Raw genomic sequence first — 144,179 nt, forward strand, 5'->3', positions numbered from 1 at the left:
GTCAATTCGAGTCAAGATCAAGCCAGAATTCATCGAGCTTGAGTTAAGTATCGAATTTACTAAATAGATTGTGATGTATGAACTGGTTTTGTTTTGATCAAGTCTATAGTGCATAATAAATGAATTTCCTTCACTTGAGAAAAGGAAAGATATGAATCTCCAGAGATAGTCATGAGAAATCAAGGCATGACCCTTTGTGTGTATTTTTGTTAATGTTACTATTATAATAATTATTTTGATACTATATCATATCTAAACGTGGGCGGTGGCTCTCATTTAAACTTTAGTTAGTTCCTTATCTTCGTCAAGTAGTTACACTTTTATATACGCCATTCACACACAATGTGTGTGTATGTGTGTGAATTTATATATTTGTAAGTAGATAAAAATTACAATTTTGTTTCTAATTAAAGAGGCCAAACATGTCAAACAAATGTCTTATTTTTGAGACCCCATGCTAGCTAATAATGTTGAAACAACTTCAATCGATTGGATGAAGCGGTACATTCCAAAATAGGAATCAATTGTATTTTCTACACCAACATCACAGCAATGCAATCATACGACTAACTGGCAGCCTAAGGGCAGATTAATCGTATATTAAATGTAACTTTCACCAATCTCGGGTCAATTTCGACTACCGATTCTTCCGCATCCATTTTGTATTGATTTTCAATCCCACCCCCTCATGCCTTGGCTAGTTAACCACCCTAAACAAACTCATTATCAAGTATTCTCACTGCACATCACCATTCTAGCAAGCAATGGCTCCTCAAATTCTCTTCACATGGCTTGCTCTTGTTGGAGAAAACTTCCTTATTTGTTTTGAAGCTAACAAAATGTTTCCATCAATCTAATCTGAAGACTTGCAGACTCTTTCGACAAAGTTTGAAGACCGCCAGACTGCCAGACTCAAGATTTAAAGTCTGCCCTCACCGACAGATTTTAGACCGACGAAGAAGACTTATCTAGAATCGAGTATTTTTTTGAGGATTTGATTCGAGCGGTTGAAAAAGATCTCATGGCTGGAGATAGCATCTCAAGATCTATTATTTGTTTTGAATTTAATTCGAGTAATTTGGATCCGTTGATTGGCGAAGTATACTTGGAAGGTTCTACTTATGAAAACCTAGATCCTAATTGTATGGGCGAGCAGGATTTGCGAGCTATCATCACATTCCTTAAGTAACTCAAGATCTCCCTAATTGATTCTGTCCAACGGGTAGATTGGAAGAACTCCTTTGGAAGGTGCCAACGGTTATGAAGGCATTGAGGAGTATATAAGGAAGATGCTCTGGTTATTTGAGGGAGTGCGCGATAGAGAAATTCCAAAGTTTGAAGCTCCTTGTTCTTTGTTGATTCAATTATTGAGCATAAACTTGTACTCAAAAGAGAGCTTATACATTTGTGAGGCATTGAGAAAGTGTAGCAAAGTCTCTACACTATGGAATTAAAAAAGTGGTACTGTAACAACTCTTTTGATTCTTAGTGGAATCCAGCCGGTGGGTTATTAGTGCGGGAGAGTGGACGTAGGCTTGGATTAAGTTGAACCACTATAAATCTTGTGTTCTTATTATCTTCCCTAAACTCTTTTACTTTGATTGTAACTCTATTTAATTATTAGAGTCTAATTTCCTTCTCAAAGTCTACTGCTAAACAGACTTGGGTTAAAAGTAAAATTTTATACTTTACTCTACAAAATTTGTTTTCGCACCTATTCACCCCCCTCTAGGTACTCGTACTAGCACTTATGTTTGGTATCAGAGCCTGTGTACTCATTTAAATTGAAGTGTTTTTACTTCAAAGTTAACGATCCATGGCTAGTATGTTGGCTCCAAGTTTGGTTGAGGGGCAAAGCAACACCAGATCGCCTTATTTTGATGGAAAGGAATACGGCATATGGAAAAACAAGGTAAGGCATTCCTAAGATCAAAAGATCTTCTGGAATGGAATGTGGTAGACAAATGAATCATTCCTAAAGCTATAACAGTCTTAGAAAGAGGAAAAGAAGCCGTTAAGTCTAGCGAGATGACTCAATAAGAGATAACCAAGAGACAAGCTCTTGATGCAAAAGCAATTTATTCGTTATATTGTGCACTATCTCCTACTGAATATAATAGAATATCTTCTTGTGAAATAGCTAAAGAAGTCTGGGATAGGTTGTACATCACCTATGAAGGAACCGATCGAGTGAAAGAAACCAGAATCAATATTCTACTCGGTCAATATGAAGCCTTCAAGATAAAACTAGGAGAATCTATCATTGACACGTTTAGTCGTTTTACATAAATCGTGAATGGTCTTGAGTATCAAGGTCAACCAATCTCTCGACCTATGAAGGTTAACAAATTGCTGCGTGGACTTTTCAAAGATTAGAATCACGTAAAAACTTCAATAAGTGAGACACAAAGGATCATGCTACTCTCCGTTGACAAATTGGTTGGCACTCTTCAGTTTAATGAAGTAGAGCAAATCAATGAAGATGAAGATCTCAAAGGTAAAAAATCTATTGCTTTAAAATCTAACGATGACTCTGATATTACAGATTTTGAAGACAATATGAACGATGAAGAGCTTGCTCTCATGATAAGAAAGTTAAGAAAACTGAACAAAAGGGGAAGAAGATTCAATTGGAAGAAACAAAAGTTCTCAAAAGTCTCAAAATAAATCAGCAGAGGATGATGAATCCAATAAAGATGTGATTTGTTTTGAATGCAAGAAAAATGGACATATTAGACCCAACTGTCTCTTACTAAAGAAAAAGAAAGGAAAAGCTGAGAAATACAGAAAGGCTCTCAAAGCAAAAACTTGGAGTGATACCGAATGCGAAGAGAGTGATGATGATTATGTCAATATTTGTCTAATGGCACAATCAGAATCAGATTTAGACTCTAAGACAGATTCAGACTTAGACTCAGATAGTGAAATCAAGGTAAGTAATTTAAAAATTCCTACTAAAGTCTCTATATATTAATGAACTGTGTCTTAGTCTCAAAACCTCTCTCAAGAGGATTTCTGAATTAAAAATGGAAAATTCTGCACTGAAGTAACATGAGATTGTTTGGAAATAAAAGGTCGAAAATTTAGATAAAAGTTTTATTACCTTGAAAGAAAATGCAGACTCTCTTTCTAAAAAAAAAAAATTGAACTTTTGAAAAATAATATTTCAAACATCTCAAAAAGGTTTTCTATAGGATCTGAGAAATTAGAAAAGATTCTTTCAGCACAAAGACCTTACTTTAACAAATCAGGCTTGGGAATGATTGCTAAAACCATTCCTCTAATTGATTTTCCAAAAGTAAAAGAAAGAATCAAACAAAGACTTACAAAAGATTTTTATAGAAATCATTTTCAAAAAGTCTTAGTAAAACCCGTAGGCCGTAGTGCTCTTAAATGTTTTAAGTGTAATAGCTCCAAACATTTTGAGAAAGAATGTCTTATGGTTTGGAAACCTGTTAAGAAGGCTTGGGCAAAGACCGTATATTGCACTAACTCTATTCGACCCAAGAAAGTATGGGTACCAAAGAAAGCTTGAGTTTCTTTTTTAAATGCATGTCACTATCAAGAAAAATGTCAAATGGTACTTGGATAGTGGATGCTCAAGACATATGACAGGAGACTCAAGTTGTTTCATAAAGCTTATGTAAGTTAATGGTGGAAAAGTTTCTTTTGGTGGAAATAGTCAAGGTTGAATTGTCGGATGCGGAACAGTAAAGATTGGAAGTCTCACAATCAGCAACGTTTCCTTAATGGAAGACTCAACTACAACTTGCTGAGTATCAGCCAACTATGCGATACAGGTTTCAAAATCAACTTTCAAGAAGGAATATGTTCAAGAACCAATAAAGACTCCTCTCAGACATTCACGGGACGAGGACATGGGAACATCTATCTTTTGGACATCAAACCAGATCGCAATGTCTAATTTCAATTCAAGAGGAAGCTAATCTCTGGCATAGAAAACTTAGCCACATCAACATGAAGCAAATAGCCAAGATCTCTGCAAAGAAGCTTGTTCGTGGACTACCCAACCTGACATACCAAAAATCCGATCTATGCACACCATGCATGTTGGGAAAACATGTTAGAAGTTCTTTCAAACCAATAAATCAAGTTTCCACTAATCGTGTACTGCAGCTCCTACATATGGATCTTTTTGGACCAACTAGGACTCAGAGTATTGGTGAAAAGAAATATTGTCTAATAATAGTGGATGATTATTCACGATTTACTTGGATATATTTCTTGGCAAGTAAGTCTAAAACTTTTTCTTATTTCATAAAGTTTGCTAAGAAAGTACATAATGAGAAAGGGTATGTTATTTCAAGTATACGAACAGATCATGAAGGTGAGTTTAAAAATCAAGATTTTGCTAAATTCTGTGATGAATCTGGTTTTCAGCATGTGTTCTCATCTCCATACACTTCAAAACAAAATGGAGTTGTGGAAATGAAGAATAGATCGTTGCAAAAAATGGCTAGAACTCTTTTAATTGAAAGCAACATTTTTTCTCATTTTTGGATTGAAGCAGTTTCTACAGCATGTTATATTATTAATAGAGTCTTCTTAAGGCCTATTCTAGAGAAAACTCATTATGAGTTATTCAAAGGAAAGAAACCAATTGTTTCCTATTTTCATGTGTTTGGATGCAAATGTTTTATATTGAAAAATACAAGTGATCGAATTGGTAAGTTTGAAGAAAAATCAGACGAATGTATCTTCCTTGAATATTCAACCACCAGCAAAGCTTACAGAGTTTACAACAAAAAGACTCAATCGGTGGAGGAATCAATGAATGTTAAATTTCAAGACTTCATACAAATTCAATCGATCTAGACTCAACCTGAAGAATCTGAACCTGCTTCAGACTCTACAAAGTCTAAATCCCCAGAAGCAGCTCAAACTTCAGAAGACCAACAACAAACGATCATTGAAGAATCAAATGAAGAAAAAGATCAGTTTGTCAGACCAACCAGCAACTGGAAGCACAAGTGTAGTCATCCCAAAGAACTCATTATTGGCAACATTGATGAAAGGATTCGTACAAGATCCAAAAGGCATGAAGAGTCTAGTGTTGTGACTCTTATTTCTGAAATAGAACCCAATAGTATAGAAGAAGATTTAACTGATGAAAGCTGGATTGAAGCTATGCAAGAAGAACTTAGGCAATTCAGTATTAACGATGTCTGGGAATTGACTCCTAAACCAAAAGGTAAATATGTTATTGGAGCCAAATGGGTTTTCAGAAACAAGATGGACGAGAAAGGGAAAGTTATAAGGAACAAAGCAAGACTCATAGCCAAAGGATATATGCAGGAAGAATGGATAGACTATGATGAGACTTACACACCAGTAACAAGGTTAGAAGTAATTAGATTATTACTTGCTTTTGCTTGTTATAAGAATTTCAGGTTATTCCAATGGACGTCAAAAGCGCATTCTTGAATGGATTTATCCAAGATGAAGTCTATGTGGAACAACCTCCCAGATTTGAAGACCCAAGGAAACTAGACTCTGTATTCAAACTGAAAAGGGCGCTATATGATTTGAAGCAAGCACCTCGAGCTTTGTACAATATGTTAAGTTTTTAATTCAAAATGATTTTGTTAAAGGTAAAGTAGTCACTACCTTGTTTATTAAAAGAGAAGGTAACAACTTTATACTTGTACAAATCTATGTTGATGATATTATTTTTGGATCACCTAATGAAAATCTGTGCAAGATATTCTCTAAATCTATGCAAGATGAATTTGAGATGAGCATGATGGGTGAACTATCCTTCTTTCTCGGACTTCAAGTAAAACAATTGAAGGAATGGACTTTCATTCACCAAGAAAAATATGCTAAAGAACTTGTAAAAAGTTCAGTTTGGAGAATTACAAAAAGACTGATATACGAATGTCAAGTTCTTCGAAGCTGGACAAAGATGAAGGAGGAAAAAAAGTTGAGCAGAAGCTATACAGGAGTATCATTTGTTCACTTCTTTATCTTACTGCCTCTAAACCTGACATTTTATTTAGTGTTTGCATTTATGCCAAATTTCAATCAGATCCCAAATAATCTCATCTAAGTGTTGCAAAACGCATCATCAAATACGTTGCAACAACCTCTAATTTGGGTGTCTAGTATCCTAAAGAAGGAGACTTTACTTTCCTTGGATATTCAAATGCAAACCTAGCAAGATGCAAAGTTGATAGAAAGAGCACATCGGGTACTTGTCAATTGCTTGATAACAGGACAATATCTTGGTTTTTGAGGAAGCAAAGTACTGTAGCTCTTTCAACAGCTAAAGCAGAGTATGTGGCTCTTGGAAGTTGTTGTTCTCAAATCTTGTGGATAAAACAACAGCTAAGAGACTTTGGAATTAAAGATTCATGCACCGAGATCAAATGTGACAACACCAGCGCGATTCATCTCACCAAGAATCCAATTCTTCATTCAAGAGCAAAGCATATAGAGATTCGACATCATTTTATTAGAGACTATGTTCAAAATGGAGATGTCTTGATTCAATTCATTGACTTAAAGAATCAGCTGGCGGACATTTTCACTAAGCCACTGGAGAAAAGTCAATTTGAGTCTATTCGATCCAGACTTAATATCTTAAAGTCTGAAGAAGTTTAGACTTAGGAATAAAAGTCTAAAGATGCTCAGACTCAGAAGATCAAGATTCACAACTGTAAGTTATTTTTGTTTTAGAAATTTATCTCTTGGATAAAATCTCGAAAAGGTACGTTCATCTATTAATCTGTACTTGATTGATGTTATTTTCTCAAGTTTTCGTAATTATTGCAATCATTCCTTTTCGAAAAAGAAGTTATCTTTTTTACAGTTATCTATTTTTCAAAAAAGGCAGTTATATTTTAAAAGACATTTTCTATTTTTCCTTTTACGGCGATTCGTATACCCCATTTCGATCGCCTTATATACTGATTATCTTCTTCACAAACCCTAGAAGCACATATCATCACTTTCTCACTTTTACTCTTAGTTTAATCCTCAAAGTTTTCATCTTTCTCACGAATTGAGTTTGGAATCTCTCAAAGACTATGATAATGTCTTTCCAAAGAAAGTATTAAGGATTGCAAGCAGGGGACCACAGCATATGCGTGAGAGTCCTATGCATTTTGACCTCATCGAGGAAGAAGAATTTCCAAGACAGTAACAGAGTCCACAACATTCTCAACCGCGTCAGTCTCCTCGTGCTAGACCACAAGATGTTCAATAGCAAGCGGAGGAAGAAATTATTGAGGATGCAGAACTCGTAAGAACTCAAAAGCCTGCTTTTACCTTCAAACTCTACTCTGCCTTGAAGGTTAGAGGTACTATTTTGAACTTTATTGATAAATTTTTGAAAGAAAAATGGTACAGAAATGAAACCCACTTTTGCGAACGATGGAACGTTTGGGAGTTGCTCTTGCGGGCTCAGTAGAAAGAGCCTTTGCGAATATCCCAAGTGATTCACGTGTTGGAGGACTTAGTCAACCTGATGGAAATGATGATGAAAAGATGTTCATTCATTTTAAGCCTAGAATGGGTGTTACCGCGAATATTTGAAGCAAAAGGACAGATCTGTTTTGTTCTAAGGAACACAAGCGACTTTATTCTAAGTTGCCGAAGTGAGGGGTGATGAATCCAAGGAGTGTGGACTTTGATTTCCTTGACTCTTTGAATGTGAAGTTGTGAGAGAAATTCACTTTACTTCAACTTGAACAATTTTGCTCTGAAACGACAGTGGCTCATCCAGAACTTACTGCGTATTTCTATTCAAATCTGAGCCCTTTGGATACGAATAGATTCTCTTTTAGTATTAGAGATCAGGACTATATAGTTGATATGGACACTCTGGCCAATGTGATTGGAGTAGAAAGAGGGGAGTTCCAATCAATTGGTGTGTCTATTGGTCGTGAAACTGTGGAGCTTGTTTGGGATGGAATGGCAGAAGGTCGAATTTCGTACTTGAGGATGAATGCCTCAAATGTTTTGCTTCACAAGATTGTGATCAATTGTCTTAGACCAAAATCGACTTCAAAGACTAACGTCTCAAATTCAGAAGCAAAGCTAATGTATGCTATCAACGCTTGCAAAAATTTCTCTCCGCTTCACACTATCATGTTTCACATGTATAGATCGATGGTGAAGAACAAGGGCCAACTTCCTTATTCAACACTTGTTACTAAGTTATTCAGACATTTGAATATTCAGCCTCCCAAGATTTTGTGTGTTCGAACTTGTGATCAAATGGTGGTGGGACTGAAGATGGTTTCCAAAATGCGTCTAAAGGAGCTGAACAAGGCCTTGCAGCGATTTAAAAAGAAAACCCCTGTCAATACTCACCAAGTCTCTATGGCTGCAAAACGGAAAGGGAAGGAGCCAATGACAGCTTCATCCAAGAAAAGAAGAGCACTCATCTTGCAGGATGAAGAAGATGAGGAAGATGTTACCATTTCAGCTCTTGCTTTAAGGAACCTTCAGTGTTTTGTTCTAGAGACAGATGAGAAAGAGGATCAAGATAGAGAAGAGACAAAGCAGAGGAATGAAGAGAGGGAATCGATGATGAAAGAAGCAGAAGAATAAAGAACTCCAGAAGAAGAGGAACAAAGAGAACAAGAGCATCATGTCACTGAAGATGAGATAGAGCATAAATAGTACTTCTCTCCACCTAAAGGCACTAAAACAGGGGGAGCTGCTGAGAAAAGAGGTACATCTTCAATTGCTTTTACTAGTGAAGATGTTAGTCGTTCTCCTGCTAATCCAGAAGAAGTATATGCCTCCCAATTTCCTAAGGAAGGTCATGAGGTTTTATCTCCAAATCTGGGTGTTCATGCTGAAATGCTATCATCTGCTAATACTCCTCAGACTAATCATGCTGAAGTAAGCACTCAAACTGACAACTCATCAAACTTTCGAAGAGTGCTCGATGTTCTTATGGAGATGCAATGCCATATTTATGCTCTGGGATGCAAAATTCAGAATATGCATAATGCCAGTCGAGCCTCTTTAGATTCTTTGCACAATCAAGTTCAAGCAACTACCAAGGGTCAAGAAGTAGAGCAACTGAAGGAGGATTTGAAAAAACTGGAAGAGACTGTCAAGTCGATGGGAGATTTCCAGCTTGTTCGAGTTCCAAAACAACATAATTTTATCCATTTCTCTTTTCATCTCTACCTTTTTAATGTTGACAAAAAGGGGGAGAAGCTCGGTTCAGATTTGACTTTTGTTTGATTTTTGTTTGACTTTACTTTTGTTTGGTTGTTTAGTTGTGACTAGTTTGGATTTGGATTGTTTGATCGTTTAATGCTTGCTTGCAGTATTTTAAGCATTGATTGTATTCCTGGCAAAGATAGTTGTTTTTACAGGACTAACACATTTCCTGTTGATGCAGATTCGATACTATCTTTATCCTAATCCATTTATCTTTTATGAGACATCCTTGTTTGCTTGAGTATTGTCTTGTAGGTCAAAAATATCCAAATCTGCAGGAAAGTTTTGTCACCATCAAAATGGAGGAGATTGTTGGAGAAAACTTCCTTATTTATTTTAAAACTGACAAAACGTTTCCATCAGTCTAGTTTAAAGACTTACAGACTCTTTCATCTTTCAACAAAGTTTGAAGACCGCCAGATCACCAAACTCAAGATTTAAAGTCTGCCATCATTGACAGATTCTAGACCGACGTAGAAGAGTTATCTAGAATCGAGTATTTTTTTAAGGATTTGATTCAAGCGATTGAAGAAGATCTCATGACTGGAGATAGCATCTCAAGATCTATTATTTATTTTGAATTTAATTCGAGTAATTTGGATCCGTTGATTGGCGAAGTATACTTGGAAGGTTCTACTTATAGAAACCTAAATCTTGATTGTATAGACGAGCATGATTGGTGGGCTATCATCACATTCCTTAAGTAACTCAAGATCTCCCTAATTGATTATGTCCAATGGGTAGATTGGAAGAACTCCTTTGGAAGGTGCCAACGGTTATGAAGGCATGGAGGAGTATATAAAGAAGATGCTTTGGTTATTTGAGAGAGTGCGCGATAGATAAATTCCAAAGTCTGAAGCTCCTTGTTCTTTGTTGATTCAATTATTGAGCGTAAACTTGTACTCAAAAGAAAGCTTATACATTTGTGAGGCCTTGAGAAAGTGTAGCAGAGTCTTGACATTATGGAATCAAGAAAGTGATACCGTAACAACTCTTTTGATTCTTAGGGAATTCAGCCGGTGGGCTGTCAGTGCGGGAGAGTGGACATAGACTTAGATTAAGCCGAACCACTATAAGCCAGGTGTTCTTATTCTCTTCCCTAAACTATTTTACTTTGATCGTAACTCTATTTGATTATTATAGTATAATTTCCTTCTCAAAGTCTACTGCTAAACAGACTTGGGTTAAAAGTAAAATTTTATACTTTACTCTGCAAAATTTGTTTTCGCACCTATCCACCCCCTTCTATGTGCTTATACTAGCATTTACAGCTCTTTCCCTTCCTCTCCTCCTCCTCTTCCTCCTCTCAGTGAAAAACTTCAACAACAAAATCAGAGGCGCGACGACGACGACGAAGCAAAAGAAAAACCCCCCCCTCCAAGGCCTCCACCATTGCCCATCATAAGCAATCTCCACCAGCTCGGGCACTTGCCTCATCAATCTCTGTGGAAACTCTCCAAACGATATGGCTCGGTCATGCTCATCCACCTTGGCGGCATGCCCACCATCATCGTCTCTTCCCCTAGCGCCGCCAAAGAGGTCCTCAAGACCCATGACCCCAACTATTTCAGCCACCCATGGCTGGTCGGCACGGGACGCCTCTCCTATGACTACCTCGACATTGCCTTCGTTGAGTATGGTGATTACTGGAGGGAACTGAGGAAGCTATGCATGCTTGAGCTGTATAGTCCTTTAGATATATTAGGGAAGAGGAGGTGGGTTCTTTGATCAAGTCGATTACGAAATCAACAGAAAACGGAACTACAATAAATATAAGCAAGAAGTTCATGGCTTTAATGGCTAACATGACTTGCAGTAGTTGATGAGTCAAGTCGACTAAGTTACTATTTGAGCTCGACTCCAATCTTCGAGGATTGACTTGACTCTCATATTAAGTCCGATTCTATATACTCAAGCTGAACTTGACCGTGTTGTCTAAATGGGTCGTTAATGGGTCAAGTGGGTCAATGACCCATTAATGGACCCATTTATAGTTAAATGGGTCAATTAATGGGTCAAACCTCATTTCCCAAAACACTCATAATGGGTGTTGAAAATAAAAGGGCTAAGATATATGGGTCTTAAATGGGTATGCTTTTAGACCCATTTAAGACTCATTTATCAACCCATTAAAAATGAACCTATTTACAGAGAAATATTCTCTCTTCTCTATTTAACTTTACAAAAATATTTTATAAAAACTAAAATTATAATTTTCTTTTCTTTTTTTCTTTCATTTTTTTTTTTTTGCTTTCTTCTTCCTCGATTGCCGGCACGGCGATGGCCGGTGGCCAGGAGCGAGCCTTGAGCTCGCCGGCGTTGGGCGAGGCTTGAGCCTCGCCGGATTCGGCGAGGGGAGAGCTCGAGCTCGCCTGATGACGGCGAAGGGTGAGCTCGAGGCTCTCCTGTGGCTAGCCACCAACAGTCGTCGTGGGGCGACCGGCCAAAAAGAAGAAGATGAAAAAATAAAAAATAAAATTACATATTATATTCTTACAAATAAAAATAAAAACAATTTAAAAAATAATTTAAAAATAAAAAATAATTAAAATTTGATTTTTTAAAATAATTATTTTAAAAATTATAAAAATTGTCCATCAAATTTGTGTTGTATAAAACCATTTTAGCAATATCATTTAAAAATATATATAAGTTTTTTTAGGTTTCGTTAAATGGGTCGGGTATGGGTCGAATACGGGTCGGGTCAGGTATGGGTCAAAAAATTTGCATTACAATAAATGGGTCATAAACGGGTTAAATAGGTCGATTTTGGTCGGATCATTTATGACCCGACCCAAACCCGACCTGACCCACCCATTTAGCGGGTCTTGGTCTAGCTTAGGGAAGGTATAATCAAGGCCATCTTGATGGTACACCATACAATATAATACATATTCCCTAAATGAGTACTCCGTCCAATTTCTCAGATAAAAAAAGGCGTAATGGCAAAAACTGATGTACTTGTCTTTTTGTGAATCATGACTTTTTGTTTCCTCTTAGGATATATTTCTAGCTGGAGTGCACACCGTTGCACTTGTCATGGATTGGACAATGGCTGAGCTCGCCAGGAACCCGAGGGCAATGCGAAAAGCTCGCGAGGAGATCCAGAGTTGTGTCGGAAACAAGAAATGGCTTGTCGAAAATGACCTCGGCGGGCTTAAATATCTCAAGTTAGTACTCAAGGAGGCAATGAGGTAGGTTACACCCTCCAGGTGTACTCCTCATTCGGAGAGAAAGCATGGGCCACTTCAAGCTGTTTGGCTACGATATCGACCCGAAGACCCGTGTCCAAGTCAACGTGTGGGCCATCGGCCGGGACCCGAGCCTATGGAAGGACCGCGAGAAGTTTGTGCCCGAAAGATTCGAGGATAGTCAGATTGATTTTAAGGGGAACCATTTCGAGCTGTTGATATTCGGGGCAGGGCGAAGAGGATGCCCTGGAATTTCGATGGGGATGGCGGTGATTGAACTTGCGCTCGCCAATGTGTTGCACTCCTTCGACTGGAAATTGCCGGAGGGAATGACAGAGGCAGATGTGAGCATGGAGGAAGGTGCCGCTTTGGCCGTATTTAAGAAAGTGCCTCTCACTTTGCTACCGATTAAACCATTGCATAAAATCGATGCATGACAAAGTCGTCCTTAATCGTCCTTATACTAAATTATGATCAAGTATCTTAGTGTTGCATTTTACTACATTGTAGCAAACGTATCCATGTATAAGGTAACCGAGAATCATCGAGAGTACGTTGCTTCTAGGGAAATTAATAAACAGATCCATTTGATGAATTTGTGCGTTGTGACTACAGAAGACAGATTGTCAGTAGAGCAAGTCACTTCTGCATTAACAAATTGTATTGCCATCTCCGTATGCAAATTACTTTGAGAGTTAGAAGTCTCTGTTAATTCAGCATCAAACATTTTTTCGGTTGTAATATTTTCAATAAATTGGGTAATTTATCTCGAAATCTCTCACTGAGACGAGCTATGGAATGTCATTAAAAAGCTTGTCATTCAAGAATAGAAATCTAGCTTTTATTCATTTGAAGCATACTTGTAATTAATTGAAATAATCTTCCAAAACATAGACGCTTTCAAATTTTGTGCGTTTGTTCGATGCAAAACATAACGTTTTTAGAAAATGTTTGTCAGAAATTCATTTTTCCAGGAAAATGGTTACTTTTCCTTTATTTAGTGACATATGATCGAAAAAGTTTTGTGGTATTTGGAATTCATTTGAAAAATGATTTCAATTTGATAACTCTATCTTAGGCAAAAAAACCAAATTTTTAAAAAAATTAATTTTTAATTTTCTTTTTCTTTTCTTTCTTTTCTCTTCTTACTTTTCTTTTTTTCATTTTCTTTCTTTTCCTTTTTCCTTCTTCCTCCCACCGCTGGTCACTAAGCCATGACGAGGCTTAAGCTTGCCAGGGACCCAATAAGGGAGACACAAAGGATCAGGCCACTCTCCATTGATGAATTGGTTGGCAATCTTCAGTCTTATGAAGATGAGCAAATCAATGAAGATGAAGATCCCAAAGGTAAAAAAATCTATTGCTTTAAAATCTAACGATGACTCTGATATTACAGATTTTGAAAACAATATGGACGATGAAGAGCTTGCTCTCGTGATTAGAAAGTTCAGAAAACTAAACAAAAGGGGAAGAAGATTCAATTGGAAGAAACAAAGTTCTCAAAAGTCTCAAAACAAATCAGCAGAGGACGATGAATCTAACAAAGATGTGATTTGTTTTGAATGCAAGAAAAAGAGACACATTAGACCTAATTGTCCCTTACTAAAGAAAAAGAAAGGAAAAGCTGAGAAATACAGAAAGGTTCTCAAAGCAGAAACTTGGAGTGATATCGAATACGAAGAGAGTGATGATGATTATGCCAATATTTGTCTAATGGCACAATCAGAATCAGATTCAGACTCTGAGACAGACTCAGACTCAGACTTAGATAGTGAAATCAAGGTAAGTAATTTAAAAATTCCTACTAAAGTCTCTAACTATATTGATGAACTGTGTCTTAGTCTCAAAACCTCTCTCAAGAGGATTTCCAAATTAAAAAGGGAAAATTCTGCACTTAGGTAACAGGAGATTGTTTGGAAAGAAAATGTTGAAAATTTAGATAAAAGTGTTATTACCTTAAAAGAAAGTGCAGACTCTCTTTCTAAAAAAAAATGCACTTTTGAAAAATAATATTTCAAGCATCTCAAAAAGGTTTTCTATAGGATTTGAGAAATTAGAAAAGATTATTTTAGCACAAAGACCTTACTTTAACAAATTGGGCTTGGGAATGACTGCTGAAACCATTCCTCTAATTGATTTTCCAAAAGTAAATGAAAGAATCAAATAAAAACCTACAAAAGATTTTTATAGAAATCATTTTCAAAAAGTCTTTGTAAAACCTGTAGGTCGTAGTGCTCTTAAATGTTCTAAGTGTAATAGCGCAGAACATTTTGAGAAAGAATGTCCCATGGTTTGGAAACCTGTTAAGAAGGCTTGGGCAAAGATTGTATATTGCACTAACTCCATTGGACCCAAGAAAGTATGGGTACCAAAGAAAGCTTAAGTTTCATTTTTAAATGCAGGTCACTATCAATAAAAAGGTCAAATGGTACTTGGATAGTAGATGCTCGAGACACATGATAGGAGACTCAAGTTGTTTCATAAAACTTATGCAAATTAATTGTGGAAAAGTTTCATTTGAAGGAAATAGTAAAGGCAGAATTGTCGGATGCGGAACGGTAAAGATTGGAAGTCTTACAATCAACAACATTTCCTTAGTTAAATGACTCAACTACAACTTGCTGAGTATCAGCCAACTGTGCAACACGGGTTTCAAAATCAATTTTCAAGAAGGAATATGTTCAGGAACCAGTAAAAACTCCTCTCAGACTTTCACGGGACAAAGACATGGGAACATCTATCTTCTGGACATCAAACCAGAAAAATCCCAATGTCTAATTTCAATTCAAGAGGAAGCTAATCTCTGGCATAGAAAACTTGGCCACATCAACATGAAGCAAATAGCCAAGATCTTTGTAAAGAAGCTTGTTCATGGACTACCCAACCTGACATACCAAAATCTGATCTATGCACACCATGTGTGTTGGGAAAACATGTTAGAAGTTCTTTTAAACCAATAAATCAAGTTTCCACTAATCATGTGTTGCAGCTCTTCCATATGGATCACTTTGGACCAACCAGAACCCAGAGCATTGGTGGTAAGAAATATAGCTTAGTAATAGTGGATGATTATTCACGATTTACTTGGGTATATTTCTTGGCAAGTAAGTCTGAAACTTTTTATTATTTCACAAAGTTTGCTAAGAAAGTACAAAATGAGAAAGGGTATGTTATTTCATGTATACGGACAGATCATGGAGGTGAGTTTGAAAATCAAGATTTTGCTAAATTCGGTGATGAATTTAATTTTCAGCATGTGTTCTCCTCTCCATACACTCCAGAACATAATGAAGTTGTGGAAATGAATAATAGATCATTGCAAGAAATTGCTAGAACTCTTTTAATTGAAAGCAACATTTTTTCTCATTTTTAGGCTGAAACAGTTTCTACAGCATGTTATATTATTAATAGAGTCTTCTTAAGGCCTATTCTAGAGGAAACTCCTTATGAGTTGTTCAAATGAAAGAAGCCAATTGTTTCCTATTTTCATGTGTTTGTATGCAAATGTTTTATATTGAAAAATGTAAATGATCGAATTGGTAAGTTTGAAGAAAAATCAGACGAAGGTATCTTCCTTAGATATTCAACCACAGCAAAGCTTACAGAGTTTACAACAAAAAGACTCAATCAGTGGAGGAATCAATGAATGTCAAATTTCAAGACTTCATACAAATTCAATTGATTCAGACTCAACCTGAAGAATCTGAACCTGCTCTAGACTCTACAAAGTTTGAATCCCTAGAAGCAACTCGGACTTCAGAATACCAACAACGAACGATTGTTGAAGAAAGAAAAATATCAGTTTGTCAGACCAAATAGCAACTGGAAGCACAAGTCTAGTCATCCCAAAGAACTCATTATTGGCAACATTGATGAAGGGATTCATACAAGATTTAAAAGACATGAAGAGTCTAGCACTGTCGCTTTTATTTTTGAAATAGAACCCAAGAGCATAGAAGAAGTTTTAACTGATGAAAGCTGGATTGAAGCTATGTAAGAAGAACTCAGGCAATTCAGTATTAACGATGTCTGGGAATTGACTTCTAAACTAAAAGGTAAATCTGTTATTGGAGCCAAATGGGTTTTCAGAAACAAGATGGATGAGAAAGGGAAAGTTATAAGGAACAAAGCAAGACTCGTAGCCAAATGATATACGCAAGAAGAAGGGATAGACTATGATGAGACTTATGCACCAATAACAAGGTTATAAGCAATTAGATTATTACTTGCTTTTACTTGTTATAAAAATTTCAAGTTATTCCAAATGAACGTCAAAAGTGCATTCCTAAATGGATTTATCCAAAAGGAAGTCTGTGTGGAACAATCTCCCAGTTTTGAAGACCTAAGAAAACCAGACTTTGTATTTAGACTGAAAAAGGCGCTATATAGTTTAAAGCAAATACCTCAAGCTTGGTACGACAGGTTATGACACCCTGAACCCTTCAAGGGTCGCCACAAGCACCAACGTTACACCTTACTACCTCTCTCTAGAAGAAGCGTCGTAATTCATAGACATTTTTTTTTTTTTAAAACGGTCCCAGCGCGACTCATTAGCCGAAGCAAAATAAAACATCACCATCTCTCCCCCTACCAACCATGATATAAATACACACCACTAATCACCATGATTAATAGACAAGTCACGACACTTTATTTACATATATTTTCAAGATGGGATTTCTTTGGGTCGATACATCAAAAGGAAAAGCCAGGACTAGCCATGTCCGGCCTAAAACCCCAAAAAGAACCCTCGACCCGCTACAACTCTCGTGCAACAATCCCCATCATCAGTGTCGGCTAACTATCCCCAAAAAGATCCGGCTCCTACTCGTCACGCATGGGCCCTCACACCCAACCCGGTGCATTAGGCGGTGGCGGCGGCAACATCCCTCGCATCACCCCATCGCGACGAATGTGGACGGAGATGAACTCCTGGACAACCGGGCCCCCAGCCAAGCCTACGTCGTACATGACTAAACAACGCACTCGAATATACGTCAATCCGGGAACAGAAGGATAACCAAACTCCTCGCACTCGACCTCGACATCGGATGGTAGACCGTAAAACACACCCCGCGTGATGGCAGGGAGCGGCGTGCTGCTAATTTGAAATGTCAGTCCTCAAAAGGGGTGAGTACAACCACTCAACAAGTAAAGGAATCCAATAACCACTCATTGCATCATACAAGTCATACATGCATTGCAGGCATTACTTACCTTGAAGTCATGCGTATACTATCATGCATTATCACCACAATCATAACACATACATGTGTATCATCATGTCATACTCATATCATCGTCATCATGCCATTCTTATATCGCACACGTGTCATCATCATCATATACATGACATCATTATACCATACACATGTCATCATTATCATGGCATCATCACATCACACATGTCATTATCATCATGACATCATGACATCACACATGTCATCCTCATCATATTATACACATGTCGTCATCATCATGCCATAGGTGATCATCATCACATCACATCATCCATCATCATCACATCATCATGCATATCATCATGCCATGGGTGATCATCATCATGTCATATCATATCATATCATATCATCATCATCATCATGCCATGGGTGATCATCATCATGTCATATCATATCATGCACGGTTCAATTTCCATTTTTAACTTTCAATTTGATCACCACATCACCCTTCCTTGGATCACCACTTTCATCTCATAATTTACACTCGCATCCCATGCGAGAAAAACCTCCGGCATTCAGCCATTTAAGGCCACCGGGCATCCGGCCCCCCACATTCCGGGCATCTCGCACCCCAACTGGCATCACAAGGCATCCTCTCGGGAAAAGACCTCCAACGAGGCTTCCGGCATTTACACTCCCTGGCCGGGCATCCCGCACCCCCACTGGCATCGCGAGGCATCCTCTCGGGCAAAGACCTCCGACGAGGCTTCCGGCACCCCCAACTTTCCGAGCATCCTAAAACTCCCAAGGCCATCCGGCAATGTATCTCTATACATTCCGAGCATTATCATCCGCCACAACAATCTCCTCATTTAACATTATTCATGTTCACCAATTTCGGTCTCAATTTAGCATGGCATATGATGCAATGGCAACCAAAAATCATGTTCAACATTGAATTCACACATGCCTCTCAATTCATTGTCATGCATACATCAAGACCACATTATACATGCAACATGGTACAATTATTCATAAAATAAAATTTATGGAATTTATGCCAATTAAAATAATCCATTTATCATGCCCTTTTTACATTTATTTAAATTCCAGCTTGTGCCACTTTCAAAAATATTAAATTTAAATATCTATATAATCCTCAAAAATCATAAAAATCATAAAAATCATAAACAAGACAATAGGATAATGATTTCATGCAAAATACATGGCCAAATAGAATTCCACACAAATCCATAATTCTCACAAAACAGCATGTAATTTTCGGATAAAATCAGAATGCACAGTTTCCGAAATAATTTTATTAAAATATTCATCTGACCTCCAAAAATTACGAAATTTTACCGAGTTATAGCCAAGACACTAAAGTACATTTTTCATGAAGACTTCCAAGCCAAATTAGTTTTATATTATTTTCTACAGTCACACGAAGCTTCTGGATCCAACACCGAAACGTCCAGTGCATGCTTCTCCGAAATACTGAGTTTTCACCTACCTACCATTCTTCGTTTCCTCTGAAATTTGGATATATTTTACATCAAGATTTTTTCTACAAGTTTCATGAAGAGATCTAAGTCAAATAGCCAGAGTATAGTCGTTTTTGAGGTCCATGAAGTCTCGGGTGTCTTGTAATACATCTCCAGAATTACCGTCTTCAAGATCTAGTCGATTTACTAAGTTATACTTGTTCATTTTAATTCAAATTTGAGTATGTTGTATTTTAAGATGTCCCCTACAACTTTCATGAAGAAATCAAAGAGAGATTCTTAGCACAACTCAACATGTAACCACAAATCCATCAAGAGGTCAGTGAAATCTTTCCAGATCTGAGGTCTCCGTAGGATGAGAGTTTAACCCCTCAAATATCCATAATTTTTCACCAAATTTTATTATGCTGTAGTTTAAGATGTTAGCTACAACTTTCATGAATAGATTGAAGCCAAAATCGGACTCTAAACATGCATGCAAGCTCTCACAACATTCTGACTCGAGCGGATTCAAACGAAAACAGCAACCTTGCTCAAGAACAAGTCATCCAAGCTTCGGTTTTCCTCTCCTAATCACCCAAAATTCGACATACATGTAACACACACACATGCAAGAGCAGCAAGAGGACCCCAACTTGCCTCTAGACCGAACGGACGACGGCACACGGAGGCGAGCACGGCGGATGGACGGACGGCGACGACTCCTCCTCGGCTTCTCCTCCCTCTCGGCCACTCTCCCTCTCTCTCGCGAAATCTCTCTCTCTCTCTCTCCCTCTCTTGGCCGAATAAAGCAACCGGCCACCTCTCTCTCTCTCTCTCTTCCCTTTTATTTCCCCTAAACCTCATCATTAGTAATCATTGTTTGCCTTTCAATTGACCAATGCATGCCATCCTTCTCTAAGCCAATGCATGAAGACCTCTAGCCACTTGTCTTCATAATGGGCTTGGGCTTTTTGGGCTTGGGCCGGCCACTCTTGGGCCTCCTCTTGGGCTGGTCGACAGCCCCCTTTTGTGGGCCTAATTGGGTCGACTAGCTTGGCCCATCAAGGCTTTGGCCAATGGGCCTAAGGCCCAACCTAATAAAAATTTAAATTTTCCTTTTTATAATTTCCTTCTATGAATTTTAAATTTTAAATTCCACATGGCCAAAGTCTTATGACATTTTATTTATAGGAATTTAATTTATAAGATGCATGGCCAAGCATAGATTATTATCATTAATCTATCAAATTTAAAATCTCATAATCACAAGCACAAATCACTTAATCTTAAAAGAAAACTAATGGCTAAAGCATTAAACCATAGGTAATTTCATTACCTAATTAAAGGCTTTAACACACCTTATAACTTGACTTTGAATTTTGGGATGCCACACAAGTTAAGTAAGTTTTTAATCCAAAATGGCTTTGTTAAAGGTAAAGTAGACACTACCTTATTTATTAAAAGAGAAAGTAAAAAGATTTTACTTGTTCAAATCTATGTTAATGATATTATTTTTGGATCACCTAATGAAAGTCTGTACAATACATTCTCTAAGTTTATGTAGGATGAATTCAAGATGAGCATGATGGGTGAACTATTATTCTTTCTTGAACTACAAGTAAAACAATTGAAGGAAGAAACTTTCATTCACCAAGAAAAATATGCTAAAGAACTTGTTAAAAAGTTCGGTTTGGAGAATTGCAAAAAGACTGATATACCAATGTCAAGTTCTTCGAAGCTGGACAAAGATGAAGGAGGAAAGAAAGTTGACCAGAAGCTATACAGGAGTATCATTGGTTCACTTCTTTACTCTTTGGTTCACTTCTTTACTCTTTTATTTAGTGTTTACATTTGTGCCAGATTTCAATCAGATCCCAAAGAATCTCATCTAAGTGCTGCAAAATGCATAATCAAATAAATTGCAACAACCTCTAATTTGGGTCTCTAGTATCCTAAAGAATGAGACTTTACCCTCCTTGGATACTCAGACGTAGACCTAGCAGGATGTAGAGTTGATTGAAAAAGCACCTCGGACACTTGTCAATTGCTTGGTAATAGGACAATATCTTGGTTTTTGAGGAAGCAAAGCATTGTAGCTCTTTCAATAGCAGAAGTAGAGTATGTGGCTCTTGGAAGTTGTTCTCAAATCTTGTGGATAAAACAACAGCTAAGAGATTTTGGAATCGAAGATTCATGCACTGAGATCAAATGTGACAACATCGGCTCGATTAATCTCACCAAGAATCCAATTCTTCATTCAAGAGCAAAGCATATAGAGATTCTACATCATTTTATTAGAGATCATGTTCAAAATGGAGAAGTATTGATTCAATTCATAGACTCAAAGAATCAGCTGGTGGATATTTTTACAAAGTCACTGGAGAAAAATCAATTTAAGTCTATTCGATCCAGACTTAATATCTTAAAGTCTGAAGAAGTTCAGACTCAGGGATAAAAGTCTAAAGATGCTCAGACTCAGGAGATCAAGATTCACTACTGTAAGTTATTTCTGTTTTAGAAATTTATCTTTCGGATAAAATCTCGAAAAGGCACATCATCTATTAATCTGTAATTGATTGATGTTATTTTCCCATGTTTTCATAATTATAGCAATCATTCATTTTCAAAAAAGAAGTTATCTTTTTGGTAGTTATCTATTTTTAAAAAATGCGGTTATTTTTTGAAAAGGTATTTTCTATTTTTCCTTTTACGGCGATTCGTATACCCCGTTTTGATCGCCTTATATAATGATCGTCTTCTTCACAAACCCTAGAAGCACAGAACATCACTTTCTTACTTTTACTCTCTAGTTTAATCCTCAAAGTTTTCATCTTTCTCGCGAATCGAGTTTGGAATCTCTCAAAGACTGTGATAATGGCTTCCTAAAGAAAGTCTTCAAGGATCGCAAGCAGGGGACCACAGCATATGTGTGAGGGTCCTACACATTTTGATCTCACCAAGGAAGAAGAATCTCCAAGGCAATAGCGGAGCCCACAACATTCTCAACCGCATCATTCTTCCCAGGCTAGACCACAGAATGTTTAATAATAACAAGCGAAGGAAGAACTTGTTGAGGATGTCAAACTTGTAAGGACTCTATAGCTTGCCATTGTCTTCAAACTCTACTCTGCCTTAAAGGAAGGAGGTTCTACATTGAACTTTATAGATGAATTTTTGAAAGAAAAATGGTACATAAATGAAACCCACTTTTTGCGAATGATGGAACGTTTGGGAATCGCTCCTGTAGGCTTGACAGAAAGAGCTTTTGCGAATATCCCAAGTGATCCACATGTTGGAGGAATTAGTCAACCTAAAATGATGATGAAAAGTTGTTCACTCATTTTAAGCCTAAAATGAGTGTTGCCGCGAATATTCGAAGCAAAAGGACAGATCTATTTCGTTCTGAGGAACACAAGCGACTTTATTCTAGGTTGCTGAAGTGAGGGATGATGAACCCAAGGAGTGTGGACTTTGATTTTCTCGACTCTCTGAATGTAAATTTTTGCGAGAAAAATTTGCTTTACTTCAACTTGATTGATTTTGCTCTGAGACAACAGTGGCTCATCCAGAACTTATTGCGTATATCTATTCAAATCTAAGCTTTTTGGATTCGAATAGATTCTCTTTCAGTGTTAAAGATCAGGTTTATGTAGTTGATATGGACACTCTAACTTATATGATTGGAGTAGAAAGAGGGGAGTTCCAATCAATTGGTGTGTTTATTGGTCGTGCAACGGTAGAGCTTGTTCGGGATGGAATGGCAGAAGGTCGAATTTCATACTTGAGGATGAATGCCTCAAATGTATTGCTTCACAAGATTGTGATCAATTGTCTTAGACCCAAATTGACTTAGAAGACTGACGTCTCCAATTTAGAAGCAAAGCTGTTGTATGCTATCAACGCTGGCAAAAAGTTCTCTCTGCCACACACTATCATGTTTCACATGTATAGATCAATGGTGAAGGACAATGGCCAACTTCATTATTCAACACTTGTTACTAAGCTATTCAAACATCTTAATATTCAGCCTCCCGAAATTCTGTGTGTTCGAACCTGTGATCAAATGGTGGTGGGATTGAAGATGGTTGCCAAAATGCATCTGAAAAAGCTGAACAAGGCTTTGGAGCGATTTAAGGAGAAACCCCCTGTCAAGACTCACCATGTCTCTATGGCTGCAAAACGAAAAGGGAAGGAGCCCATGACAATTTCATCTAAGAAAAGAAGAGCACTCATCTTACAGGATGAAGAAGATGAGGAAGATGTTACCATTTCAGCTCTTGCCTTAAGGGACCTTCAGCATTTTGTTCCAGAGATAGAGGAAAGAGAGGATCAAGACAGAGAAGAAACAGAGCAGGGGAGTGAAGAGAGGAAAAGGATGAGGAAAGAAGCATAGGAAGAAAGAACCCCAGAAGAAGAGGGCAGAGGAGAACAAGAAGAGACAGAGCATGAAGAGTACTTCTCTCCACCCGAAGGCACTGAAACATGGGGAGCTGTTGAGAAAAGAGGTACTTCTTTAATTGCTTTTACTAGTGAAGATGTTAGCCGTTCACCTACAAATCTAGAAGATGTATATGCCTCTCAATTTCCTGAGGAAGGTCATGAGGTTTCATCTCTGAATCTGGGTGATCATGCTGAAATGCCATCATCTGCAAATACCCTCAAACTGATCACGCTAAAGCAAGCACTCAGACTGACAACTCGGCAGACTTTCGAAGAGTGCTTGATGTTTTTATGGAGATGCGAGGACAGATTTATGCCCTAGGATGCGAATTTCAGAATATGCAGAATGCCAGTCAAGCCTCTTCAATTTCTTTGCATGATCAAATTCAGGCCCTTAATCTTCAAGTTCAAGCAACTGCCAAGGGTGAAGAAGTGGCGCAAGTGAAGGAGGATTTGAAAAAGCTGGAAGAAATTGTCCAGTTGATGGGAGATTTCCAGCTTGTTCGCATTCCAAAACAATCATAATCTTATTCTCTTTTCATCTCTACATTTTTAATGTTGACAAAAAGAGGGAGAAGTTGGGTGCAGATTTGACTTCTGTTTGATTTTTGTTTGACTTTACTTTTGTTTTGGTTGTTTGGTTGTGACTGGTTTAGACTTGGATTGTTTAATGCTTGCTTGCAGTATTTTAAGCATTGATGGTATTCATGGCAAAGATAGTTGTTTTTATAGGACTAACTCATTTCTTGTGGATGCAGATTCAATACTATCTTTATCCTAATCCATTTGTCTTTTATGAGATATGCATGTCTGCTTAAGTATTGTCTTGCGGGTCATAAGTATCCAAATCTGCAGGAAAGTTTTGTCACCATAAAAAAGGGGGAGATTGTTAGAGAGAACTTCCTTATTTGTTTTGAAGCTAACAAAACGTTTCCATCAGTCTAGTCTGAAGACTTGCAGACTCTGCCGTCAAAATCTGAAGACCGCCAGACCACCAGACTTAAGACTTAAAGTCTGCCCTCATTGATAGTTCTAGACCGTCAAAGAAGACTTATCCAAAATCGAGTATTTCTGTAAGGATTTGATTCGAGCGGTTAAAGAAGATCTCATGGCTGGAGATAGCATCTTAAGATCTATTATTCATTTCGAATTTAATTCAGGTAATTTGGATCCGTTGATTGGCAAAGTATACTTGTAAGGTTCTACTTATGGAAACTTAGATCTTGATTGTATGGGCGAGTAGGATTAGTGGGCTATCATCATATTCTTTAAGTAACTCAAGATCTCCCTAATTGATTCTGTCCAACAGGTAGATTGGAAGAACTCCTTTGGAAGGTGCCAACGGTTATGAAGGCATGGAGGAGTATATAAGGAAGATGCTCTGGTTATTTGAGTGTGTGCACGATAGATAAATTCCAAAGACTGAAACTCATTGTTCTTTGTTGATTCAATTATTGAGCGTAAACTTGTACTCAAAAGAGAGTTTATACATTTGTGAAATCAAGGAAGTGATACTGTAACAACTCTTTTGATTCATAATGGAATCCAGCCAGTAGGCTGTCAGTGCGGGAGAGTGGACGTAGGCTTGGATTAAGCCGAATCACTATAAACCTTGTGTTCTTATTCTCTTCTCTAAACTCATTTACTTTGCTCGTAACTTTATTTAACTAATAGAATCCCATTTCCTTTTCAAAGTTTATTGTCAAACAGATTCAGGTTAAAAGTAAAGTTTTACACTATTCTCTACAAAAATTTATTTTCGCACCTATTCACCCCCTCTAGGTGCTCATACTAGCATTTACAAAAGGAATTATTCCTAAAGCTACATCAGCTTCACAAAGGGGAAAAGAAATTGCAAACGCTGGCGAGATGACTCGAGAAGAAACAACCAAGAGACAAACTCTTGATGCTAAAGCAATTTACTCATTATATTGTGCATTATCTCCTACTGAATATAACATAATATCTTCTTGTGAAATAGCCAAAGAAGTCTGGGATAGCATATTACCTATGAAGAAACTGACTGAGTGAAGAAAACAATGATCAATATTTTACTCGAGCAGTATGAAGCCTTCAAGATGAAGCCAGGAGAATCTATCACTGACATGTTTAGTTATTTTACATAAATTGTAAATGGTCTAGAGTATCAAAAACAACTAATCTCAGGATCCATGAAGGTTAACAAATTGCTGCTTGGACTTTCCAAAGACTGGAATCACGAAAATTCCTCAATAAGGGAAACACAAAGGATCATGCCACTTTCTATAGACGAATTGGTTAGCACACTTTAGTCCTATGAAGTGGAGCAAATCAACGAGGAATAAGATCCCAAAGGTAAGAAATCAATTACTTTGAGATCTAACGATGATTCTGATGTTACAGATTCTGAAGATAATATGGATGATGAAGAGTTAGCTCTCATGATAAAGGGATTCAGGAAACTGAACAAAAAAGGAAGAAAATTCAATTGGAAGAAACAAAGCACTCAAAAGTTTCAAAACAAATCAACTAAGGTTGATAAAGCCAATAAAGATGTGATCTGTTTTGAATGCAAGAAAAATGGACACATCAGACCCAACTATCTCATGTTGAAGAAAAAGAAAAGAAAAGCTGAGAAATACAGGAAGGCTCTCACGGCAGAGACATGAAATGATACTAAATGCGAAAAGAGTGATGAAGATTATGCCAATATTTGTCTAATGGCAAAATCAGAATCAAGCTCAAACTTCAAAATAGATACAAACTCAGCCTCAAATAGTGAAATCGAGGTAAATAATTTAAAAACCCCTTCTAAAGTTTCGAAATACATTGATGACCTGTGTCTTAGTCTCAAAACCTCTCCCAAAAGGATTTCTGAGCTAAAAAGGGAGAATTATACACTAAAGCAACATGAAATTTTATGGAAAGAAAATTTTGAAAATTTAGATAAAAGTTTTTTTACTTTCAAAGAAAATGCAGACTTTCTTTCAAAAGAAAATGCATTTTTGAAAAATGACATTTCAAATATTTCAAAAAGGTTTTCAATAGGAACTGAGAAATTAGAAAAGATTCTTTCAATACAAAGACCCTACTTTTGTAAAAGCTAGTACGAGCACCTAGAGGGGGTGAATAGGTACAAAAACAAATTTCCGAGATAAGTGTGCAACATTAATCAACAATAGATGATGAAAAGGAAGTTAGACTCTTGCAGACTAAATGAATTACAATCAAAGTAAAAGAGCGTAGAGAAGAGAATAAGAACACAAAGTTTATAGTGGTCCGGCTTAATCCAAGCATACGTCCACTCTTCCGCACTAACAGCCCACTAGTTGGATTTCACTATGAATCAAAAGAGTTGTTACAGTAAAGCTCTTCCTTGATTCCATAGTGTAGAGACTCTGCTACATTTCCTCAAGGTCTCACAAAGATATAGACTCTCTTTTGAGTACAAGATTTCACTCAACAATTTAATTGACTAAGAACGATGAGCTTCAGATTTTGGAATTCTTCTATCGCGCTCACACTCGAACAACTGGAACGTCTTCCTTATATATTCATTCATGCCATCACACCCGTTGGCACTTACCAAAGGAATTCTTCCAATCTACCCGTTGGACATAATCAATTAGGAAGATTTCGTGCTATTTAAGGAATATAACGATAGCCCACCAATCATGCTCGCCCATACAATCAGGATCTAGGTTTCCATAAGTAGAACCTTCCAAGTATACTTCGCCAATCAACGAATCCAAAATCCCTGACTCAATCTCAATTTGAATAATGGATTTCGACATGCTGTATCCAGCCAAGAGATCTTCTCCGGTCGATAGAATCAAATCCTTAACGAAACATTCAGTTCTAGATAAGTCTTCTTCGACGGTCTAGAAACTGTTAGTGATGATAGATTTTGGGTCTTGAGTCTGACAGTCTGGAGGTCTTCAGACTTTGATGAAAGAGTCTGCAAGTCTTAAGACTAGACTGATGAAAACGTTTTGTCAACTTCAAAACACTCAATGAAGTTTTCTTCAACAATCTCCCACATTTTGATAGTGACAAAACTTTCCTGTAGATTTGGATAACTTTGACTTGCAAAACAATACTCAAGCAAACATGGATATCTCACAAAAGATAATTGGCATAGTAACGATAACATTAAAATCTGCATCCATAGAAAGTGGGTTGGTACTATAAATGAGCAACTATCTTTGCCATGAAATACCATTGGCGCTTAAGATAAACAAATGTTTAAACAGTCAAATCCAAATCCAATCCAAATCCAAACAGCCAAACAAAAGTAGTCACAAAAGTAAAAGTTAAGAATTCAAGAGTTTAAATCTTAAATTTGCACACATCTCTCCCCCTTTTTGGCAGCATTAAAAAGGTAGAAATGAAAAGAGAATGGAATTATGATTGCTTGGGAACACGAACAAGCTGGAAATCTCCCATTGACTGGACAATCTCTTCCAGCTTTTTCAGATCCTCTTTCAACTGAGCCACATCTTCACCTTTGGCATTGGCTTGGACTTGAATAGCAAGGGCATGAAGTTGATCATGCAAAGAAACGGAAGTGGCTTGTCCTGCATTTTGCAAATTTTGTACTTCGCATCCCAAAGCATAAATTTAGCCTTGCATCTCCAAGAGAACATCAAGCACTCTGCAAAAGTCTGTTGAATTGTCAATTTAAGTACTTACTTCTGCTCAATCAGATGGTGTATTGGCAGATGATGGCAAATCAGCATGATCACGCAAATTGGGCGATGAAATATCATGTCATTCCTCAGGAAATTGAGAGGCATAAATGTCCTCTGGATCCGCTGGAGAACGACTTACTCCTTCACTGGTGGCAACAATTGAGGACATACCTCTTTTCTCAGGATCTCCCCATGTTTCAATGCCTTCATGCAGTGAGAAATACTCCTCATGCTCAGCTTCTTCTTGTTCTTCTCTGACCTCTTCTTCCTCTTCCTCAATTCTTTCCTCCTCTGCTTCTTTCTCCAATTCTTCTCTCTCTTCAGTCCTCTGTTCGATCTCATCCTTGTCTTGTTCCTGCCTTTCCTTTGTCTCTGCAACAAAACGACTCAAGTTCTTCAATGCAAGCGCAGAAATGGTGATATCATCCTCATCCTCTTCATTTTCGTGGCATCCCAAAATTCAAAGTCAAGTTATAAGGTGTGTTAAAGCCTCTAATTAGGTAATGAAATTTCCTATGGTTTATGCTTTAGCCATTAGTCTCTTTTTAAGATTAGGTGATTTGTGCTTATGTTCATGAGATTTTAAAAATTGTAGATTAATAATGATAATCTATGCTTGGCCATGCACCTTATGAATTAAATTCCTATAAATAAAATGTCACAAGACTTTGGCCATGTGGAATTTAAAATTTAAAATTTATAGAAGAAATTATGAAAATGGGAAAATTTAATTTTTATTTAGGTTGGGCCTTAGGCCCATTGGCCTAAGCTTTAGTGGGCCAAGCTAGTCGGCCCAATTAGGCCCACGAAAGGGGGCTGTCGACTGGCCCAAGCCCAAAAGCCCATTATGAAGACAAGTGGCAAGAGGTCTTCATGCATTGGCTTAGAGAGGGATGGCATGCATTGGCCATTGGTGAGGCAACCTAATCATTGCAAATGATTAGGAAATGGGGGAATAAAAGGGAAGAGGAGAGAGAGAGGTGGCCAGTTAACCATTCGCCCAAAGAGAGAGAGAGAGAGAGAGAGAGATTGTGCGAGAGAGGGAGAGTGGCCGAGAGGAAGAGGAAGGAGTCGCCGTCCATCCGCCGTGTGCCGCCATGTTCGCCGCCGTGTGCCGCCGTTCATGTGGTCTAGAGGCAAGTTGGGAATCCACTTCCTACTCTTGCACCGATGTTTTGTATGTATGGTCGGAATCTAGGATTATTTGGAGGCATGGGAGTGAAGCTATGTGTTTTGTTCTTGGTTGCATGCTGTTTTCGTATAAAACCGTCCGAGTCAGAACTTTGTGAGAGCTTGCATGCATGTTTAGAGTCCGATTTTGACTTCGATCTCTTCATGAAAGTTGTATCTAACATCTTAAACTACAACATACTCAAATTTTGTGTAAAATTATAGAGATTTGAGGGGTCAAACTCTCATCCTACGGAAATGCTAGATCTGGAATGTTTTCGCATAAACTGCTTGAGTCAGAAACTTGTGAGAGCTTGCATGCATGTTTAGAGTTCGATTTTGACTTGGATATCTTCATGAAAGTTGTATCTAACGTCTTAAACTACAATATACTAAAATTTGGTGGAAAATTATGGAGGTTTAAGGGGTTAAACTCTCATCCTACGGAGACCACAGATCCGGAACGATTTCACTGACCTTTCGATGGATTTGTGGTTTCATGTTGAGTTGTGCTAAGAATATCTCTTCTATTTCTTCATGAAAGTTTTATGGGACATCTTAAACTACAACATACTCAAATTTGAAGCAAAATGAATAAGTATAACTTAGTAAATCGACTGAATCTTGGAGACGGTAATTCTGGAGATGCAGTACAGGACACCCGAGACTTCATGTACCTAAACGACGACTATACTCTGGATTTTTGACTTAGATATCTTCATGAAACTTTATACAACATCTTGATGTAAAAAATATCCAAATTTCAGAGGAAATGAAGAAGTATAGGTAGGTGAAAACTCAGTATTTCGGAGAAGCATGCACTGGACGATTCGGTGTTAGATTCAGAAGCTTCGTGTGACTTTATAAAATAATATAAAACGAATCTGACATGAAAGTATTCATGAAAAATGTATGTTAGTGTCTTGGATATAACTAGGTAAAATTTTGTAATTTTTGGAGGTCGTATGAATATTTTAATCAAATTATTTTGAAAACTGTGTATTCTGATTTCATCCGAAAATTACATGCTGTTTTGTGTGAATTGTGGATTTGTGTGGAATTCTATTTGGCCATGTATTTTGCATGAAATCATTATCCTATTGTCTTGATCATCACTTGCCTTAATTTTTATAATTTTTGAGAATTATATAGATATTAAATTTAGTATTTTTGAAAATGGCACAAGCTGGAAATTTAAATAAATGTAAAAAGGGCGTGATAAATGGATTATTTTAATTGGCATAAATTCCATAAATTTTATTCATGTAGTATGAATGATGAGGTCTTGATGTATGCATGACAATGAATTGAGACGCATGTATGAATTCCATGATGAATATGATTTTGATTGCCATTACATCATACGCCATGCTAAATTGAGACCGAAATTGGTGAACATGAAAAATGTTAAATGAGAAGATTGTTGTGGCGGATGATAATGCCCGGAATGTATAGAGATACATTGCCGGATGGCCCTGGGAGTTTCAGGATGCCCGAAAAGTTGGGGGTGCCGGAAGCCCTGGAGGTCTGTGCCCAGGGGGATGCGTCGCGATGCCAGTAGGGGTGCGGGATGCCCGGCCAGGGAGTGTAAATGCTAGAAGCCTTAGAGGTCTTTGCCCGAGGGAATGCCTCGTGATGCCAGTTGGGATGCAAGATGCCCAGAATGTGGAGGGCCGGATGCCCGGTGGCCTGGAATGGCTGAATGCCAGAGGTTTTTCTCGCGATGCCAGGATGAGGCGCGAGTGTAAAATATTAGATGAAAGTGGTGATCCGAGGAAGGGTGATGTGGTGATCAAATTGAAAGTTAAAAGTAGAAATTGAGACATACATGATATGATATGACGATCACCTATGGCATGATGACATGTGTATGATGATGATATGCATATATGATATGGCATGATGATGATATGCATATATGATATGGCATGATGATGATGATGATGATGATGATGATGATGTATGATGTGATATGATGATGATCACCTATGGCATGATGACATGTGTATGATGATGATATGCATATATGATATGGCATGATAATGATGATGATATATGATATGATACGATGATGTCATGATGACGATGATATGAGTATGCCATGATGATATGCATGTATGTGTTATGACTGTGATGATGATGCCTGATAGTATACTCATGGCTTCAAGGTAAGTAATGCCTGGAATGCATGTATGACTTGTATGATGTATTGAGTGGTTATTGGATTCCTTTATCTGTTGAGTGGTTGTACTCACCCCTTTTAGGGACCAACATTTCAGATTAGCAGCATGTCGCTCCCTGCCGTCAGGCGGGGTGTGTTTTACGGTCTATCATCCGATGTCGAGGTCGAGTGTGAGGAGTTTGGATGTCCTTCTGTTCCTGGATTGACGTATATTCGAGTGCGCTGTTTAGTCATGTACGATGTAGGCCTGGCTGGGGGCCCGGTTGTCCAGGAGTTCATCTCTGTCCACATTCGTCGCGATGGGGTGATGCGAGGGATGTTGCCGCCGCCACCACCTGATGCACCGGGTTGGGTGTGAGGGCCCGTGCGTGACGAGTAGGAGCTGGATCTTTTTGGGGATAGTTTAGCCGACACTGATGATGGGGAGTGTTGCACGTGTGTTGTAGCGAGTCGAGGGTTCTTTTTGGGGTTTTAGGCCGGACATGGCTGAGTCCTGGCTTTTCCTTTTGATGTATCGACCCAAAGAAATCCCATCTTGAAAATATATGTAAATAAAGTGTCGTGGCTTGTCTATTAATCATGGTGATTAGTGGTGTGTATTTGTATCATGGTTGGTAGGGGGAGAAATGGTGATGTTTTATTTTGCTTCCGCTAATGAGTCGCGCTGGGACCGTTTTAAATATTTTAATATATATATATATATATATATATATATATATATATATGTCTATGGATTACGACGCTTCTTCTAGAGAAAGGTAGTAAGGTGTAACGTTGGTGCCTGTGGCGACTTCCGAAGGGTTCGGGGTGTCACAATTTTCCAAGATGACTACTCTTCTTTTCTTCGATGGAGCAACCATGGGCTCCTTACCTTTCCGTTTTGCAGCCGAAGAGACTGGGTGAGTCTTGACAGGGGTTTTAACTTTGAATTGCTCCAAAGCCTTGTTAAGTTCCTTCAGACGCATTTTAGAGACCATCTTCAGTCCCACCACCATTTGATCGCATGTTCGAACACAAAGAATCTGGGGAGGCTGAATGTTCAAATGTCTGAATAACTTGGTCACAAGTGCTGAGTAAGGAAGTTGACCCTTGTCCTTCATCATCGTTCTGTACATGTGGAACATAATAGTATGTGGAAGAGAGAACTTTTTGCCAACATTAATGGCATACATCAGCTTTGCCTCCGAGTTTGAAACGTCAATCTTTGAAGTTGATTTTGGTCTGAGGCAGTTGATCACTATCTTGTGAAGCAAGATGTTGGATGCATTAATCCTCGAATAGGAAATCTTTCCTTCCGTTGTTCTATCATGAACAAGCTCTATCGTTGCTCGACCAATAGACACACTAATTAGTTGATATCTCCCTCTTTCAACCCCAATCACATCAGCCAATGTATTCATGTCAACCACATAGTCTTGATCTCGAACATTGAAAGAGAATCTATTCGCATCCAAGAAACTTAGATTCGAATAGAAGTAAGTAGTGAGTTCAGCATGAGCCTCTGTCGATTCAGAACAAAACTGTTCCAGTTGAAGAAGATTGAATTTCTCTCTCAGCTTGACATTCAGAGAATCGAGAAAATCAAAATCCACACTTCTAGGGTTAGTCACACCACGCTTTAGCAACTTAGAGTACAATTGCTTGTGTTCCTCCGAACGAAACAGATCCATCCTCTTGCTTCAAATTTTCGCCGCAACACCCATTCTAGGTTTAAATTGAGAATACATCCTATGATCATCGTTCCCATCAGGTTGACTCAGCCCTCCAACACGTGGATCGCTTGGGATATTTGCAAATGCTTCTTCTGCTGACCCCGCAAGGGCAATTCCCAATCGTTCCATTGTGCGTAAAAAGTAGGTTTCATTTCGATACCCTTTGTCTTTCAAAAATTCATCACTGTAGTTCAAAGGAGTACCACCCCTTTTCAAGGCACGGTAAAGCTTATAAGTAAAGGCGGACTTTTGAGTTCTTACAGGTTCTGCATCTTCGATGATTTCTTCCTCTTCCTGATGTTCAATATTCTAAGGTCTAGAATGAGATGATGGACGCTGCTAAGAATGTTGTGGGCTCTGCCGCTGTTGAGGAGATTCTTCTTCCTCGGTGAGATCAAAATGTGTAGGTCCCTCATGCATTTGCTATGGTCCCCTGTTGAGAGATTCTTTGGGATAACATTTTTCATAGTGTTTAAGAGATTCCAAGCTTGTTTCGCAAGAAAGATGAAATTTTTTTTAGGATTAAACAAGAGAAGAAGACAGAAGTGGAAGATATGTGCTCTCTTAGGGTTTTTGTGAGTAAAATGAAGAAGAACCAACAATATATAAGATAGTCGAAGCGAGGCATACCGAACGCCATAAAAAAAGAAATATAAAAATGCCTTTTGAAAAAAATAATTGCCTTTTCAAAAATTAGATAACTGTCATTTCAAAAATGACTTCATTTTTTAAAAGGAAATATTGCAATAATCATGGAAATTGGAAAGTAACACCAATCAATTACGGATAGATGATCATACACTTTCGAGATTTGATCCGAGAGATAATTTTCTAAAATAAAAGTAACTTACAGTCGTAAATCTTGATCATCTGAGTGTCTTTAGACTTTCAGTCCTAGGTCTGAACTTCCTCAGGCTTTAAGATATTGAGTCTGCAACAAATGACTTCAAATTGATTTTTCTCCAAAGGCTTTGTGAATATATCTGTCAGTTGATTCTTTGAATCAATAAACTGAATCAAAACTTCTCCATTTTGAACATGATCTCTAATGAAATGATGTCGAATCTCTATATGTTTTGCTCTTGAGTGAATAATCGGATTCTTGGTGAGATTGATTACACTGGTGTTGTCACATTTGATCTTAGTGCATGAATCTTCAATTCCAAAGTCTCTTAGCTGTTGTTTTATCCACAGAATTTGTGAACAACTTCCAAGAGCTACATATTTTGCTTCTATTGTAAAAAGAGCTACGGTACTTTGCTTTCTTGAAAACCAAGACACTATCATGTTTCCAAGTAGTTGACAGGTGCCCGAGGTGCTTTTTCTATCAACTCTGCATCCTGCTAGATTTGTGCCTGAGTATCCAAGAAGAGTGAAGTTTCCTTCTTTAGGATACCAAATACCTAAATTTGAAGTTGAGGCAATGTATTTGATAATACGCTTTACAGCACTTAAATGATATTCTTTAGGGTTTGATTGAAATCTGGCACAAATACAAACACTAAACAAAATGTCAGGTCTAGAAGCAGTAAGATGAAGAAGTGAACCAATGATGCTCCTGTATAGCTTCTGGTCAACTTTATTTCCTCCTTCATCTTTGTCCAGCTTCGAAAAACTTGACATTGGTATATCGGTCTTTTTGCAATTCTCCAGTCCAAACTTTTTGACAAATTCTTTAGCATATTTTTCTTGATGAATAAAGGTTCCCTCCTTCAGTTGTTTCACTTGAAACCTGAGAAAGAAGATTAGTTCACCCATCATGCTCATTTCAAATTCATCCTGCATAGACTTAGAGAATTTCTTGCACAGATTTTCATTAGAAGACCCAAAAATAATATCATCAACATAAATTTGAACAAGTAGAAAACTTTTGATTTCTCTTTTGATAAACAATGTAGTATCTACTTTACCTTTGACAAAGCCATTTTGAATTAAAAACTTACTTAGTCTATCGTACTAAGCTCGAGGTGCTTGCTTTAAACCATATAGAGCCTTTTTCAGTCTGAATACTGAGTCCGATTTCCTTAGGTCTTCAAAACCGGGTGGTTGTTCCACATAGACTTCCTCTTGGATAAATCTATTTAGGAAAGCACTTTTGACGTCCATTTGGAATAACCCAAAATTCTTATGACAAGCGAAAGCAAGTAATAATCTAATTGCTTCTAACCTTGCTACTAGCACGTAAGTCTCAACATAGTCTATCATTTCTCATTGCGTATATCCCTTGGCCACGAGTCTTGCTTTGTTTCTTACGACTTTTCCTTTCTCGTTCATCTTGTTCCTAAAAACCCATTTAGCTTCAATGATGGATTTTCCCTTTGGTTTATGAGTCAATTCCCAAACATCATTGATACTGAATTGTCTGAGTTCTTCTTGCATAGCTTCAATCGAGCTTTCATCAATTAGAGCTTCTTCTATGCTTTTAGGTTCTATTTTAGAAATAAGAGCCATGGCACTAGACTCTTCACGCCTTTTGGATCTTGTGCAAATGCCTTCATTAATATCACCAATAATGAGATCTTTGGAATGACTGGACTTATGCTTCAAGTTGCTGGTTGATTTGCCAGATTGTTCATTTTTCTCATTTGAATCTTCTATGATCATTTGTTGCTGGTCTTCTGAAGTCTGAGCTACTTCTGGAGATTTAGACTTTATAGAGTCTAGAGCAGGTTCAGATTCTTCAAGTTGAGTCTAAATCGATTCATTTTGCATAAAGTCTTAAAATTTGACATTCATCGATTCCTCAACAGATTGAAACTTTTTGTTGTATACTCTCTAAGCTTTGCTTGTAATAGAATATCCAAGGAAGATACCTTCATCTGATTTTTCTTCAAACTTACCAACTCGATCATTTGCATTTTTCAAGATAAAACATTTACATCCAAATACATGAAAATATGAAACAATTGGCTTTTTTCCTTTGAATAACTCATAGGGAGTTTTCTCCAGAATAGGCCTTAGAAAGACTCTATTAATAAAATAACACACTGTAGAAACTGCTTCAGCCCAAAAATGAGAAGAGATGTTACTTTCAATTAAAAGAGTTCTAGCCATTTCTTGAAGCGACATATTATTTCTTTCCACAACTCCATTTTGCTCTGGAGTATATGGTGAAGAGAACACATGTTAAAAACCAAATTCATCACAAAATTTTGTAAAGTCTTGATTTTCAAATTCGCCTCCATGGTCTGTCCGTATACTTGAAATAACACATCCTTTCTCATTTTGGACATTTTTAGCAAACTTTATAAAATAGGAAAAGGTTTCAGACTTACTTGCTAAGAAATATACCCAAGTGAATCGTGAGTAGTCATCCACAATTACTAGGCAGTATTTCTTACCTCCAATGCTCTGAGTTTTGGTTGGTCCAAAAAGATCCATGTGCAGGAGCTGTAGTACACGATTAGTGGATACTTGATTTATTGGTTTGAATGAGTTTCTTACCTGTTTTCCCAACACATGGTGTGCATAGATCAAACTTTTGGTATGTCAGTTTGGGTAGTCCATGAACAAGCTTCTTTGCTGAGATTTTGGCTATTTGCTTCATGTTGATGTGCCCAAGTTTTCTGTGCCATAAGTTTGCTTCCTCTTGAATTGAGATTAGACATTGGGTTTCATCTGGTTTTATATCCAAGAGGTAGATATTCCCATGTCTTCGCCCCGTGAAAGACTGAGAAGAATCTTTACTGGTTTCTGAACATATTCCTTCTTGAAAGTTGATTTTGAAACTAGTGTCGCACAGTTGACCGATGCTCAGCAAGTTGTAGTTGAGTCCTTCTACTAAGGAAACATTACTGATCGTGAGGCTTCCAATCTTTACAGTTCCGTATCCCACAATTTTTCCTTTGCTATTTCCTCCAAAAGAAACTTTTCCACCACTAACTTGTACAAGTTTTATGAAGCAATTTGAGTCTCATGTCATATATCTTAAGCATCCACTATCCAAGTACCATTTAACATTTTTCTTGATAGTGACCTGCATTTAGAAAAGAGACTCAAGCTTTCTTTGGTACCCATATTTTCTTGGGTCCATTGGTGTTAGTGTAATATACGGTCTTTGCTCATACCTTTTTAATAGGTTTCCAAACCAAAGAACATTCTTTCTCAAAATGATATGAGCTATTGCACTTAGAACATTTAAGAGCACTACGACCTACTGGTTTTACAAAAACTTTTTGGAAATGATTTTTGTAAGAATCTCTTGTAGGTCTTTGCTTAATTATTTCCTTTACTTTAGGAAAATCAATTAGATGAATGGTTTCAACAGTCATTCCTAAACCTGATTTGTTGAAGTAAGGTCTTTGTGTTGAAAGAATTTTTTCAAGTTTCTCAGATCCTATAGAAAATCTTTTAGAAATACTTGAGATATCATTTTTCAAGAGTGCATTTTCTTTTGAAAGATTGTTTGCATTTTCTTTCAAAGTAGTAACACTTTTGTCTAAATTTTTTACCTTCTCTTTCCAAACATTTTCCTGTTGTTTCAGTGCAGAATTTTCTCTTTTAAATTCGGAAATCCTTTTAAGAGAGGTTTTGAGACTAAGACACAATTCATCAATGTATCTAGAGACTTTAGTAGGGATTTTCAAATTACTTACCTCGATTTTGAGATAGCTAGTATAAGCACCTAGAGGGGGGTGAATAGGTGTAAAAAATCTTTTCTCAAGATAAGAGAGCAATACTAAGCAAACAATAGAAAGCAAGTTCTCTTTTCGTTAACAAAGCAAATTATGATCAAAGTAAAGCAGAGAGTAGGGAAGAGAAAATGAACACAGAAATTATAGTGGTTCGGCTTATTCCAAGCCTACGTCCACTCTTCCGCACTGACAGCCCACCAGCTGGATTTCACTATGAACAAAAGAGTTGTTACAGCAATGATCTCCCTTGATTCCATGGTGTAGATACTCTACCACACTTCCTCAAGGTTTCTTAAGAATATGAACTCTCTTTTGCGTACAAGATTTCGCTCAGAAAATGAATTGACTAAGAACAAAGAGCTTCAGACTTTAGAATTCTTCTATCGCGCACACACTCGAACAACTTAAACGTCTTCCTTATATACTCATTTATGCCATCATACCCGTTGGCACTTACCAAAGGAATTCTTCCAATTTTCCTGTTGGACAGAATCAATTAGGAGGATCATTCGAGCTATTTAAGGAATTGACCGAGGAGAATGTTGATTCTGGTTTCTTTCACTCGATCGGTTCCTTCATAGGTAATATGTAATCTATCCAAACTTCTTTCGTTGTAACACAAGAAGATATTCTGTTATATTCAGTAGGTGACAAAGCACAATATAAAGAATAAATTACTTTTGCATCAAAAGCTTGTCTCTTGGTTATCTCTTCCTGAGTCATTTCACTAGACTCAACAGCTTCTTTTCCTCTCTCTGAGACAGATGCAGCTTTAGGAATCATTCCTTTGTCTACAACGTTCCATTCCAAAGGATCCTTTGATCTTAGAAACGCCTTCATCTTGTTTTTCCATATGTTGTATTCCTTTCCATCAAAGTAAGGCGATCTGGTATTGCTTTGCCCTTCTACCAGCCCTGGAGCTAACATACTAGCCATGGATCTTTAACTCTTAAGTAAAACACTTCAAACAAAGTGAGTACAGAGGCTCTGATACTAATTGAGATAGCTAGTATAAGCACCTAGAGGGGGTGAATAGGTATAAAAAATCTTTTCTCGAGATAAGAGAGCAATATTAAGCAGACAATAGAAAGCAAGTTCTATTTTCGTTAACAAAGCGAATTATGATCAAAGTAAAGCATAAAGTATGGAAGAGAAAATGAACACAGAAATTATAGTGGTTCGGCTTATTCTAAGCCTATGTCCACTCTTCCGCACTAACAGCCCACCGGTTGGATTTCACTATGAACAAAAGAGTTGTTACAACAAGGCTCTCCCTTGATTCCACAATGTAGATACTCTACCACACTTCCTCAAGGTTTATCAAGAATATGAACTCTCTTTTACGTACAAGATTTCGCTTAGAAAATGAATTGACTAAGAACAAAGAGCTTCAGACTTTGGAATTCTTCTATCGCACACACACTTGAACAACTTAAACGTCTTCCTTATATACTCATTTATGCCATCATACCCGTTGACACTTACCAAAGGAATTCTTCCAATCTTCCCGTTGGACAGAATCAATTAGGAAGATCATTCGAGCTATTTAAGGAACATGTTGATAGCCCATCAATCATGTTGGCCCATACAATCAGGATCTCGGTTTCCATAAATAGAACCTTCCAAGTATATTTCGTCAATCATCAGATCCTCAATCTTTGAATTAATAAAGGATTATGTTATGTCATATCCAGCCAAGAGATCTTCTCTAGTCGATAAGGTCAAATCCTTAACGAAACATCCAGTCCTAGATAGCCCTTCTTCGATGAATTAGAAACTGTCAATGAGAATAGACTTTCAGTCTTGAGTCTGGTAGTCCGGAGGTCTTCAAACTTTAAATAGTAGAGTCTGCAAATCTTCAGACTAGACTAATGAAAACGTTTTGTCAGTTTCAAAACACTTCAGAAAGATTTCTCCAACAGATTTCATTGTCTGAATCTGAGTCTATCTCAGAGTCTGTATCTGAGTCTGATTGTGCCATGAGACAAATATTGGCATAATCATCATCACTTTCCTCACATTTTGTATCACTCCAAGTTTCTGCTTTAAATGCCTTTCGATATTTCTCAGATTTTCCTTTCTTTTTCTTCAAAAGGTGACAATTGGGTCTGATGTGTCTCTTTTTCTTGCATTTAAAGTAGACTACATCTTTATTGGATTCATCATCCTCAATTGACGTAGTTTGTTGCTTTTGAAAACTTTGTTTCTTTGAATTGAATCTTTTGTTGCTTTTGAAAACTTTGTTTCTTTGAATTGAATCTTCTCCCATTTCTGTTTAGTTTTCTGAATCTTCTTATCATGAGAGCAAGCTCTTCATCATCCATATCGTTTTCAGAATCTGTGACATCATAATCATCATTAGATTTTAATGCAATGGATTTCTTACCTTTAGGATCTTCATCTTCGTTGATTTGCTCCACTTCATAAGACTGAAGAGTCCCAACCAATTCATCAACAAAGAGTGGCATGATTCTTTGCGTCTCCCTTATTGAGGTCTTATGTGATTCCAATCCTTAAATAGTCCATGTAGTAGCTTGTTTACCTTCATGGGTCTAGAAATTGGTTGACCTTGATATTCAAGACCATTCACGATTTCTATAAAACGACTAAACATGTCAGTGATAAATTCTCCTAATTTCATTTTGAATGCTTCATATTGACCGAGCAGAATGTTGATTCTGGTTTCTTTCACTCGATCAGTTCCTTCATAAGTGATGTGTAATCTATCCCAAACTTCTTTAGCTGTTTCACAAGAAGATATTCTGTTATATTCAATAGGAGATAATGCACAATATAAAGAATAAATTGCTTTTGCATCAAGAGCTTGTCTCTTGGTTATCTTTTCTTGAGTCATTTCGCTAGACTCAACAGCTTCTTTTCCTCTTTCTGAGACTGGTGTAGCTTTAGGAATGATTCCTTTGTCACCACATCTCATTCCAGAGGATCCTTTGATCTTAGGAATTCCTTTATCTTGTTTTTCCATATATTGTATTCTTTTCCATCAAAATAAAGTGGTCTGGTATTACTTTGCCCTTCAACTAGTCTTGGAGCCAACATACTAGTCATGGATCTTTAACTCTGAAGTAAAACACTTAAGTGAGTACACAACTTTGATACCAATTGTCAAAGCTAGTACGAGCACCTAAAGGGGGGGAATAGGTGTAAAAACAAATTTCCAAGATAAGTGTGCAACACTAATCAACAATAGATGATGAAAAGGAAGTTAGACTCTTGCAGAATTAATGAATTACGATCAAAGTAAAAGAGCGTAGATAAGAGAATAAGAACACAGAATTTATAGTGGTTCGGCTTAATCCAAATCTACGTCTACTCTTCCGCACTGACAACCCATTGGCTGGATTTCACTATGAATCAAAAGAGTTGTTACAGTAAAACTCTTCCTTGATTCCATAGTGTAGAGACTCTGCTACACTTCCTCAAGGTCTCACAAAGATATAGACTCTCTTTTGAGTGCAAGATTTTGCTCAACAATTTAATTAACTAAGAACAAGGAATTTCAGACTTTGGAATTCTTCTATCGCGCGCGCACACTTGAACAACTAGAATGTCTTCTTTATATACTCCTTCATGCCATCACACCCGTTGGCACTTACCAAAGGAATTCTTCCAATCTACCTGTTAGACAGAATCAATTAGGAAGATTCCGAGCTATTTAAAGAATATGACGATAGCCCACCAATCATGCTTGCCCATACAATCAGAATCTAGATTTTCATAAGTAGAACCTTCCAAGTATACTTTGCCAATCAACGGATCCAAAATCCCTGAATCAATCTCAATTTGAATAATGTATTTCGACGTGCTGTATCCAGCTAAGAGATCTTCTCCAGTCAATAGAATCAAATCCTTAATGAAACATTCAGTTCTAGATAAGTCTTCTTCAACGGTCTAGAAACTATCATGAGGATAGACTTTGGGTCTTGAGTCTGACAGTCCGAATGTCTTCAGACTTTGATGAAAAAGTCTGCAAGTCTTCAGACTAGACTGATGAAAATGTTTTGTCAACTTCAAAACACTCAAGGAAGTTTTCTCCAACAACTTTAACAAATCAGGCTTGGGAATGACCTTTGAAACTATTCCTCTAATTGATTTTCCAAAAGTGAAAGAAAGAATCAAACAAAGGCCTACAAAAACTTTTTACAAAAATCATTTTCAAAAAATCTTTGTAAAACCTGTTGGGAGAAGTGCTCTTAAATGTTCTAAGTGCAATAGCTCATAGCATTTTGAGAAAGAATGTCCTATGGTTTGTAGACCTGTTCAAAAGGAATGGCCAAAGACTGCTTATTGCACTAACTCCTCTGGACCAAAGAAAATGTGAGTACCAAAGAAAGCTTGAGTTTCTTCTTTAGTTGCGGGTCACTATCAAGAAAAATGTTAAATGGTATTTGGATAGTGGCTGTTCAAGGCATATGATTGGAGATTCAAGTTGTTTTATAAAACTTATGCAAATAAATGGTGGAAGAGTCTTTTGGTGGAAACAACAAGGGAAAAATTGTTGGGTGTGGAACTGTAAAAATTGGAAGTCTCACAATCAACAATATTTCCTTGGTGGAATGACTCAATTACAATTTGCTCAGCATTAGCCAATTGTGCGACACTGGATTCAAAATCAATTTTCAAGAAGGAATATGCTCGAGAACTAGTAAAGATCTTTCCTAATCTTTTACTGGACGAAGACATGGGAACATCTATCTTTTGGATATAAAACCAGAAAAGTCTCAATGTCTAATCTCAATTCAAGATGAAGCAAATCATTGGCATCAAAAGCTTGGCCATGTCAACATGAAACAGATTGCCAAGATTTTTTCTAAGAACCTTGTTCGAGGGTTGCCCAACCTGAAGTTTCAAAACTCTGACTTATGCACACCATGTGTATTGGGAAAGCAGGTTAGAAGTTCTTTTAAATCAATAAATTAGGTTTCTACTAATCGTGTCTTGCAGCTTCTGCATATGGATCTCTTTGGGCTAATTAGAACAAAAATCATAGGCGAAAATATATATTGTTTGGTAATCGTGGATGATTATTCACGATTCACTTGAGTATACTTTCTGGCGAGTAAGTCTGAAACATTTTCTTATTTTTCAAAGTTTGCTAAGAAAATTTAGAACGAGAAAGGATATGATATTTCAAGCATAAGGATAGACCATGGAGGTGAATTTGAAAATCAAGACTTTGCAAAATATTGTGATGAATCAGGTTTTCAGCATGTTTTCTTCTCTCCATACACACCAAAACATAATGGTGTTGTGGAAAGAAAGAATAGATCTTTGCAGGAGATGGTGAGAACTCTTTTAATAGAAAGTAGTACTTCCGCTCATTTTTGGGCTAAAGCAGTTTCTACAGCATATTATATTATTAACAGTCTTTTTAAGGCATATTCTGGAGAAAACTCCTTATGAGTTATTCAAAGGAAAGAAGCCAATTGTTTCTTACTTTCATGTATTTGGTTGCAAATGTTTTGTTTTGAAAAATGCAAATGATCAAACTAGTAAGTTTGAAGAGAAATCAAACGAAGGAATCTTCCTTGGATATTCAACCACCAGCAAAGCCTACAGAGTATTCAACAAAAAGACTCAGTCTGTGGAAGAATCTACAAATGTCAAATTCCAAGACTCTTTGCTTAATCAAGTGATTCAGACTCATCCTAAAGAATCTGAACGTGTTCCAATCTCTATAAAGTCTACCTCCCTTGAAGCAGCTTAGACCTCTGAAAACAACAACGAACGGAAGCTGAAAAATCAATTGAAGAAGAAGATCAGCAAACTGTTAGACCAACAAGTAACTGGAAGCACAAGTCTAGTCATCCCAAAAAACTCATCATTGGTAATATTGATGAAGGGATTCACACCAAATCTAAAAGGCAAGAAGAGTCTAGCGACGTGGCACTTATTTCTGAAATAGAACCCAAAAGCATAGAAGAAGCTTTAGATGACGAAAGTTGGATTGAAGTAATGCAAGAAGAACTCAGACAGTTCAGCGTTAACGATGTATGGGAATTAACTCCTAAACCAAAAGATAAATCCATTATTGGAGCTAAATGGGTTTTCAGAAACAAGTTGGACGAAAAAGGAAAAGTGATCAAGAACAAAGCAAGACTTGTGGCCAAAGGATATACGCAAGAAGAAGTGATAGATTATGATGAAACCTACGCACCAATAGCCAGGTTAGAAGCAATTAGATAATTTTTTGCTTTTGCCTATTATAAAAATTTCAGGTTATTCCAAATGGATGTCAAGAGTGCATTCCTAAATGGATTTATTCAAGAAGAAGTCTATGTAGAACAACCTCCTGGATTTGAAGATCCAAAGAAACCAAACTCAATATTCAGACTGAAAAAGGCTCTATATGAATTAAAACAAGCACCTCGAGCTTGGTATGACAGGCTAAGTAATTTCTTAATGCAAAATGGTTTTGTCAAGGGAAAAGTGGATAATACTTTGTTTATTAAAAAGGAAGGTAAAAATTTTCTACTTGTTCAAATTTATGTTGATGATATTATATTTGGATCACCTAACGAAAATCTGTGAAAGAAGTTTTCTAAGTCTATGCATGATGAATTTGAGATAAGTATAATAGGTGAACTATCTTTCTTTCTCAGATTACAAGTAAAACAATTGAATGAAGGAATTTTCATTCACCAAGAAAAATATGCGAAAGAACTCGTTAAAAAGTTTGGATTGGAGAATTGTAAAAAAAACCGAAATACCAATGTCTAGTTCTTCGAAGCTGGATAAAGATAAAGGAGGAAAGAAAGTTGACTAGAAACTTTACAGAAGTATCATTGGTTCACTTCTTTATCTTACTACTTCTAGACCTAACATTTTGTTTAGTGTTTGCATTTGTGCTAGAATTCAATCTAATCCAAAAGAGTCTCATCTAAGTGCCGCAAAACACATCATCAAATACATTGCAACTACTTCAAATTTAGGTCTATGGTATCCCAAAAAATGAGACTTTATCCTCCTTAGATATTTAGACGCGGATTTAGCAGGTTGTAGAGTTGATAGAAAGAGTACAATTGGTACATGCCAATTGCTAGGAAACATGAAGTATCATGGTTCTCAAGAAAGCAAAGCACTATAACTCTTTCAACAGCAGAAGCAGAATATGTGGCTCTTGGAAGTTACTATTCTCAAATCTTATGGATAAAACAACAACTGAGAGACTTTGGAATTGAAGACTCATGCACCAAGATCAAATGTGATAACACTTGCACAATCAATCTAACAAAAAAATTCTACTCTTCATTCAAGAGCAAAGCACATAGAGATTCAACATCACTTTATTAGAGATCATGTTCAAAGTGGAGAAGTTTTGATTCAAAAAATCAACTAGCGGACATATTTACAAAGCCACTGGAGAAAAGCCTATTTGAACCTATTCGCACCAGACTGAACATTACATCTATTATCTATTAAAGTCTGAAGGAGCTTAGACTTTGAAGTAAAGTCTAAAAGTGTTCAAACACAGAAGACCAAGAGGTACAACTGCAAGTTATTTCTATTCTAGTATTTTAAACTTGAGAAGGTATAGTTACTTTTTAATTGCTAATTGATTGAAATTATCTTTCCAAGTTTTTCACTTTCAAAAAGGCAGTTATCAATTTCGAAAAGATAGTTATCTTCAAAAAGGAAGTTATTTTTTAAAATGTATTTTTATTTTTCCTTTTACGATGTTTTGTTTACCTTGCTTCACTTGCTTTATATACTGTCGAGATTCATCTTCCTTGTTTTTACACTGAAACCCTAGAATACAAAATTTCCACTTGCTTTCACTTTCACTCTCGATTTGTCCAAAAGTTTTTACCTTTTTTCAAGAAAAATTGCGAATTTCTCCCTTGAAGCGACAATGTCTTCAAGAAAGTCTTCAAGGATTGTAAGCAAAGGACCACGACATATGCCTGAGAGTCCTACGCATTTCGACTTGACCGAGGAAGAAGATTCTTCTCCACCACTGCGTCCAAGTCAGCAACAACCTTCTCAGCAACGTCAGTCTTCTCCACTGACTCAACCAAACGAAGAAGTTATAGAAGAGGCTAAACTAGTAAGAACGCTAACTCCCAAGATTGCTTTCAAACTTTACTCTAATTTGAAGAAAGAAGAGAAGAAGAAGAAGAAGAAGAAGAAGAAGAAGAAGAAGAAGAAGAAGAAGAAGAAGAAGAAGAAGAAGAAGAAGAAAGAGAAGGAGAAAAAGATCAAGGTCAAGAAGATTCTTTCGAGCCAACTTTGGTTGTCTCCCTATCTAGTAATTATGAGAAGAAGAAAGAGAAGGAGAAAAAGATCAAGGTTAAGAAGATTCTTTCGAGCCAACTTTGGTTGTCTCCCTATCTAGTAATTCTGAGATGGCAGAAACTAGAACTGCTGTCACGCATCACTCTGGAGCTGAAGTTAATCAAGAAGAAATCTTACCCACTCCACCTGAAGGCAATAAAACAAGAGGAGCTGTTGGACCAAAAGGTATTTATTCACCTTTATTTACTAGTGATGTAAGTTGTTCTGCAGCAGACCTAGACGATGTGTATGCCTCGCATTATCCTAAAGCTTCCACTCATAGTCATAGTGGACAATCTACTGAAGTTCCATCTATTCTCAAAATCCCTAGAATTGACTCGGCTGGTCCTAGTGCTGAAACAGCTCAAACAACAGACTTTTCGAAACTATTAAAGATTCTATTGGACGTCAGGAAACAGTCATATGCTATGGGATATGAGATGCAGGATCTCAAGAATGTTTTCATGGCTACTTTAGTGTCTTTGCACGACACCCTGAAGAATCAAGTGTAGACTACAGTGCAGGGTGAAGTTTTTCAGTCACTGAAGTAGAGTTTTGAAAGGCTTGAGAAGACAGTGCACTCTATGGGAGAATTTGAGCTTGTTCGCCTTCCCAAACAGCTTTAATTCTCTATATTTTTAATCAACTCTTTTTCATTTATTCTTCACTTTTTGCTATTGACAAAAAGAGGGAGAGGTTTGATGCAGATTTGATGACTTTTGTTTTGACTGTTGGACTTATCTTTTGTTTGGTTTGGTTGTGACTTGGACTGGTTTAGACTAATGATGCTTGCAAGTAACTTAAGCTTTGTTATTGATTATGGTAATGATAATTGCTTTTACAGGACTAACACGTTTTCTGTGGTTGTAGAATCGCTACTATCCTATCCTAATATCTAATTATCTTCTATAAGAAATCTTGGTTTACTTAAGTGTTATCTTGCAGGGCAAAGTGTCCAAATCTGCGAGAAGGTTTTGTCACCATCAAAAAATGGGAGATTGTTTGAGAAAACTTCATTATCTTTCTTGAAGTTGACAAAACGTTTCCATAAGTCTAGTCTGAAGACTTGCAGACTCTATCATCAAAGTCTAAAAACCTCTGGACTCAAGATTCAAAATCTACCCTCACTGATAGTTTCCAGACCGACGGAGAAAAGATTTATCCAATGAAGAAGGCTTATCCAGATGCAAGTATATCTTTAAGGATTTGATTCGTACGGTTGAAGAATTTCTCACGGCTGGAGATAGCATCTCGTGATCAATTATTCTTATTGAAAATCAATTTGAATAATTAGATCCGTTGATTGGCGAAGTATACTTGAAATGTTCTACTTATTAAAACCTAGATCATGTTTGTATAGGCGAGCAGGATTGGTGGGCTATCATCACATTTCTTAAATAACTCGAGATCTTCCTAAATTGATTCTATCCAACGGTTAGATTGGAAGAACTCCTTTGGAAGGTGTCAACAGTTATGATGGCATGGAGGAGTATATAAGGAGGACGCTCAAGTTATTCGAGTGTGTGCGTGAAAGAAAAATTCCAAAGTCTAAAGCTCTTAGTTCTTTGCTGTGTCAATTTGTCGAGCATAAATTGTACTCAAAAGAGAGATCAAATACTTGTGAGACCTTGAGGAAGTGTAGACTCTACACTGTGGAATTAAGGACGTGTGACTATAAAATCTCTTTTGATTTTTAGTGGAATCCAGCCAATGGGTTGTCAGTGCAGGAGAGTGGACGTAGGCTTGGCCTAAGCCGAACCACTATAAACCTTGCGTTTCAATTCTCTTTCCCTAAACTCTTTACTTTAATTCGCAGCCTTATATAACTATTTACAGTCTTTTACATCTTCAGTCTACTATTTTCATAAAAGTGGAATTAAGTTGTTAAATCTTACAAAAACTTCTTTAACACCTATTCACCCCCCTCTAGGTGTTCATACTAGCTTTATCATATTCAACCATTGTCATGAGCTTAAAAAGGGATATAATTCATGTCCCATAAATTGATTGTAGTCACAACATTATTAAAATAATAAAATAAATAATTACAATTGTGTAAACATTGTTGAATAAATTCAAAGTTCATTGCATTATTAAGAAGTACATATAGATATGCTAATGTTATCAATAGTCATTATCTTATACGAAATCTCACAGTTGGATGAATCAATTATGGAGTACGTTAAAATTCTTTATCAACTAGTTGGAGAAATTACATGTTATTCATATGGGTATTGGGAAGCCAACAAAAAGTACGCTTCTTTCTTCTTGTATATAAGTATGTTGTCATTTGTTTTAATAACTTGTTATTTTATTTTTTTATTTTATGGTTCAACATTTTAGTGACAGCACATTTTTTCGTTTAATTTATTTAATGATATGTATAATTATGTAGATTTGTCGAAAAAAAGGGTATGGCAATACAATCCTAACACCTCCCTCTAGGCATCATCACAAGGGTCGCACCTTGCCTACAAAAAGTTTAATTTGAATTATAGCTATTCCGCACCACTTGTAATTCAAGTGTCTGATGTTGGTGAGTTCATCACCATAACTTCACCAATATACTATCAATCAAATTTATCCATGCAAAGTATGCCGTAGCAAGACAATGCAGCATAAACTGTTTATTCATTCATTTTATTTAATTAGTTCTTATTATGTCATTGAAATCCGATAGTCAAAATTATGTAAGGATCTGCTTTCATTTTAAGTTGGAGGCAACATGAAAACCACGCCCATTGATATTTTGGTGAAAAGGCACCAGTGGTCGAAGTACTTTTTCTGAGAAATTCGATGCCGTCTCTGTACGCTTCTTTTTCCAAATGATCCCTTTACTTTTTAAAAAGGTTTCATAGTCAACCCTTTGGTTAGAGGACACAGTAAACAACTGAAAAGCGGAGGTGGCAATTTGAAAACATGTCTCTGTTTTTTAAGTTCGAACTTAACTCAATTAAGTCTTTAAGAAGCTCAATCTCCATACTAGTAATCCAACTAATCAAACTAAGTCTAACTGCTTAAAAAAAACATTCGATGTCAATTAGTATCATGCGGTGCAAAACTGTTATCATGCTTGTGGATATATCATTAATTATCAAATTCTCTGGGAGTCAAGTTCTTATCAGAACAGCTACAACTTGTGAAAAAGGCTCATTAAGCATGCCAAACTAAAGCTTCTTAGTCAAAAAAGGCTTCTCACACACTCTCGATAAAATGGTTGTTTGATCCCATCCATTCGCATCAAAAATAGCTTATTGCTGAGGGTTTCTCACATAACCCGTGTCAAAGGCTTTCAGAAACATTCGCGATAAGCACAATCTGATTGATCAAAAAGGTCTTTTGAAAGGACCGCAATATCAGCTCGGTTAGGGCTTACACAAAGGAATGATTGCTTTGAGGCCAATAAAGGAACATTTGTTGCTATCTTCATCGGGTTTACGAGTTGAGAACTTGGAAGATAAGACAAGATAGAATCACTTCCACTCCTTCAAGCAATAGCTTCTTCGTGGCATTTTCATTTTCACTCAAACTATCCAAATCAGAATAGACTTCGAAAGAGGGTTGTAACGTTGGCTTAGGAGAGGCTCGAAAGGTTTAAAATTTTCAAGAGGGTTTTTAAGAGTCAGTGATCATCATGGCATCGTGACCGGGTCACTCGATCTTTCGAAAGCATTTGGCTTTTGAAACACAGCACATCTCGAAAGTCCCTTGGCTAATCATTTATGCATGGGAGCTTTGCTCTTTTCTTTAATGTTCTTTGCTCTTGCGATGAATTTTTTGCGCAGGCATTTGGACTTTGATAATTTTTTCTTCTACATAAGATGTAGCTTTTTGGCTTCTTCTTTTTCTTGACGGGCATTGGCCTTGCTTTTACTAGGCACACTGTTTTTTTCATACCTCTTAGTTTGTCAAACATTTTGTTCTTTGAATTTTTGTAACTCTTATGACTTTCAAGATGCTTTTCACATTTTCCCGTAACTATCAATTGTATTTGGTCAATTCTTATGCCTTACTCCAGTGAAGGGAGATGATCACTGCTCGAGGTTCAAAAATGAATAATCAGGCCCAAATTGGTTAAAGCAATGGGTATCAGTGTTTGGGTAGAGAATGAAATGCTCTTCTTCACCTTGGGATGAGTCAAGCTTTGATGAGAATTCCTCTGAGCTATCACCAGAAGATTAATGCAAGTGAAAGTAATAGAATCTTTTTTCGATCTTTCACTCTACAACACGATTGTAACCCCTTATGCTGCCCCAATGTAGAGTTGTTCTTGACAATGGTACTTTGAAGTATCATCTTTCTTTCTTTTTTCCGCCCAAAGGGATAGCAAGAGATTAGTGCAATACTTTGGATTAATGAAGGAAATGCCTTTATCATTTCGATCTTTGCGCTCAATGCGAATGAATCCTTCATCCTAAGAGAATGTCATCTTTCACTCAACTCTCAAAAGTGTTTAAAGGACGTGTATTGGAAATGACTTGCCTTTCTTCATCCTAAGCATTTCCTGTTTGGCATGATTAACGTCTCCATTTCACTCTATCGAGATCATCTGAGTAGATCAATCTCCATAGGAAAGTTTGATTCAAAATAAACAACCCACAAAATGAGAAAACAATTTTGAGATAAAAGTTTGCAAAAAGCTTTTCTTTTTTTTTTTCAATTATTCATTTTAGTGCTTATCTCTAGGAAAGCGCCAAAGATTTTTTTTTTTTGTAATGGAAATTCTCTATTTTTTTTCTTCCTCTTTTTTTTTAAAGAAAAAAATGAGAAGAAGGGTACTTACTTGCGGCATGGTGACTCGGTAACCCTGTAAAGAATGTGAAAGAATATGTTAGTGCAAAAATATTTAGGGATTGAAATATTTGAAACGACACATTATTACCCTTCATTCGCTTTCATTTTTTTGGGCACTAACATCTCTTGGATCCACTTTCGTGGATATTTGGTAACTCGACAATACCATTCCCTTGCATTCGCCCTTAAGTGCTTAATATATTCATGATTCCTTGGTGGAAGGTGCCGCTTCTACAGTCAATGTGCAACTTTTTTTTTTTCATTTATCACCCTGTAAGAAGAGGAGATGAAATAGGTTATCTCCATACTCAATTAGGTTCAATTGAGGAACGATACATCCTTTCTTGATGGATTTAACAATGTTGTTCCAGCACACTTCATTGGTGGGTGAAAGAGAGATTTTTCTCTAAATCAAACATTGTTCTCCCACTCTTTATATAACAAACCTTTGTTATGTTCAAATCCATCATGTATTAAAAAAAAAAAAAAAAGACATGTCATTTTTTATGCTGAAAAGAATCAAGTTTAGGAACGAGATACATCATTTTCAAAGTCGGGGGATCAACATCCCAAGGTATCTCTCATGGAGGAAGGGATAATATTGCGTCTCCATTTCCTTTGAATCCTTCTTTGTTTAAGATGAATAGGACTTAATAATGCTCCATCGCATTTGTTAGGAACATTACAAAACTTTGCACTCTTGATGTCTCCTTGACAATGAAAAGAAAGTCATGTCAGAAACGGTATCAGAAATGAATAAGGAATCGATACAATTTACTCTTCCTTCAATTTCTCCTTTTTGGATGCTTGGCAACTCCCTTCATTTGTCTCATCATGCAAAGTGAATGAGATCGATGGGTTGTTTTGGCATCTAAGGAATTTGCGAATAACAAAACTTCCTAGAATGGAATTCAACTTCGTTCAGCCTCTATGGAAAATTGGCGCCGAGGATGCTTCGACACATGCTTACTCCTCAAGTTCCATGAGTCTACACTTTTATCTTTTAGAATGAGTAAATGTCAATCTCAAATAAACTCATCGTCCTACCGGAGAAAGCGATTTTGTGAAGAGAGGGCCTTAAGCAAAGTTTTCTTGAAATTCATTTTGGAAAGTAGACGTAAAGATTCACTTGAAACACTTATGAATCCGTTTTTTTTTAAGGGATGATTTTCGTGAAGTTGAATTCCATCATAAAAAAATGAGTCGCGTGATTTACAAAAGCATTAATTGGATTCACAATAAAAAAGATGACAATGTCAACTCTTGTCCTAGTTCTTGAATTCACTTCTCTATGTGGTCAAACACGAGAATGTCATAGAGCATTACACATAACTTGCAAAAAGATGACAATGTCAATACGTGAATGAGAGAAAATGATATCTTAATGAGATCGCTTCTTACAATAAAATCGAGGCGACGATACATGCCCCACAATCCTTATTACGAGATTTTAGTATTTCGCCAAGATTTTATCATAAGAGAATATATCATTAAAATCATCAATCCACGACCATCAATCAAATGTCCACTTTTATTCCAAAAGTTTCGTATGCAAAAGCGTCATTGATTTTTGAAAGATTGATTTGTGATTTTACTCATAGAAAAATGAAGTGATTTCTATTTTGAGGAATTTGTACACAAAATGATTTGCATTATAGTCCCAAAATGTGAGAATGAGAAAATTTGATAAAAAAAATGCAATTTCAATTTTTGTGTCCTAATATAAAATCACAACTTGAAAGTTTCTTTTTCTTTCTTTTTTCGAAATGATTTTGAGCCCATAACTAGAAATTTAAACAAAATCATGTGTTCAACAGGGCCAAATCAAAATGTTTAGAACTTGCATTCAAATGCTCACTTGTCAAAAGTGATTGTCAATTTTTCAATCATAAGCTTGCATCACCGAGGGCATTCGATTGATTTCCGCAAATTTCAAGATGAAAATGCAATATAAAATGAGCAAATAAAAAGAGAAATGATACTTACAATGGGAGCCGACCTTTGTCTCATGCTTTTTTTCTTTAATCACATAGACATGCACATGGAATGTGATTCGATTTATACTCTATACAGCCCAAAATGGAGCCATGGGATCACAGGATTGAACCAACAAGCTCATGGCTAGGTGGTGTTACCCATGACTCCGGCTTCGTCAAAGAACCGATCCGTGTCACATGCTCGCAGACCGAGGTGGGTACCTTCAACGTGAAGAAAGAAATTTCGGGGTAGAGATGAGCGACTCGTACTACGCGATTATAGTCGGAGTGGTATCCACCTTAACACCATCCTAAGTGATCCTATGCGGCCTAGGTCCGACAGCAGGTTGTGTGTGCTAAAGTGTAGTGCAATGCAAAAGATACATGCACAACAATTTATAGGTAAACAACACTCCGTACATAAAAAAATAAACCATACATTCCAACACCTCCCTGCAAGACAAAGGTGAGCAAATACTTCCCCTTATACCTCCCATTCTGCAAAAATATTTAACACATTTAATGTTAGGGACGTACCTAGAATCTTCACTGCCAAACAAAAATATTTTTTTAACAAGATTAATTTTGGTCTAAGTCCTCTAAGGTTCAAAACCAAGTCCCCAGTGGAGTCGTAAAGCTATCACGACCTACCCTCGGGGGGAGGGAACAAGTTTAGGGGTATTGCCTAAAGGACGGACCTAAGGCCCATGATTAGACGTGGGCTCTCCCAAGCCCATACCCTACGTGACGTTGAGATATTCTTAACAATTTTGCACAAAAGGAGTCGCCACTAGCCTATTAGAATTGGCTAGAAACCAAGTGAGGTATAGGAGTATACCTCACTTCTTACGCAACCAGAGAATTTAGGGTCAAGGACTTGATTACACTAATTATCCAATTAGTGCCCTTTCGGTATCTAATCTTGTTCATTTCAAAATAAATAATTTTTGTCGGGCAGTTTGAATTAATTTTATACCTATCCACTAACATGCGAGGTGATCATGTGAATGCGCAATCATTAAAGTAACAATCATAGCTATCAAGATCCTAATTGCAATAAAATTAAACAAGTGCAATTAAACATAATTAGATATGCAAATTAAACATATGGCATAATCAATATGCGAGCAAATAAATGTCTAATTACACTAAGAAAGCAAGATATATCAATAACTAACCAAACCCCATCATTTTTAGATTTTCAAAATATTTAATTTTTTAAATTTTTTTAAATATTTTTTTAGTTTTTTAAAATTTTAAATATTTTTATTTTCGAAATTTTTTTAAAAAATTAATAAAATAATTTTGCGTCCGGACCAGGTCCGGGCCGGTCCAACCCGACCCGAGTTCGGCCCGGTCAGAACGGATTGAGTCCGGTCAAAGACCAGACCCGGGTTTAGTCCAACAGGCCCAAGTAGGCCCCAAGCTTAGGCCCAGCCCAAGAATTCCCCTCTCCTCTCTTTTTAAAACGAACAGGCCCAAAAGCCCAAAGGCCCAAAACCAGCCCACACTCGCCCAAAACCCTACCTGTCTCTTTGACCCGGCTCATACCTGATTTCGTGGCCGAAACCCTAGGGTTTCTTGGCGGCGATGGCAACGGCGGCGGCAACACAACAGGTGGCAACGACGGCAACAAGCAGCAGCGCTAGCGGGTCGTCGCGGGCGGAGGAGCGGCATCGGGCAAGCAGAATATGGGTAGAGTAGGGGCAGCAACAGCTTCGTCAGATCTCGCAAGTTGCAGGTGAGGCATAGCGCGACAGTAGCTAGCGAAACAGCGACGCAGCGTCTAGCAGAGGTCACAAGCGAGATGGGCTCACGGTTAAAGGGAGCTCCGGCGGTGGCATAGGTAGAGGTGAGCGTCGACGCTGGGTCACGGCTACCGACATCGGCAACGGAGGCAACGAGAGGCTGAAATGGCTTGGGTAGTGGTGAGGGGGGCTCAAACGGCGTCGGGTTGAGGCGACGAGGCTCGAACGGCGTCCGGAGTTGGACGATGCGACAGTCGACTTGGTGATGGGGCGAGCTCGATCTACTCTTAGATTTGGGCCTTTAGCCGACTCCCCTGCCTCAGATTTTCGGATCTAAGAGGCTCCGAGTTCGTCCTCCCTCTCCCTCTGGTCTCAGCCGACTCAGTGTCGGGATCAGCTGGTCTCAGCCAACTCAGCGTCGGGATCAGCTGCGATGGGTGCTACAACTGTTGGCGTCGGTAGCAACGGCGTCAAGTGTAGGGAGTTGGACGACAAGAGCTCGAACGACGTCAGGCTCGGAGGGCGGCGGCTGCTAGAGGGTGGCAGGAGAAGTGTGATGCCTCAGCTAGCATCGGGTTGAGGCGGCGAGGAGGGCAACGGCTCAGACGGCGTCGAGCAGCGTCGCCACTGCCCTCCTCCCCTCCGTTCCTTCTCTCTCTAGCTCTCTATTTTCTCACTCTGTGTTTTCTCTCACTTCTCTGTTCTTCTCCCCCCCTTTCTTTCCACTCTCTCCCAAGCTCTCTATCTTGTGTTGTCTCTATCCCTGTGTTCTCCCCCCGTGCTCGGGTTTCACGCATGAAGAGGAAGAGGGAGAAGGCAGTATGGGCTGGGCCAAAGCGAGATCCGGCTCGGCCCCTTCCACGTCTTTTTTTTCTTTTCTTTTTTGTTGTTTTTGCTTTTTTTTGTTTGTTTTTTCTTGTTTTTGTTTTTGTTTTCTTTTTTTTTTACTAATTCCTAATATTGTATACGATTAAGTCCTAAATAAAATTGTAAAATTTAGGTGTCAACAGGGTGCATAAGATATGTTTTCTTCTCTATTATGAGAAGTTTCTAGTATTGTTGTGATCGGTGATCTCATTGAAATCTGTCTTTCAGGTTTGCTATATATATATATATATATATATATATATATTTATTTATTTATTTATTTATTTATTTATTTATTTATATATGTATGATTAATTTTTATTAATGAATAAAACAATGTAATTAGCATAATATGTGATTTTAGTGATTTACTGCCCCTATCACTAAAGTTAAAATCACATGTATATGGTGTATGTGAGAAATCAATTTTATATCCCTAGTATGATAGAGTTTCAAGGATTCAATTGAGTAGTGACCGCTAAAGTGGCACGCTTGATTAAGTTTGAGAAATTTCGGTCTCGTATGCTAATTGGGATGTCTCCTGATCTAATGCGTAGTCATACTCCCAAATGAAGTGATTGTGTATTAGTTCATAGAGGAATACATGATGGTGTGGTGGAAGATGATCCTAGTGGTTCATATGCCCAAAGGTGATGAATTCATGAATATTATAATATATTCTCATAACCGCTATCATGTGGGGAGTGTACAACTGCATGCCATGTATTCTACCCAAAGGTGATTATATGATTATGCATGTAACTCTCTAGATGTGTACTTGTACGTCAAGTTACTCTGTCACGCCCCGACCCTCAGGCACGCACACATCCCTTACTCTTGGTCGATTTTAAAATGCGATATCCCAGGATTATGTATCGCCAACCCTTTCATTTATATATGCACATGCGGAAGCAGTTATAATTCCCCAGACAATAAAGCAATGGGATAGAAAAGCAGGCCATACATTTTTCTTTCTGAAAATTCACAACTACATCTTTTTACATGCAAACAAGGTCTGACAAGACAGGATAGGATTTCGGTCCTCATCCGAGTCGTACTCGATGTCATACTCGGGGTCCTCCTCCACGTACTCCTCTTTGGGTTCCTCAACAGGGATCTCCTCATCCGATTCATGCTCCTTAGGCTCCTCATCCAGGTCCTGAAATGGTTATTCAATAACCACTGAGACCACGTCTCAGCAAGTTCTACCTCCTAAGACCCGATTAGTAAACTAATACACCTTAGGGCTGCCTATGCACAACATGAATTAGAAGACTTACCTTAGCCTCAGATTCCACCTGCATATTAGTACAGATCAAATAGGCACACAAGCAATCACATCACAGATCGAAGCATCGATCTAATCGACTTAGTCGATTTCACATCAGGAAGACCAATCACGATCATCTCCCTTCAATCATTCAATTCAACACATCAAACCAAGGCAATGAATCACATCAAGACACACTCAGATCGAATCATCGATCAATCGACCTAGTCGAATCATTTCTAGGTCATTCATCCAACACCAAGCAATTCCTTGGATTTAGTGGCTTTACGATCCCACCCGACCCTCTCGAGAACTAGTGGCTTTACGGTCCCACCCGACCCTCTCGAGAACTAGTGGCTTTACGGTCCCACCCGACCCTCTCGAGAACTAGTGGCCGGTCCCACCCGACCCTCTCGAGAACTAGTGGCTTTTCGGTCCCACCCGACCCTCTCGAGAACTAGTGGCTTTGCGGTCCCACCCGACCCTCTCGAGAACTAGTGGCTTTGCGGTCCCACCCGACCCTCTCGAGAACTAGTGGCTTTTCGGTCCCACCCGACCCTCTCGAGAACTAGTGGCTTTTCGGTCCCACCCGACCCTCTCAAGAACTAGTGGCTTTACGGTCCCACCCGACCCTCTCACGATGCCAAACTATGTCACCGAGCCACGTGCATTCTCCAGGAAGAGATACCGAGTCTCCGAGCCACGTGCATTCTCTAAGGCTACCTTTTTGCCAAGGTGACATATCTAATCACCGAGCCACGTGTCTTTCCCGAGTAACTTTCCAATTCACTGGGCCACGTGCATCCTCAAGGTGATTTACCAACTCACTTTCGATACTAATAACCGATATCCGACCAATTCTCAATCACAAGGCCAAAATTGCATTATTTAATAACATACTTAAAAATGCACCATTAAATCAATTCAACACGAATTAAAGCTCAAATAAATAAACGGACTACTCCACGACAATCAGCACGAAATTCCGGTCACTTTGGCCATCCCAGTTGAATTTCCGGAAAATAAATAATTAGATAATTAATTTCGAAAATTAAATAAATAAATACAATAAATTTAATTTAGCACAATATAAAGCTCAATTAAATAAACGGACTGCACCACGATCATCAACATAAAATCCCGATCACTGGCCATCCCGGTTGAATTTCCGGGAAATAAATAATTAAATAATTAATTTCGAAAATTAATATTTAATTCCTAAAAATACCACCTAGGCCCGAATCACTTAATTAACACCCGATAAGGGACGGGAAAAATCCCAAGAAGCATCCAATAAATACTACAGGCAATTCTCTATCTAATTACGCTAATCACACAACTAACATACCAAGCAATTAACTAATAATCACTAATCAATTCTAATCTAACAACCTAATTACACTTAATTAACACTAATCAACCTTTAAGTATAATTAGCAAACTAAGAAAGCATTAGTGAGTAAAACTCACTCAAAACAACAGGCTCGACGCGAGGATCGACTTTCCTCAAAGCGGGCCGAGCATCCGGGCTCGGGAAAATGGCCAAAACGGGCCAAAACCCTCTGCGATACCCATTTTCTGACTTCTCTGTGCACGGCTGGTTGAGGTGGTTCCGGCGTCGGTTGAGGCAGCCAAGGGCGGTTGAGGACGAGGCGGAGCTTCGGTGGGGTCGACGGTGGCCGGAGGTGGCTGAACCGTGGCTTGTACTGGCCAAAATGGAGCTGAACAAAGGCGGAACAGGGTTTGGACAGCAGCTCTGGAACAGCGAGCTGGGCGAGAGGGAGACCGAGCTAAGCGGAGCAGCGGCGGAGCGCACGGCGTCGCGCGGGCGGCGGTGCGGCAGCTCCGGTCCAGCAACGCCAGCTGCTACCCCAACTCCGGTGTCCTCCCAGATTTGGAACCCCGAGCAGCGAACGGAGGGGAAGACAGAGGTGCCGACGGCGGCTGGAATGGGTGAGGGAGAGGCGGAGATGAACGACGGAGCGGCGGAGCGGGCGTGCGTCGCGAGGACAGCTTGCGGCGTGAGGCGGTGTGAAGTAACGACGGCAAGCTGCTGTCTCTGTTTACGCGCCGTTCGAACCGAGAGGAGGGAGAGGGGCGGAGATGCGCGGACGGCAGCACGGCGGCGAGCTCGGGTGCGCAAGCAGCTCCGGTGCTTGCGGGCGTGCAACGACGTCGGCGGAAGGCAGCGACTGTAGCTCAGTCTTCGCTGGTCTTCGGCTCCCATGGAGTTTTGAAGAAAAAGAAGAAGATGGGGGAGGAGTTCGGTCGACGAAGGGGGAGAGAGGGGAGGAAGAAAAACTCAATTTCTCTTTCTTTTCTCTCACTCTCTCTCTCTCTTAGGTCAGCCACACATGGGCACCACCAGCTGCCCTCCACTCACAATTCCAAGACAATTTTGCCCCTTCTAGAAGCATTTAGGTAAGCTAAAATATGGGGGTATGTGTGGCATACGAATTTGCTAGGTTTTCTTTCCAATTGAGCCTTAATTCCTCTTGAATTAAATCAAATTGACCCCCATTAATTTATTCAACACCTCATCATTCCAATTGGTATTTTCCTTACCAATGTAGCCCCACTTGCATCCCAATTTCACAATCCTTGGCTTCAACCGAACAAAAGCGGCCCTATTATCCAGTCGAAATTAGGACCCGAAAATCTGGATGTCACATACTCGGTGCTCACATGATGCTAATTATATACATTGCTTGTTTTTCAATCACATTTTTTTTAATTAATAACTCCACTATTATTGAGGTTTTTACTGCTTCAAATTTTAAGTTGTAGACATATGATTTGTTGCTTGAGAAAAGAGCAATAGAATTTGCTTATTGTCCATGAAGCATTCCATTTTGGAACACTTGAAAAGTGATTTGCTTGCAAACTGCACTGCTATAAAATGATGGAAGCCTTAGTGGCTTGTAATTATATCTTGTCTAATATCAAATTTAGGACACATCTGCAAAAATTGTGTTTAAGTCCTAATAACATATACATCTCGTATATGGTTAAAAGGTTGTTTCCAAAAAATTTCTATTTAAGGAAAATGACCAAGATAAAGAATAAATTGATTAAAATTAGTCTTAAAGATTGTCAGGCTTAATAGTGGCCTTGAGTATTTTGGTAAGTATAACAATGCGAAATAGCTTAAAGGATCATTTGTCAAATACTTGGTAGATTCTGTGGTAACTTAATTATTATGCCTGAAAATCCTAACAAAAAGATTTGGCCGAAAGGCATAAATGCACCATATTGAACATGGTGATGAATATGATTAGTAAGATTAATTTATTCAATCTTTTGTGGGCTGATATTTTGAAAGCAACATTTTCACATACAAAAGTTGTTTCATAAATTTCTTTTGAGTTATAAATTGGACATAAATTACTTGAATCATATGAAATTTAGAGGTGTCATGCAAAAGTGAGGTTATCTAATCCAATATTTAATGCGTTGAAATTTAAATCCACTCGGAATTATTTTGTATCTTACCCAGATTGTTAAAAGGGATATCAATTTTATGACCCTAAAGAAGGTATAAGTATTATGGAATCACATACTGTAAAGTTTATACAGTTCAACGTAATTGTAGAGGATAGCTGCTCTCAGCTTATTAAGGATAATAGTATGATGGAAAATTACTGTGTCTTTGTCTTTACTTATACAGATAATTGTGGTATAGACAATTATGGAATCTCTTATACCATAGACTAAACTTGTTGAGGTTTAAGGTACTATTCTTGATATAGTTTATGACTGAATTTTTTCAAACTCCTCAAGTATAGAATGAAGTGGTTGTAGCTTTAGTCGGGAGATTTGTTACGGAAAGACGATCAGTTATTCCATTAGACTATATAGTCTATTTGTGAGAGCATGACTGCAATATCCACTACATTGTTAATTTAGCGACATAAATAAATGTTGTTTTTTTATCCTTAATCAAGTATGTGATTAGATGTCATAAAAGGCAATATACAATCTATGAAATATCATATTGTTTGGAAACTTACTGACTTGCCTAAAGATCACAAAGTTCATTAGTTGCAAATAAGCATATAAAACTAAAGGGATTTCAAAGAAAGATTGTGGAATTTAAAGCCAAATTGGTAACTAAAATTTTCACTCTGAAAGAGGGGTGGATAGTTAGTAGTGAAGAAATAATTATTTCTTTCTAATTTTTTTAAAGATTCTTTCAAAGTAAACGTAGCATTAATAGCTCTTCTTGTTATATAGTTACGCCAAACAAATAGATACAAAATCTATATAGTGCAACTGAAAGATTTTGCAGCAGATTCAAATAAACTTGTGTGTAGACTGAAAAGTCTTATTCATAGTCTTAAGAAAGTTTCCAAACAATATTATTAAAGTTTCATAGTGTTATTATTTTATTCAATTGGGAACAAAGTAATTCAGTATATATATACTGCAAGGTCAATGGGAGGAAATTTTTTTTTCTCATACACTATGTACATGATATTTTGTTTACAAATAGTGATCTTGAGACATATTTTGTCTTTTGTACTTAGGTCCGTAAGGATTGTTTTCGCCGTATAAATATTGGATTTTATTAGATTTATCTCAGAGGACATTTGCTGATTGTATTTTGGAAATATTCAATATACATCATTGCAAGTTAGGAATTGCTCCCGTTGTTAAGGGTGATGGATTAAATCTATCACATTGTCCTTATTTAGATATTAAGAAAATCTAATTAAATGGTGTACCTTGTGTCAGTGCATTTAAAAGTATAATATATGCTTAAATTTGCACTAGACTAAATATTGCCTTTGCGACAGAACCTCTAGGCAAAAATCAATCATACTAGGTTGCTGCTAAGAAGGTTTTAAGGTACTTAAAGAGGACAAAAGATTATATGCTAATTTACAAACATGTTCAATTCTTGCAGTTAGTAGGGTATTCAGATGTAAATTTTGCCGGCTATTAAGATGATATGTGATCAATAACATAATACATATTAGTAGGAAATGCAATAAATAAAGTTCTATGTCATCTTCTACTATGTAAGCAGAGTTTGTAACATTTTTTTAGGCTGTTACTTGAGCCATTAGGCTCCGGAACCTCATGAAGAAGTTGATTGTTTTTAACTTTATGAATAGACTCATACGGTTGTATTGAGACAATAAATGTGTAGTATTATTTATTTACTACAAATGTCTCAATGGGTCTAAATAAATGGCGGTCAAAATTTTTAACCATAAAGAAACGGTACAAAAATGTAACGTAATAATGTAACATATTTTCACAAATGATATGGTTGCAGATCCACTAATTAAAGACCTATGCCTATGTGTATTTGATCGACATGTCATTAGCATGGGCCTAGGAGCATCATGAGATGTTGTTGTTTAGTGGGAGTTATTTTGTCCTTACTCTGATAAAGGTTTCATCTATGTTTGTTACACTTTGTAACAGTTTGATATGTATCAACTTTTGCATTCAATAAAATATTTTTGAACGTGTTGTTATTATGTTGAATACATATTGATAAAGTCTTAAGGTATTGTATAAACCTTGAGTGAAAGCTAGAGGCATCCGGTTATTAGCCCTGTCCATATATCTTGTTATACATAAAGAAATGTTAACCGTAAGGACAAGGCATATGGGGTTCATTGGAACTATAAAGACATTCTCTAGTGGCGCAAGTTTTTGTGTCGCCTAAGGTAAGAGAATGGTGACTGACAAATGGGATTTCTCTATGAGAGATGTTATCCATTTGCCACACTACCATATTGAATCCATATCAATAAAGTTGAGAGCACTTGTGACCATGGAAGGCTATGTGTGTTACATGCACTTACCACCATGATTCGGTATTTAAGATTTTATGGAATAAGATTGACTATTAAGAATTATCTCTGGACCAAATGTGCGCACATACAATACAATTTCAATTAATATAGTCCAAGTGGGAGAATGTAAGAGTTTTACTAATATGGATTATATTAATTGATATTGTAATTTACTGTTTTTACAGTTACCGTAAAACAGGGTTAGTCTAAGGTGAGATAGAAGGTTTCTTAATTAGTCTAATATGGGGCTGGCTAGTGTGGACCGAGTTGAGCCTGACCCGTAATGAGGGGGTCTGGTTGGAAATTCTATAAATAGTACTTAAATCTCTCCTCTAACCCTAATTCTCACATATATCATCACCTAAGGAGCGTTTACTTAACGCTAAACGTGAGGGGGGGCCGCCTCATTGAGCTAGTGATACGGAGAGTAGTAGAGGAGAATGAATTGTGCATGGAACATTGTGTTTCCGCTTCCGCTTCAAGAACGATAGATCCCAAAATAGATGCGTTAATATTTCTACTCAATTATGCATGTTCCTATTCTAGTTATGGAGATTTTGGGGCTGTGCAATTTACATCCAACATGGCGATTACTAGAGGAAGCTGAGGAAGTTGTATGTACTCGAGTTGTATAGCGCAAAGCGAGTCCAGTCCTTCCAATATGTCAGAGAAGAGGAGGTGGGGTTTATGATCGAGTCGATTGCGTTGTCAGCCAAGAGTAGAACTCCAGTTATAATATAAGCGAGAAATTCATGACTCTGACAGCTAACATCACTTGCAAGTAGGATATAGTGGTGCAGTTGAGGAGTCGGGTCGAGTAAGTTATCTATTTAATTATAGTGATACATCTTTCTATAATACAATTTTAACAAGTCACACCCAATCCGGTTTGACCGTGACCCAATCATTAGCAGTTTTTCCCTTTAAATATAGAAAACAGCTTATTGTAAAAAAACTATCTGATTTAAAACAAATTAAACATTGAAAAAATTAGCGAATAAGAAATTACTAAAAAAAATTGACGAAACTACGATAACACGCAAGTTATTTCTCCTGGTGAGGGAAATTTGCAAATAAAGCTGTTTTTATCTTTCATATGAATAGGAGTTGTTTCTAGAATGATATTTTGGAAATTCTAGATAGACGGGCGTCACTTATATAAGAAAAAGAAAACTTGATGATTTGGGAATGATTGTGCAATAGAGTATGTAGAAAAGAGAATTTCGAATTTGGATTTGATGAAATTCGTCAGTTACAAACTCTTGAGAATCATAAGGAAAAGTGGTTCATCGGGTGCATATAGGATAAGCCCAAATTACTTTGGCGAGGGCCAGCCACGTTTGTCTAAAGTCCTACAGTTATAAACATGTAATAATAATATTTATTCAAACAAGGGTTAATAAATCAGTGCTTAGGGAAATGTATATATCGAGTTAATAAATTTTCAAGTGTATTAAAAGATCACAGGACCAAATAAAAGCTAAATTAATGAACGAAAACGAATTGATGAATTTTAATGCGGAAAGAGAAAATGGTGTGTCACAATTTATATAAATGTCTGTAATCGCTCATCACAAGGAAGTAGGAGACAAGGCCATGGCGAAAAGCGTGAATGAATTGTTTGACGCTGAGCGCCATAAATTGATCGAAAATGAGTATGATGCTGTGAATCCATAAAATCCATATCTAGTTGGGCTTTGCTACTTTGAACCCATAACAACCTATATTTAAAATTTTAACTAACTCACAAGCCGCCAAATGCGAGTTAAAAAGTCGGTCTTTAACCCATTTGCCACCTTCGGTTACTACTTGAATTTTTCGGAGGTATGACAGTATATTGAGTCTATTCTATAAATTTGAGCTCGACTTGACCATGAGTTCTATGTACAAACTTGACTGTACTCCATTGGATTCAATCAAACCTATGAGCTGCCCGAATTATTTTAGCTATTATCAAGTTCGAACTTGATTCTCCAACTAGAGAAACTCCACTCACATCTGGAAAAGATTTGAACCAACGCTTGTCAAGCCTAAGAGCCAAGCTTGATCACTCACGAGAATCTCTGACTTGTTTGCATGCCTTATATGCAGGGTCGCATTTGGAAAGGCGATTCAGGAGACGGAGTTCATATTAGCTGGGTTCACTCCTATGAGGAGGAGACCCAATGAGTTGTAAGCCCAAAAAGGGCTTGAGCCCATATGATAAGTTATAAAAGAAAATAGGGTTTCTCACTATCTATATAAAGTGATAGCCGCAGAAAAGGAAATAGTAACAAGAGAAAAAAAATAGAAAATTTGGGGTTTGGAGCAATATCTGATTTACATCAACTTAACGTCAGAGGTCGATTCATGGTCCGATTGAGCTGAAATTTTGTCAATATGTTTGTGGCGCAATTTTATCAAATCTAAACGGTTTGACTTTCGTTTGAAGCTCCATGCATCAGGTTTTTCGTGAATTGATCAAAACCTGTGTTTTTTGTCAGATTTATTATTGATCTCTTGTGAAGTTTATGTGTATTACCAAGAATTATATTCTTGAGATCTTTGCTGCTATGTACCTCTAGTATTTGCTAGAGAAGAACAATTTTGTTGATAGTGAAGAATTTTGGGTGGACTCTGGTCCCGTGGTTTTTTATCTCCTGACATCGAGGAGGTTTTCCACGTAAAAAATCGTCTTGTGTTTGCGTGCTTGGTATTTATTTTACTCTACCATATCGATTCCTATTAGGTTTACACAAGAGGGGAGATTATTTTATTCCGCTGCGTTGATTCGATATTGTTCGAATTATTACTATTCTCCTATCAGAGTGGTATCAGAGCATCAGGTTATTGCTTGATTTTTTTGTCTTGTGTTAAACAATGGAAACGAATACGAGTAGAATGGTTACACTGAATGATTCAAATTATCATATTTGGAAATGGAAGATGGAAGATCTTTTATATGTGAAAGATTTTTATTTGCTCGTATTTGCCGAGGAGAAACCGGAGAATAAAACTGATGTTGAATGGTCTATATTTTATCGTCAAGTGTGTGGTTATATCAGGCAGTGGGTAGATGATAATGTTTTGAACCATATTATTAAGGAAACACGTGCACACAATTTATGGGATAAGCTCGAATAGTTATATGCTCGAAAAACTAGGAATAATAAGTTATTTTTTATAAAACAGATGATGGCTCTGAGATATCATGATGGTACTCGTTTGATTGATCATTTAAATTCTTTTCAAGGAATTATAAATCAGTTGGCTGCAATGGGAATCAAGTTTGATGATGAGATACAAGCACTATGGTTGCTTGGTACTTTGCCGGACTCCTGGGAGACATTCCGAACATCTTTGTCTAATTCTACCCCGGATGGTACAATTACCATGGATTTGGCCAAGAGTAGTATTTTAAATGAAGAGATGAGAAGGAAGACATAGGGATCGTCATCTTCATATTTTGATGCCTTGGTTGTTGAGTGAGTCTCGAGGTTTGAGAAATAGACATAAAAGTCGAGATAAAAGCAGAGGTAAGTATAATAAATTTGCTAATGTTGAATGCCATTATTATCATTAGAATGGACATATTCAGAGGTTTTGTCGCCAGTTAAAAATGGAGAAACAAAAGGAGAAAGGTAAAGAGAAGAAAAGTGATAATGACAGTGATGACAATCGTGTCGCTGCACTTAAAGAAGACTTTCTCACTATTTTTTATAGTGATGTGGTGAATTTTGTATGTCATGAGACCAGTTGGGTAATTGATAGCGGTGCATCCGTTCATGCTACGTCTCGTAGGGATTTCTTTACTTCATACAGGTCAAGTGACTTCGAATCTATGAAGATGGGAAAGAATAGACTAGCTCAAGCTGTAGGCATTGGTGATGTGTGCCTAGAAACTAGCAATGGCACAATGTTAGTATTGAATAATGTTAAACATATACCTGATATCCTCTTGAATTTAATTTCTACATGCAAGTTGGATGATGAGGGGTATTGTAGCACCTTCAGTAATGGTCAATGGAAGCTCACCAAAGGTTCTCTTATTGTGGCTAAAGGTGAAAAATATTCTTCGTTGTACATTATGCAAGCAAAGTTGTCCATAGACAAAATTAATGCAGTAGACAGCGAAGATGCAGCTGAATTATGGCATAAGAGGCTCAGTCACATTAGTGAGAAGGGTTTGTCAATATTGGCCAAGAAGAAGCTCCTTTCAGGATTGAAAAGTTCGGCGCTAAAGAAGTGTGCTCACTGTTTAGCAGGAAAACAAAACAAAGTTGCATTTAAAAGCTCCCCTCCTTCAAGAAAGTCAAGTATATTGGATTTAGTGCATTATGATGTTTGCAGTCCTATGAAAACAAAATCACTTGGTGGCTCTCTTTATTTTGTTACCTTCATAGATAATTTTTCAAGGAAAATTTAGATTCATACCTTGAAAACTAAAGATCAAGTGTTAGATGCTTTTAAGCAATTCAAGCTTCGGTTGAGAGACAAACTGGAAAGAAATTGAAATGCATCAAAACTGATAACGGGGGAGAGTATATTGGACCTTTTGATAAATAATGCAGACAACAAGGTATTCGACATCAAAAGACACCTCCCAAGACGCCTCAGTTAAATGGCTTAGCTGAGAGAATGAACAGAACACTGGTTGAAAGGGTAAGATACTTACTTTCACAGTCAAAGCTACCTGGATCTTTTTGGGGTGAGGCTTTAAGTACAGTTGTACATGTATTAAATCTTACTGCATGTGTTCCTTTAGAGTTTGATGTTCCTAACAAAGTTTGGACAAGCAAAGATATTTCTTATGATTATTTGCGTGTCTTTGGGTGCAAAGCATTTGTGCATATTCCCAAAGATGAGAGGTCTAAACTTGATATAAAAGCACAATAGTGCATATTTATTGGTAATGGATAGGATATGCTTAGCTACAAATTTTATGATCCAGTTGAAAAGAAAATTGTAAGAAGCAGAGATGTGTTTATGGAAGATCAAACAATAGAGGATATTGAGAAAGCAGAGATGATTTCAGCACCACAGGTTAGTGATAATCTGGTTGATTTAGATTCAGTTCTGATATTACTAGTATGAGTACCTAGAGGGGGGTGAATAGGTATATAAAAGATTTTTCTTCAACAATTGCGCAATACTAGACAGTAGAAGGAAACGTTAATCAAAGTAAGGCGAGAGAAGAGAAAATTGAACACGCGGTTTATAGTGGTTCGGCTTATATCAAGCCTACGTCCACTCTTCTTCACCGACAGCCTATTGGCTGGATTCCACTATGAACAAAGAGAAGTTATAGCACAGCTTTGCCTTGATTCCACAAAGTGTAGATGTTCTACCACACCTCCTCAAGATTTCTCACAAATATAGACTCTCTTTTGTATACAAGTATTCGCTCAAAGGATTTGTCTAAACAAAAAGGAGCTTTAGACTTTGGAATTCTTCTATCGCGCACACCTTGAACAACTAAGACCGTCTTCCTTATATACTCCTTTATGCCATCATACCCGTTGGCACTTACCAAAGGAATTCCTCCAATCTACCCGTTGGACAGAATCAATTAGGAAGATTGTTCAAGCTATTAAAGGAACGTGTTGATAGCCCATCAATCATGTTCGCCCATACAATCGGGATCTCGGTTTCCATAAGCGAGAACCTTCCAATAATATTTAGGCAATCACCGGATCTTCAATTATCAAATCAATCTTCGATCAATCAAAGGACTCCGTTATGTCTTCTCCAGCCACGAGATCTTCTCCAGTTGATAAAGTTAAATCTTTAACAAAACATCCAGTTCTGGATAACCTTTCTTCAACGGATTAGAGACTGTCGATGAGGATAGACTTTGAGTCTTGAGTCTGGCTGTCCGGAGGTCTTTAGACTTTAAACAGCAGAGTCTGCAAGCCTTCAGACTAGACTGATAGAAACGTTTTGTCAACTTCAAAACACTTCAAGAAGATTTCTCCAACAATCTCCCCATTTTTTATGGTGACAAAACTTTCCTGCAGATTTGGATATCTTTGACCTGCAAAACATTTCTCAAACACATATGCATATCTTATAGAGATAAATGGTTAACAGAATAACACTAGAATCTGCAACCATAGAAAATAGGTTAGTCCAGTATATGATGAAGCCATCCATAAGATATCAATATTAGTTAATAGAAGCAGTCAAGTCCAAGTCTAGTTCAATTCTCATCCAGAAACAAAACAAAGTCAAACAGAGTTCAAACCACAAAATAATTAAAAGTTTAATGAATGAAAAGTTTTTGATCAAATCTTGCATCTCTCCCCCTTTTTGTCATCATTAAAAAGGATGAGATGAAGTCAAGATTGCTTGGGAATGCGGACAAGCTGGAAATCTTCCATAGATCGAACGATGCCTTCCAGCCTTTTAAAGTCTTCCTTTAGTTGTGCAATCTCCTCACTCTTGGCATTGGCCTGATTCGAACAGAGAGGGCTTGCATTTTATCATTCAATGAACAGGAAGAAGCTTGACCTTCATTCTTCAAGCTTTGAACTTCGCATCCCAAGGCATAAATTTGACCTCGCATCTCCAAGAGAATATCCATGATTCTACGAAAATCTGCTCCATTATCGGTCCGAGTACTTGCTTCGGCTCGATCTCGATGGAGTAAATGCGAGACGATGGTAGATCGCGCATAATCTCGCAGGTTTGGCGATGAAACTTCATGACCTTCCTCTGGAAACTGAGATGCATAAACATCCTCTGGGTCTGCTGGTGAGCGACTGACTCCTTCACTTGCATCAGGATATGAAGACTTCACTCCTTTCTCCTTATCTCCCCCTGTTTCCATGCCTACAGGTGGAGAAGAGTGTTCTTCAGGTTCTCCTTCTTCTCTTCTTTCTTCTTCAGGTCTTTCCTCCTCTGTTTCTTTTTCAGCTTCTATTTCTTCTTCTTCCTTCTCCTCTGCTTCTTTCGTCATTTGTTCCGATTCTTTCGTGGAACAGACGACTTAAATTCTTCAAAGCCCCTTTGCGAGAGATGGTGATGTCTTCCTCATCATCTTCATCCTCAACGAGGAGAGCTCTTCTTCTCTTGGATGGAGCAACCATGGGCTCCTTCCCTTTTCTTTTAGCTGCGAAGAGATTTGATGAGATTTTGCGGGAGTCTTCTCCTTGAATTTCTCCAACTCCTTGCTCGGTTCCTTCGACGCATTTTGGTCACCATTTTCAGTCCTACCACCATATGATCGCATGGTCGAACACAAAAAATTTGTGGAGGCTGAATATTCGAGATGTCTAAATAACTTCGTAACAAGGCTTGGGTAAGGGAGTTGACCTCTGTCCTTCATCATTGCTCTATACATGTGAAACATCACAGTGTGAGGGAGAGAAAACCTTTTTCCAAAGAGAATGGCATACATCAGCTTGGCCTCGAACTTGAAACATTAGTCTTGGAAGTTGATTTCGGTCGGAGGCAATTAATCACAATCTTGTGAAGCAAGATGTTGAATGCACCCATCCTTAAGTAGGTGATCTTTTCATCTGTTCTCCTGTCCTTCACCAGTTCAAGTGTGGCCCGAGCAATGGAAACTTTGATTGGTTGATATCTTCCTCTTTCGACTTCTAACACATCTGCCAGCATATTCATATCCACAACATAGTCTTGGTCTTTAACGCTGAAAGAGAATCTATTCGCATCCAAAAAGCTTAGATTTGAATAGAAATATGCAGTTAATTCAGCATAGGCCTCTGTAGAGTCAGAGCAGAACTTTTCAAGTTGAAGATAACTGAACTTTTCCCTCAAGTTCACATTCACAGCATCCAGAAAATCAAAATCCACACTCCTGGGGTTTATTACCCCACGCTTCAGCAATTTCGAGTACGAATCCTTTTGCTCCTTTAATCTGAACAAATCTCCCCTTTTTCCTTGATTTTCAACCGCAACACCCATTTTCGGTTGAAATTGACTATATAATTTATCATCATCATTCCCATCTACAGGATTCAGCCCCCAGTCACGAGGATCACTTGGGATATTTGCAAGGGTTTCCTCAGCCACCCATTTTCGAGCAATTCCCAAACTTTCCATTTTTCGCAGAAAGATATATTCGTTCTCATGTCCTTTGTCTTTAAGAAAATCATCAATGTAGTTCAAAGGAGTACGAATTCCTTTTAAGGCACGATATAACTGGTAAATATAAGCGGGCTTTTGAACTCTTACGAGTCTGCATCCTCGATGATTTCTTCGTTGTTGATGATCAACGCCTTGAGGACTAGATGGAGGAGAATGACGCTGTTGAGAATGTTGTGGGCTCGCTTGCTGTTCCGGGAGTCACTTCTTCTTCGGTAAGATCGAAGTGCGTAGGCCCCTCACTCATTCGCCGTGGTCCCCGCTTGCAATTCTCGAAGACTTTCTTGAAGATGACATCTTTCTCAGTTTTGGAAGATTCCTTGCTTGACTTTCCCGGGAAAGATGACAACTTTTTGAGGATTAAACGAAGAAGACAAACGGGAATGGAGGATTGATGCTTTCTAGGGTTTTTGAGAGAAAAGTGAAGAGGAATCGATAAAGTGCACGATCGGTTAAAAAGAGGGATAAACGAACCGTCACAAAGGAAATAAAAAAATGCCTTTTCAAAATAACTGTCTTTTTCCGCAAAAATAGCCATTTCAAAAATAACTTCCTTTTTGAAAATGAAACGATGCAATATTTACGTCAATTAAATATAGCAACAATTTAAACACAGTCTGACGATCGTACCTTTTCAAGATGAGATTCAAGAGAGAAAGACTTACAGTATGACGGTCGTACCAAGACTATCTTTTAGATAAAGTCTTGTAAGGCGAGTCGAAAGTCTTTAGACTTTGATATCCTCATACCTCAAAATGTTGAGTCGGGAACGTATAGACTCAAATTGATTTTCTCCAAAGGCTTTGTGAATATATCCGCCAGTTGATTATTTGAGTCAACAAATTGAATTGAAACATCTCCATTTTGAGTGGAGAATTGGATTTTTGGTGAGGTTGATAGCGCTGGTGTTGTCGCAATTAATCTCCGTGCATGAGTCTTCAATTTCAAAGTCTATTAGCTGTTGTTTTATCCATAGAATTTGCGAACAGCAGCTTCCTGGGCTACATACTCTTCTTCGTTGTTGAAAGGGACACGGTGCTTTGTTTCCTTGAAAACCAAGACAATGTCCCGCTTCCAAGCAAGCGGCAAGTTCCCGAAGTGCTCTTTCTATCAACTCGCAACCGGCCAGATCTGCGTCGAATATCCCGGAAGATTAAAGTCTCCCTTCTTAGGATACCAAAGACCGATGCTTGATGATGAAGCAACGTATTTAATGATGCATTTCGCAGCACTGAGATGGGATTCTCTAGGATCTGATTGAAACCTAGCACAGATGCAAACACTCAACAAGATGTCGAGTCTAGAAGCGTAAGATAAAGGAGTGAACCAATGATGCTCTGCATGCAGCTTTTGATCAACTTTCTTCCCTTCTTCATCTTTGTCTATCTTCAAAGAACTTGACATCGGTATTGCACTTTTCCAGTCAAATCTTTTGACAAGATCATTAACATATTTTTCTTGATAAATAAAAGTTCCTTCCTTCAATTGTTTTACTTGAAGACCAAGAAAGAATGTTAACTCTCCCATCATACTCATTTCAAACTTATCTGCATAGACTTAGAAAATTTCTTGCACAGATTTTCATTAGAGGATCCGAAAATAATGTCATCCACATATATTTGAACAAGTAAGAAACTTTTGTTTTCCTTTTTGATAAATAAAGTCGTATCTACTTTACCTTTGACAAAACCATTTTGTATTAAAAACTTACTCAATCTGTCGTACCAAGCTCGAGGTGCTTGCTTTAAACCATACAAAGCCTTTTTCACCAAGCGAGTCGGCTTCTTTGGGTCTTCAAACCCTGGTGGTTGTTCCACATAAACTTCCTCATGGATAAATCCATTTAGGAAGGCGCTTTTGACGTCCATTTGGAATAACCTGAAATTCTTATAACAAGCAAACGCAAGTAATAGTCGAATAGCTTCTCACCTTGCTACTGGAGCGTAAGTCTCATCATAGTCTATTCCTTCTTCTTGCGTATATCCCTTGGCTACGAGTCTTTCTTTGTTTCGTACGACTTTTCCTTTCTCATTCATCTTGTTTCTGAACACCCATTTAGCTCCAATAACAGTTTTACCTTTTGGTTTGGATGTCAATTCCCGGACATCATTAATGTTATCTGAGCTCTTCTTGCATGGCTTCAATCCAGCTTTCATCAGATAAAGCTTCTTCTATGCTCTTTGGTTCAATTTCAGAAACGAGAGCCACAGCACTAGACTCTTCTCGCCTTTTGGATCTGGTGCGAATTCCTTCATTAATTTCGCCAATTATAAGATCTTTGGGATGACTGGACTTATGCTTTCAGTTACTTGTTAATTTGTCTGGTTGATGATTTCTCTCTTTGTTTGGATCTTCACGAACATCCTGATGCTGGTTTTCCAGAGTCTAAGATGCTTCTTGAGTTGTAAGCTTTGGAAGGTCTGGAGCAGGTTCAGACTCTTCTTGATGAGTCTGACTTGATTCATCTTGCGTTGAGTCTTGAAATTTGACATTCATTTACTCCTCTACTGGACCGGCTCTTCTTGTTATAGACTCGAAGGCTTTGCTTAATGTAGAATATCCAAGGAAGATACCTTCATTTGATCTTTCTTCAAACTTACCAACTCGATCTTTTGCATTTTTCAATATAAAACATTTGCAACCGAATACATGAAAGTATGAAACAATAGGCTTCTTATCTTTGAATAACTCATAAGGGGTTTTCTCTAGAATAGGTCTTAAGAAGACTCTATTGATTATATAGCATGATGTTGAAACTTGACTTCAGCCCAAAATCGTGAAGAAATCTTGCTTTCAATTAAAAGAGTTCTAGCCATTTCTTGAAGAGATCTGTTCTTTCTTTCCACAACTCCATTTTGCTGAGGAGTATATGGAGAGGAGAACACATGATTAAATCCAGATTCATCACAAAATTTTATAAAATCTTGATTTTCAAATTCACCTCCATGATCTGTTCTTATACTTGAGATGACACATCCTTTTTCATTTTGAACCTTTTTAGCAAATTTTTCAAAATACGAGAAGGTTTCGGACTTACTTGCAAGGAAATATACCCAAGTAAAACGGGAGTAATCGTCCACAATTACTAGGCAATATTTCTTACCTCCAATACTCGTGTTCTGGTTGGTCCGAAGAGATCCATATGCAGCAAGCTGTAGTACATGATTAGTAGAGACATGATTTATTGGCTTATATGAATTTCTTACCTGCTTTCCCAGAATACATGGAGTGCATGGATCAGTCTTTTGATAAGGTAATTTGGGTAGTCCTCGAACAAGCTGTTTAGATGAGATTTTGGCTAATTGCTTCATGTTGACATGACCAAGCTTTATGTGCCATAAGCTTGCTTCGACTTGAATTGAGATAAAACATTGCGATTCATTTGGTTTCACATCCGAAGATAGATGTTTCCATGTCTTCGACCCATGAAAGACTCGAGTAGAGTCTTTACCGATTCAGAACATATTCCTTCTTGAAAGAAGATCTTGAAACCAAGTATCACACAGTTGACTAATCTTTGAGAAGATTGTAATTGAGTCCTTCCACTAAAGAAACATTACTTATTGTGAGATTTCCAATTTTCACAGTTCCAAATCCCACAATACTTCCTTTGTTGTTTCCTCCAAATGAAACTTTTCCACCATTTACTTGAGCAAGCTTTATAAAACAATTTGAGTCTCCTGTCATGTGTCTTGAGCATCCACTGTCAATATACCACTTTACATTTTTCTTGACGGTGACCAGCATTTAAAATAGAGTCTCAAGCTTTCTTTGGTACCCAAACTTTCTTGGGTCCTTTGGTGTTAGTAACATAAGCAGTATTAGCCCATATTTTCTTAACAGGTTTCCAAACCATAGGACACTCTTTTTCAAAGTGATCCGGACTGTTGCATTTTGAACATTTGAGAGCATTTCTACCTATAGATTTTACAAAAACTTTCTTGAAGTGATTTTTGTAAGCCTCTCTCGAGAGTCTTTTCTTAATTCTTTCTTTTACTTTAGGAAAATCAATCAAGGGAATTGTTTTCGCTGTCATACCTAGACCGGACTTATTGAAGTAAGGTCTTTGAGCTGAAAGAATTTTCTCAAGTTTTTCAGACCCTATTGAAAATTTCTTTGAAATATTTGATAAGTCTTTTTTAAAAGAGCATTTTCTTTTAAAAGATTATCTTCATTTTCTTTAAGAGTGGAAACAGATCAAGTCTAGACTTTTAACTCTTTCTACTAAAACATTTTCCTTTTGTTTTAGAGCTGAGTTTTCCTTTTTCAGTTCGGAAATTCTTTTGAGAGAAGTCTTAAGACTAAAACACAGTTCATCAATGTATTTAGAAACTTTGACAGGAATTTTAAAATTACTTGCCTCAAATTCACTGTTTGAGTCGATCCAGTCCGAGTCCGATTGTGCCATCGGATATAGATTGGCATATTCATTATCACTTTCTTCACACTCGTATCACCAGGGTTTCGGCTTTGAGAGCTTTTCGAAATTTTTCAGCTTTTCCTTTCTTCTTCTTCGAAGAGGACAGTTTGGGTACGATATGTCCATTTTTCTTACATTCAAAGCGGACTACGTCTTTGTTTGGTTCCTCATCATCAACGAGACTTGGTCCGCTGTCTTTGAAAGCTTTGTTTCTTTGAGTTGAACCTTCTTCCTTTTCTATTCAGTTTTCTGAATCTTCTTATCATGAGAGCAAGCTCCTCATCGTCCATATCTTCTTGAGAATCTGTATCATCGGAATCATCATTTGATTTTAATGCAATGGATTTCTTACCTTTTGGATCTTCATCTTCATTGATCTGTTCCACTTCATAAGACCTGAAGAGTTCCAATTAGCTCGTCGACAGAGATAGTGGCATAATTCTTTGCGTCTCTCTTATCGAAGTCTTTATGTGATTCCAATCCTGGAGAGTCCACGCAGTAGCTTGTTTACCTTCATGGGATCGAAGTTGGTTGACCTTGATTTTCAAGACCATTCACAATATTTGTAAAACGACTAAACATGTCAGATATAGATTCTCCTAGTTTCATTCTGAAGGCTTCGTATTGACCGAGAAGAATGTTGATTCTTGTTTCCTTCACTCGATCTGTTCCTTCATAGGTGATATGCAATCTGTCCCAAACTTCTTTTGCTGTAACACAAGAAGATATTCTATTATATTCAGTTGGTGACAAAGCACAATATAAGGAATAAATTGCTTTTGCATCGAGTGCTTGTCTCTTGATTATCTCTTCCTAAGTCATTCCGCTGGTCTCATCAGTTTCTTTTCCTCTTTCAGAGACTGATGCAGTGGTAGGAGTAATTCCTTTTTCTACAACGTCCCATTCCGAGAGGATCCTTTGATCGAAGGAAAGCTTTCATCTTGTTCTTCCGATGTTGTAATCCTTTCCATCAAAGTAGGGTGGTCTGGTATTGCTTTGCCCTTCCATCAGCCCTGGTGCTAGCATACTAGCCATGGATCTTTTACTACGAAGTAAAACACTTCAAATAAAGTAAGTACACAGGCTCTGATACCAATTGATATTATTAGTATGAGTACCTAGAGGGGGGTGAATAGGTATATAAAAGATTTTTCTTCAACAATTGCGCAATACTAGACAGTAGAAGGAAACGTTAATCAAAGTAAGACTGAGAGAAGAGAAAATTGAACACGCGGTTTATAGTGGTTCGGCTTATATCAAGCCTACGTCCACTCTTCTTCACTGACAGCCTATTGGCTAGATTCCACTATGAACAAAAGAGAAGTTATAGCACAGCTTTGCCTTGATTCCACAGTGTAGATGTTCTACCACACCTCCTCAAGATTTCTCACAAATATAGACTCTCTTTTGTATACAAGTATTCGCTCAAAGGATTTGTCTAAACAAAAAGGAGCTTCAGACTTTGGAATTCTTCTATTGCGCACACCTAGAACAACTAAGACCGTCTTCCTTATATACTCATTTATGCCATCATACCCGTTGGCACTTACCAAAGGAATTCCTCCAATCTACCCGTTGGACAGAATCAATTAGGAAGATTGTTCAAGCTATTAAAGGAACGTGTTGATAGCCCATCAATCATGTTCGCCCATACAATCGGGATCTCGGTTTCCATAAGCATAACCTTCCAATAATATTTAGGCAATCACCGGATCTTCAATTATCGAATCAATCTTCGATCAATCAAAGGACTCCGTTATGTCTTCTCCAGCCACGAGATCTTCTCCTAGTTGATAAAGTTAAATCTTTAACAAAACATCCAGTTCTGGATAACCTTTTTCAACGGATTAGAGACTGTCGATGAGGATAGACTTTGAGTCTTGAGTCGGCTGTCCGGAGGTCTTCGGACTTTAAACGGCAGAGTCTCGCAAGCCTTCGAGACTAGAGGCGATAGAAACGTTTTGTCAACTTCAAAACACTTCAAGAAGATTTCTCCAACAAGTTCCTCTTACAAATATTCCTACACGGGTTGATGAAGAGTAACAGGAAATCAATGTTCCAAATAACGCACATATTCCTGAACATGTTGAAATAGATAATACTATTCCTGAACTAGAGACTCAATTAGATGTTCCACTGGATGTTCCAATCCGGAGATCCGTTAGAGACCGACGACCTTCCAGCAGGTATTCTGAAGATGAGTATGTATTATTGACTGATACAGGTGAACCAGAGTGCTATGCAAAAGCAATAGAAGATGAGTACAAAAGCAATTTGTTCGATGCTATAAGAGATGAGATGCAGTCACTTTATGATAATCATACTTTTGAGTTAGTGAAGTTACCTAAAGGTAAAAGAGCTTTGAAGAACAAGTGGGTATATAGGTTGAAGCAAGATGAACATACTTTACAACCACGGTACAAAACAAGATTGGTTGTTAAGGGATTCGGTCAGAGAAAGGGTATTGATTTTGATGATATATTTTCTCCGGTAGTGAAAATGTCTTCTATCCATGTGGTACTAGGCTTGGCAACTAACCTAGATTTGGAAATTGAGCAAATGGATGTTAAAACAGTCTTCCTACATGGTGACTTTGAGGAAGAGATATACATGGAACAACCTGAGGGTTTTAAAGTGAAAGGGAAAGAGGATTATGTGTGCAAATTGAAGAAAAGTTTCTATGGCCTAAAACAAGCACCGAGGTAGTGGTACAAAAAGTTTGCGTCAGTTATGACAGAACGAGGTTATAAGAAAACTTCCTCTGATAATTGTGTGTTTGTCCAAAAATTTTCTAATGATGATTTTATTATTCTCTTGCTTTATGTTGATGATATGCTGATTGTTGGCAGAAATGCTTCAAGAATTGAGTTATTGAAGAAACAGTTGAGCAAGTTTTTTGCCATGAAAGACTTGGGCTCGGCGAAGCAGATTCTTGGCAATAGAATTACCCGAGACAGAGATGCTAAAAAGTTATTTTTGTCGCAAGAGAAATATATCGAGAAGATCCTTCAGAAATTTTACATGGACAAGGCTAAAGTGGTTAGTACTCCTCTTGATGCCCACTTTAAGTTAAATATGAAGTAAAGGCTTACGACTGATAAAGAAAAGAAAGATATGGAAAGTGTTCCATATGCTTCAGTTGTATGAAGCTTAATGTATACGATGGTATGTACACGCCCAAACTTAGCGCATGCAGTTGGTGTTGTTAGTCGCTATTTGTCAAATCCAGGCAGAGAGCGCTGGAATGCAGTTAAGTCGATTATGAGGTATCTTCGAGGAACTTCAAATTTGAAACTCAGTTTAGGGACCAGGAAACTTGAGTTAGTTGGATACACAGAATCCAACTTGGCAGGAGATATTGATACTCGTAAATCTACTTCTGGTTATTTGATTTCTTTTGCGGATGGAGCCGTGTCATGGAAGTCAAGATTACAGAAGTGTCTTGCACTTTCTACAACCGAAGCTGAATTTATTGTAGCGACTAAAACTAGTAAAGAGATGCTATGGATGAAGAAGTTCTTATAAGAACTTGGGTTCAAGCAAAAGAGGTATGTGCTATTTTGTGATAATCAAAACGCAATTCATCTTGGTAAGAATTCATCTTTTCATTCTAGATCGAAACATATTGATGTTAGATATCATTGAATAAGGGATGTTCTAGATGAAAAGTTGTTAGAACTTGAGAAAATTCATACAGATCATGATGGCTCTGATATTATGACAAAGACTCTACCAAGAGAGAAGCTTGAACATTGCCAATTGATAGCAGAGATGGTGAATCCCTCCACATTGTCGAGAGGGGGAGATTTATTAGCTGGGTTCACTCCTATGTGGAGGAAACCCAATGAGTTACAAGCCCAAAAAGGGCTTGAGCCCATATGATAAGTTATATGAGAAAATAGGATTTCTCACTATCTGTATAAAGTGATAGCCGCAGAAAAGGAAACAGTAACAAGAGAAAAATATAAAGTAGAAAATTTGGGGTTTGGAGCAATATCTGATTTACATCAAGCTGGCGTCAGAGGTCAATTCGTGGTCCGATTGAGCTGAAATTTTGTCAACATGTTTGTGGCGCAATTTTATCGAATCTAAACGGTTTGATTTTCGTTTGAAGCTCCATGCATCAGGTTTTCCGTGGATTGATCAAAACCTGTGTTTTTTGTCAAATTTATTATTGATCTCTTGTGAAGTTTATGTGTATTACCAAGAATTATATTCTTGAGATCTTTGCTGCTATGTACCTCTAGTATTTGCTAGAGAAGAACAATTTTGTTGAAAATAAAAATACCAATTGTCGTTCCAAAGACTCTACCTACTTTATTTATTTCAAATAGCTCAGGAACGAATATGTAAGGAATAGAGATATTCCAACCCCCTAAGTAAAGAACTGTTACAAATAACGAAGAAACTAATAGATTTAGATAGGAAGCAACATAAAATAACCCAAATTTGATACCCGAATATTCGGTTTGATAACCTGCTACTAATTCTTCCTCTGCTTCTGGTAAATCGAAAGGTAATCTCTCACATTCTGCTAGGGAAGAAATTAGAAAAATGAAAAACCCTATAGGTTGACGCCACAAATTCCATCCCCAAAAACCATATTTGGACTGGGCCTCAACTAAGTGAAGAATTTTGGGTGGACTCTGGTCCCGTGGTTTTTTATCTCCTGACATCGAGGAGGTTTCCACGTAAAAAATCGTCTTGTGTTCGTGTGCTTGGTATTTATTTTACTCTACCATATCGATTCCTATTAGATTTACACAAGAGGGGAGATTATTTTATTCCGCTACGTTAATTCGATATTGTTCGAATTATTACTATTCTCCCATCAGTTCAAAAAAGGGAGTTTCATGAATATGATTCACGAGGCAGTGGCGTTGTTGGGAAGCTTTTCAGCATCTAATTTTTTCCCTCGATTTGGCTGGATTGTGGACAGGTTCATGGGGCTCCATTCGAGGTTGGAGAAGAGCTTGCGCATTTTGGACGTTTTCTATCAGAAGGTGATCGAAGAGCATCGTAATGTGACTAAGAGCCACGAGCAAGAGGACATTGTCGATTTGCTGCTGAAGATGGTGAGGAATCAGACTGAGCTTGCGAGGATCCGGCTCAAGGAAGATAACATCAAGGCCATCTTGATGGTACATCATACAATCTCTACTTATTACCTTATGTACATCGTATACACAATTGAGAAGCAAACTTGAAGGTTCTACATATTGCAGGATATAATTCAAGAACTCCTTAAATGAATAGCCCATCCTCTTTGCATTAATCGATGTGCAACAACATAAGTGTTTAACATACATCAACATATTAGTTTGAAAAATAAAAGCCACAATCTTCAGTAAAATTGACATGCATCAACCCATATGTCTTAGGAGCAATCCCTCATAAAAAAAAAAAAGCACCAACCAAGTAGAAACCAACATGTTTTAGCAATGGTCACTATGCAATAGTGTCACTCAATACAACCACATTTAATGTCTATCTCACTTTTTCAGTTTCAAGACTTCAACTTGCATATTGTTGTTCATGTTCACCACATGCTCAATCATTTCCACTTTCCAGCAACATACTGTGCAGAGACTTGAACTAGTGGTGAGTTGATACCTTGAAGAGCCATCCAAGCAATTTCCTTCTCCCATCTTTCTCTATTCCCACCAAGCAAAAGAATCTTTCCAAATAACATTAGATCCAATTAAACTAGTACCGAATCTAAAAATACAGCCTTATCATCATTTTCATATTGCATCAGAGGCTCAAAAATTTGTTGTAGGATGACTGCCTAAAAGGTATAGGTTAATATTCTCGGTGATATCTTACAGCTTGATGTAATAGCATTTTGATTGTAATGCCAAGGAAATGGGTCTCTGAACAACAACACCAGCATCATGAACGCAGGGAAGGGAACCAAATTTTGGTATTGAATGCATCTGCAGACCACTAGTTTTATCCCAAGAGATGTGTGAACCACACCAGTACTTCAAGCACCAGCGTAAACAGGCCAAGACCTCCACCCCAGATACTCCATAAATCCTATTTAAAAATCAAACCATGGTCAGCAACGGAAAGAGAGCCGCACAAGAGAACAGGTAACATTTGAAATAACAGAGGAACTATCTGTCCTTTCAGCACTTTCCTCAACAAGTTCTCACTCGTGATCCTCCATGAGGACGTCCTACATATTAATAATAACCCCAAAGGCTGATGCATGCTCAACTACAAAAGCAATATGAAGATTGGGAATGGGTGGAGATCCATGAAACGTTGATTTCGATGAGGAAAATGTGAGGGCTTTGAGGATTTGGGAGCGAGTCAATTACGGCGTAAAAAAAATGCACACATTGATGTTAGAAAAAGTTGCACGGGACATGCAAAAATTGTAATACTTTAACAACCTCAAAGACCTCTTCAACAAGCTTTCCAGCATCAATCTGAATAAAAGCTAATATAGATAAGCAATTAAATGAAATAAGATCAGGCAAATACATGTATAGGATTTCAACATATTTAGAGATTTCCTCATCATTCTGACTTTTCCCTTAGAATTGTAATACTCAATAACTAGAAGGTTAGACTTTGAGAACACCTTAAACATGTGGAATTATGGTTAATAAGAGAGGCAAGAGAGCTGTGTTCCATTAGATGAGCGGTCGAATGAAGAGAGGCGAGGGAAGAGAGACGCGAGGCAAGGGAAGAAAGAGGCAACAGATCAGGGTTTTTACGTTAAAAGGGGGTAAATGTGGAATTATGGTTAATAAGTGAGGGTAAGATTGGAAATTCATAAAAAAAAAATTATTAACTGAGGTACCATCGCATGCCGAGAAGGCCAAAAAGCCAAAGCAAGGGAGAGGGAGCCTTGAGCTAAGGGCCTTTACAGGGCCTTACAATTGCTAGCATTTCCCACATGGGCTCCCAAAAATAAATGACATACACACTTGTATTTGCCCAGGGGACTTTAGAGGTCCAAAGGACTTTGCAAAATTGTTCCTTACGATTGTCCTTCTTTTTTTTTTGGTAGATCCAAGCCCCCGGTCTATGTTTCAATTTTGGGGCATGTAATGAGTCAAGCGACAACTCAAGTCATAAAACATTCGTGCATGTTTATTTCATCGTGCACTAGAAATCACACAATATAATTGACATCCATATATCTTGATCAATGGTTATAATAGATGCGATAGTATATGCTAAAGTCATTTCAATGAAAATTGTAGGAAAATTATCTAAAAAGTCATAAATATAATGCATTTATATTAATTCAGTTTAAATATTTTAATTATGTCGATTGAATCCTAAACATTTTCATATTTTTTTCAATTAATGTATCCAATTTATTTTGGCTGAAAATAATGGATAATTTTTAATAATATTTTAATTTATTTATTTTTCTTTTCTTTTCTTTTTTTCTTTTTCTTTTTTTTTTCATTTTCCTTTCTTTGTTTTTTTTTTTTTAATTCCCTTCTCTTCTTCCTCCCCTAACTAGTCCCTAGGCTTTGGCAATGGCCAACAATTAGCCGGAGGCGATGGCCCATGACCTCACCCTTGTCAGTAGCTGACGGGGGCAAGTGGAAGGACGTTAAATAAGCAAAAAGTGGAAGGACAATGAGCAATACAGAATGAGAGTGAAGATAGAGAGGAAGATGGTGATTTGGTGGTTGTCAAATGAGAAACTGGATCGATAAAGGTGAAAATGGCATGGGTGCTTGCTTCGACACGGCCACTATTCTATTTTATAACGTGAATAGGAGTTTAAAAAGCATGAGTTCAAACAGTTGAATTTTGACGAAGGAACCTTTCCCTACATGACACCTATAAAATAAGACCAAATGAGACGTGTCGACTCTTTCAAGTAATCTCTTTTGCTCATTATTTGATTATTTCTCGTCATCAAAGTCTTTATTGGAATTTTCTCAACAAAAATGGGAGACCGTGTATGTTTTAAGGTTTTCCTAATGACCGGAGAAGTTGAGCATGACATCGCGTGCCCTCTACTTTTTGGGGCCCAATGCTAGCTAAGCATGTTGAAACAACTTTAATTAATTGGACGGAGCGGTGCATTACAATTAAGGATTGATTTCCTTCTTGACATCAACATGACATCAATGCAATCGTGCTACTAATTAGCAGCCTAAGGGTAGAATAATCAACTCCAAATTGTAGCTTTCACGGGGAATATTAGGTGCATTATGACCAATTTTCTCTCCACTCCACCCTAAAGAGTCCACCATTTTCTTCTTCCCAGATAATAAAGAAAAGTCATCCCCGCAAGATGCTCTGGCCAATTTCGGCAGCAGACTCTTCCATTAATTCTTTCGCGTTAAGTTTCACTCCCACCCCTCGCGCTATTTAACCACCCCAAACTTACTCAACCTCGTACATCGCCATCCCAACAATGGCTCTCGACATCCTCTTCACATCGCTTGCTCTTTCCCTTCCTCTCCTCCTCCTCCTCCTCCTCCTCCTCCTCTCAGCGAAAAAGTTCAACAACAAAAAGAAGAACCTCCCCCCAGGGCCTCCACCACTCCCCATCATAGGCAACCTTCACCAGCTCGGCCACTTGCCTCACCAATCTTTGTGGAAGCTCTCCCAACAGTATGGCCCCGTCATGCTCGTCCACCTCGGTGGCATCCCCACCGTCATCGTCTCCTCCCCCAGCGCTGCCAGGGAGATCCTCAGGACCCATGACCTCAACTGCTGCAGCCGCCCTCGACTGCTTGGCACGGGACGCCTCTCCTATGACTACCTTGATATCGCCTTCGTTGAGTACGGCGATTATTGGAAGGAGGTGAGGAAGATCTCCGTGCTTGAGCTGTTTAGCGCCAAGCGAATCGAGTCCTTCCGGTATGTCAGGGAAGAGGAGGTGGCTTCTATGATCGATTCGATTGCAAAGTCAGCAAATAGCGGAACTCCAATCAATATGAGCGAGAGGTTCATGGCTTTGACAGCTGACATCACTTGCAGGTAGGGCCTAGAGGTGTAGTTGATAAGTCGCATCGACTAAGTTACTACTTGAATCGACTCAATTCTTCGAGGATTGACATTATATTGAGCCTGGATCTTTGAACTCAAGTTCAACTTGACCATGATTTCTAGATTTGGACCTATCTATGCTTAGTTAGACTCGATTGGGGTTACGAGCTACCCTGCTTATTTATCTATCACCAAGATTCAATCTTTATTTTAGCCAATGCTCCAACAAGGAAACTCAAAGTCAAACTCAAAAAGAATTGAAGCGAAACTTGTCCACCCTCATCGCCAAGCATGAACCGCCAACAAGTAACTTTGATTTGTTTACACACCTTACATGCAGGGTCGCATTTGGGAAGACGTTTCAGGGGACAAAGTTCGACGATGGAAGGTTAATGCATATGGTTCACGAAGGGTTGGCGATGCTGGGAAGCTTCTCGGCATCCGATTTTTTCCCTAGATTCGGCTGGATTGTGGACAGGTTCACAGGGCTTCATTCGAGGATGGAGGAGACCTTTCGCAATTTGGATGCTTTTTATCAGCAAGTGATTGAAGAGCATCGGAACGCAAATAAGAGCAACGAGGAAAATGAGGACATTGTCGATTTGCTGCTGAAGATGGAGAGGGATCAGACTCAGATCGCGACCATTCGATTCAAGGAAGACAACGTCAAGGCCATCCTGATGGTACGTCGTAGGATCTCTTGCATTTTCCCCAAAGCAGATCATATACACAATTGAGAAACAAACTTGAATGTCTAATATGGCAGGATACAATTCAAGAACTTCCAAAATGAATGTTCTGTCCTCTTTCTTGGACATAAAAGCGTCATCGAGAAATTGATGTACTAATTTTTTTTAATGAATCGTGACTTCATGTGTACTCTCAGGATATATTTCTAGGTGGAGTGGACACCGCTGCACTTACCCTGGACTGGACAATGGCCGAACTTGCCAGGAACCCGAAGGTGATGCGAAAAGCTCAAGAAGAGATTCGAAATTGTGTTGGAAACAAAAAACAGGTCGTGGAAGACGACCTCCACAAGCTCAAATATCTCAAGTTAGTACTCAAGGAGTCAATGAGGCTACACCCTCCAAGTGTACTACTTATCCCAAGGGAAACAATGGACCACTTCAAGCTGTTTGGCTATGATATCGAACCAAAGACCCGTGTCCAGGTCAACGTGTGGGGCATCGGGCGGGACCCAAGCCTCTGGGAGCGTCCAGAGGAGTTTGTGCCGGAGAGATTTGAGGATAGTCCGATCGATTATAAGGGGAATCATTTTGAGTTGTTGACATTCGGAGCGGGCCGGAGGGGATGCCCAGCGATTTTGATGGGGATGGCAGTGGTAGAGTTGGCGCTTGCCAATGTCTTGCACTCTTTCGATTGGGAATTACCGGAGGGGATGAAAGAGGGAGATGTGAGCATGGAGGAAGGGCCTGGCCTGACCGTGTTCAAAAAAGTGCCTCTTACTCTGATGCCGGTTAGGCCATCGCATGAAACCAATGTATGACAAAATCGCACTCAAACTGAAACATTGTACACTATGTTGATAATGATCAAGCGTATGAACTGTGACTAGAGAAGAAAGATTATCAATTGAGCGAGTCACTTTTTTATTAACATATTGATTTTTGTATCCACTAAAGTCCAAATTAGTTTAAGAGTTGAAAGTCTTCTAGTTGCATATGTTAATTCAACATCGAAAATTTTTAAGGTCATGACGCTCCCGAGAAAGAGGGTAATGCCCCCTCAAGACCACCTGTGGCATGCCATTATAAAGTATGGTCATATCGAGGGTAGTAGTCTAGCTTTTATTAAATTGAAGCATATTTGTGATCAAGTAAAATAAGAAACAAATATATGAAAAAGAATATCTGTCTCTTAAACTTGGAACAGGACGAACTGCAAATAATTTTACCATATACACTAAACAATGGCCACGTAATTGAATGAGAATTCATGCCTTTTAAGGTCCAAACTCCAAATCCCAAATAAACATCACTGAATGACGATTTGTGGAATAGAAGGTTTGAAAATTTTTGCTTGGTAGTGACTAGTTATCCAGGGCATTTTTTCTTTTACATAAGGAGTGTTATCACAAAAACTCACAGCTGCTTAGCATATGCCGAGGCCCTTGATTTCTAGACAATCGCATACAATCTTGATGGAGAAAAGTTGTTATGAAATCTAAAGAAGTTGTCTCAGTCCTCCTGCAAAGACAACTTTCTTACAATGACCTTGAAGAGCCATCATCCCAGTAATCACCCGGTTATGATAAAATGAGAAATCATTGTAATCTGATGTCACTGGTCAATAGCTCTTACAAGATCGTATATAAAAGTTGTTTAGCATATGTGTCATACTTTATGCGACAGAAAATGCTCTCTGGAGTCTCATGGATAAGACAACGTGGGGGATGCTAACTCTTTACCAACTCCCACTCACTTCAAGCTGGAGATAACATTAAAAAGCACATGAGCGGGCCTTAATGGAATGTGTCCAAGCGCTTCTTCAAGCTGGAGATAACATTAAAAAGCACTTGAGCGGGCCTTAATGAAATATGTCCAAGCGTTTTTAGTTGACCGACCTGGCCTTCTCTTGCCAGGTTTACGTGGATACTACTTGTCCTGATCTTGGCTCATCATCAGTCGTCAATCTACATATATATATATATATATATATATATATATATATATATATGCAGCTGTCTGTATTTTCTTCCTCTTTGACGTGTTTCATCTCTCCAAAGCCTGCAATATGCAGCTGTCTGTATTTTCTTCCTCTTTGACGTGTTTCATCTCTCCAAAGCCTGCAATAAACCGTTGAGGGCATGGAAGTTAATGGGCTTTACATGGAGATGTTTGGTTCTTCTGTAGGCCCAAGGTCAGGGTTCAATTTTGGGCCCCCAGATCATTTGATCACTCTTTGTCTAACAACAAAGGTGAGTCGAGCAACTACTCGTACCATAAACTACTTACCTAGATCTATTTCATTGTGCACCAAATCGGACAAGGGAAGCAACATCGGTATATATCGATTAATAGTTGACATGGATCCGATCATATGCCAGTTGCCATGATTTAGAAAAAGAGATTTATGGCCCATAGAATTAATTGTAGCTGGTATATCACAAAAGGAAAAAGGAAAAAACGAAAACCATAATCATGTAAAAATTAGCGAATGCATTCAAAGTTACTTGCATTACTAAAGAGTCGCTAATCGCATATAGATGCTATTAATTTTAGATGTATCAATAGTTAATACCATATATGAAACCTTACTAGGGCGTGAATGTATTACCAGCACATTAAAATTCTTACCACTGTTCTATATTAAGATTCATCAGCTTTGGAATAATTCTTACTATTCTTTTTTTTCTTTTTTTGTATAAGTATAACGTGTGTTTTTCAATTTGCTTAATAACTTTATCATCAAAAGGTAAGTTTCTAACGTTTTAGTGCTTGTACCTTTTCCTGGACATGATTTTTTTTTTTTTTTTTTTGGGTCCGAGACAAGATATTAACTAATATAGAAAAAAAAATCCGTTGAAGAAAGGGTGGATAAGGCAACTATAATCATCAACTCCCTCTAGGCATTATCATTAGGATTACACTCTCATTATATAATGTTTAGTTTTAGTTATAACTACTTTACTATACTTGCAATATGGAGGTTTGAGGCTTGCAAGTGCATCACCATAGCCCCATCAAGTTGCTAGTGATCAGGATGCCTCTTCACACGAAGTATGTCATAGTTAAGTAACTAAACATGAGCCCTTTTGTCATTCATTTTATTATGTTTGATCCCACAATATTTATTATTTATCTACAATACAAGGATCTACTTCTATTTTTAGGCTCATGGCAACACGAAAACCACCCTACTGTATTTTGGTGAAATGGCACATGCGGTCCACCTAGTTTTTACCAGAAATGCAAAACCATCCCTCAGTTACTCTTTTTTTTTTTTTTTTTTTTTTGCCCAAAAATGGTCCTTACTTTCTAAAAGTGTCATTGTTATACTTAGGTTAAACTGGCCACCAGAGTGAGGAGTTGGCAGTCGAGAGAAAGAGGTGGTAATCTGCGAACACATCTCACCGTTCTTAGTGGTACATATTTTTGCTGATGTGGTCACAAAAGTAAAAAACCAAAAAGTGGACGAGGGACTCGGTGGTTGCAAGACCGCCACCGCCGCAGGGATCTTGCCATCTCAATTTAATCTCAGTTGCAAGCCGACGATGGTCGCCTTTCAACGGCGACCACCATGGCATTGGCCTCAAATCCTGCAGGCACGCCTAGAAAACAGAGGGCACAACGCCGGTTGAAATTTCAAGCTGAGTCGTGCGACCACTATGACGGGCTTACCCGAGGGGCGCTACCATTATGTGTGAGAGAGAGAGAGAGAGAGATGTCTAAAAAATGAAAAATAAAGTTCACTGATCCCTTTCAAATCAAACTCGTCTTTGTTTCCAAAAAATAAAGATCCGCATCGTTTTTTTTTTTCTTTTTCTTTTTTATCAGGATCAAGTCCATGTCAACAATTCTTCGTTGGAATGACACCAAAGACGGATGGCGATACTTTAAAAAAGTTTGGGGCCCATTTTGAACAAACAAAATAGACGGACGGTTTTGAACATCGAACAAAGTAGAGGGATCACCGATACTATTGTAACTCATTTGCATTAACAATCAATAATCTCCATCACATCCATTTTACTTAGTTTTCGTCCTAGTTAGTGAAGATGACGTGCACTTACACTATGTTTGTTTTGTGGTATCATGATTCCTCATGAATCACGAGGAATAGCTTGGAAAAGAACACCTGAAATGCTAAAACTTGACACTGAAGGACAATTAACTATCAAAAGTTACAAAAATGGCACTTAAGTACCGAAATCAGAGCAAAATTGACCAGTTGTGCCAATAACAAAAAAAATCTAACCAAAATGCTAATTTAGCAATTTTCCGGCTAGACAAGTGCAAAACAACGTTATTTTGCGTTAGACAAATGCAAAAGCGACGTCATTAGGCTACTAATATGAATAAATAATTAATATAAATACTAAATAAATAAACTTAAAAAAATAAAATTTAAATATTTAAAAAAAAAAAAGGAGGAAGGTGGAGGTTGCAAGTGGCGAGCCTTTTTTAATTAAATTAATATAAAATTCAAAAAGAGACAAGAACGTCGTTTTGGTGAATTGTTGCTGACTCAGCTCTTCGATGTGTATGTAAACAAGTTATATTATTAAAAAATTGCCACATAGGATTTCCGGTCACCTTCACTAAACTCGGCACTCAGATATTTCATTTTTCAAAAAAGTGTCACTTTCATAACTTTTAACACTTAAATGTCTCTTTGTACCAAATTTTGGCACCCCAAATGTCCATTTTCCAGGGTTGGTTGATTGAATCAAGATTACCACGTTTATCCCGTGTGAAGTGTTCTAACCGAAAAGGAAAAATGGAACTCTATTGGGAAGTGTCGTGAAAGAGTGGTAATAAGTGAAGCTCCTCAAGTGACTTGACTCCATATCTTAATTCATGTGAATTTTTTTACTTTGGAGGTTTTTATCCAATTTGAGTAGTTCGTATAGTAGATGCAATTAAATTTTGGATTTTCACTTTGCTGTGGTTGAAACTCTATGTAGCGGCCCAATCCATCTTATCTTTTATAAGACCATTCAAGTACAAACCCTCCAATTACTTTGCGAGTCAATATCACGTCTAATTAATTGAGCTTAAATCAAGTATCGAGTATAATGAGGAGATTGTGATGTATGAACTGATTTTATTTATTAGTGGAAAAGAAATGACTTTCCTTCACTAGAGTCTGTCCTCAAAATTATTTGAATTCGATTCAAGTTTTGAATGAAACTATTGGCTGATTCAGTCAAGCTTGAAGGTGAAAAATCAAGCTCGACCGAGCTCGAGTCGAATTTCTCAAATAAATTTTTAACGATAATTATTCAAGTGGAGGAAGGCTCGGAGTCGGCTCGGAGTCGACTTAGACTCTACTGTTTACTTGCCTAAGAAGAAAGTAATCTAATGAAAATCAATGAATTTTTCCAGGGGTTGAAAGAAAACTTTATCAAATTGATTTTAAGTGGTTGCATGTTGAAAAAAGTCCATTAAGAGGAAAAATATTTAGGATTAATACCAAGAAAAATCACAAATGATTACACTCGTGATAAATATACTTCAACCTAATATTTTGATAACAAAAAATCTCAAATTGGTATCTTTATAATAAATTATCCCAAACTAAATTTTTACTACTAAACTCCAAACTTGTACGTTTATAACAAATTTATTCTCCATTAAATTTTTATTAGATTGAATCGACATAATAAAAAACTACAAACTAGTACATATATAACAAACAAAGGATAAAACACCAAATTGGTACATCCGTTAACTACCACATGTCATCAAACTAGGGAATTGCATAGTAAAATTTACATAAACTAAAGGAGGGTAAACTTATTATAAATATATCAGTTTTGGATTTTTTGTAATCAAAAAACTAATTTGAAATAAATTTATTATAAGTGCATCAGTTTAGGAATTTAAGGTTTTTTGTTAACCTAAATATCTATAAAGTATAACAATATGGGAAATATGTTGACTCTTTTAAATCATCCTCTTCGTCCGTTTTTGCATAATTTCTTGTCAACATAGCAATGAGCTTTATTGGAATTTTGTCAACAAAATTTGGAGATCATGGATTTTTTAGGTTGTTTTTTTAATTGAAGGATTTAACATGTCAATCAATACCCTTTTTTTTCGAAGACCCATTCTAGCTAATAATGTCGAAACAACTTCGATTGGATGAAGAGGTAGATTTCAATTAAGGATCAATATCTTTATTTTATATTATTTTATTTTGAATCAACGTTATATCAGTGCAATTACGCTATCAATTAGTAGCCTTAGGGTAAGCAAATATTAAGTGTAACTTTCGCCAATTTCCTATAAACAGATTCTTCAGCGTCCATTTTATATTGGCCTTCACCCTCACCCCTCACACTATTTAACCATCCCAAACAAGCTCACAATTGTAAGTACTTTCACAGCCCATAACCATCCCAATAATGGCTCTTCTCATCCTCCTCACATGGTTTTCTCTGTTCCTTTCTCCTCATCCTCTTCGCGAAAAGCTTCAACAACAAAAACAAAACAGCAACGAAGACTATGACTACAACGACCAAGAAGCAGAAGAAACTCCCTCCAGGGCCTCCACCACTCCCCATCATAGGCAACCTCCACCAGCTCGGCCACTTGCCTCACCAGTCTCTATGGAAACTCTCTAGACAGTATGGCCCCGTCATGCTCATCCACCTCGGCTGTGTACCCACAATCATCATCTCCTCCCCCAGTGCTGCTAGGGAGGTCCTCAAGATCCACGACCTCGATTGTTGCAGCCGCCCACGGCTACTCGGCACAGGACGCCTCTCTTATGACCACCTTGACATCGCCTTCATTGAGTACGGCGATTATTGGAGGGAGGTGAGGAAGCTGTGCCTGCTCAACTTGCTTAGCGCCAAGCGAGTTCGGTCCTTCCGGTATGTCAGGGAAGAGGAGGTAGGTTCAATGATTGAGTCAATCGCAAAATCAGCACGGAGCGGAACTCCAATCAATATGAGAGAGAAGTTCATGGCTTTGACGATTAGCATCACTTGCAGGTTGGGCCTAGTCGTTTAGGGCGCATGATAAAATTTCTACTTCTCTATTTCTTTGTTTCTCCGTTACCCGAAACAAGTTTGAAACAAAAATTCGTTTGATAACGCAATTTAATTTTTCTATTTCTTGAACAGATTTCTGTTTCAGAAATATATTTGAAGAAGAAATCAGAAACTAAAATTTTTAACTTCTCAATTTCTATCTCAGAAATTGAGAAATTAATTTATGGCCAGAAATCAAAAATTTTGTCATGCACACCCTTAGTTGATGAGGCGAGTTGAGTCACGTCGACTAAGTTACTACTTGAACTCACCTCAATTCTTCATGTTTGACCATATTGAGCTTGTTTCTTTGAACTTGTGCTCGAATTGACAACGTCTTCTGGTTCAGGCTTGACTATGCTTAATTATACGCAGTTAGGCTTACGAGCTACCCGAATTATGTAGCTGTTATCAAGTTCAAACTTGATTCAAGTAAATGCATCAACCGGGAAAACTCGATTGAAAATCAGAAAAGATTTGAACTAAAGCTTGTCTAGCCTGAGAGCGAAGCAAGAATCGCCCATATATAACTTTGAATTGTTTGCACACCTTACATGCAGGGTCGCATTTGGGAAGGCGTTTCCGTGGATGGAGCTCAACGATGGAAAGTTTATGGACATGATTGACGAGGCAACAGCGATGTTGGGAAGCTTCTCGGCATCTGATTTTTTCCCTCGATTCGGCTGGATTGTGGACAGGTTCACAGGGCTCCATGCGAGGTTGGAGAAAAGCTTTCGCAAGCTGGACAATTTCTATCAGAAAGTGATCGAAGAGCATCGGAACGCATATAAGAGCAACGAGGAGGAGGAGGACATTGTCGATTTGCTGCTGAAGATGGAGAGGGATCGGACTGAGCTCGCGGGAGTTCAGCTCAAGGAAGATAACATCAAGGCAATATTGATGGTACATTCCACAGTCGCTACATATTACCTATCGTAGATCATATACACAATCGAGAAGCAAACTCGAAGGTTCTTTATATTGCAGGATATAATTCAATTACTTCTTAAGTGAATACTCCTATAATTCTCGGATATAAATGGTACCACGGCAAAAATTAACATACGTGTCTTTTTTTTTTTTTGGTGAATCACGCCTTCATGGTCACATCCAGAATATATTTCTAGCTGGAGTGGATACCAATGCAATTCTCATGGACTGGACAATGACCGAGCTAGCTAGGAACCCGAGGACGATGCAAAAAGTTCGAGAGGAGATCAGGAGTTGTGTTGGAAACAAGAAATTGGTCGTAGAAGATGACCTTCCCAGGCTCAAATATCTCAAGTTAGTACTCAAGGAGGTAATGAGGTTACATCCTCCAGCTGTTCTACTCATCCCGAGGGAAACCATGGGCCACTTCAACTTGTTTGGCTATGATGTCGACCCAAAGACCCGTGTCCACGTCAACGTGTGGGCCATCGGGCGAGACCCGAGCCTGTGGGAGGACCCTGAGGAGTTTGTGCCTGAGAGGTTCGAGAATAGTCCAATCGATTACAGTGGGAATCATTTCGAGCTGTTACCATTTGGGGCCGGGCGAAGAGGATGCCCCGGGATTTCAATGGGGATGGCAATGATCGAGCTAGCGCTCACCAATGTCTTGCACTCCTTCGACTGGGAATTGCCACAGGGAATGACGGAGGGAGATGTGAGCATGGAGGAAGGGGCTGGCCTGAACGTATCCAAGAAAGTGCCACTTACTCTGCTGCCAGTTACACCATTTTATAAAACCGATGCATGACAAAATCGTATTAAGCGAAAAACATTATATTTCACAATGTTTTTGTACTTAATTATGATCAATTGCCTTAAGGGTGTATGGTACGATGCTATAGCATACGACATCTCCATACAGATAGTATATTGCTTCCTAGGCAATTAATAAAAAGGCCCATTTGAGGAGTTTGCGCTTTGTGACTATAGAGTGAGAATTCTACTTTCTTTCTACAGCATAGCATAATGAAGTTTTTTTTTTTTTTTTTTCGGATTATTGGTCATGCGAATCACTTGTGGGCTAACAAATTGTACTTGTATCCCCTGTATGCAAATTACTTTGAGATTTAAAAGTCTTTTAGTTGGATGTGTTTGTTTAACCTCAATTTTGTTTCTGATGAAGAGCTTTAATGTCCCTCAAATCTCTTACTAAGAAGAGCCATGGCATGTCATTAGAAAGTTCTGTAATCCTAACATAGAAGTCTAGCTTTTTCATTTGAAGTGTACTCCCATTTGAAATAATTTTTCAAAACATAGGGACTTTCAAATTAAATACGGATTTGTTGACACTGCATATTAGTTTTTTTTTTCTCACGAGAGGTAAATATATCGAAAGAATATAAATCTCTCTAACTTTAAAGGAGACAAACTTCTGATCATTTTAGAATGAAGGATGGTCAGCTAATTTAACCAAACTTTGTGCCTTTTAAGACCACAATCCGGGCCTTCTTTTTTTTTTTTCTTTTTACAATAAGGTAGGATGGGATGACATGACAACTACTCCTCTAAATATTACTATAAGATTTGACACTTGTTACGAAATGTATAGTTTAAGTCATACCTTCTCAGTCCATATTTATAGTTAGAGCTCATTATCGCAGCTAAATAGACATGCCTAAAATCAGAGAGTCTCTCCCAATGAGGTAATAAATGTCTAGATCCTCGATTTCTTCATAGATTTTACTTTTCTTTCTAGCCAAACAAAACTAATAGGGAAATGATTAGCTAACCATACCGTTAGCTTAGGAAACAGATGGTGAACCCTCCAACACACATTTCCCCATGCTTGGGCTTCGCTTGGCAAGTTTTCACATGCTTGTGCTGGAGAAAGAAAACTTTTGTGGCTTTCCTTTGACCGTGAGACAGTCAGACCGTCACGCTAGAGAGACCCTTTTCTTTTCGTTGTTAAAGTCTAATTCCGATTTCGACTCCAACGTGAAAAATATCAAAGCGGCCTACAACGCCAAAGCCATTTCTAAAAACGAAGGATTCGGCTTTCAGCTTTCATGCTTATACACAATTCAATTGAGAAAGGGTTGGTTCAGTCAACTCAAACTCGAAATAAATTTAACAATTATTTTTCTCTAGAAGGATTATCTGCCTCCGGTTTGCACAAATCAAGTAATATTAGTTTGGGTCCCTCTAGGGAAATGATTATCTAACTGTACCGTTAGCTTAGGAAACAGACGATGAACCCTGCATCACACATTTCCCTATGTTTGTCCTTCGCTTGGCAAGTTTCCACATGCTTGCGCTGGAGAAAGAAAAAGGGGTCCCTCTAGCATGTCGGTCTGACCGTCTCACGGTCAAGGGAAAGCCACAAAAGTTTTCTTTCTCCAGCACAAGCAAAGAAAAGGATTGTGTGGACTTATTGATTGTGTCAGAGGAAGAAAAGAAACAAATAAGGAAATTAACCTCTCTGGGTCGGCAATGCTGCTCCATTGTTGATGAGTGAGCTTGTTCGTGAATTTGTTGGATAACACTTAAATTGGGTCTTTCTTCGTGACGAAGAATATGCGTGTCAATGTCGAAAAAATCTTGTGATAAGATTTATTAATTTCTTTTGTGAGTTTGAGAGATTATGTGGTAAGAAACTGTGGAGTTAAATACTATGCAAGTTATTATATTTAATTTGGGATTAAGAAACACTAAGAATAACTTATTGATTTGAGCATGAATGTCATCCTGTTGTATTACTTTATTTATAGTGAAATCTTTTGCCACTCTTCCTATAGATATAGATCACACTGACCAAACTACGTAAATATGATGTTCGATTTATCTTCTTGTTCTTTTATTTTAATCTTGGATGCTCGTTTCTACAATAGTAGTTTCGAATTCTCAAATATGATCATGCTTCTGTCTCTTGTGGAGAAAAGTACCAAAAAAGTCTTAACTTATTGCATTGGTACTAATTTAATTTTTTTAATTAAACCAATTTAGTTATGAATCTTTTGCATCTATGCAAATTGAGTCAATCCTATCAATTTTGGTAAAAAAAAACCATTAATATAGATGTCAACCGTCTTACGTGATACGAGTGACGCTAATGCGAATAAAATTGATAATTTTTCAATATTTTTTTCTGAATTTTTTTTTCATTGTGTGATGATAATCACCCCGCACCTTCAACGGTAGTGCCAACCGAAAGGAAGAGAGAGGAGGGGGGGCGCCCCCGCCGCCGCCGGGGGAGGCGATGGTTTTATGCCGCCCTGCAATTTTTTCTTCCTTTCATGAGAGAGGAACTTTCAAATGAATAAAAAAATTTACAAATCCAAATCAATTGGAATCACAGCTTTCTTTTTTTTTTTTTTACTAAGAGTTCCACTTCATCTATTTTTTTATGGCATCAAGTCCACGTCAGCAAATCTGTCACTGGAATGGCACAAAAACAATCAGTGATATTTTTAAAGCACCAGGACCATTTTGAACAAACAACATAGAAGGACGGTTTTGAATTTCGAATAAAGGCGGACCGAGCAATAACAGTCAATAATCTCCATGACATCCATCTTACTTAGTTTTTGTCCCTGTTGGGGTAGTGGATGCGCGCTTACACTGTATTTGTTTTGTTGGGGTACAGAGGTGGAACGGGCTTTTCCAACCTTTGATGGTATCATGATTCCTCATGAATCACGAGGAATAGCTTTGAACTAGTGTTGGGTGATTGAATCAGGGCTACCACGTTTATCTCGTGGGAAGCGATCGGACCGAAAAGGGAAAAAAGGAAATCTATTTGGAAGTGTCGTGAAAGAGGGGAAATAAGTGGGGCTCCCCGAGCGACCTGACTCCATATTTTAATTCATACGAAATTTTTTGGGGGGTTTAATCCAATTGGAGTAGTTCGTACAGTAGATGCAATCAAACTTTTGTAATCAAATTGCTTTAGTTGAAACTTCATGTAACGGACGAATCCATCTTATCTTTTTATAATTCGATTTGAGTACATGCCCGCCAATTGCTTCACGAGTCAATATCAAGTCTAATTAATCGAGCTTAAATCATTTTGTTTAATAGTGGCAAAGAAATGACTTTCCTTCACCGGAGTCTATTCCCAAAATTATTTGAGTTTGATTCGAGCTTTGACATTCATGTTCAAGCTCGACTTAAATCAATCAACTCAAGTAACTTTCTAGCGATGATTATTCAAGTGGAGTTGACTTGGAGTGGACTCAGAGTCTATTGTTACTTGCCTAAAAAGAAAGGGTGCATTTGGTTTGGAATTTTGAAACTCATTGGAAAAATACAAAAAAATTTAGCCTAAAAGGTTTTGGGCAAATGTAAACGCAATTTGGTAAACTACATTTTGAAAAGTAACTTTAAGAGAAATGTTGTTTGATAAAAAATACATTTGAAAAGTCTTTTAGGTGATTAATATTATATTTTTTAATTTTTATTTGTTTAAAACCGAAAAAAAAAAAAAAAAAATATGTGCAACTTTTAAATACAAATTTTGACAATAATGCTAAAAAATCAAATACATGTAACTAAAAAAAAGACCAAACCCTTCGCCGATTCGATGAAGGGCTAAGGCTACCGGCAAGCCAGATCCGGGGCTGGCAGCCATTGGTCAAGGTTGCCTAAGGTTGGGCAACATTCAGTGAGGGTCGCGAGACCCTGTCGTGGCCGTCAAAGGTCGCCCAACCTTGAGCAAGCTTGAGCAAAGGTCGCATGACCTAGGCGGCATGCAACCTTAGGTCATGCGACCTAAGTGACCGTTGCCTAGGTCGAGTATCACCTGGGTAGCCTGAGGTCTTGTGGCCTTCGGCGGCCCTCGCCAAGGTCACGCCACCTTCATCGGAGGTTGCCCAAGTTGGGCAACCTCAACCGACAACTATCGGCGCCAGATCTGACTTATTAGCGGTCATATCCCTCGACGAAAGGTTTGGTCCTTTTTTATTAAAAATAATAATAATAAGAGACAAAATCGAAATTTTAGAGAATTTGTGAGGATAGTTTGGGGAAAAAAAATGAGTTTCAGCATTTTGTCAAATGTCGAAAGCCTACTAGCATTGGGCTTTCCACATTATCAATGATGGCTTTCACTTTAAAGCCCATTCAAAATTGTTGCTAAATGGTTCGGTATTTCTCCAAGGGGTTTTAAAGGCTGAAAGCCCTTTGGAAATACTGAACCAAACGTATCCAAAGTAACATAATAAAAATCAATGTATTTTTCCATGGGTTGAAAGGAAAACTTTGTCAAATTAGTTTAAGTGGTTGCATGTTGAAAAAAAGTCCATATAGTAGAAAAATGTCTATAAAGTATGACAAGATGAGAAATATGTTGACTCTTTTGAATAGTCTTCTCTGTCCATTTTTTAATAGTCTCTTGTTATCATAGCAATGTTCTTTATTGGAACTTTCTCAATATATATATATATTGGAGATCATGGACGTTTAATTTAAGAATCTAACTTGTCAATTAAATACCCTTTTTTCAATGACCCATGCTAACTAACAATGTTGAAACAACTTCAATCGATTGGATGAAGAGGTAGATTCCAATTAACGATCAATTATCTCTTTTTGCATCAACATCATTTTAATGCAATTATGGACTTATAGTATCAATTAGTAGCCTTAGGGTAGAGTAATATTAAGCGTATCTTTCGCCAATTTCGTATCAATTTCAACAAGAGATTCTTCTGCATCTATTTTATATTGATCTTCACTCTCAACCCTCAGCATCCGTTTTATGTTGATCATCACTCTCACCCCTCGCACTACTAAACCATCCCGAACGAACTCAGATTGTAAACCCTCGCAGCACATAACCATCCCAACAATGGCTCTTCACATCCTCCTCACATGGTTTTCTCTTTTCCTTTCTCTCCTCCTCCTCCTGTTAGCGAAAAGCTTCAACAACAACATAAATGCCGCGAAGACAGCGACTCCAAGGACGAAGAAGCAGGAGAAGAACCTCCCTCCAGGGCCTCCACCACTCCCCATCATAGGCAACCTCCACCAGCTCGGCCACTTGCCTCATCAGTCTCTGTGGGAATTCTCCAGACGGTATGGCCCCGTCATGCTCATCCGCCTCGGCTGCATACCCACAATAATCATCTCCTCCCCCAATGCTGCCAGGGAGGTCCTCAAGACCCACGACCTCGACTGCTGCAGCCGCCCACGGCTACTCAGCACAGGACGCCTCACCTATGACCATCTTGACATCGCCTTTGCCGAGTATGGTGATTATTGGAGGGAGCTGAGGAAGCTCTGCGTGCTCAATCTTCTTAGCACCAAGCGAGTTCAGTCCTTTCGATATGTCAGGGAAGAGGAGGTGGGTTCCATGATCGAGTCAATCGCAAAGGCAGCAGAGAGCAGAACTCTGGTCAATATGAGAGAGAAGTTCATGGCTTTGACGATTAGCATCACTTGCAGGTAGGGCCTCATGGTGTAGTTGATGAGGCAAGAGGAGTCACGTCGACTAAGTAACTACTCGAATTCACTTCTCTTCGAGGTTTCTGTTAAGCATGGTTCTTTGAACTTAACCTCAACTTGACCATATTTTCTAGGTTCGAGCTTGACTATACTTGATAATACTTGATTAGCTTACAATTTACCTGAATTGTTTAGCTATTATCAAGTTCAAACTTGATTTGAGTCAATGCTCCAACTAGAGAAGCTCCTCTCAAACTCAGAAAATATATGAACCAAAGCATGTCTAGCCTGAGAGCCAAGCAAGAATCGCCCACAAGTGACTTCGACTTGTTTGCACACCTTACATGCAGGGTCGCATTTGGTAGGGCGTTTCAAGGGACAGAGTTCGATATTAGAAGGTTAGAGGATGTGATTTGCGAGGCATTGGCGATGTTGGGAAGCTTCTCAGCGTCCGATTTTTTCCCTCGATTGGGCTGGATCGTGGACAAGCTCACGGGGTTCCATTCGAAGTTGGAGAAGAGCTTTCGCGACTTGGAAGTATTCTATCAAATGGTGATCGAAGAGCATCGGAACGTGAATATGAGCAACAAGGAAGAGGACATTGTCGATTTGCTGTTGAAGTTGGAAAGGGATCACACCGAGCTTGCGGCGGTTCGGCTCAAGCAAGATAACATCAAGGCCATCATGATGGTACGTCATACCGTCTCTTACATATTCTCCAATGTAGATCATATGCACAATAGAGAAGCCAATTTGAATGTTCTATATTTAGCAGGATGCAATTCAAGAACTTCAATATATACCCATCCTCTTTTTTGGATATGAAAGTCATTACACCAAAAATTGTACGTCTGTTTTGGAAATCATGACTTCATGAACATTCTCAGGACATATTTCTAGCTGGAGTGGACAGTGTTGCACTTGTCATGGATTGGACAATGGCCGAGCTCATCAGGAACCGAGGGCGATGCAAAAGCTCGAGAGGAGATCCGAAGTTATGTTGGAAACAAGAAATGGGTCGTGGAAAATGACCTTCACGGGCTCAAATATCTCAAGTTAGTACTCAAGGAGGCAATGAGGTTACATCCTCCAGCTGTACTACTTGTTCCAAGGGAAACAATGGGCCACTTTAAGCTATTTGGCTACGATGTCGACCCGAAGACCCGTGTCCTAGTCAACGTGTGGGGCATCGGGCGGGACCCGAGCTTGTGGGAGGACCCTAAGGAATTTGTGCCCGAGAGGTTCGAGGACAATCCAATTGATTACAAAGGAAGTCATTTCGAGCTATTACCATTCGGGGCGGGGAGGAGAGGATGCCCCGGGATGTCGATGGGGATGGCGGTGGTCGAGCTAGCACTCGCCAATATCTTGCACTCCTTCGACTGGGAATTGCCAAAGGGAATGAAGGAGGGAGATGTGAGCATGGAGGAAGGGGCTGGCTTGAATGTATTCAAGAAAGTGCCTCTCACTCTGCTACCAGTTAAACCATCTTATAAAACCGATGCATGACAAAATTGCGTTAAGCAAAAAACATCATATTTCATGACGTTTTGTACTTAATTATGATGAAGCGTCTTTGCATTGTATAATGTTATAGCATAAAACATCTCCATACAACATAGCTTAGGGTTTCCTCTATTTTCGCTTGAAGCTGCCACCTCTTTGTAGTGCCATCCCTGAGGGAGAGAGAGCCTACAGATATTTGATCAGTATTCTTTCAATATATTAAGGTTGGTGTTTCTGCACAGCGATGGTGATGAGAACGTTGAATTTAGACGCGCATCATAAGCCATTGCAAATGGAGTGGAAAATTTCGGTGTTTACTCATTACTAAATTTGGTGATCAGCTAATGATCGTTTACGGTGTCGGATCTGTTTTTTAAGGATGAGAGTGCATTTCTAGTTACAGTCTTTGCTTTGTCTTGTGTTTTTTTGCTTTTGATTTGGTTTGCAGTTATTTCGGTTTTGTTAAGCTAAAAAGCCTTTTACGTACCGCTCAAGTATTATTCTAGCATATGAGTGGTATCTTTTTTTCGACTATTTAGAAAAAAATACATCTCCATACAAATAGTATTAGTGCTTCTTAGGCAGTTAATAAAAAGACCCATTTTGAGGAATTTGCATTGTGACTGTAGAGTGGGAATTCTCTTTTATTTCTTCAACACGGCATAACTTAATAATGTTTTTTTTTCCTCAGGTCATCAGTCGTGCGAGTCGCTTGTGGACTAACAATTGTACTTGTATCACTTGTGTGCATGTTACTTTCAGATTTAAAAGTCTTTAAGTTGCATGTGTTAATTCAACATCAATTATTTTTTTGGTTGAAATATTTCCAAGGAAGAGCTTTAATGCCGTTCAAAATCTCTTACTGAGAAGAGTTGCTGCGTGTCTCTAGAAAGTTTTGCAATCCTAACATAGAAGTCTAGCTTTTTATTCTTGAAGTATACTCGTCATTAATTGAAAGAATCTTCCAAAACATAGACCCTTCCAAATTAAATATGGATTTGCTAACACTGTGTATTCGTTGTTTCTCACGAGAGATAGATATATTAAAAGAATATAAATCTCTCTAACTTTAAAGGGACAAACTGCTGATCATTTTAGCATGAGGAATGGTCAGGTAATTTAATGAGACTTCTGCCTTTTAAGATCCCAACTCCAAATTACCATTGGTGAATAGTAATTTGTAGAATTCAAGGATTGAAAACTTTTGCTTAAATAGTGACCACTAATCCGGGCCTTCTTTTTTTCTTTTACAATAAGGTGGGAAGGGATGACATGACAACTACTCCTCTAAACATTACTATAAGGCTTGACACCCATTATGAAATGTATAATTTGAATCATAACTGCTCGATCCATATATATGTTTAGAGCTGGTTATCACAGCTATATAGACATGCCAAAAATCAAGCAGTCTGTTCCAATAAGGTAATAAATGTCGAAACCATTGATTTCTAAATAGATATTACTGTTCTTTTCAGCCAAACAAGATTAATATTACTTGATTTGCACAAACTAGCGGCTGACAATTCTTTTGGAGAAAAATAGTTGTTAAATATGTTTTGAGTTTGAGTCCGTTGAACGAATCCGATCTCAGTTGAATTGTGTATGAGCATGAAAGTTGTAAGCCGAATCTTTCATATTTGGAAATGCTTCAGCGTTGGAGTCCGCTTCGATATTTTTCACGTTGGAGTCGAAAGTAGAATTAGACTTTGACGATGAGAAGAAAATAACATAGAGAAGGAAAGTGTGGAATTGTTAATTGGGTCAGAGGAAGAAAAGAAACAAATGGGGAAATTAAACTCTCTGTTCGAGTCGGCAAACGATTTTGCATATATATATATATAAGCGTTGGTGCTTGTGCTGTTGTGGCAAGAGTGACTTCCGTGAATTTGTTGGATTACACTGCAACTGGGTCATTCTTTGTGACCAAGAATTTACGCGTTGAAACCGATTAAATCTTTTCATAAGATTTGCTAATTCTTTTGCAATATTAAAAGATTAATTTATGAAAAATTGTAGGATAAGGACATTACAAGTATCATAACTTTTATACGACACTCATTTGATTGCCATAACTTTCAATCAATCATTTGCATACCCAAACTTTTTAAAAACATTCATTCAAGTGCTGGAAACCTAATGCAGCATAGTACTCGTGGTAAACATTTTTAAAAAAATTTAACACTCAAGTGAACAATTAGAAAGTTATATGACACTCAAATAATAGGAAAAAAAAAGTTATAATACTCAAATGAATATTATACAAAAGTTATGTCACTCAAGTGATTAAAAAAAAATTGTAACTCAAGTGACCATATACAAAAATTATGGCACTTATGGCATATTTTTCCCCATAATGGTGGGCCTAAACACTTGGGTGCAATTTGTAGTTGGAAAATACTGAAAATCTTTGAATGGTCATAATTCATTTATATTACTTGATCCATAATGAAATCTTTTGCTGCTCTTTCCATGAACTTAAGCCACAACGACCGAAAAATCTAAATTCAGTGTTTAATTTATTTCTTGCTTTGTTATTTTATTGTTCAATGCTTGTTTCGGCAACAGTAGTTTTGAATTCTCAAATATGATCATGCTTCAGTCTCTTATGTTCTGGCAAAAAATATTGATAAAAGAAAATAAAAACCCTGCTATAACAGTCTCTTCTTTTTCATTCCTTAGCCTGGAGCTTCTAGTCACATTTATTTTCTTTCTTTTTTAAAGGTTTGCAGGTGATGGGAGGCATATTGCCAAAGAGAACGGGCAGGAGGAGACCATATTCAAATGGAGGGTATGCTTCAACTTCCTCGAGTTCTTAGAGTGCGTATGGAGGCAGTACTACGCTAGATCCGCACCATAAACATTTGCATCATCACTGCATGCCTTCTCCGTCGTAGAATCATGACCTTTGCAAGCGTGGACCAGCCAGCGTCGGAAGATAGTCAACACGAAATATTCGAGGATAGCCAATATTGATCGTTCTTGAGGTAATTAGCTCGGTCCTCGACAGCGTTTAGAGAGATTATACTCTAGACTTGTTCTAATACAGCGAAAGATCTCCTTATCTCTTAGTATGACTCAATATAAGTCGCCTGTGGTGGCTCTTCAAAAGTTGAACATTAAGACGATCTGTGTTCAATCTCATAAACTTTGGGATGGGCTGTCATGCTAGCTGTAAATGGATATACATACCGATCTACGGAATGGTACCAAAAAGGAAAGGGAAAAAGGAATCGAGTGTGTCCGCTAACAATGAAATTTTTTAATTGAGAAGTCTAAAGATGTTTAAACTACAGTTTTGGCCTGCCTTTTTAAGATGTTCAAACAGTACAGGGTTTGAAAATTTCGATTGACATGGTAACATGATGCTTCTTATCTTTTCATACAAGATGATGACAAATGATCTGACTAGCACAGGTTACTTCTGCTCTCGCTCAAACTAGATTAGAATCTCTTAATCTCATCGTCAAGATTAACCACTAAGGTTTGAACTCTTCCTATTAGAAGGAAGGAGGTAGAGGATTCGAATCCCCATCTTCTTAAGGAGATTGGGATAGGGACGATTTAGCTTTAGGTATGGGTTTCGACTCCCACATCTACAAGAAAGTATAGCAAAAATCTGAGCATGAGAGTCAAAGTAAAAGTAGAGTATGACCAACCCAAAAAAAAAAAAAAAAAAAAAAAAACTCATCGTCAAGATTGATTTCACGAAGAGCAGTGAGTGGACAGGTATGCTACCTTATTACCTTGGTCCATTTCATATGTCATGTTATGAACCATGTGGAAGATTGTTTTGAAAATTAAGCACGAGGTCATTCCATTGGTGAAGCCTGCATGACATTGGCCATGGTCAGAATCCCTACGAGCAAGCGATATCAATCACCGAAAAGACTTTACCTGCATTGGATGAGGATAATTCCCTATTTCGGATTTGGAGATGTTAAATTAGTTCTTGCGGGGATCAGAATCTTATACAAATAAAATTATGGAAGATGAATCTAATTACGAAAATTCTGCAGCATCCATGCCCGACCAGGATGTTTTCAGTTTTATTCAGACTATAGATTCTGTAATGGATTCGAGGTAGTTTTGATGCGATATAAAGAGGTCTTTCCCGTCTAAGCTATGCAGGTGCTTCTTCTGTTTAATTTATCAATTTATAGGGGCTTCTGCCTCGACAGAATGCTCTGAATATGTTTCTGGATTTTTTTTTTTACCAATGCAGCCCCTACATCTTTTGCACCCGTTGTTGAGATGGCGATGACGGTTGCAGAGCAAAGCAGCGGCCAGGACCATCTCCTGTTAACAATAGCTGATGGGAAGGTAAAATCACGTTCTTCATGGACCAAACAATCAAAGCTAAGTTGCGGCTTCTTCACCAGATGCTGTCATCCTTTCAGGATTGAAGTTTCCTATTTTTTTAACTTTTTTTTATATGAATTTTTACGATTTTTGGTGCTAGGATACCCAACTATCTGCTTGTAATGAGAGAATATAGTATTTGTTAGCTGGGTTCACTCCTATGTGGAGAAGGCCCAATGAGTTGCAAGCCCAAAAAAGGCTTGAGCCCATATGATAAGTTATATGAGGAAATAGGGTTTCTCATTATCTATATAAAGAGGTAGCCGCAAAAAAGGAAACGGTAACAACAGAAAAAGAGAAAGCAGAAAATCTGAGATTTATGGCAATATCTGATTTACATCAAACTAGCGTCGGAGGTCGATTCGTGGTCCAATTAAACTGAAATTTTGTCAGCATGTTCGTGGCGCAATTTTATCGAATCGGAACGATTGGATTTTCGTTTGAAGCTCCATACATTAGGTTTTTCGTGGATTGATCAAAACCTATGTTTTTGGTCAGATTTATTCTTGATCTCTTGTGAAGTTCATGTGTATTGCCAAGAATTATGTTCTTGAGGTGTTTGCTGCTATATACCTCTAGTATTTGCTAGAGAAGAACAATTTTGTTGATAGTGAAGAATTTTGGGTGGACTCCAGTCCCGTGGTTTTTTATCTCCTCACATCGAGGAAGTTTCCCACGTAAAAAAATCGTATTGTGTTCACGTGCTTGGTATTTATTTTACTCTACTATATCGATTCCTATTAGGTTTACACAAGAGGGGAGATTAGTTTATTCCGCTGCGTTGATTCGATATTGTTCGAATTATTACCGTTCTCCCATCAGAGTGGTATCAAAACATCAAGTTATTGCTTGATTTTTCTACCTTGTGTTAAACAATAGAAACGAATACGAGTAGAATGGTTACACTAAATGGTTCGAATTATCATATTTGGAAATGAAAGATGGAAGATCTTTTATATGTGAAAGATTTTTATTTGCCCGTATTTGCCGAGGAGAAACCGGAGAATAAAACTGATATTGAATTGTCTATATTTCATCGTCAAGTGTGTGGTTATATCAGGCAGTGGGTAGATGATAATGTTTTGAACCATATTATTGAGGAAACACATGCACGCAGTTTATGGGATAAGCTCGAACAGTTATATGCTCGAAAAATTGGGAATAATAAGTTATTTTTTATAAAACAGATGATGGCTCTGAGATATCAAGATGATACTCGTTTGACTGATCATTTAAATTCTTTTCAAGGAATTATAAATCAGTTGGTTGCGATGGGAATCAAGTTTGATGATAAGATACAAACACTATGGTTGCTTGGTACTTTGCCGGACTCCTGGGAGACGTTCCGAACATCTTTGTCTAATTCTGCCCCAGATGGTACGATTACCATGGATTTGGCCAAGAGTAGTATTTTGAATGAAGAGATGAGAAGGAAGACACAAGGATCGTCCTCTTCACATTCTGATGCCTTGATTGTTGAGAAAATGGGAAGAAGTGAGTCTCGAGATCCGAGAAATAGAGATAAAAGTCGAGATAAAAGCAGAGGTAAATATAATAAATTTGCTAATGTTGAGTGCCATTATTGTCATCAGAAAGGACATATTCAGAGGTTTTGTCGCCAGTTAAAAATGGAGAAACAAAAGGAGAAAGGTAAAAAGAAGAAAAGTGATAATGACAATGATGACAATTATGTCGCTACACTTAAAGAAGACTTTCTCACTATTTTTTGTGGTGATGTGGTGAATTTTGTATCTCATGATACCAGTTGGGTAATTAATAGTGGTGCATCTGTTCATGCTACGTCTCGTAGGGATTTCTTTACATCATACAGGTCAGGTGACTTCAGATCTGTGAAGATAGGAAATAATGGACTAGCTCAAGCTGTAGGCATCGGTGATGTGTGCCTAGAAACCAGCAATGGCACAAGGTTAGTATTAAATAATGTTAAACATATACCTAATATCCACTTGAATTTGATTTCTACAGGCAAGTTGGATGATAAGAGGTATTGCAGCACCTTTAGTAATGGTCAATGCAAGCTCACCAAAGGTTCTCTTGTTGTGGCTAGAGCTGAAAAATATTCTTCGTTGTATATTATGCAAGCAAAGTTGTCCACAGACAAAATTAATGCAGTAGATAGCAAAGATGCAGCTGAATTATGGCATAAGAGGCTCAGTCACATCAGTGAAAAGGGTTTGTCAATATTGGCCAAGAAGAAGCTCCTTTCAGGATTGAAAAGTTCAGCACTAAAGAAGTGTGCTCACTGTTTAGCATGAAAACATAACAGAGTTGCATTTAAAAACTCCCCTCCTTCAAGAAAGTCAGGTATATTAGAATTAGTGCATTCTGATATTTGCGGTCCTATGAAAACAAAATCACTTGGTGGCTCTCTTTATTTTGTTACCTTCATAAATGATTTTTCAAGGAAAATTTGAATTTATACCTTGAAAACTAAAGATCAATTGTTAGATGCTTTTAAGCAATTTTAGACTTCAGTTGAGAGACAGACTGGAAAGAAATTGAAATGTATCAGAACTAATAACGGGGGAGAGTATGTTGGACCTTTTGATGAATATTGCAGACAACAAGGTATTCGACATCAAAAGACACCTTCCAAAACGCCTCAGTTAAATGGCTTAGCTAAGAAAATGAACAGAACACTGGTTGAAAGGGTAAGATGCTTACTTTCACAGTCAAAGCTACCTGGATCCTTTTGGGGTGAGGCTTTAAGTACAGTTGTGCATGTGTTAAATCTTACTCCATGCATTCCTTTAGAGTTTGATATTCCTAACAAAGTTTGGACAGGCAAAGATATTTCTTATGAATATTTGCGTGTCTTTGGGTGCAAAGCATTTGTGCATGTTCCCAAAGATGAGAAGTCTAAACTTGATGTGAAAACACGACAGTGCATATTTATTGGTTATGGACAGGATATAATTGGCTACAAATTCTATGATCCACTTGAAAAGAAAATTGTAAGAAGCAGAGACGTTGTGTTTATGGAAGATCAAACAATAGAGGATATTGAGAAATTGAAGATGATTTCAGCACCACAGGTTAGTGATAATCTGGTTGATTTAGATCCAGATCCTCTTATAAATATTCATACACAGGTTGATGAAGAGCAGCAGGAAGTCAATGTTCCAAATAACACACATGTTCTTGAACATATTGAAATAGATAATACTATTCCTGAACCAGAGGATCAATTAGATGTTCCAATCCAGAGATCCGTTAAAGACCAACGACCTTCCATCAAGTATTCTGAAGACGAGTATGTATTATTGACTGATGCAGGTGAACCGGAGTGCTATGCAGAAGCAATAGAAGATGAGTACAAAAGTAATTGGTTCGATGCTATGCGAGATGAGATGCACTCACTTTATGATAATCATACTTTTGAATTGGTGAAGTTACCTAAAGGTAAAAGATCTTTGAAGAACAAGTGGGTATATAGGATGAAACAAGATGAACATACTTTACAACCGTGGTACAAAGCTAGATTGGTTGTTAAGGGATTCGGTCAGAGAAAGGGTATTGATTTTTGATGATATATTTTCTTCAGTAGTGAAAATGTCTTCTGTCCGTGTGGTATTAGGCTTGGCAGCTAGCCTAGATTTGGAAATTGAGCAAATGGATGTTAAAACAGCCTTCCTACATGGTGACTTGGAGGAAGAGATATATATGGAACAACCTGAGGGTTTCAAAGTGAAAGGAAAAGATGATTATGTGTGCAAATTGAAAAAAAGTCTCTATGGCCTAAAACAAGCACCGAGGCAGTGGTATAAGAAATTTGTGTTAATTATGACAGAATAGGGCTATAAGAAGATTTCCTTGAATAACTATGTGTTTATCCAAAAAATTTCTGATGATGACTTTATTATTCTCTTACTTTATGTTAATGATATGCTGATTGTTGGCAGGAATGCTTCAAGAATTGAGTTATTAAATAAACAATTGAGCAAGTCTTTTGCCATGAAAGACTTGGGCTCGGCGAAGCAGATTCTGCATTAGAATTACCCGAGACAGAGATGCTAAGAAGTTGTTTTTGTCGCAAGAGAAATATATCGAGAAGATTCTTCAGAAATTTTACATGGACAAGACTAAAGTGGTTAGTACTCCTCTTATTGCCCACATTAAGTTAAATATGAAGCAAAGTCCTACGACTGATAAAGAAAAGAAAGATATGGAAAGTGTTCCATATGCCTCAGCTGTAGGAAGTTTAATGTATGTGATGGTATGTACACGCCCAGACTTGGCGCACGCAGTTGGTGTTGTTAGTCGCTATTTGTCAAATCCAAGCAGAGAGCACTGGAATTCAGTGAAGTGGATTATGAGGTATCTTCGGGAAACTTCAAATTTGAAACTCAGTTTCAGGACCGGGAAACTTGAGTTAGTTGGATACACAGATTCTGACTTGGCAGGAGATATTGACACTCGTAAATCTACTTCTAGTTATTTGATTTCTTTTGCGGGTGGAGCTGTGTCATGGAAGTCAAGATTGCAGAAGTGTGTTGCACTTTCTACAATCGAAGCTGAATTTATTGCAGCGACTGAAGCTAGTAAAGAGATGCTATGGATGAAGAAGTTCTTAGAAGAACTTGGGTTCAAGCAAAAGAGGTATGTGCTATTTTGCGATAATCAAAGCGCAATTCATCTTGGTAAGAATTCATCTTTTCATTCTAGATCGAAACATATTGATATTAGATATCATTGGATAAGGGATGTTCTAGATGAAAAGTTATTGGAACTTGAGAAAATTCATACGGATCATAATGGCTCCAATATGATGACGAAGACTTTACCAAGAGAGAAGCTTGAACATTGCCGATTGATAGCAGGGATGGTGAATCCCTCCACATTGTCGTGAGGGGGAGATTTGTTAGCTGGGTTCACTCTTATGTGGATGAGGCCCAATAAGTTGCAAACTCAAAAAGGGCTTGAGCCCATATGATAAGTTATATGAGGAAATAGAATTTCTCACTATCTATATAAAAAGATGGCTGCAAAAAAAAGAAACAGTAATAAGAGAAAAAGAGAAAGCAGAAAATCTGGGATTTAAGGCAATATCTAATTTACATCAAACTGGCGTCGGAGGTCGATTCGTGGTCTGATTGAGCTGAAATTTTGTCAGCATGTTCGTAGCGCAATTTTATCGAATCTAAACGGTTTGATTTTCGTTTGAAGCTCCATACATCAGGTTTTTCATGGATTGATCAAGACCTGCGTTTTTGGTCAGATTTATCCTTAATCTTTTGTGAAGTTCATGTGTATTGTCAAGAATTATGTTCTTGAGGTGTTTGCTGCTATGTACCTCTAGTATTTGCTAGAGAAGAACAATTTTGTTGATAGTAAAGAATTTCGGGTGGACTCCGATTCTGTGATTTTTTATCTCCTCACATTGATGAGGTTTTCCACGTAAAAAAATCGTCTTGTGTTCGCGTGCTTAGTATTTATTTTACTCTACTATATCAATTTCTATTAGGTTTACACAAGAGAGGAGGTTATTTTATTCTGCTACGTTGATTCGATATTATTCGAATTATTACCGTTCTCCCATCAGTATTGTGTTGTGATAATGGGTTACTTCCTACAATAGAAAAGGAAGTTTCATATACTTGGTCTCCCGAAATTTCTGCCAAATACATTGGCAACCGACAAGGCAACGGAAGTGTTGACACTCAGTACGGCCAGCTCAGTCCACAAGAGCAAAGGACAGTTGATGCAACCGCAAGAGCTAGGTAATCCTTCCAACCACTACGAGGTGACTTTTCACGTTCTCATTTGCATTTCTTTTCCCATCCTTATGACATGATATATGTAAACTTGATTGCAGCGAATGCCCTTTATCTATGGGGCCTGATGAAGGAAAATGATGATAACATTCCTGCGCGAGTCTTTGACAATTTCCAGGTACGTTAGCCACTGGTCTAACATTATCGATGGCCATAACATTTTTCCACATGCTCAGCAGAGAACCTTCTTTCCTTGGTCTTGTCAGTTTGTCAACTTTACTCAGATCATGTCCATGAATGTGGATGCATCTAGACAACAAGCGGAATTCGCTCTCGCAGCCTTAATGGCAGTTCCTTCTCAGTATAAAGCAACTATCGAGCTCGGCATATTAGGGTAAGAATTAAGCTCTAGGCTCTTGATGATTTACGCACTGTTTGGTCATCAATTTTATTGTGTTCAACGGTCTGAACTTTCCCTAAAAATCTATTTTCCTGAATTGATGGATCAGTCAACAGAAAGGGATTTCCCCGGAGAGAATTCCTCTTCCTCCGTCTGCTCACAGCAGCTGCTCAAGACCTCACCAATTAAGAAAATTTCAGCAAGAAGGAAACTCCTTATCAAAGCTATCAAACATTCGGCACATAACAAATGGGCCCAGCCCAAGGCACACTAAAGATTCTAATGGCTAAGAAATCTCTCTGCGCAAGATGTATCGCTGTTAGGCAACGCAATGAAAGTCATTTAATCATTTTTGTTTTATTTCGTTAAAATTGGATGGTCCAAATCACACAAGGATTTACTATAATTTTAAACTGGTGGCAAAACAAAAACCACACTATTAGGCGAAGTGACATAAGTGATCCATTTACTTTTTCCCTAAATTCAAAACAATATCTTACTCCACTTTTTTTGGGAATGGTCCCTCTACTTTTCAAAAAGTGTCATGGTTAGTCCTTTGAATAAAGGTGGCCGTTGGAGCAATTCAAGATCACGCCTTGCCGCTTTCATTGGTAAATTTGTTGATGACGTGGCCATAAAAACAAAAATGAAAAAAGCTTGTGCGTTAGGAGAAAAAAAATTAAAGAAAAGTAGAAAAGTAAAATTAGTGGACAACGGACTTGGTGGCCGTAGGATCATCGCCTGGCGGTGGTCGTGCCAACTCGACGGCGGTTGTCGCCGTTATGGTCCCATTGTCAATGGTTATCATGTTCCAACCACTGAGATGGAAGAACATCCTCGATCTAATCTCAGGTGTGAGACAAGGTAAAAGTCTGAGAGTGAGAGTTAGATGGGAATAGAATAAGACTGACAAAAAAAAAAAAAAATTCTTAAGTACAAGGCAACTATTATAAGGCGTGTTTGTTTGTGTTTCTGTTCAAAAAAGTGTTTCGGAGAATAGAAATAGAAAAACTATTTCTATTCCGAGGAACAATTTTTTACCGAGAAAGATGGATTTGATAAACTTGTTCTGGAAATAAAAAATGAATAGAAATACGTTTAATAAATTTATATTCTTTTTTTTGTTTTTTTTTTTTTTTTTTTTTTTTTCCTTTTTTCCTTTCTTTTTCCTTTCTTTTTCTTTTTTCTTTTTTTTTTTTTCTTCTTTTGGCCGGTCGCCAGCCTTCGGCGACCGGCCGACGAGGGGCCTCGCCCGGCCACAACGAGGCTTGCCGACCCCGACGAGGCCGAGTGTCGCCGGCCCGGGCGAGGCTCGGCCTCGTCGGATCCGGGGCGAGCTTGAGCATCGCCGCCCCTAGCGAGGCTTGGCCTCGCTGAATCCGGGGCGAGCTCGAGCTCGCCCAACCATGGCAAGACTCGGCCTCGCTGGATTTGGGTGAGCTCGAGCTCGCCCGGCCAAGGCGAGGCCGAGCGTCGCCGGCCCTCAGCGACGCTCGGCCTCGCCTTAGTTGGGCAATCTCGAGCTCGGCCTCACCGAGGGCCGGCGATGCTCCAGCGAGGTAGCCGACCCTCGACGGCGTCGCCAGCCCTCAACGGCCAGTCACCAGCCATGGCCAAGGCCGGCGGTGGACACAAAGAAAAAGAAGAAGAAAAGAAATGAGAGAAAAAATGTTCTTCAAAAGTGTTTCTAGAACAAAAAAAAAACTTTTTTTTTCTCATTTCCGTTCCAATTTTGTTCGGGAACAAAAAAATATATTTTGAACAAAAACGCAAACAAACGCTTTTTTTTTGTTTTTTTTTGTTCCCGGAAACAAAAAACAGAAAATTTGTTAATAAATAGTAAAAAAAACATGCACGTCCATAGTGATCGTCGCTCATGAAGGCTGACAATCATAGCGATGTGTCGCCCGTCGACGACAAACCACCGTACGGTGGTCTCAAATTTGGCAGCCATGCACATAGATAGGGGGTTATGATGTCGGTGTAAATTTTCGACACCGCGCCAGTGCAACCATCGCGCGATGATGGTCACCCAGCAGCTTCAACGCTAGCGCCGCCTAGGGTGTAAATTTTTTTTTCTTTTTTCCTTTCATGAGGGAGAGAACTTTCAAAAATGAAAACAAAATTCACAAATCCATTTCAAAATTAATTCATCTTTTTTTCTAGAAATCCACTTCGTCCACGTTTTTACGGCGTGAAGTTCATGTCCGCAAAATCCGTCGTTGGGACAACATAAGGACAGATGGTGATACTTTTTAAGATTTACAAGGAACATTTTGAAAAATAATAATGATTAGAACAACGGTTTTGAATTTCTGGTAAGAAGAGGGAGGTCATCGATTCCATTTCACTTATTTTCTAATACCATTCGATAATATCCACAACATCATCTTACTTTGTTTGGTTGGTATCTACGAGTGGAATGGGTTAATCTCCTGTGAAGTATTCTCATGGAAAAGAAGAACAAAAAAGGATTTCTATTGGGAAGAGTGTTGCGAAAGAGAGAATAAATTTTGGGAATTTTCATTAACCTGAATTTACTTTTTGAAAATTTAATTGAATTTGAGCAATTCGAACATTTGATACGATTAAATCCTGAAAAACCATTTTGGTTCAGTTTAAACTTAATGCTGCGAATCATTGCATCTTTCATTTTTTATAAGTCAATTCGAGTCAAGATCAAGCCAGAATTCATCGAGCTTGAGTTAAGTATCGAATTTACTAAATAGATTGTGATGTATGAACTGGTTTTGTTTTGATCAAGTCTGTAGTGCATAATAAATGAATTTCCTTCACTTGAGAAAAGGAAAGATATGAATCTCCAGAGATAGTCATGAGAAATCAAGGCATGACCCTTTGTGTGTATTTTTGTTAATGTTACTATTATAATAATTATTTTGGTACTATATCATATCTAAACGTGGGCGGCGGCTCTCATTTAAACTTTAGTTAGTTCCTTATCTTCGTCAAGTAGTTACACTTTTATATACGTCATTCACACACATTTCTATGTGTGTGTGTGTGTGAATTTATATATTTGTAAGTAAATAAAAATTACAACTTTATTTCTAATTAAAGAGGCCAAACATGTCAAACAATGGTGGGTTTGGTTGTGTTTCTGTTTAAAAATTGTTTGGGAACGAAATAGAAAAAAGTGTTTTTGTTCCGGGAACAATTTTTGAACAAAAAAAACGCGTTTGGTAAATTTGTTCGGGAATAAAAAATAAACAGAAACACGTTTGGTAAATTTGTATAATTTTTTTATTTCTTTTATTTTTTAATATTTTTATTCTATTTTTTATATTTTTCTTATTTTTCCTTTTTTCTTTTTTCTTTTTCTTTTTTTCTTTTTTTCTTCTTTTGGCCGGTCGCCGGCCTCGGCCATGGCCGGCGACCGGCCGACGAGGCCAGCGGCCTCGCCCGGCCACGGCGAGGCTCGCCGGCCCTCGGCGAGGTCGAGCCTCGCCGTAGCCGGGCGAGGCTAGCTCGCCCGCCGGGCCGGCAAGGCTCGGCCTCACCGAGCCACCACCAAGTCGGTGTCGCCCGGGCGGTGGCCCGGCGAGGCCGAGCCTCGCCAGCCACTAGGCGAGCTCGGCCTCGCCGGATCCGGGCGAGCTCGAGCTCGCCCGGCCAAGGCAAGGCCGACCCTCGCCAGGGGGCCGACGAGCCTCGTCGTGGGCGGGCGAGGCCGCCGCCCTCGTCGGCCGGCCGCTGGCCATGGCCGAGGCCGGCGACCGGCGAAAGAAAAAAGAAAGAAAATAAGAAGAAAAAGAAGAAGAAATACAAAAGTGTTTCTAAGATTTGTTTCAGAAATAAGAAACACAAAATTTGTGTTTCTTATTTCGTTTTTTTTGTTCCGGGAACAAAAGAACAAAAAAAGGAATAGAAACGCACCCAAACACGTTTGCCTTTTTTTGTTCCCAGAACAAAAAAAACAGAAAAAGTGCTTAAAAACAAAAAAAAAGAAACATAAACAAACAGACCCCAAATGTCTTATTTTTGAGACCCCATGCTAGCTAATAATGTTGAAACAACTTCAATCGATTGGATGAAGCGGTACATTCCAAAATAGGAATGAATTGTATTTTCTACATCAACATCATAGCAATGCAATCATACGATTAACTAGCAGCATAAGGGTAGATTAATCATATATTAAATGTAACTTTCACCAATCTCGGGTCAATTTCGACTATTGATTCTTCCGCATCCATTTTGTATTGATTTTCAATCTCACCCCCTCATGCTCGGGCTAGTTAACCACCCTAAACAAACTCATTATCAAGTATTCTCACTGCACATCACCATTCCAGCAAGCAACGGCTCTTCAAATTCTCTTCACATGGCTTGCTCTTTCCCTTCCTCTCCTCCTCCTCTTCCTCCTCTCAGTGAAAAACTTCTACAACAAAATCAGAGGCGCCACGACGACGACGAAGCAAAAGAAGAACCTCCCTCCAGGGCCTCCACCACTGCCCATCATAGGCAATCTCCACCAGCTCGGGCACTTGCCTCACCAATCTCTGTGGAAACTCTCCAAACGATACGGCCCCGTCATGCTCATCCGCCTCGGCAGCATCCCCACTGTCATCGTCTCTTCCCCTAGTGCCGCCAGAGAGGTCCTCAAGACCCATGACCTCGACTGTTGCAGCTGCCCATTGCTGGTCGGCACGGGATGCCTCTCCTATGACTACCTCGACATCGCCTTCGTTGAGTACGGTGATTACTGGAGGGAACTGAGGAAGCTTTGCATGCTCGAGCTGTTTAGCAGCAAGCGAGTCCAGTCCTTTCGATATGTTAGGGAAGAGGAGGTGGGTTCTATGATCAAGTCGATTACAAAATCAGCAGAAAGCGGAACTACAATCAATATAAGCGAGAATTTCATGGCTTTAACGGCGGGAAAAGTGCTAAAAAAGTCATAAACCTTTTATATTTGTGTCAATTTAGTCTTAAACCTTTTTTTGTGCCAATTTAATCATAAACATTTTTACTTAGTACCAATTCAATCTTTTCCGGCCAATTTTAGCCGGATTTTGCTAACTAAACGCCGCCGGCCGACGTAACATAATCGGTGCTGACGTGGATAAATTTTAATAATATTTTAATACTTTTCAATTTTCTTTTTCTTTTTCTTTTTCTTTCTTTTCTTTTTTCCCTCCCCTCCTCCAACCGGTCGCCAGACCTTGGCGATCAGCCAAAGGTGACAGCCGATGAGGTCGACCTCGCTGGCCACCTCGCCCTCGTCACCTAGTGCGACAGTGGCCGCGAGGGCAGCCTCACGCTGGGCTACGTTGGTGAGGTCAAGCCTCGCCAACCATGGGCGAGGCTCGACCCTTGCCAAATCTAGCGAGGGCGAGCCTCGTCAACGCCGCCTAGGCTGTCATTCGGCGAGGTCGAGCCTCGCCCATGGCCAACAAGACTCAACCTCGCTAGCCCAACGCTAGGTCACCCTCGCAACCTAGGTGGTGGCGAGGCTCGCCCTCGTCCGATTTGGCGAGATCAAGCCTCGCCGGCCATGGGCGAGGCTCGACCTCGACAAATCCGGTGAGGGCAAGGTGGCCGGCGAGGTTGACCTCACCGGCCGTTGCCTCGGCCGGTCGCCAAGGTCCGATGATCGGCTAGAGGAGGGAGGGAAAAAATAAAAATAAAAATTATTAAAATATTATTAAAATATTATTAAAATATTATTAAAATTTGTCCAAATCAACACCGATCAAGCCACATCAGTCGACCGGTGTCCAGTAAGTAAAATTTGGCCAAAATTGATCGGAAAAGACTAAATCGACACTAAGTAAAAATGTTTCGGACTAAATTGACACCAAAAGAATGTTTAGGACTAGATTGGCACAAATACAAAAGATTTAAGACTTTTTAAGCACTTTTCCCCTTTTAACGGCTAACATGACTTGCAAGTAAGGGGTAGTGATGTAATATATGAGTCAAGTCGACTAAGTTAATATTTGAGCTCGACTCCAATCTTCGGGGATTGACTCTCATAATAAGTCTGGTTCTTTATACTCGAGCTGAACATGAACATGTTGTCTAAGTTCGAACTTGACCATACGTGATCGGACTTGATTAGGCTTACGAGCCACCCCAATTATTTAAGCTATTATCAAATTCAAAATTGATTCCAAGTCAATTTTCCAACTAGAGAAACACGTCTCGAAATTGAAAAGGTTTTAACCGAAGTATGTCTAGCCTCATAGCCAAGCATGAATCGCTCACAAGTAACTCTGACTTGTTTGCACACCTTACATGCTGGGTCGCATTTGGGAAGGCATTTCAGGGAACGGAGTACGACGACCGAAAGTTCATGGATGTGATTAATGAGGCAGTGGCGACGTTGGGAAGCTTCTAAGCGTCCGATTTTTTCCCTCGATTCAGCTGGATTGTGGACAAGTTGACAGGGCTGTTGGAAATTTCGTATAATATGGACTAACATTAATTAATTGATTTTCTAATTTAAATAATCAAATTAATGGATATTTCAATATTTGTTAAACCCTTGAGTAATCTTATTGAATTGAATTTTGACATCTATTAATAACGGGCCTAGTTAAGCAGTAAAGTGTAAGCAATTGTATTTAACTTAAATCCATAATGGGATGAGCCAGTTGATACACTATTGATTATGGTTTGCTATATCCCATTTCTAGTTTATAAAATGATAGGTTATACCTATCAATTGCTTTAATTCCATTGAAATTGCTGGTAGATCTTTGGTATCAAAATAATCTATTTTTCTTCAAGTAAAACAATAACTCAAATAAGTACACTTTAATTCTATTGTGTTTATTGACCTCGGTGTTTTACAATCATATATGGATCAGATTGTTTTTTATTAATTATTTATTTTATGTAAATAATTTTCTACAAGGACTTCATTCGAGATTGGAGATGATCTTTTGCAGTTTGGACGTTTTCTACTAGAAGGTGATCGACGAGCATCAGAACGGGAATAAGAGCAACGAGGAAGAGGACATTGTCGATTTGCTGCTAAAGATGGAGAGGCAAAAGACTGAGCTCGCGGGAGTCCAGCTTAGGGAAGATATCATCAAGGCCATCTTGATGGTACATCATACAATATATTACGTATTCCCTAAATGAGTACTCCGTCCAATTTCTCAGATATAAAAGGCGTAATGGCAAAAACTGATGTACTTGTCTTTTTTGTGAATCATGACTTTATGTTCGCTCTTAGGATGTATTTCTAGCTGGAGTGCACACCGTTGCACTTGTCATGGATTGGACAACGGCTGAGCTCGCCAGGAACCCGAGGGCAATGCGAAAAGCTCGCGAGGAGATCCGGAGTTGTGTCGGAAACAAGAAATGGCTTGTCGAAAATGACCTCGGCGGGCTTAAATATCTCAAGTTAGTACTCGAGGAGGCAATGAGGTAGGTTACACCCTCCAGGTGTACTCCTCATTCCGAGAGAAACCATGGGCCACTTCAAGCTGTTTGGCTACGATCTCGACCCGGAGACCCGTGTCCAAGTCAACGTGTGGGCCATCGGGCGGGACCCGAGCCTATGGAAGGACCCTGAGAAGAGAGATTCGAGGATAGTCAGGTTGATTTTTAAGGGGAATCATTTCGAGCTGTTGATATTCGGGGCAGGGCGGAGAGGATGCCCTGGAATTTCGATGGGGATGGCGGTGATTGAACTTGCGCTCGCCAATGTGTTGCACTCCTTCGACTGGAAATTGCCGGAGGCAATAACAGAGGCAGATGTGAGCATGGAGAAAGGTGCCGCTTTGGCCGTAATTAAGAAAGTGCCTCTCACTCTGCTACCGATTAAAACACTGCATAAAATCGATGCATGACAAAGTCGTCCTTAATCGTCCTTATACTAAATTATGTTCAAGTGTCTTAGCGTTGCATTTTACTACATTGTAGCAAACGTATCCATGTATAAGGTAACCGAGAATCCTCGAGAGTACGTTGCTTCTAGGGCAATTAATAAACAGACCCATTTGACGAATTTGTGACTACAGGAGAGATCATCAGTAGAGCGAGTCACTTCTGCATTAACAAATTGTATTGCCATCTCCGTGTGCAAATTACTTTGAGAGTTAGAAGTCTCTATTAATTCAGCTCTATTAATTCAGCATCAAACATTTTTTTGGTTGTAATATTTTAATAAATAGGGTAATGCGTCTCGAAATCTCTCACTGAGACGAGCTATGGGATGTCATTAAAAAGTTTGTCATTCAAAAATAGAAATTTAGTTTTTATTCTTTTGAAGATTACTTGTAATTAATTGAAATAATCTTCCAAAACATAGACGCTTTCAAATTTAGTGTGTTTGTTTGATGGAAAACGTAACGTTTTTAGAAAATGTTTCTAGGAAATTCATTTTTCCAGGAAAATTGTTACTTTTCATTTATTTAGTGACATATGATTGAAAAAGTTTTGTGGTATTTGGATTTCATTTGAAAAATGATTTCAATTTTATAACTTTATCTTAGGCAAAAAAATCAAATTTATAAATATTTTTAATTTTTAATTTCCTTTTTCTTTTTCTTCTTTCTTTTCTTTTTTTCCTTTTCTTTCTTTTCCTTCTTTCTTCTTCCTTCTAGTCACTGAGCCTTGACAACAACTGGCAAGGGTTGACCTAGCTAGCCTCAAGTGAGCTCGACCTTGCCGTGACGAGGCTTAAGCTTGCCAAGACCTAGTGAGCTCAACCCCACATGAGGCCAACCCACGTTTATGGCCAATCGTTGACTATCACCAAGGCCGAAGACCACTGGAGGGAAGAAGAAGGAAAAAGCAAAAGAAAGAAAAGAAAAAATTAAAATATTAACAAATTTAAGATGAGCAATTCTAGAAAGTGTTTTCGCCTTCTTAGAATAGGGAATTTCCTAATCTTATCGTGAATGTTTTCTTTGATCGGAAAGTGTTTTGTATTGACTAATTATTTTTGACGAATCAAACAGATGGAAGTCCAAGAAACAGATTCCGGATCAAACTTGAAAGGGGATGAACATATAATTTTAGTATAAATAACGATCATGTAAAAATGGGAATCCGTGCTATTATGGCCAGAACTCCGAATTTTGAATTAACATTAGTGAATAGTGATTTTTAGAATTGAAAGATTGAAAAAAAATTGCTTAGTAGTAATGACTAGTTATCCAGGCCCTTTTCTTTCTTTTAAAACAGCATGAGGAGGAGTAACCATCACAGCTACTCATCTAGATGTTTTCATTAAGAGTTTGATGATGTTATCATAAGGGTTTGACCCTCACAACATGACGTATGATTTGAGTCATAATTATTTAGTCCAATCCGCATATAAGTGTAGAACCCGTCATGGGACCCATCGACATCCTAGGTAACAAATGTCTAGACCTCTTGATTTCTAGGCAAATATAACTTTTCTATTTTGGCCAAACAAGACACGATTTACTTGACTTGCAAAAATCAATGGCGGACCATCCTTTTTCACGAATTCTAAAGAAGTCGCATTTTGAGTTCTGGCAAAGATAACTTTCCTAACCTTTAAGAGCCTCTTGTCTCGGTAATTACCAGATTGCGATAGAACGGAGGATTGTCCAAATCCGGTGTGATTAGTCGAATGCACTGATTGATAGGATGACGGATAAGATTGTTTAACATCTGTATCATACTTTATGCAAAGGTAAAGTGACATCTGGAGTTTATCTTTAGGAGCAAAGTATACATTAAAAGTCAAATTATGGATTAAAAAATGCAGGGGTGATGCTGACTCTTTACTAACTTCCACTCACTTCAAGATGGAGCCCCAGGAATAATAAATCCATAGTATCTTGTATTTCCATGGCTCCACTCTTGAATTCAGCCATGGACAAGTGCACAAATTATTAAATGATTTTATATGATCTGTCCAAACCTACTAGGAAAGACCGAAGAGCCAGCGTTTCAGTTGACGGATCTGACCTCTCAGGTTCTCTTTCTTCTCTTGCCAGATTACGTGCGTACTTTTTTTAATGTTGGCTCATAATCACACGTCAAATTACATAAATATTAATTAAGGTGTCTCTGCTTTCTTCCCCTATAACGTTGTCCATCTCTCCAAAGCCGCTCTGCATTAAGTTTGCTGCAGTCCTGAGATCCGAGAGCTCTCACGGTCACAGGTTTATTTGTTCTTACGATCTTCTGAGTTCTGTTCTTGAGGGTAAAATGAATGCTCTTTCCCCCCTCTGCAACAAATATTGCTGAATTCTGGGCCGAAAAACCTTCTAATTTCGAATATGATCATGCTTCAATCTTTTATGTTCTGGCAAAAAATAATAAATAGATTCTAAAATCCTGTTATAACAGTATTTTATTTACTCCTTAGGCTGGTTCTTCTTGGATTAAAGTTATACTAATTTGTTCTTTTCGAAAAGTTGCAGGTGATGGGAGGCATATTGTCAAAGAGGACGAGCAGGAGGAGATCATATTCAACCGGTGGGTATGCTCCAGCTCCACCGAGTTCTTGGAGTGAGTATGGAGGTAATACAACGCAGGATCCACACCAAACGTGCCTGCATCATCACTACATGCCTCCCTCATCGTACAATTATGCTACACAACCTTTGCAAGCGCAGACCCAGCAGCGTCGGAAGATAGTGAACACGAAATATTCAAGGATAGCCGATAATTACCATTCTTTGCATGAGGTAATTCACTCGGGCCCTTGACAGCATTTAGAGTGATTACGGCAAAGATCTCCTCTGTCTCTTAGTGTGACGCAATCCATGTCAACTGTGATGTCTCTTCACAAGATGAATATTAAGAGGACCCATTGGGAGGGCCTGTGTTCAATCTCTCAAACTTTAGGATGGTCTGTGTTCAATCCCACAAACTTTGGGATGGTCTGTCATGTTAGCTGTGGAATGGATATACATAGTGATTTACAGAATGATAACAAAAAGGAAGGGGAAAAAATAGTTGTGCGCGTCCCTTAAGAATGATTTTTAAATCGATCAGTCTGAAGATGTTCAAACTACAGTTTTGGCTTGCTTTTGGAAGATGTTCAAAATGAATGATACAAAGTTTGAAATTTAGTCTGAAACGATATTATAATGCTTCAATGTTTCGTATGTTGTCAATGAAGATGATAATGATGATCTAACTAGCACAGGTAACTTCTGCTCTTGCCCAAGCTGGTTTGGAGTCTTCTAATCTCATCGTCGGGATTGATTTCACAAAGAGCAATGAGTGGACAGGTATGCTTTCTTAATGCCTTGGTCCATTTCATATGTCATGTGATGAGCTGTGCAGAAGATTGTTTCAAAAATTAGGTGCAAGGTCATTCCATCGGCAAAGCCTGCATGACATCGACCATGGTCAGAATCCCTATGAGCAAGCGATATCAATCATCGGAAAGACTTTATCCACATTCGATGAGGATAACCTAATTCCCTGTTTCGGATTCGGAGATGGTACATTAGTGCCCTATGGGGATCAGTTTCTTATGTAAATAACTTCATCGAAGATGAAACTAAATCTGAAAATTCTGCAGCATCAACGCACGACCAGGATGTTTTCAGTTTTTATCAAGACAATAGATTCTGTAACGGATTTGAGGAAGTTCTGATGCGATACAAAGAGGTCGTTCCCCACCTCCGCCTTGCAGGTGCTGGTTGTGTTTAATTTATCAAATTATGGGGGTTTCTGCTTCTGCAGGGTGCTTGGTGATATGTTTCTCAATTTTCTTTTAACCATTGCAGGACCAACATCCTTTGCACCTGTAATTGAGATGGCGATGACGATTGTAGAGCAAAGCGGAGGCCAGTACCATGTCCTGTTAATAATAGCTGATGGGCAGGTAAAACAATGTCCTTTTTTTTTCTACTTTTTTCTCTGAATTGTCACAAGTTTGGGTGCTAGGACACGATTATCTCCTTGTAAGGAGAATATATAGTATGGCGTTGTGATAATCGGTTACTTCCTATCCTAGAAAATCTACTTATTTTCCCAAAATGTGGCAAACGACGCAGGTGACGAGAAGTGTTGATACTCAGAATGGCCAGCTCAGTCCGCAGGAGCAAAGGACAGTTGATGCAATCGTGAGAGCTAGGTATTCCGCCCACCCACTTCAAGATGCCTTTTCACATTCTCATTTGCATTTCTTTTCCCATCCTCACGATATTATATATGTGAACTTGATTGCAGCGAATACCCTCTATCTATTGTTTTAGTTGGGGTTGGAGACGGGCCATGGGACCTGATGAAGGAGTTCGATGATAACATTCCTGCACGAGCCTTCGACAATTTCCAGGTACGCCGGCCACTGGTCTAACATTATTGATGGTCATAACATTCTTCCACGTGCTTAGCAGAGAACCTTCTTTCTTTGGTCTTTGTCAGTTTGTCAACTTCACCGAGATCATGTCCAAGAATGTGGATGCATCTAGAAAACAGGCGGAATTCGCTCTCGATGCCTTAATGGAAGTTCCTTCTCAGTATAAAGCGACTATCGAGCTTGGCATATTAGGGTAAGAATTATGCTCTAAGCCCTTGATGATTTATGCACTGTTTGGCCATCTCTTTTAATGTCTTCAAGAGTCTGAACCTCCCCTGAAATCTTGTTTCCTGATTTGATGGATCAGTCAACAAAAAGGGATTTCCCCGGAGAGAATTCCTCTTCCTCCGCCTATTCACGGCAGCATCGCAAGACCTTTCCAATCAAAAAATTCTCAGCATAGTCCTTACGGCGACGAATGCTCTCCAGCATTCAGCAAAGCCCCATCATCGGTTTCAGCTTATGACAATCAGGTATGCTGTGTGGTGTTTTCAGGGAAATTCTTTCTGGATGAGCTAGCTCGAGTAAGCTTTTAAAGATTATCAGTTTTCTTAGCTTGTCTGCCAATCACAAAGCGAGAAACAAATCCTGTACATTTTCACGAGATTCATCATTACCTCGCTTCAATCGATTGAAAATGGGGTTACTGAATTCTTTAGATCATTACATTTTTCTCTGGTGGATTTGCTCAGGATTGTCCCATATGTATGAGCAATCCAAAGGACATGGCCTTCGGGTGCGGCCACCTGGTATGGAAGTTCATCTTATTGGTCTCCTTCGCCTCCTCTTTTCTTTCCATCTGTAAGATCCTGAGGAGCAGGACAACACAATCATTTTCAAGATAACGGTCCTCTTTTCTTCTTTCATTTGACAGACCTGCAGTGACTGTGGGGAGAATCTGCTGTCTTGCCCAATATGCCAGAGCACCATCCAAATCAGAATTAAGCTTTATTGACCAGGCTTCGCCATTTTACATCTACTGTTAATATAATAAGTTGATCTCAGCAAGCATTAGTCTGTAAATTGGAGGAAAGGGCTTGTCACCAATGCTTGCCTCTGATCTGTTTCACGCTGTTTCTTGCAAAAACTGTTCTGTAACATTAAGACGGAAGACAGAGTAATCGCATTATCTGGACCCTCACCTGTGCAATTGGAAAAGTTATTAGGCAAACCTGGTCCCTGATATCTAGTTGAATAGTTGAATCCGGTTAGGACCCAACCAAATTGAAAAGTCCAGATGCATTTGAGCAAATGCACCCAGTGCATGCAATAGCCTCGGTATGCAGTGCCCAATATAATCACACCAAACAATGAGGGAAGGACTCGACTTAAGATATCCACTGATGCAAAGAGCAATCAAATGGTTACCAAATATATTAATTCAACCTCATCCAACCAGGATGGTACAACAGAATACTAATCCTGGCAAGAACCCTGAGTAGTCCTCAACAATAGACAATTCTCAAGTAGGATTTTCCCGTGAGTGTGAGGCAGTAAAGTCGATTGACTTAAACTCATGAACAAAAATTGTTCACTGCCGTAATTTTACAGACTAAATTGTTGTGATTTCTCCTAAAGTTGTCAGTAGTAGTATCTATTAGATTGGTTATACCCATGGTCTGACTCAGGCACCATAACACTGGAGAGCAAAGAATCCTGCATAACCCTTCCTTCTGGTTCCTTAAGGAACTTCTTGTCTTCTATGTATGACTGAATTTCCGCAATAATTGGCTTCAACTCAGAATCTCCACGTGCTTTCAATGCACCCAAATAGTCTTCAGAGATGACATTCAGAATCTTCTGGAACTGACGTCGGTATCTTCTAAAAAGGGCGAAGCCCGCCATCTATAAGAATAGAAAATATTACAGCAACCACCAATTACTGTTAAAAAATAGCCTTTTCCCTTTATGAGAAGGAAAAAGTTATAAGCGTACACTTCAGAGTGCTGTTTTCTAAATAATATTCCATGAGAAAAGCCCTTGAAAGCAGGTTTGCTGTAAATAACAAAAGCAAAACATACAGTTTCTATAGCTATTTTCACTGCATCGACAGAAATCTGGAACAAAGCCCATATTAGAACAAGGGAAAGTACCCCCACCCAAAAAAAAAAAAAAAAAAAACTCACTTTCCACTTAATGACCGCTTATAAGCAAATCCCCACATTGAAAAATATTAAATTGCCCCTTCTTGCAAACTCATTTTAGCATCTTGCTTAGTTTTGCATGGTTTAGATTTTAGTTGGTTTTGAGTGTTTAGAGTGGACAGTTTTAGGGATGGATGGCATTTTCATAAGCAAGAAAACAGGGCTAAGTGATGTAAAGGTGCAGGTCTATAAAGGTAAAATGCAGATATGTATCTGGTATTTTCAAAAGTAGAGGTATATGAGTGATCGTTTAGTTAAAGGTTGAGGTATTTATTTAGTACTTTCACTAAGAACAATTACAGGCAGGAAATGATGGCAATAGTAAGCTAGGTACGAAAGAAGTCCATTTTCTTGTCTCATTGCAAAAACTACTTAATTGTGTAGCTTACAAACAAGGAATAAGTCTTCTTCTCATTGCCATAAGAAAAACAGCATTTACAAAAATTGTCACTAAGTATATAATTCCAAACAATCAACTTAAAACTCAGAATCTTTTTAACCAACCACAGAAACCTCAAATTCATCTAAGCACCAAGCTACCTGCAAGAAGGCATTCAAGGCAACAGCTGTGTAGACATTCGCAGGAAGTGTGTTTAAGAACCTAGCAAGCCATGCCCATCCTTCTTTGAGGCCATGAGCATTTTGGAAACCTGGAGGTTCAGTCTGTCAAAACAAATGTTAGCCATCAGCTTCCTGAGATGGGAATAGTATTAAGACTTGACTGTAAAACCCATATCAGCTTTTTGTTTCCTGGCCAATCCACTTTAGATTCCTACACTTTTGTCTTTCAGTAGAGAAACGCCCAACTTACCAAGCACACAAAATTGATGAAATTCCAAATGCTCAGCAGGATACATGACAGCATGGCAAGTTATATGCTTTTCTAAAGCATGTGGTTGCAAACATTATATTAAAGCAGCAAAATTACTTGAGCCTCATGCATATAGATGAAAACAGAGACATGGAATGACGGGACTGAAGGCAAAACAGAGAGTTTAGGAACTGATAATTCGGTGTTTATAAACAGAGACATATAGTGATGGAAATTAAGGCAAAACAGAGCGTTTCAAAACTAATAATTCAATGTTCGTAAACCATGATCACTGAATCAAAACTTCCCTATCAGCAGAAGAAGTCAACATCAAGTCAAAGAAAAAGAAATTCCTATAAGACATTTGGGGATATAAATCCCATATTGCTAGTCTGCAATCACATGTTAGATACATGAAATAGAAGATTAATGCAATCCACTGCCTGCTTGGATGGGTTTACCACTCCTCAAGAAATGTGATGTGTATTCCAAGTGACCAATGACTCATATTTTTAGGGTTAATACCATGAAAAATCTCAAACTAACATACAAGTAACAATTTTACCTAGACTAATTTTTATTTTTATTTTACCACTAAAAACCAAACCGGTACACTTATAACAAATTTAGCTGACAAATTTACCTTCCATTAGTTTTTGTTAAATTATCATCAAATTGCTAAGTAGGATAACACGTAACAATTGACGAGTATATCAGTTTGGAGATTTACTCTTTGTTTGTCACAAGAATACCAATTTGTGGTTTTTCATGATATTAATCCAGTTTTAATGGAAAATAACGGATGGTAAATTTGTCACGAATATATCAATTTGGAATTTTTAGTAGTCAAAACATTAGTTTAAGATAAATTTATCACAAATATACTAATTTACGATTTTTTATGGTCAAAACATTAATTTAAAGTAAATCTATCATAAGTGTACTAGTTTGAAGTTTTTCATGATACTAACCCATATTTTTATCACTAATAGCAACAAAAGTTGTTCGATCTGTCACATTAAGCAAGAAATATATAGATCTAACCGAACCTATAAATCAGATGGTTAGAACTTATCTCATATATTTTAGGCACACTTTTATCATCAGAGTATTTTCATTGCTTCAATTTAATGCTCTATGCATCATTGTTCCAAAAACACAAATAACTCGTAAAGAAAAAAAATACTACAGCAAACCTGCACAAGTGCTCCATAGAGTCTCATGTAGGATTCCAGCCGTTTCAAGTAATCTTTAACATTTTCTATTTTTCCATTGTCTTCTTGGAATCCAAGAGCCTTGTAGTATGCCTCTTTTGATTCAAATGCAGCCTGAACCAGCAGGAATATTTCAAAATTCACATAGGCGGCAGGAAAATTTCAACTTATAATCTGTACTGTTAATAAGTCCAATACCTTTGAGTAAACTATATATTTTGGGACTGTAAATATGCAAGCCATGTGGAACTCCGCAAGAAGAACATCCATTACGTGAGGCATCTGAAAGGAATAAATTTATTAGAAGAGCCATTTAGTAACATAAATAAAGCATCTGATAATAGCAAGCCAGCCATCTCAAATTACGAAAACCTTCTACTATTAAAAAGGAAAGCCTATAGCTAAATCCAAACCTTTTGTCTACATTAATAGCTAAATGCAAAACTAAAAAAACAGTGATTGATCGATCAAAGAATAATAAACAATCATTCACATGCTTACATGTTATAAAACAGAATAATGTATGGATTACAAAGTCATAACTTCACAAGACTACACATCCATTACGTGAGGCATCTGAAAGGAATAAATTTATTAGAAGAGCCATTTAGTAACATAAATAAAGCATCTGATAATAGCAAGCCAGCCATCTCAAATTACGAAAACCTTCTACTATTAAAAGAGGAAAGCCTATAGCTAAATCCAAACCTTTTGTCTACATTAATAGCTAAATGCAAAACTAAAAAAACAGTGATTGATCGATCAAAGAATAATAAACAATCATTCACATGCTTACATGTTATAAAACAGAATAATGTATGGATTACAAAGTCATAACTTCACAAGACTACACACTAATTAGCCATGGAGACTAGTTCCTCTATTCATTATATGGTGAGAGTAGAAAAAATATTTTCAGCAATCAGAATCCTTAGGAACTCTAAGGCTATGTTTGGCAACGTTTGGCAGTCAAAATAAAATTCATGATAGGATAAAATTTATCATATCCTGCATTTAGTAACTGCTTAGAACAGAATAAAGTCGAATATAAAGGGAATATAGATCACATAAAATTATCCCATAAGGGAGACGAGATAAAGGCAAATAGAATTTTCAACATCCATAATAGGAAAATTGTTTTTCTCAAATAACAAACTCCTTAAATTTACAAAATTAAAATTATATTTCAATTTAATTAATATTTGAATTCTAATATAAGAAAATCAAAACAACAAAAAAAAATAGTTATTTTATTTTAATCATACTTTTATTTATATATTCGAATTTTTCTATTTTATAATATAAATTCAATATATAAATATAAATATATATTTACATATTTTAGGTATTTTAGTATTTTAGTGATATTAGTATAGTCTACTATTTAATAAAATTTTATTAGAGAATGATGGAAGGGAAAGAAATAAATAAAAAAGAATTTGATTAAAAAAAAAAAAGAGAGAGAGGATAATAAAACAAAGTAGGTAAGAGTGTCTCAAGAGGTTTTCACCATCTCTGTTTATATAATATGTGGTTCATTTATACTAATATGCTGCTCGTACCAAGCATTGTATATAATATGAAGTAAATATATCTGACTTTATTACTACAATTACCAAACATTTAATAGGATATAGCAAAATCCCTAAATTTCATATCCTATCATCCAGTCTTATCTTATCAGAATTCCAGACGACTCAACGTAGCCTAAGTAATAACAAATATCTAAAGCTTGAAATTTTTTCCACCAAAAAACTTAATTAGATGTTGGAGATATTAGTCGTTGGTCAAATAAATTTCGGTCTAAGAAATCAGATCAAATTATAGACCTGCTCAACTCTGCACAGCAATACATAATCAGTCTATCTATTCCTCTTTGGATCAGTTTGAGGACCACATAACTGGTTCCAAGCACATTTTGCAAGAACAGCTAAACTACATTTTGACTTAAAATCGAGTCAAAGAGAACTTGGAGTTCCTTCTTATAAGCATTGAATCATCTGAGAGCTGATTGAGAGGATGATACATATCAGTTCTTCTCAACAGACAAATGGTCCCCCAACAAAGAGTGTCCACTCAAGTCTACTAAATTTAACAAGAATAAAAGCGACTTTAAATTGGAATTTGAAGCTAGAATGAAGGACTAGCAAAAAATATTCGGTATAGCAGATACTTCAAAAGGGAAACTAGAATAAAATAACTATGCTTATGATGCGATTTAGTTACCTTTGATGTAACCATCACAATGACATGGGCACATGCGAATGCAGCATTATCAGGGCTTTCACAATGGGAGACAACCTGCAGTATGCCGCAGTTGTTGAACTTATGGTCAATGCATATCTTTCGAGCAGCATGATCATGAACTAATATACACTATGAGCTAGGCAAGACAAGGACCTCATTTCATATCGATTCATTCATAATAATGAAAATATGGTAAAGAATCATGTTGATTATATGTGCTCTAAGTTCTTATTTTAGAAATATGCAACTCTGCATAATTGCTGCGCACAAACCAAGTCGCTCATCTTTCAGAAATAAACAGAAGATTACTAATTGATAACTCACTCTCATTTTACAAGATGCCTTCTTTTTTCTTGCCAATAAGACTTGCTGCAGTAAACGTTGCCATATTCATCAGGTACCTTGATATCTTTGCACTCTCTTCGTCAAATTTATATCTTAAAAATTTTTGGTCAACTAGGACAGCAAGAATTAGAAGAGCAAGGGTGCAAGAGCAAAACATTGGTCACAAAACCATATTTCCGATTCTAGGGAAGCATATCGCAAATGCCATTGCCATTGATGGATTTATTACCTCACTATTCTGTAAGAGATATGTGACAAAAATTGGCACACTTGATGATATTCTACATTAACAAAGTATAATGACAATCAAACAGTATTTTGGAAGTTTTGAGCTAGTAAGTTCTACAATCATCCTTCCTTCAGATGTATCCAATCGCAACTTTGGCACCACTCAGCAGTAAAACTTATGTTCAGTAATATGTATACATAGAGATGGAAGTGTTCATGATGCATGCTACAGCAGGCATAATCATAACAAGAATCAGGATTCAAGACATTGACATGTTCCCAGGGTAAAAATATCATGTACCTTTCTCGCAAATGCTGCAATGCTAATGGACTGAGGGCAAGCAGGATTACTAAATATCTTTACTAGTTCGCTTGCTTTGGATCTGCACAATATAATAACAGCGATGCATTTCAAGATATAAAGTGAAGTGACATGGGAAAACATGCAATGGAGATGCAGTGAACACAAGATTAGCTTATGACGGGGCACGCTGAAAATAGAGTGTCAAGAAAGTACTAAGGCTGAAAACTTGAACAGTGTAGAAACCCAAAAGAGACCCTGCACCCCCTTGCTCTAGGTTCAAGACCGGTTGATGCTAGCGTTCCATACACCAAGAAATAATAATTGTATCAGGACATGGCAAATTCAGGTACTTCACTAGATCTTTGTCACATACTATAAAATCAAGAACCTTGGGAAATTTGACAAGATCGAGTTTGGCATCTATACAAAGAACACTGTACTGAGTTATTTGGTCCATTCCTTCCTAAAACTTAACATGATTATTAAAAAGTCATCAGTTTGACATCTACCTCCCAGGCACCTAATTGATGTACTTAGATGTGTCCTGAGATTAGATTCACGCAAAGAGAATAAGAAAACAGAGAGAAGCAAAAGAAGATTTATTTGAAATGTGCAAATGAAAAATATGTTATCATCAATTTACTATTAACATCTAGTGACTACTAGAAACATCTCCCATACCTGACATTGTCCTTTGTCCCCCTTATCTGTCTGATCAACCTAGCTACGTGCCTCTCATTGCTGCTGAAGTCCTGCTCCAAATGCCAAAAAAAAAAGAACCCCAAATTCATACGCTTTTAAAACAAACGAACAACATACAATGAAAACTAAACTACAACGAGAAGACTCTATAAGCCTCAACCTTCAGCTTTGAATATCAAACCTGGGAACACTTATATCCTCCAATAAGACATGTACAGCCATATTTATATCACATTATCGCAGGAGGAACAACAATGTTCCAAAAAACATCCAGGAGATTTTCCTTTTCTTTTGTTTGTGGTTGGATGGATAAGCAAGAGATAACAAGTACTCCTTTCTAGCTGCAACAAATTTTAAAGTTCTTTACATACACCTGGAGACCTGTGAGAAGTACCTGCACAAAATTTATATGTATTTCCCGGTTCTTCTCATCAATCTCTTTGAACTTCTGTAGTCTTCCCTGCTCTACAATGAGGGCACTTTTTGCAGCCTTCACCACATCACCTATCATTATGTAGACCAGTCAAGACCAAGGATCAGAATGCAAAGTCCAAAGGGTAGATTAAAAACTGTAGCATAGAGAAAGAATAAGCATGGTTGAAATGAGTAAATATAAGACCATAGTTAGATTAACTATAAGACCACAAGTACTCTGACAATAATAAGTATTCAAATGGATAGATGGTGGCTCCCACGTTAATCAAGTATGATGGCAGAATTAACGGTTTTTTTTTTTTTTTTTTTTTTTTGGGGTTGCAAAGTATCTTGTTGAACGGCTACTTAATCTGCACTACAGATTAAAATCATTAACCACACTGAGGAAAGGCCATTAGTGACCCATAAATGAGGGGGAGATATATTAACAATCAAATACTAGAATGCCTTCAAATTTCAAGTTTAAAACTAACAATATGAAGACATAGTTTAACAATGGCAAAACATAAGATATGTATAAGCCCAGATTTGATGCTTTAGATGAAAGTAGATGAGATATAATGATAAACCATGCAGATCAAAGTTCATAATTTTCAGCTAAAAGGAGTAATGTGGAAGAATAATTTACTGACGAAAGTGTACCAGAAGGTCAACATAAAATTGCAAAATGGAAAATAAGAGATTCCGATTGCCAAAAAGCAGAACATATTCTAAACTTCACTTAAAATCACAGGCACTAAAATCAGGAACACTGAATGTGGTAGTAATCACAGAAGCAGGTGTACACCTTGTTGTTTTGCTCGTATGTTTTCCAGACTTCAAGGACCAAATCACAGTTCACTTATAAGATCATAAGATCCTTGAGAACTTCCCAAAAGAACTCAAGGACCAATTAGTTGTAAAGACTTAAGTAAGAGCAATCTCAATAAATTGCTGTTTGCTAAAAACCAAACAGCAATTTCCACAATATAATAAATTGCACATACCAGCTGATTCTGACTTCTTTGTTTTATTTGACTGGATTTTCTCAGACTGAGAACTCGAATTTGCCAGACTTCCATCAGTATGTAGTCCTACTGCTTCCTGTTGGGCCACTGCACGAGCTACTCTTTCTGAGGCTTCAGCAGCCAATTTATCTGCAGCTTCTTTGGCTTTCCTCTCAGCCTCCAAAGCAGCAGCTCTTTCTGCCTCCTCTCTTAACTTAGCCTGTACCAACACAGGAAAATTCCCCCAATGGACAAACGGCAATAAATATAAAACAAGTTCTAGCAAAGATTAGACCGCTAAGATCCATAGAGCAGTCGATGCATGCATGAAACCCATATAAAGTAAGTCAAAATTTAATGCAAGCTAATTCAAGACAAATGCATTGGAGCAGAAACATGGGCTCTGGATCACAGGCTCTTTGTGGCTAAAACAAAACTTTTGAAAAGCCAGGATGATGAACAAAATAATAGATCAGTCTAGGTGCACTAGTCTCATATTGGATTAGAGATTCTCAAGAACAAAAAAAGAAATTATCATCATTGTGAAAAATCCTAACAAAGTAGTGGAAAAAAGTCTGGCACCATAGATAATTATGCTGAAAATACTTGTGGGACTTGCAAGTGCTAGTACGCTAAGACCTAGTCACGTGCATTCAACACCAGGAAAGCCTTGGAAACAGACCTCTGCTTCTGCTTTGGCTTTTTCTTGGCGAAGCTTTTCTTCATGAAGTGCCTTTTCCTTTCTTCTAGCCTCTTCATAAGCTGCATCATTTTTAATTTTCTTTTCTTCAATCTGTGATTTCAATTCATGATCCCGTTGAATAGCTGTCAAGTGATTATCAAGTGCTTCTGCACTGCAGTTGTGAATATGTCATATACGTTAACATACAGTTACAGTCAACATCCACAAAGCCAATCATCTTCAATAAACTACATTTATAGAATCTGAGAACAAGTCAATAAAAAAGATGACATTTGCAAACAAACTATTTATCCAGAGATACAAGTACCTAAAACAACGTATATAAGGTAAAAATCCCTCCCTAAACTATTCTTGCAGAGAAACAAGTAGCTCAAGCAATGTAGATGATGTAAAAAACCCTCCCTCCTCCCTCCCTCCCTCTCACTCTCTCTCCCTCACACACGCAGAGAATGCACAAGGAATACACAAGGTCTCAAGAGATGAAATAAGTATCAGTTACAACACTCCCTCCCTCCCTCCCTCCATCTAAGCATCAGCTACAACTCTCTCTCTCTCTCTCTCTCTCTCTCTCTCTCTCTCTCTCTCTCTCTCACACACACACACACACACAGAGTACACAGGGCCTCAAGAGATGAAATAAATATCAGCTACAAGTATCCTAAGGCATTCATCATTCCCATTCATAATAACATTCCCTCCCTCCCTCCCTCCCTCCCTACCTCCCTCCCTCACACACAGAGAGAGAATGCACAAGGTCTCGAGAGATGAAATAAGTATCAGCTACAACTCTTTTCTTTCCCTCTCCCTCTCCCTCTCATGCATAATAACATTGATGAATGAACACCGACTAGAGAACAGTTTCCACAAAATGGAATCAAATATGGAGAGATAGAAAATAATGAGAACTTACAGTTTGCGTTGATATTGAGTATCAATTTTCTTGTCCATATCTCGTCTCGCGTCTCTATATTTTTCAACTCGGACAAGCGCCGATGCCGACTTTTCACTTCCATTAATCAAATTCGTCTCTAGTGCTGAAATTTGGTTCCTAATCTCATCCTGTTAATCAAGCCAACTAGTACTTAGAGACATGCTCACAGGAAAATGCTAAAAGGAACAGAAAAAATTGCCTCTTGTCCATGAAGGTAATAATGGCTAGCTCTACTGTTAAAACTATTTCACAGGCCCAAGGAGTGAACTGACTACAGCAGGCAATTTAACTCTATGAACTGTGACACATGGCACTGAAAGAGGAAAAACAACATCAAACTGCTATATTCACCTTGACTTCAAGCTGATATTCGTTCATGAGCTCAAAGAAAGCAGCTTCCTCTGAGTTCCCTTCATCCATCAAATATGGTTGCACTTCCAGAGCCGACTCATCATCACTCTCATCACTGTCATCGCCAGATAAATTTAACACAAGTATATGTCCACAAACAAGATTAAACCAAGAAGTACTGCACAACTATACCTCATGTACAAATTATTAAAATTGAAATTTTTCCTGGTCACTAAACTTGTACTAGTCTCCTCCTTGTCAGTGTCATCCAAATCATCGATCTCATCATCAGATACCCGCATTATGAATGTACTCGGTCTGCCCTTCGCCATCCTCCTATAGGAAAATCCTCTGAATATTAGTGAACGACGAGCAAACATGTTGGAACAATCCTTCTCGACTTAGATGAAACCAGATTTCCTGATTAGGACAAACGATATCCCAACAGAAGCTGGAATTGCAAAGGCAGGCAGAAAGATACGAACCGCGACTGGTTCTTGGTAAAAGGCACGGGAATAACCGAAGAAGCATTGAGCTTCTTTTCCAATGCATTGAGCTCCGATAAAAGACTGTCGAGATTCCAATCCGGATCAGGATCGGCGGCAACTCCATGGACTTTCGGTGGGCACCGAAGCTCTAAGTTAACCACCCCCCTGTACCACACGCACACACGGTATAGCACTCGAACTAAACAACAGAGCATGAGAGCAAAACTTGCCATACTGAATTCAGCTCATAATGGACAGACAACACGATCGCGCTAGCATGCATCGGACATTTATCCCTCGTTTGCGAAACACACGGCCTACCGAGCAAAAGAGATCGACTTCAACTCAACTTACATTCGCCGGAACTCCAGGAGACCCTTCCAGAGGACGCGAAACGCTCCGAATTTCGCGATCGCGTGATCGAGGTTTCGTCGAATTCGAGCTCAAACGTCGAGCGCCGCAGCCGCCGATAGGCCGAAACGGCCGGCGGCTAGCGAAGTGCGCAAAAGCACGTCGTTAGGGTTCGAAATTCCGCGCCTCCAACGGCTCCTTCGACGGTCGCCGCTCGCTTCTGGCGACGGAGCACCGCCGGCGACTTACTTCGACGAGAAGGTGGATGCGCCGAGCTCTTCCTCCCGGGGATAGGATGGCGGCGCGGCTTCTCACCGGAACTGGCGACGCCGCGCTTGCAGGCGGAGAGCATGGAAGAGAGGGAAAACGACGGTAAAAAAAAAAAAAAAAAAAAATGGAGAAATTCATAACGGATATGTAGAACTTATATTATATATGATTTTTGAATAGGGAAACACCAATTGTCAAAAAAAAAAAAAAAAAATAGGGGAAACACCAAAAGAAATATCATAAAATACATTCACTGTTACTGCCAATATTCCAAAACTTTTGCGTCAAGAAAACGTCCATATTTTGTACTAGCGACGCTAAAATACTTTTTATTTCCATCAAATCCACAACGTGTCGACTTGTGTAGATAACGATCTGTGATTGATTGACATAAATCTAGAAAATTTAGTAGAAAAACTTAAGATTTATCCCGATATATCATCAATAACTCAAATTTTTTTGGCATCACCAAAATTTCTCAAATTCGTTGTAATCTAATAATCAATTCTCTAAAAGTTGATTTAGGGCAAATCAAGTAGAATTAGGGTTCTTCATCACTTCTTTTGAGTTCATCTTCTTCCATCGAAAAAGCTCTATGAGTATTCTAACAAAAGGTATATACAAGTCATTGATATATATTTTCAAGCACAAGTGTCACGAAAAAAAGATTTAAATTGTAACATCATACTAAGCATTGGTGGGATTTTCTAATTCCACTCATGTCAAATTTTATATATGAAATTGTGATAATTGGTGTCTTTGGGTTATCAACACAAGTTTAGGGGTTTTCAATCAAAGCAAACATAACTTAGTTTTTGTTGTTATTTGTCCCTTAGAAACATCTATTTATATAAAGCACACACAATTGTCCCATTTTTCCTTTTCAAAATCACCCTCTTTTTACATACTCATTTCTTTAAAAACCATCTTTTCTCTCTCTTCAACTGTTCAATTTCTTAAGCTACTCTTACTTTCTTAATTCCATGTCTACCTATTATACACTCCTACTTATTCTCCTTCTATACATAATCATATAATGCACATGTACATAGGGTGTACCTTAACTCTAGTTTGGTGTCGAGAGAAAAGAATAAGTACATCATAGATTTGAAAAAAAGAAATTAGAAAACAGACTCTTTACAAAACTACTTCAAAATTGAAAAAAAAAAATAAAGAAAAGGAAACAAAGCGAAGACAAAAACCCAACGCTTGGAAGCAAAATATTTACGGCGTGTATTGCCTTTGAAGTCAGCATTAGTCCAAGAAAAGGGCTCAAAAAGCATGGTCATTTATGCGCATCGAATTGCCTTGCCGTGCAACCAACTGCAACGGTCTCCTAAAGCCCAATTCACGGCATGATCATGCGAAATTTTGATGAGTCTTGTAGTTAGGTAAGATGTCGCCTGTCAAGGAAAGACACTTTATTTTGGTTGGGCAAAAATAAGCCGCCCTAGTTGAAATTTTTTAACCTTCATGTTTTTGTGAGTGCAAGTTTCTGGAACCGAATTTTTGCTGTATAGTTATATATAGCTCTTTTGGTTTAAAATTAATATAATTCTTATCTTTCACAAAATATATATATATATATATATATATATTCCCCACGAGAGATTATCATCAAAGTACGAATCAAAATCATATTGACATTTTTCATTTTTGAATCGTCATTTTCTGCAAAGAGAAGTACATATTGCAGATTATAAGGATTAATAACCCAAATAGTTTTTATCACAACATTAATACCCAAACTTTTTTGGTGTTTCTAAACTTTTATTTACGCAATATATGTATTATATCTCAATCTAGTCCAAAACGACTTTAAAAAAATCCTTACTTGGATTTGGCGACACGCAAGATTACGAGTTGTTGACTAAATAAAGATTTTAAAATTTCGTGACTAAATGAAAATCATACGAATTAGATTATAAAATATGACTAGACAAACATGTCCATTTCACACTCTCAAGAAACAAAATGTGGCTGAGCCTTCCTTCCTTCCCATATAAAAATCAATCATTGGAGTCTCCTTCGTCTCCCCCCGCACCGCATTCCCTCCCCAAAGAAATTCATCATGGTGGGAAGAAGAAGAAGAAGCATCATCCTCCCTCTCCTCCTCCCGCTCCTAATTTACCTCTCCTCCTCCGCCGCCGCGGCCTCGCCGCTGTCCACCAGCTCGCGGTGGATCGTGGACGGGTCGGGGCGGCGCGTGAAGCTGGCGTGCGCCAACTGGGTGTCCCACCTGGAGCCGGTGGTGGCGGAGGGGCTGAGCAAGCAGCCCCTCGGCGCCATCTCCGCCCGGATCGCATCCCTGGGGTTCAACTGCGTCCGCCTGACGTGGCCGCTCTTCCTGGCCACCAACGACTCCCTGGCCTCGCTCACGGTGCGGCAGTCGTTCCAGGGCCTCGGCCTCGCCGACGCCATCTCCGGGATACAGGCCAACAACCCGGACATCCTCGATCTCTCGCTGATCGAAACTTTCCAGGTAAATGCCTTGTTCCGTCCTTGCTCCCTACTTCTTCAATACGGATAAAAGGAAGTTGGGGAAATCAGAAACCCAAAAGCCATCTTCGTCTCCGTCGCGTCGATTTACGCGTTCTGCGATGGAAACCAGAAATGTTTGCAGCGAATCAAAGACGAAAAACGAAGAAACGGAGATCTGGGTGACTACGAATCGTTGCTTTTTCGTTTTTCTTTTACTGGGTCGTGAACTCGTGATCAGTGACATCGGTGGTTGAGTATGGGGAAAGTAGCCAATGACTATTTCTCTCGCATTAATAAACTATTTTCGGTACAATCCAATAGTGGACCCCATAAGACGCAACCAAAGAGGAACATCGACCTTGTATCTTGTATCCAAAACGAGATTGGTTTTGTCCGATGATAATCCCAGAACAGATTCAACTCCTGCTGCTCTATGGTCGACGAACTGAGCCGGTGCGGCGGATCGTGTTCTTTTGCAGGCGGTGGTCTCGAGCCTCGGAGACAACGACGTGATGGTGATCCTTGACAACCACCTGAGCAAGCCCGGGTGGTGCTGCGGCTACAGCGATGGGAACGGCTTCTTCGGGGACCAGTACTTCGATCCCGACCTCTGGATCCACGGCCTTACTCGAATGGCGACGCTCTTTCGCGGGGTTGGGAACGTCGTCGGCATGAGCTTGAGGAACGAGCTCCGGGGAGCTAGGCAGAACGTCAAGGATTGGTACAAGTAAGAGCCTAAACACTTGACGAATTTGATTTTAATCCGTGTTAGATCTTAACATAGTCATCATTATCTCTAACCAATAACTACACTTATCCCTTTTGTAAATTTAACATTAATTTAATTAGTATTCTATTATATATTATAAAATAAAATAAAATAAAATAAAATAAAATACCTCATACTTCTAAGGGATTTAAATTATTTCTTCTTCAACTATCTCTCTCTCAAGTTTTGTTCCCTTTTTTTTTGTTTTTCCTAGTTCTTGGAGTATTTTCAACCGGTCAAAATCGTACATACTTTTGGGTAATGATTTTCATGTGCAGATTGGTTAGCATCGTTGGAACTTCAATCTTTGGATGTAAATGAGACTTTAGTGGTAGATGATCCGTCAAGGTATTTATAAATCATGTTTTATTAGAGAATAATGGAATTTTGCCCATTTTTTCTTACCCGAAAGAGAAACGCCATATATCCTTGAATACTAATTTAATAAGTATCGGATTTATTGGCAAATGAGTAAATTAAAAGTTCTATTTCGTCTCTTGAAATTCGAATCTCTTTTGGCCCTGCTAAAATCCTTAAAAATATTCAAACCTTGAAATGGTCTCTTACCTCTTCAAATACATTTACACAGCCTGTTTGTAATACTTTGCATTTCCCAAATCGTATATGCTGAAATGTTTCGTAATAAAGTAAATTTGATTATTATTTTTTCAAATATCAATTTCTTATATCAAGTTGACACTTGTGCATATTTGCAAGCGCCAAATGCTCTAACTAATAAGGGTGAGCAAAACAGTTCAATTCGATTTTCGAAAATGATCATCCGATTTTTTTCTAGTTCTTAAAAGTGGAACTGATATTCGGAAAATCCAGTGTCCAACCAAACCAAAAGAGATCCGAATTGATTTTTTTAAAATTTTATATTTTAAATGTTTCACACACACCTCATTTCCTTTCTCGATCTTTCCTTTCCATCACGCTACCAATTCAATTAAATCACCCAAGAACCGAACTAACATTTCCATCTTGCTACCAGTTCCATTAAATCACCCAAAAATCGAACTAAACCACTAAACCAGTTGATCGGGTCCATTCCAGTCTTTTGATTCCAAAACTTAGGAACCAGTCCTTCCGAAAATCGTTCATCTAGCTTCACTAATGAACAGAGGGAGACAACACGTGATTATCTTTTATAATCATTAAAGTCAAAAATACTATTATTTTTTTACCGTCGAATTTAAGAGGAGTTGCTTCCTCTCTCTCTCTCTCTCTCTCTCTCTACACGGCATCTCCCACCGTCGCCGGCCGCCGCCTTCACCGCCGTCTCCGACATCGCAGGTACATGCAGCGAGGAGCGGAGGCCGTCCACGCGTCGAACCCGGACGTGCTCGTCATCCTCTCCGGCCTCAGCTACGACAAGGACCTCTCCTTCCTCAACCTCGACCGCCCCCTCAACCTCTCCTTCTCCGGCAAGCTCGTCTTCGAGCTCCACTGGTACGCCTTCTCCGACGGCTCCGCCTGGGCCTCCGGCAACCCCAACCGCGTCTGCGGCCAGGTCGTCGGCAACCTCAACAGGCTCTCCTTCTTCCTCCTCCAGCGGTGGCCCCTCCTCGTTAGCGAGTTCGGCGTCGACCAGCGGGGCACGAACGCGAACGACAACCGCTACCTGAGCTGCTTCGCCGGCGTCGCCGCCGACCTGGACTTCGACTGGGCGCTGTGGACGCTGGTCGGGAGCTACTACCTGAGGGAAGGAGTGGTGGGGATGATCGAGTATTACGGGGCTTTGGACGAGAATTGGGCCGAGCTCAGGAATTCGAGCTTGTTCCAGAGGTTCCGAGCTCTTCAACCTCCTCTCAAAGGTATTTGTCGTGGATAATATAGCTTGTTTTCTCTGTTTTTGATGTACGCAAGAAGCCTCAAATGTATGCCAATGTACTGACCGACCCTGAATTTCCATCGATGAATGAGAAAATTGTGCTGTGGGCAGGGCCAGGGCTATCGGAAACCACTCCGCATAAGGTGATTTTCCATCCGGCGACGGGTCTCTGCGTTTTGAGGAAGTCTCTGCTTGAGCCGATGAAGTTGGGCCCCTGCACGGAGTCGGAAGCCTGGAACTATACACCTCAAAAGGTTTTGTCCCTGAAGGCGACCTACTTCTGCATACAAGCGGTCGAGGTGGGAAAGCCGGCAAAACTCGGGATCATATGCACTGGCTCTAACTCGAAATGGGATATCATTTCAGAGTCGAAGATGCATCTCTCGTCTAATACCAGCAACGGTGCAAGCGTGTGCTTAGATGTGGACTCCGATAACACCATTGTCACAAGTTCTTGCAAGTGCTTGAGTAGAGACAGCAAGTGCGACCCTTCTAGCCAGTGGTTCAAGCTTGTCGAAAGTACGAGGAGCTTATGCGCCACGAGGACCTTCGATTTGCTCAATTCAATCTTGGACTTACCTAGAAAAGGCTTAGTGGGTTTTCTGAGCTCTTGAAGGAACCGTGACTAGCCGAATCGACAGTGAGTTCGAGGAGTCAACAGACTACTCCTTGGATTGAAGCGACCGTGCGTGTAAGAATCGTAAGGCAGAAGATGGAATTCGTTCTAGTGGTATCTAGAGATGCCGTGACCTTTTAACTTGGGGGACATTGGAATTTATTCTTTTCTTGCGATCGTCTAGTGTACAGTACAGGGATTAATGAAAGAAGGACGTTCATTGTGTCTCTATGCTTTCTACTTGGCTTGTCTGGAGGAGAAGCTATGGCAAGCAAAATACTACAAACGACCAGGGATGGAGTTGTCTTCTAGTTTAGTATAAGCAGAAGTCATGTTGGGTGCTAGAGCAACGCATTACAACCCGCCCCATGAAATCAGACCGTGAGCTACATCTGAATTTCTGTTTAGAAATCTAGTCAAAATCTAGTCAAAATCTAATTACAGGGAATGCGGGTGGCAGGTTCGATTGGCACCTGCATTCTAGATTGCGCATTCACAGTTACATGAATGAAAAATGATTGCTATCATACATTGAGGATGGACGGTGATCACTTGACATTGCCATGGGCTTCGTTCTCGACTTCCTAAATGCGGATATTTCATACGGCAGTTGTCTTCTCCTGATGCCAGAAAGTACTTAAAGCATGCACTTTTCTGTTAACAGAATAATAGTGTTAAATCCTGGAATCCGAATAAAGCTTCAGCCCCACAAAAGGAGTGATTCTCCCTTTCTTTTTCGCTCCTCGAGATTAACAAATTAAAGATACAGTTTTATCTTGGTCAAAAAAACAAAGATATGGTTCAAGCATTTTTCTCCTTGGGTTAGCTACAATAAAGTGCAGAACATGCCACTTTGGATGGAATAACTTAGATAACATCATTTTCTTTGTCTTCACTTTATAAAAGCAAGACCCATTGCGGCATCTCGTGGTTCAAAGGTGAAAAATGTGTTTGATTTGGAGGTTGCATCATGTCAAAACAAGCATAGCTTGATGTAAAGCACCGGAAACTTGTACTAGACACTAAAAGAAAGAGCATTTTAAGTGGCAAACTTCTGAATTTTTGGATTAAATTACATGGCCCTGCCCATTACACAGTAGATCAATGGAATGTCTCGATCTTCACCTATAACTTGAGTCTCTTACGCCATGAGCCGGTTAGGAAGTGATCAGTTCTTGCCGACTTCTGGTTTATCCTTGGAAGAAGATATTCTGGTCAGGAAGCTGCTTCTCGTCCATGATCCAGATGGCCGACATCTTGACTCTGAGCTACTACTTCAAGCAATAGAGGATGTGATGTGTTGTGCCACTTCTTCGGAAACGGTGGTGAGCAATATTGTTGCCTGGCCATTACTTGCTGCATTCAGTGAAAATATTATATGTCAAAACAATCATATTAGCATGTTGGTGGATTCTTATTTGATGAAAGGGACGAAATTTGCGACTTCATGATGTAGTCATAGACTTCTGTCTTCAGGGATAGAGGACGTATGAATTACCAGCTTCAAAAGAATTTGCAATTAAGCAGATATAACATTAATTTGTCTGGTGTTTTCTTGAACTCCCGGAGTAATTGTTATAGCTTTCTATATCTGTTCTACAGTGTGATATCAAGGGAGAAGATGATATCAGGCAAACTGGAGTTGTTGGGTCCCAAGAACCACTTGGAGTCATCATCCACAGAATTTCATCTGAGGCTCTCTCTCCCTCCCTCCCTCCCTCCCCCCTCCCTCCCTCCCTCTCTCTCTCTCTCTCTCTCTCTCTCTCTCTCTCTCTCTCTGTGCAATTCAAAATTATAGACGCTCATATCAGGTGTTTTACTATGCTTACAGATGGTTTGCCTGTGCTCCAGTCAAAAAAATATGTATGCAAGGACACTATATCTATTCGATCTGCTGGGTTATTATACCTGGGATGCAAAAGTAGTTTTGGTGCTGGCAGCTATCAGTATGAGCTATGCTGAATTTTGCCTCTTGATTCAACTCTCGACTAGTAACCCATTGGCAGAATCAATCACAATGCTCAAGCGGCTACAACCCAACTCAAAGGCATTCAAGCCTCGACTTAAAGCTCTAAGCTCATTGATTATGAAGATGTTGGATATGGCGAAATACATCTTTAAGTTTACAAACCTTTCAATTTCACATCTAAACCCAGATAAAGAGGCCATTGAGACTATCAAGTCTAATATTTGTATAACAGCCTTTTGGATCATCAGAAGCTCCTTGACAAGCTGTTCTCACATGCACGATTTGATGACCATAAAGCCAGGGAAAGTGCATGTTCTTTCCTCTAACAGCCTCTACTGATTTAAGAGTTTTGAAATCTAATTCAGAATTCTGCTATATACTTTATAAGATATGAGTAGGTAAGTCTAGTTTATGGGGTTATGCTTATTCATGAATGAGGACAGCTAGATTAGTATGGCAAGTAGCACTTCAGGATAACATGCGACTGCAGTATAGCTTTGCAAATACGTTGAAGTGTATGTGCT

General features: G+C 38.3%; 7 protein-coding genes and 3 pseudogenes across 11 annotated transcripts in view; 9 read left to right on the top strand and 1 right to left on the bottom strand.

Annotated features, from left to right (window-relative positions):
* Positions 1 to 7,836: 7,836 nt before the first annotated feature.
* Positions 7,837 to 80,729, top strand: LOC104435609 (annotated as a pseudogene).
* A 2,658-nt stretch (positions 80,730 to 83,387) lies between these two features.
* On the top strand, positions 83,388 to 85,747 carry LOC104433477 (cytochrome P450 71B34). The gene is made up of 3 exons (XM_010046236.3): positions 83,388 to 84,102; positions 84,452 to 84,794; positions 84,998 to 85,747. Exons 1-3 carry the CDS (start codon positions 83,534 to 83,536, stop codon positions 85,619 to 85,621), a joined length of 1,536 nt encoding a protein of 511 aa, XP_010044538.2. The 5' UTR covers positions 83,388 to 83,533; the 3' UTR covers positions 85,622 to 85,747.
* A 5,445-nt stretch (positions 85,748 to 91,192) lies between these two features.
* Positions 91,193 to 93,890, top strand: LOC108953815 (cytochrome P450 71B36-like). The gene is made up of 3 exons (XM_010046238.3): positions 91,193 to 91,795; positions 92,395 to 92,737; positions 92,949 to 93,890. Exons 1-3 carry the CDS (start codon positions 91,305 to 91,307, stop codon positions 93,570 to 93,572), a joined length of 1,458 nt encoding a protein of 485 aa, XP_010044540.1. The 5' UTR covers positions 91,193 to 91,304; the 3' UTR covers positions 93,573 to 93,890.
* Positions 93,891 to 98,533: 4,643 nt separating this feature from the next.
* LOC104433476 (cytochrome P450 71B10) lies at positions 98,534 to 101,037 on the top strand. The gene is given in 4 exon segments (XM_010046235.2): positions 98,534 to 99,205; positions 99,556 to 99,895; positions 100,093 to 100,163; positions 100,165 to 101,037. Coding segments are annotated over 4 exon segments (1,557 nt in total). The 5' UTR covers positions 98,534 to 98,609; the 3' UTR covers positions 100,715 to 101,037.
* Positions 101,038 to 101,817: 780 nt separating this feature from the next.
* On the top strand, positions 101,818 to 111,498 carry LOC104435608 (annotated as a pseudogene).
* Positions 111,499 to 111,990: 492 nt separating this feature from the next.
* On the top strand, positions 111,991 to 119,028 carry LOC104435607 (annotated as a pseudogene).
* Positions 119,029 to 120,977: 1,949 nt separating this feature from the next.
* LOC104433475 (E3 ubiquitin-protein ligase RGLG2) lies at positions 120,978 to 124,647 on the top strand. Of its 5 annotated transcripts, none has more exons than XM_010046230.3 (12): positions 120,978 to 121,130; positions 121,582 to 121,848; positions 122,313 to 122,397; positions 122,473 to 122,613; positions 122,694 to 122,807; positions 122,902 to 122,999; positions 123,172 to 123,251; positions 123,347 to 123,452; positions 123,542 to 123,669; positions 123,784 to 123,949; positions 124,169 to 124,225; positions 124,351 to 124,647. In XM_010046230.3, the coding sequence occupies exons 1-12, from the start codon at positions 121,062 to 121,064 to the stop codon at positions 124,429 to 124,431; spliced, it is 1,392 nt and encodes a 463-aa protein (XP_010044532.2). In that variant the 5' UTR covers positions 120,978 to 121,061; the 3' UTR covers positions 124,432 to 124,647. The 5 variants fall into 5 exon arrangements, with proteins under 5 accessions (XP_010044532.2, XP_010044531.2, XP_010044535.2 ...); XM_010046229.3 differs by having other exon boundaries at positions 121,030 to 121,130; positions 121,576 to 121,848; XM_010046233.3 differs by lacking the exon at positions 120,978 to 121,130 and adding an exon at positions 121,177 to 121,320.
* A 140-nt stretch (positions 124,648 to 124,787) lies between these two features.
* Positions 124,788 to 136,105, bottom strand: LOC104433474 (protein GLE1). Its single transcript, XM_039306382.1, has 15 exons — positions 135,720 to 136,105; positions 135,363 to 135,530; positions 135,070 to 135,213; positions 134,878 to 134,992; positions 134,506 to 134,654; positions 133,575 to 133,746; positions 132,893 to 133,112; positions 131,866 to 131,975; positions 131,451 to 131,521; positions 130,767 to 130,848; positions 129,872 to 129,946; positions 127,844 to 127,927; positions 127,628 to 127,759; positions 126,161 to 126,283; positions 124,788 to 125,321 (listed from the first exon to the last, which is right to left on the bottom strand). Coding segments are annotated over exons 1-15 (1,911 nt in total). The 5' UTR covers positions 135,722 to 136,105; the 3' UTR covers positions 124,788 to 125,057.
* A 1,867-nt stretch (positions 136,106 to 137,972) lies between these two features.
* On the top strand, positions 137,973 to 141,915 carry LOC104433472 (glycosyl hydrolase 5 family protein). The gene is made up of 4 exons (XM_010046226.3): positions 137,973 to 138,468; positions 138,947 to 139,194; positions 140,533 to 141,053; positions 141,182 to 141,915. The coding sequence occupies exons 1-4, from the start codon at positions 138,058 to 138,060 to the stop codon at positions 141,682 to 141,684; spliced, it is 1,683 nt and encodes a 560-aa protein (XP_010044528.2). The 5' UTR covers positions 137,973 to 138,057; the 3' UTR covers positions 141,685 to 141,915.
* Positions 141,916 to 142,222: 307 nt separating this feature from the next.
* The window catches only part of LOC104433473 (protein SIEVE ELEMENT OCCLUSION C), a 4,003-nt gene continuing 2,046 nt past the window's right edge, over positions 142,223 to 144,179 (top strand). The window contains exons 1-3 of the mRNA XM_010046227.3: positions 142,223 to 143,011; positions 143,289 to 143,381; positions 143,518 to 143,957. Of these exons, the coding sequence (XP_010044529.2) occupies positions 142,835 to 143,011; positions 143,289 to 143,381; positions 143,518 to 143,957 (710 nt within the window). The 5' untranslated portion in view covers positions 142,223 to 142,834. The remainder of the gene's footprint in view (positions 143,012 to 143,288; positions 143,382 to 143,517; positions 143,958 to 144,179) is intronic.

This window comes from Eucalyptus grandis, chromosome 2 (genome assembly GCF_016545825.1).
Source record: "Eucalyptus grandis isolate ANBG69807.140 chromosome 2, ASM1654582v1, whole genome shotgun sequence".
Lineage (NCBI taxonomy): Eukaryota > Viridiplantae > Streptophyta > Magnoliopsida > Myrtales > Myrtaceae > Eucalyptus > Eucalyptus grandis.

Coding starts and splice junctions, on each gene's coding strand:
- LOC104433472 (XM_010046226.3), top strand. CDS start 138,058: ATGGTGGGAAGAAGAAGAAGAAGCATCATCCTCCCTCTCCTCCTCCCG. Junction 138,469..138,946: donor CGCTGATCGAAACTTTCCAG/GTAAATGCCTTG, acceptor GTTCTTTTGCAG/GCGGTGGTCTCGAGCCTCGG. Junction 141,054..141,181: donor TCTTCAACCTCCTCTCAAAG/GTATTTGTCGTG, acceptor TGCTGTGGGCAG/GGCCAGGGCTATCGGAAACC.
- LOC108953815 (XM_010046238.3), top strand. CDS start 91,305: ATGACTACAACGACCAAGAAGCAGAAGAAACTCCCTCCAGGGCCTCCA. Junction 91,796..92,394: donor ACGATTAGCATCACTTGCAG/GTTGGGCCTAGT, acceptor CCTTACATGCAG/GGTCGCATTTGGGAAGGCGT. Junction 92,738..92,948: donor ACATCAAGGCAATATTGATG/GTACATTCCACA, acceptor GGTCACATCCAG/AATATATTTCTAGCTGGAGT.
- LOC104433474 (XM_039306382.1), bottom strand. Junction 134,655..134,877: donor AATATCAGCTTGAAGTCAAG/GTGAATATAGCA, acceptor CTTGATTAACAG/GATGAGATTAGGAACCAAAT. Junction 133,747..134,505: donor ACTCAATATCAACGCAAACT/GTAAGTTCTCAT, acceptor TCACAACTGCAG/TGCAGAAGCACTTGATAATC.
- LOC104433477 (XM_010046236.3), top strand. CDS start 83,534: ATGGCTCTCGACATCCTCTTCACATCGCTTGCTCTTTCCCTTCCTCTC. Junction 84,103..84,451: donor ACAGCTGACATCACTTGCAG/GTAGGGCCTAGA, acceptor CCTTACATGCAG/GGTCGCATTTGGGAAGACGT. Junction 84,795..84,997: donor ACGTCAAGGCCATCCTGATG/GTACGTCGTAGG, acceptor GTGTACTCTCAG/GATATATTTCTAGGTGGAGT.
- LOC104433475 (XM_010046229.3), top strand. CDS start 121,062: ATGATCTGTCCAAACCTACTAGGAAAGACCGAAGAGCCAGCGTTTCAG. Junction 121,131..121,575: donor TGACGGATCTGACCTCTCAG/GTTCTCTTTCTT, acceptor CTTTTCGAAAAG/TTGCAGGTGATGGGAGGCAT. Junction 121,849..122,312: donor ATTACCATTCTTTGCATGAG/GTAATTCACTCG, acceptor TAACTAGCACAG/GTAACTTCTGCTCTTGCCCA.